At 43.5% G+C, this 144,179-nt stretch overlaps 1 protein-coding gene, 1 long non-coding RNA gene and 1 pseudogene across 2 annotated transcripts; 2 read left to right on the top strand and 1 right to left on the bottom strand.

Moving 5' to 3' along the window:
* Positions 1-8,625: 8,625 nt before the first annotated feature.
* LOC127303741 (UPF0481 protein At3g47200) lies at positions 8,626-10,257 on the bottom strand. The gene has a single exon (XM_051334446.1). It carries the CDS (start codon positions 10,255-10,257, stop codon positions 8,626-8,628), a length of 1,632 nt encoding a protein of 543 aa, XP_051190406.1.
* A 30,131-nt stretch (positions 10,258-40,388) lies between these two features.
* LOC139831654 (protein ALP1-like) lies at positions 40,389-120,219 on the top strand (annotated as a pseudogene).
* LOC127304927 (uncharacterized) lies at positions 53,357-54,072 on the top strand. The gene is made up of 3 exons (XR_007853592.1): positions 53,357-53,644; positions 53,733-53,829; positions 53,995-54,072. It is a non-coding gene; the product is annotated as an uncharacterized lncRNA (long non-coding RNA).
* Positions 120,220-144,179: the final 23,960 nt, after the last annotated feature.

Below are 144,179 nucleotides of genomic sequence, written 5' to 3'. Positions count from 1 at the left end.
TCTGTTGAAATAAATTATGGCCACAGATTTTTTTCATTGTCGCAGTAGTTTGCCGCTTCAACTAATTTGGCCGTCGCGATACGAGAAAATTATTTTACCATGATTGAGTTGTTTGTGGCCATTCGTTTTTTCCACGCATATAAGATTTGTTGACATAGTTTCTTGGCACCAAAATTATTTGTGTTGAAATAAATTATGGCCACGGAATTTTTCCATTGTCGCGGCACTTTGTCGCTTGAACTAATTTGGCCGTCGCGATATCATAGATTTGACAATGACAAACAAATGTAATCTGTCACCAGAAAGTAATCTATGACGGAGATTCCATGACGAACCTAATGATGAACAAATTTTGTCATCCGAGAGTAATACATGATGAATTTGGTATATTAGGTGACAAAAGTTGTTTGTCATTAAAAATAATATGTGGCGTAGTGTATGAACGAAACCTAGAGGGACAGGGACTCTCCCCTTCCCCCCTTGTTGGCCGTCCAAGGAGGTGGAGTCCATGGCACTTGGTTGGGTTTGGTGGAGTCCAGCCGGGACTCCACCTTCCATGGTGATTTCTTCCGGAAGGTGCTAGAACATTCTAGCGCCTTCCATAAATGCACTGGATCATTTCCAAACATGGAAAGTGACTTTCTATATATAAATCTTATTCTTCGGACCATTCTGGACCTCCTCGTGATGTCCTGGATCACATCCGAGACTCCGAACAAAATTCGAACTCCATTCCATATTCCATATTTACTTAAAACGACATCAAACCTTAAGTGTGTCACCCTATGGTTCGTGAACTATGTAGACATGGTCGAGACTCTTCTCCGACCAATAACCAATAGCGGGATCTGGAGATCCATAATGGCTCCCACACATTCAACGATAACTTAGTGATCGATTGAACCATTTACATACGATACTGATTCCCTTTGTCATGCGATATTTTACTTGTCCGAGGTTTGATCATCGGTATCTCCATACCTTGTTCAACCTCGTCTCCGACAAGTAATCTTTACTCGTACCTTGGCATGTCATCTCTTGTGACCAAGTCACATGCTTTCAACCTAATCAGACGACATTCCACCGAGAGGGCCCATAGTATATCTATCCGTCATCGGGATGGACAAATCCCACTCTTGATCCATATGCCTCAACTCATACTTTCTGAATAATTAATCCCACCTTTATAACCACCCATTTACGCAGTGGCGTTTGATGTAATAAAAGTACCCTTCCGGTATAAGTGATTTACATGATCTCATGGTCGAAGGACTAGGTAACTATGTATCGAAAGCTTATAGCAAATTGAACTTAATGACGTGATCTTATGCTACGCTTATTTGGGTGTGTCCATTATATCATTCATCTAATGACATAACCTTGTTATTAATAACATCCAATGTTGATGATCATGAAACTATGATCATCTATTAATCAACAAGCTAGTTATACAAGAGGCTTACTAGGGACTCCTTGTTGTTTACATAACACACATGTATCAATGTTTCAGTTAATACAATTATAGCATGGTATGCAAACATTTATCATAAACACAAAGATATATAATAACCATTTTATTATTGCCTCTTGGGCATATCTCCAACAGCCACGGGGGTAGGTTATAAGGCCATACAAACACATGCCAGGTGCTAAGCGTGCTACTCTTGTTGCCGAACAGATTGAGTCCATCGGTGCTCATACCCAACCTAACGTTCCTTGCATTGCCCCCGAACCTAGGGAAGGCAATGTCCAATGATTCCCACTGGCCAGCGTCTGAAGGGTGTGTCAGGATATATCCCATCTCCGGATCTTCTTCGGGCTTCTCCCTTTCCGCATGACATTGCATGAGCTTTGCTTCCTTAGGGTCCATGAAATACCGCTGCAGACGGGGACTGAGAGGAAAGTACCATACCACTTTTCGAGGTACCTTCTTGTTTCCACCCTTGTACCATCCGTGGCCACACACCGGACATGTGGTTCTATCCTTGTACTCGTCCCGATAAATCACAAAATCATTGATGCAAGTGTGGTATTTTTCGTGCGGTAGGTCAAGAGGACACATGACTTTCTTGGCCTCCTCGATACTACTTGGCAATGTGTTCCCCTCTGGGAGACGATCGTGTCAGAATTTCAAGTTCTTGCTGAAGCTCGAGTCGGTCCATTTGTTCTGCGTCTTCATCTGCATATAATCAAGCGTTACATGCAAGCGCGTATCCTGCGGAAAACACCCAGTAAAGATCGGATTCATCTCGTCTTTCTCGATTTGCGCCAGCTTGGCTCTCTCTCTGGCTGTAGCTCTGTCGTTGCTCGTCTCCTGGAGGAGCAGATCCTGAACATGAGAGTCCCGCAAGGCCGAAATTAGCGGGGTCGCGCTGGCATCTTCTTCTTCATGATGATCTTCTCCACCGGCATCTTCTTCATGATGATCTTCTCCGCCTACTTCTTCTTCATGATGATCTTCTCCGCCGACATGTGGTGCTTTGTTATATCTCTCTCCAAGGTCTTCTCATGTGCACCATTTGTTGGGGCTGGCCGCGCCTGGTTGTCGGGCATGAAACCATGCCTCAGCAGGTGCTCCTCCAATTGTCTGGAATTAGGGTTGATCCAGCGCACGAGTTTGCACAATCGACACGGACATCTTATCTTGCGCCTATTGTTCCGAAACATGTCCTCCTTCACGTCTTTCTTGTATCTAAAGATTCGAGCGGAACTCATCGTGAGGACCTTGGTTGCCTGCCAATGGTATACATAGAGCAGACAATTATAACCGCAACACATGCACACACATGCATGGACCTCTCCTAAAGGTATACATAGAGCGGAAAAAATCGGCACGACCTCTCCTAAAGGTAGGACGTGTGGGTAGGCACACACAAGCGCTTCACCTACAACAAGTATCCATACACACCAACGGCCACACAAGATCGGCATGCATATACATGTCCCCTCCAACTACTCACCTTGTAGATTTGATAACGAGACGAGACCGCGATCGATGAAAGTGTGGTGTGTTGGAGAGGAGGAGAGAGTATGGAGAGCCTTTTCCTCACCACCAAGTATGTATCAACCTAAGTAAGTGCAATAAGTACCAAAACAAGTGAAAAGTATGGCCAAAATAGGATGAGAGAGAAGGGGGAGCCGAGCTAGATGGAAGAGGAAGAAGAATGACTTGGGTAGTGTGGTAGGTGGGGGTGGCACTTTTCTAGATCTGGTTCGCTACTTCTGTGGCGCAACAGGACCAGTGCGCCACAGAATGTCTTATTTCTATGGCGCACCAGGTGCGTCACAGAATGTCTCAATTCTGTGGCGCACGTGGTCCAGTGCGCCACAGAAATAGTGAAACCAATAAATGGGGCTGGCCGGGTGTGGGGCCACCTTATTTATGTGGCGTATGCGTGCCAGGTGTGCCACAAAAATACGCTATTTACGCACTGTGTCAGGTGCGCCTGACGCACACAAAAGTGGTGCGCCACATAATAGCATCTCACCTATAGCTACTTTCCTACCAGTGTACATTACGCCCGTAACGCGTACTAAATGGGCTGACCCATTTATGCGTTGACCAGTCAAACCAAGACATTTAGCCCGACCCGCATGCTATTTGGGTCAGCCCATTTAACAAATTGACTAGTTAGTCCAAGACATCTGGCCCGACCCGCTTACTCAATGGGCTAACCCAGTTAGTTTGTTGACTGGGCAAACCATGTCAGTTGGCCCGACCGAATAAGTAATTGGGCCGGCCCGTTTAAGATGTAGCAGGCCTTGTGTGGGCTTGTCATCTACCGCGGAAATTTGCCTAGTTAACGGTGTCTGCCATGTGTCAGTTATCATGATGTCAGCAATCAACGGGCTCCCCCAAACTCTTTTGCCACGGTTCGATTTTTCGTCAACAAAGACCCGTTGATTCGGAAATCCGTGGTGGATCTTTACGTGACCTGATATGCACCACATTACCCGGTTCGTCGCCTTAGACTCTTTAGCGACGAAAAACACCCCTTAGATAACTTTTTTTTGTAGTGTAGGTTGTGGTCAGTAACATAAAGAGCTGAGGCACTCTCTATTTCAGTTTGTGTGCAACAAATTTCGCAAGCCAAAAACATGGAAAACTGAAGGGAAGAAAAACAATTTAATAGCTAAGAGAAAGCAACAAAATATTCATGACAAGGACAACTCAGTAAACTATACTATCCAACTACGTACAATGTGAAGCACAAACTTAAAAAGGAAGACAACCATGAAAACCAACTTAATAACTTTGAGCTTTTTTACTTGAACATACTAACAAATGCAGTTAACCTAAAAACAAGATCCCACTTGTGTAGGTTGGCTGAGGAAAATAAAAACCTAGATATATAATGTAAAGCACAACTTAATTTTTATTTTTTGGTAAGAATAAACTAAACTAAGTTCAGTACCAACTTAACCATAACAATTAAAACAAGTTAATTAAAACCGTGACCCAACTTAGGCATGTTGATGAAAAGGAAAAGGCTCGAAAAGCTACAGGTGGGCTTATAACTCAAAGGAGAAACCCCGTGGAAACTTAAACCCATGATCTGAAAAGCAATCTTAGCTATATGAAGTACGCAACTTAACCATATTGAAAAAACAGCTCAATTAAAAACAGTATGCAACTTAAGAATGTTGAATCATAAAATGCAAAAAAGGAAACTTAGTTATTTTTTGTAACCAACTTAAGCATGATAAACAACCAAATTTACTGAAAAACAACTTAAAATTGACCACCTAAGTTTGAGAAAGCAACACTAGCTCGAGCAGGTGACCACCATCGGAAGAACAAGAAGATACCCTTGAGAAAACAATTCATGTATACATATATAGTGAAAATACTCACTTTACCTACGAAATACAAACATGTGACAGCTAAAAATCTACAAGATGTCCACTCTGTAGTAGGTTTTTTTTTTCTCGGCCAGAATTTCCGAGATTTCGGCGAAAACCGGTTTTACTGGTTACCACCGAAAAAAGAAATACCGAACGAAATTCTCCGGTATTTAAATAATTTGGTCAATTATTTTTTAAATAAAGTTTGAACAAAACAGTGAGTTGGTTTGACAACTCTCGGCCGCTATTTGGCCGGTATTTCTGAAATTTCCGAAATACCGGAATACCGGTACCCACCGATATTTTTTGCCTACCGAGAAAAAAAAACCTTGTTATGTAGTCTGGCCAATGCTACACATGAATTATCATGAATGTAAAGTGGTACTTGCAGCTAGAGATGTTTGCAACAATGCAGAATAAGTTGAACCACTTGTGTCTAGTGATTCAATGATACAAAGTGCTAGTTGGATGGGAATGTGATTAATGTGACATGCGTCCTGCTTACAAGTGAATTTTGACACACATGGCAACAGCGTGCACATGAATCACTATCTCTACGATTTCGTTTGACCATAGCACTACAGAATTAAAGACCTAAATCGTGGACATCATGATGATTTTTATAGGACATCTACATCCTACATAGCTTAATCAGCATGAACGAGGGCGAGTCCAGAGAAAAAACGAGTAGGGAATATGCACTGCGAGCTAAAATCCCCACGGTCTAAGTACGAACTACTTCTCAGCAGAAAAAATCTCGCGGGATTGAGAGGTGTGAGCATAAGGATTACCTATATAGTCGATGTAGTCCTCCATCGTGGATCCTAATCGCCAAGCACCCACCGTCGCGCACGACTACAACTCTGTGGCAAATCCCCCATCCCCGTCGTGCGCCTCTTGCAGTCCGCAGAGCCCACCGCCCCCTACCGCGTGGCCCGGCCTCCACCGACGAGCTTGAAGCCAACTCGCACACGCTCAACCTCCACCGACGAACTCAAGCCATCTCGCTCATTCATCAACGAGAAGATCGAAGGGAGAAACTCTAGGAATTTTTGTGTTCGTAGAAGAGGGATGGGGACGGGAAGCGAGAGAGAGAGGGGGAAACGACAAAAGAATTAGATAGGGAGAAACGACACGCCTCTCCCGCACACACGTGGCCACACGGTCCCAGGTGGGAACCTATATGAACTCTCCCGGACATTAGGGCGAGCGTACATGTGCTCGACAAAGAATCAGGCGACCACAAATCGGATGCTCGTTTTGCCAAATAGCATCGGAGTGGTTGTTTAGCATTTGGGTTGTGTTGAAGGGATGTAGCCTCATATAAGACACAGAAAGCAAAATGATTGCCTACAAGAATGTGCATTCACATAGAACAATATCACATCGACAAACTTTTGCATTATATGGTGCCACATTTTAATCAGCAGCCGATTCGAGAAAATTGCAAAAAAAAATTCAAAATGGGGAGCCCCAGCCTCTGCATCAAAGTGATGCATACGGCTTTTATTTAAATTTAATTCAACACAGATCTTTCAATGTTATACATCACAAAAGCCGAAGCCACCACTCAACACTATAAACCCGACAATGGGTGAAGTAACATATTGTCATTTTTACTTAGGCAAAGCGCTCAGATAACTGCTAGCGCCCCCATCCTAAGAAGCAACTTAAACCTTGAATCGATACCATGAAGCAATTACCAAAGACATTAGGCACACTAGTCGGAGGATACAGGCTAGAGGCTACTTGGATGACTGACCAAATAGATCTCGCAAATTGACACTGGAAGAAGAGGTGTTTAATAGTTCCGTCATGTTGACAGAAAACACACTGAGTACATCCATGCCAATTTCGCTTGACAAGATTGTCTTTGGTGAGGATAACTCCTCGACGAAGATGCCATCCAAAAAAAAATTAGTGGTATCTTCATCTTCCAAATTTTCTTATTATTATCAACTCGTATGTCAGAATGAAGGATCGCACTGTACAGTAATTTTACCGAGAAAGTACCATCTACATGTAGATTCCACCTAAATTCGTTAGGTTCGGTCGATAGTTCGGTCGATAGTTGTATATCTCCTAGCCGGTGGATTAGGGATTCCATGCTAACAACCTGTTAGCCCAAGCAAGACCCGTCTGAACGTCACATTCGGAGGCGAGGTAGCCATTACCGTAGCAATGGTATCAACTTTGCGATGCACAATACTATACAAGGCAGGATACTGTTCACTTAAGGGTGCATTTCCTAACCAAATATCTTCCCAGAACCGTATATGTGCTCCATTCTTAATTGAAAAAAGTACCACGGCGGAAGAAGACATTCTTTGCCGCCATGAGACCAGCCCAGAAGTGCGAATCCCCTAGTTTCCAAACCACTTGGGATAACGTCTTCGAGCCGATATATTTTCTACTAAGAATAGTTTACCAAATCCCATCCCCGGCAATGTTCAAGAAATCGTTAATCTGAACTTATCGGTCGGCCTTAAAATGAAGATTAATCGCTTATCGGCCGATTAATCGATTTTATCGGTAAACCATTTATCGGCTTAATTTTTGTAAATCCTAATTTTTTACACTAAATTTTCTATAATATGCTATGCGAAAAAATAATATTTAAGCATTACACATTAGTATTACCTTGATTCCTTGCATTTGAATCAATAATAGTTAACCTGCCCATCTTTGGCCAATCTCCCAGCCGGTCTAGGTCCGGTGCCGACCAGCTGGCCGCCTGGCGCCCCTTACCCAATCTCATCGCTACTTCTCAGAGGTAGACGCCACCCTAGGCTCCATCGATGCCTTTGGTCCAAGCCCGCCTATCCGCCGTCACCGCCACGCCCCACGACGTCTGTCACGACCCCGTTTTGGGGGAGCGTTCGGAAAATTACATTCCTGGTTATTCACATTGCGTCGCTTGATTCTCTACCGGCTCAAGTTCTCCCTTTATAACGAGAACCAACCTGTGGTTGGATGGTTAGGAGGGCATTGGCACCCCAAGCCCACCAGAGTTCAAATCCCAGATTTGACACTTTGGTGTCTCATAAAGGCGGAATATTCTTCAGTGGGAGGCGACGTTCCCGTCGACAGCGAGGCGCCTGTGGTGACTTCGTCAATCTCAAGACCCGCCGGATCAGTTTTTCAACGCAGTCTCTTGGAGGTGCTCATAGGGGTAGGGTGTGCGTGTGTGCGTTCATAGGGGTGAGTGTGTGCGCGTATGTATGAGCGTCTTTGATTGTACTGTGTTTCGCAAAAAAAAAAGTTCTCCCTTTATAACTGCCCTTTTAAGAAATAATATTTTACATAACCTTACGTCTAGTAATTACATTGACTTGGACTTACATGTGACGACTTGCTCGATGTATCTTAAATTCTTAATATGGCCAGTTGGATTCGCTCAACACATTAATCGAGCTCGTGTAAGATAGATTGGCATCACCATGCCCATGAAGAATGGAACTGAGCCATGTGCCAACTTGCACGTAACAAGTCGTATGTTGTACAGTACACGTTCTCAACAACCAAGAACGGTATAGTTAGAACATCATAAATACATATTTTCACAAGCTAATCACGTATTTGATGGTACATATAAAAACCTCATCCAAGGATTATATCACAATCTTTATGAATACATCTCGAATTAGAGCATACATGATTGCCTCTAGGGCATATTCTCAACAGTCTTAACGTTCTAAGCATAGTCGCGTCCTTTTATTTCAGGATTGGCGAGTAGAATCCTGCCGCAGCAGAGAGTCGGAATCAACTGTCTTTCCATATTTACTGTTTTGCTGGATGAGAGAACCTATACACGGAGTAGATGGCGTTGACGACCGTGGCAATGGAGAAGAGAGCCCCAAGGATAACGAAGAAGGTGACGGTCTGCCCAGGGAAACACTGCAGTATGAACCTGTTGGCCCTTGCGGCTGTGCTATGATGATGAGTATCCACGTCGTTGCAGAGGTCAAGAAGGTCCTTGGAATAGTACGCGTGGCGAAAATCATGCGCGAGCTCCCTGAACAAGCGTACGATCATCTCGTCGGTCTCGTGTGTATGCGCTAGGATCCTGTTCTTCCTCAGCAACTTGGCGTCGGCCTCGCACTGCAGCAGCCGGGCCATGCAGATGGAGTAGGTGGTGACTGCGAGGCTCGAGCAGAGATGGCTCTGCTCGAAGGCAATGAGGTGGTGGAAGACAAGGTTGCTGTAGCCGTGGATGTGCAGTGCGGGGACGCGCAACACACCTCGCATGCCAAGCATGTTCCTCTGGAAGACCATGTTCAGTATATCTGGAGCAGCTGCATGCTTGCTGAAACTGATGCGGGAGTCCTCGAACCAGGTCGCACAGGGGAGGTTAGAGTCTGGTTCGCCCAGCAGGTGCTTAGAGGGGTCCTGGTCGTGCTTGCCTGGTTGTACCCGGGACCAGTGAAAAAGGTGTAGGAGGTGATGAATTGGTTCTGGGAACGAAGTGCTCGGGCTGGGGTTGGTGCTGGGGCTAGTGTTGCTGTTGGTGCTGGGGCTGGGTAGGGTTGCAGCGCGGGACGAATTTTCTTCTGCCGTGTTCAGCCCCAGAATATTTCCTCGCCCAAACCAGCAGCTAAACTTTGCCTTAATTTCGTTTTTGCGGGACCTCGCGGGGCGCCGCGCTGTAATAACCCTAGTGCTGGGGTTGGTGATGGGGCTGGGCCTAATATCGTCGAAGCAAGACAGAGCAATCTCTTCTAAGGTGCCGTTAACCCCTTTGAACAAGGTATCCTTCAATCGGGTGTGAAGATCGATTAGTACGCAGAAGGGGATCTGGTTGCCCAGCAACAGCAGGTCCAGCCTGGTCTCTTTCTTGTGCTTCAATATGTCTTCCGACAGGTAGTCGAAATGCTTGCCGAGGTCGGTACTACCTGTGGGGCCTTGCACGCTCGTCTTCCTCAGCAGGGAGATAGCGAAGAGCACAAGACAGCCGTCGCGCCGAAGCATCTTGGCAGGCTCCTCGGAGTCCATGTTGCCCATGTGCCATCCGCGAGCTTTGGCCTCCTCGCCCCGCGCGCGAGCCCACTCGACGATATTGTCGATACCGAGCCCGAACATAGGTTCAGAAAGGAAGTTGACAATGGCCTCCTTCTTCTCACGGGTGATGAGACAAGACGACCGAGACTCATATTGGTGGTATGGCCCGACGGAGACGACGATGACGTTGCCGCCGGTCGACCTTCTGCTCCTGGCTGCGGCCACGGCGCGATCCAGGGTTGGCGTCTGTTCCTCGAGGCTGCTCAAGGAAACGCCCTTGGCTTTCTCGTTGATTTCCAGCTTCACGTCGTGCACCCTGCTGCGCGAGCCGCCGCTGCTGGGTCCTTCTTGCCTGCCTTCTTCTTGTATTTCTGGATCGTCGCTTCCAGCCGGCATGCCTGCTTCATCATACATTGCGGTAGCGAGGAAGAATGTTGCTATTTGCAAATCTTTGATTATTGCAGAGTCGAGGAGGGAGGAAGAGAGGTGGAACGATATCTAATGCTACTGAACTTGGGGTGTATATATATACATGGTGTACTACCGATTACGTGGTAAGTACAGCAACCCAAGATATGAATGAACGTACCATAAAAAAATTGGTCAACAGTGCATGCCAATCATGTCATAGGGACGTGCCATGTATCTTGTCTGAATCATTGCACACTGCTAAATCATCAAACCAACATTATGCTTCCAAGATTTAATTAAGCTCCACTTGTGCCACTAGTAGAATTTAAAAATATGCTTGTAAGAAATTTTAAAACAACTTGTCGCTATTTAAACATACTCACCAACATACATATTTTCGGACAGACACAACAGCCTTGCGTGTTGCTTCTTTCTTTTTCATGGAAGAGGTGCATAGAACCTAGGAATTTTGCTTCCTGCCATGTTTCTAGTCCTGCTAATACATGCCAACATAAATAAAATTGCACCTCTAACAGAAACTGCAAAAAGTGTGTACCGTAAAAACCATTCGCGATAAACCGCAACGCATAATGAATATTCGGTTTTACGGTTTAAGTTTGCCAGTCTATTGTCCAATGGGTTGCACAATACATTAAAATTTGTTCTTTTATCTCTTATTCTCAAATTTGTGACCTTGGAAAAAAATATGAATATAGCATCAAAATAAATGAACTTTTACCATGCATGAAGCCAGTCCCAAGAAAACACGGAATTGTTCTCAATAAAAGGTGAAGGGAAAAAGAACCACACCGCCACAAGCCGGCAAACCACTTCCCGTGTAGAGAAGAACATGAGATGCCCATCATGTTCCACTGACCGACCAAACCACGGCAACAATGGATTCCCCGCATTTCCTTCCTGCAGAAGGTACATGTTTTCATGTCAAAAAAAAAAAAAGAAGGTACATGTTTTCGCCGGTCCATTCTGGATAGACGGAGTAAATTTCGAGAAGGGGTGCAAGGAGATGTTTGTCTCGCGCAAATACCAAATCCAGACCCTGGCCTCCTTGTACCGGTGTTCACAACTTCACATTATTTTTCCCTTCATCTGTCCGTCTTCGTGAGAACTCGCAAAACACATTTCTCTTCTAGCATCCTACTTATCCATGTTTCCTCCTACCTCCCGTGATGTTGGGAGTAAGGGCATCTCCAGCGGGCAGCGGCGGACGTTGAGCGACCGTTTTCGTCCGCCGTGATCGGAAATGCGTCTGGAGCCTGCTCCAGCGGTGTGACGCAAAGTGACCGGACCGTCCGGGGAGACGCAAACCTGGTCCAAATATGCGTCAGGTTTGGGTCTCCGCGGACGCTCGGCGGTCGCTTGGAGCGTCCTCCATTTCTTACCCGGTTCCGCATGTTAGGGACAGCGAAATAGACCGCTTCGATTTGCTTCTTGTTCCCCTTCTTTCCTGCCCTAGTGCCGCCCCCACCCCTAGCGCCGCCGTCTGGCCGTAGCGCCGCAGTAGTCGCCGTCGGCTCCGTTCTTGCCGCGCGGCAGAGCAGGAGCGTGCTCCGCCGCGTACCTGCCGGCTGTTTTCGGGCGAAACGCTCCCGGTTGCGCCGCCCTTCCGCGCCGCCCATGACCTGTTCGGTCAATTGCGTCGGTAGGTTTCTTACTCGTGTTTTCGGCGCTATCGTGCGCGGTCATTCATCCGCAGTTTGTACCCACGCAGATGGACATGTGGTAGATGTTGGACAAGTTCCGCGCGGAGGTCGTCGACTCCTCTTCCGACGAGGAGTCCGATGAGTCGACGTGGACTTTGGCAACAACTGCGGCCTCCATGATCCACGAGTTCACCTCTAACCCGGGGCCACAGCACCGGGGCTCTGTGAAGGGCCGCGCCAAAAACCTGCCGCGCAACAGAGTGGAAGGGCAGGCCCGCCTCCACAAGGACTACTTCCACCTCACTGATCTGATCTTCCCGAAAAAAATGTTCCGGCGCTGATACAGGATGTCAAGGGACCTATTCTTGGTCATTCTATGGGTCGTCAGAAACTACGACCCCTACTTCCAATGCAGGCGCGATGCAACAGGTGCGTTAGGCTTCACCTCCTACCAAAAATGCTCCGCGGCTATCCGCATGCTCTCATATGGAATGACTGCGGATATATTCGATGAGTATCTTCGAATGGGTGAGACCACCTGTCTTGAGGCCATGTACAGGTTTTGCCGAGCCGTGATTGCCGTGTTCGGAGAGTATTACTGTAGGGAGCCAACTGTTGAGGATACAAGGCGCCTCCTGTCTATCAACGATTCTAGAGGCTTCCCAGGAATGATTGGCAGCATAGATTGCATGCACTGGCAGTGGAAAACTGTCCATTTGGATGGCAGGGTGCGTACAGCGGGCATGAGGAGGGAAGAACTATCATTCTTGAAGCTGTCATATCTCAAGATTTATTGATTTGGCATTCATTTTTTGGCATGGCCGGTTCCAACAATGACATCAATGTGTTGCACCGATCACTGGTTTTCAACCGGCTCATGCAAGGCAAAGCTCCCCGGGTGAGCTATGAGATCAATGGAAATGCATATCACAAGCCATATTATCTTGTTGATGGCATCTACCCTGACTGGGCCACATTGGTGAAGACTGTCCGTAATCCAAACTCCGAGAAGACGAGGAGGTTTGTCAAGATGCAAGAGGCTTGCAGGAAAGATGTGGAGCGCGGATTTGGTGTGCGCCAAGCTCGGTGGGCAATCGTCCGTCACCCGGCAAGAACATGGTCGTTGAAGACCATGCATGAGGTGATGACATGCTGCGTGATCATGCACAACATGATCGTTGAGAACGAGCGTCCTGATGGCCGCAATGAGAACCAATGGGATTTCCAAGGTGAGCTGGTTGCGCCACTTCCTGGAGCTTCATCTTGGCAGGACTATCTACATAGGAATGTAGAAGTCACTGACGAGAACGTCTCCAAACAGTTGCAAACGAACCTAATTGAGCATCAGTGAACATTGGCTGGCCATGAAGATCATGCCTAGAGAAATACTATCTTATTTTCATGTCGACTTTTAAATATAATAACTATGACTTTGTTGATTTCCTTATTTTGTTGTTTGGAAACTTCATAAATTGATGCAAACGCGAAAATGCGTCGGCCCGCTGGAGCCACCCCTAGGTGCAAACGGACGCGCGGACAAAAACAGTCAGTCGAGCGTCCGCCGCGCGACGCAAACAGACATTTCGGACGTCTGAAATGCGTCGCGCCGCTGGAGATGCCCTAAGCACGAATCGCTAGAAAGAGTTGACAAAGGCGGCCACTGAGTTGTTTAATAAATGTGTCCAGCTGGATCTCGGGACCCTGGCCGACAGAAAGGAACAACAACCATGGGGCGAAGGCACTTCCGTGCGCTCCTGTCAGAAGCCCATCTGCCATGAGGATAAAGATCTTCGGGGAGTGGTGTTTTGGAACATGGGAGTATATGCTCCCTCTATTTTCAAACTCATCTTGCACATATTTTGAATTTAAGAAAAAAACGAAAATTTCGCACGTACATCTTCTCACGTGCTACGCGCTTACAAAGTTGTTTCATAAAAAATGGACTTGTCATGTGACGTGTGTAAAAAAACAAAACTCAGTGCTAAAAATAATGCTTTTTAGAAGATAAAATTTCTCTTTTTTTTTACACAGACCATAAAAAGTATTAATTTTTCGTGAAACTTGGCGAATGAACATATATTATGGAGATGTACATGTAGAATTTATTGTCAAAATTTTATGACAACTCGAAATATAATGTTTTGGTATTGGGAGCATATGCACCCGGGAGCCGAATTGAATTTCCGGGTTACTCCCTCTCTCAAAGTTTATTAGGCGTGCGTGTATCCCTAGGTCGTAAATTTGATCAAATTAGCATTTGTTATATGTTATAAAAATTATATCATTAGAAAGTTTAGGTGTTCTATTTTCTAATGATGTAATTTTTGCATTATATAATTTAAATTGTATAGGTTAAATTGACGATCTAAGGGATACGGGGAAGACTGGTAAACTTAGACGGAGGGAGTAGTAGATACATGGTGAGCTACTCATTACGTGGTAAGTACAACAACCCAAGGAATAAGTCAACGGTGCCATAATTTGTTTTTGGTCAAAATTGCATGCCAAATTGCCAATCATGTCATAGGGAACGTGCCATGATTTTACCCGAATCTCAACTTTAATAAATCACTAAACCAGTCTGTTTCCGAGATTTAAGCTCCACTTGACTGGCAAATAACTATGGGTTGCCTAATTAGTCAGCAAGTTGCTACATACTTAATTCTTTTCTTTTTTCGTAAAAAAGAACTTATTTTTTCTTAGATTCCATTAATTGTACCGATATTAAGTAACAGTAAAACTCACCTAGCAAAGAGTCACCATAGGGTTTTGGTGCTGATTGCCATCCGATCATGATGTTGAACGTGCCCGATCTTCCGGCCGTTGCACCGAGAAACACTGGGTTGATTTCACCGCCTCATCGCACGAGTCATGCTCAGCAAACATGACCGTGCTGCTTCGGGTACCACTAGAAAAAGACCAACCTTTGCAAAGGGAAAAAGTTGCTCCGTGCGTCGCACGTCCGGCTGACACGTATCTGCGTTCCGCGTGGAGTATGCCCGCACGCCCCGGGACGAGTACGTCCGCGCATCTTGTCAGCGAGCTGAGGGAGTATGTCTGCACGCTCCCGAGCGAGTACATCCGCGCGCCCCCGAGCGAGCCAAGGGAGTACGTCCCCGTGCCTCGAGCGAGTACGTCTGCACGGCCTCCACTAGCGAGCTATACCTGTGTAGCGACCCGGAAAAATACCTCTATTAGATTTTGGTTGTTCTTTTTCTTTTGTGCATCATCATGGCATCATGCATGCATCATATACATGTTTTGAACAAAATAAAACTATTTTTATAAACCCTAAATATTTTATTTCCCTCTCGTACGGGTTTTATAAGAAACCTCCTTTTTGTCTATTCTTTTTTATAAAACCCTATCCTGTCTCCCTGGGCTCTCTCCCTCTCTGGCCCAACTCTCTTCCTCTCTCTTCCAGCCCTTGCGGCCCATCCCCCGTCTCTTCTCCTCTGGCCCGAGTCAGCCCAACCCGGCAGCCTTGCACCAGCCCAGCATCGCTGGCCCATACCCGTTCGCTCCTCTTTTCTCCAGTTCCTCTTTTCTTCCTCGTCAGCAAGGAGAGCGACAGGAGCACGAGGTGTGCGTGAACCTGTGGTCCTCCACCGTCGCCACCATCCCACCCTGCGTGACCTCCTCCTCCTTATCCTCCCACCTAACCTGCCTCCTCCATCACGCCTCTCTCGCCCCTTTTTTCTTCTCTTGCAAGCCAAAAACGAAGAGGGTTTCCCCACCGTGAGTCACCGCAGCAACTCCGCCATGGCTCCGCCGCCCTGGTCACCCCCTCTTTGATCCGAGACCACCACGAGCTTCGCCTCCCTCTCCTCGTTCAACTCCTGCAAGGAATCGTCCGGGGCCGCCCTAAATCGCCGTCGCCGCGCTCGTTTCTTCCTCAGCACCGACGGGTCCTTCGTCGATTCCGGCGAACCACGAGCTTCCCCGACGTTTTCGACCACGGACACGTCTTCCTGGTGATGTGTTCGACCTCCCTGACCACTCGCTCGTCCCCGTCCCCCTCTGTTTCATCTCTGTACCTTGGTGACCGTCGCCGCCTCCACAGATCTTCGCCGCCGACGCCTCTCCGACAAGCTCCAGCCCACGGCGCCCTTTCCTCTTGATCCGCGCCGACAAGGCGAGCTCGACACCCACGCGCGCGCTACCTGGAGTCCACGGCATCGCCGAGTGCATCCACGCCGAGCTGCAGGTGGTCACCGCCGCGTCTAGAACGGGCACGGTGTCGAGCACCTTGCGTGCATCCGCGCATGGTTCGCCAGCGTGGCTGCCACGTCAACGCCGCGGGCCCCATCCGTCAGCTGCTCGGGCTAGCCCTCCAACCGGTGAGAAATCAATCTCAGATCCAGATCTAGAACTTTTTGCGTCTAGCCCCCTGCCATGTTTCTACTCCTAACCCGCAGTCTTCCTCCCCGTCAGCTGGGCCCCGCCCGTCAGCCTCTGGGGCTAGCTCCTTCTACGGTGAGAAACGTCCGCGCCGACCTGCTGCATCAGCGCCCAGTCAACGCCTCCCTGGCCCGCGCGTCAGCCTCTTTGGCTAGCTCTGCCTGGGTATAAAAACGATTCCCTTTCTCTCCGTTTTTCCAGGAATTCAAGAAAATGTGATAAACTTGGATAAATCATATCTTTCAAAACGTTCATCGAAATGCAAAGTGTTTTATATGAAAATTGATCAGAAAAATGCACTGAACATGAATATGCCATCCATATGCCTGTTTGCATCTTGCATCATGTCCAGCCGTGATAGTTTGTGCATTCACCTAATATGGAACATATGGAATATGTGGGATATTATATATATGTTGTCCCGGTTTCATTTAACTTTGATGTAGCTCACCCCTGCCATGTCTGCTATGCTAATCCACCCTTAAATTTGACGATAGAAAATGAAACTCCAACCTAATTTGATTGTCCGGGGTACTGACTCCGATTAATTGGATAAGTTGCATCGCATCATATTTGACATATCATGCATGGCATGCATATCATCATGATCATGCTGGATCTTCTTTATCCGTAGTAGTAAGATTTGCATACGTTGTGTGTTCCAGCATTTGCTTCTTCCCGGATAGGATCACGAAGTGGCGTGGTGAGATACGACAAGTTCTCCGGATGTTCCTCGGCAAGCTTTAACAGACAAGCATTTCCCCTATACTTCTGTCCCTGCAGAAGTCGCTCACCTATTTTATTTTGCCTTCTCCCTCATGCTAGCTTTAAGTTGCGTTCTTGTCACGTGTCCCTTCCACTTGTTACCTCAAGCAGCCTATATTGCCTCCACCAACCTCCTACAGCTGTTGTTTGGTTATCGGGTCTGCCTTGCGAGTCGTAGTGCATGCTAGTGCTGTTTATATCTCGTTACCGTTACTGCTATCTTATCGGGTTATCTGTTTGGGAGCATGACACATGGTTTATGTATATATCTGTTGAGGGTATCATGGTTACTTGTTAATAGTTGTTACCGGAGACATCGGTGGGTCAGCTGATCGTTTTGTGACGGCTCACTTGTGTTTCTTTAAAGCTTAGGACCCCGAGTTCTTGTTATCTGTTCCGAGACTGAGCGCTCTAACCACACGTGGGTATGTTTCTGGGTCTCCCCTTGACCACTGCCGGAATCTACAGCTTTGTCCAGTGGCCACAACTAGTTTGCAATGTTTTACCATTTGTTGTTGCGTGCATGCCAGCTTGTTACTTATTTACTTTGGGAAGCCCCTGGGTGCCTTGTATCCCTTGTTTCTGGTATGAACATATAGGTTTGCGGCCTGAGCGTTTATCGCATGCTGAAACGGGTCATTGGCCCTGTGTGTGTTTTGACCCTCGGAAGCCGTGCACGCAATAGCTAGGTCTGCTTCGGAGATTCGGCCGGACTTCGATAAGGGTTCAACTTGGTTAGGTGGCTTCCTGGACATTGTTGTCGTGAAGGAGAGTGCGAGCTGTGATATCCACCTGTCGTAAGTGGATCGAGCGGTGTGTGTGGGTACATTTGGGCAACCCCTGCAGGGTGTACATCTTATCGATAAGCCGTGTCCGCGGTTATGGATGACTTGGAGCTGTATGACTCGACCATAGACAACTTACACCTGCTATTTCAATCATAATAACTTGTGTAGTAAGCTAGCACAACTCTAATAATAAATGGTTAAAACTTGACAACCGTGTGAGTGCCTTTGCAAGTACTTCTTGGCGAAGGGGGAACACATCGGCTGTGTTATGTTTGCAGAGTATAGAACTGTTAGTTTATGCGCTCTCTCATCTTCTTTGATTAGACGAATATAGTAGAGTGTCTCTATAGGTTTTTAGTGCTTGCGCGCTGCCGCTTAACCCCACCATATTGCCTATGATGTTCCTCTTGCGTCCTCTAAGTCCCCTGCGTGCCTCAAGTACAAAGGACGACTGGTTGACGAATGCTTATACGTCTTGAAGTCTTGTTAAGTACGAACCCGTACTTATTGCTGCTTCTACGGGACATAACCGGGCAGGTATGAAGATCGGTACGATGAAGAACGACGCTAGTGATACGTCTCCGACGTATCGATAATTTCTTATGTTCCATGCCACATTATTGATGATATCTACATGTTTTATGCACACTTTATGTCATATTTGTGCATTTTCTGGAACTAACCTATTAACAAGATGCCGAAGTGCCAGTTCCTGTTTTCTGCTATTTTTGGTTTCAGAAATCCTAGTAAGGAAATATTCTCGGAATCGGACGAAATCAACGCCCAGCATCCTATTTTTCCACGAAGCTTCCAGAACACCCGAGAGTCGCCAGAGGGAGGCCACAGGGGCCCCAGATGATAGGCCGGCGCGGCCCAGGCCCTGGCCGCGCTGCCTTATGGTGTCGTCGCCTCGTTGACCTCCCGACTCCGCCTCTTCGCCTATTTAAGCCCCCTCGACCTAAACCTCGATACGAAAAAGCCACGGTACGAGAAACCTTCCAGAGCCGCCGCCATCGCGAAGCCAAGATCTGGGGGACAGGAGTCTCTGTTCCGGCAAGCCGCCGGGACGGGGAAGTGCCCCCGGAAGGCTCCTCCATCGACACCACCGCCATCTTCATCAACGCTGCTGTCTCCCATGAGGAGGGAGTAGTTCTCCATCGAGGCTCGGGGCTGTACCGGTAGCTATGTGGTTCATCTCTCTCCTATGTACTTCAATACAATAATCTCATGGGCTGCCTTACATGATTGAGATTCATATGATGATGCTTGTAATCTAGATGTCGTTATGCTAGTCAAGTGAATTTTACTTATGTGATCTCCGGAGACTCCTTGTCCCACGTGTGTAAAGGTGACAGTGTGTGCACCGTGTGGGTCTCTTAGGCTATATTTCACAGAATACTTATTCACTGTTATGAATGGCATAGTGAAGTGCTTATTTATATCTCTTTATGATTGCAATGTGTTTTGTATCACAATTTATCTATGTGCTACTCTAGTGATGTTATTAAAGTAGTTTTATTCCTCCTGCACGGTGTAATAGTGACAGTGTGTGCTCCGTGTTAGTACTTGGCGTAGGCTATGATTGTGATCTCTTGTAGATTATGAAGTTAACTATTGATGTGATCTATGCCTCCTTTCGTAGCGTGAAGGTGACAGTGTGCATGCTATGTTAGTACTTGGTTTAGTTGTATTGGTCTGTCATGCACTCTAAGGTTATTTAAATATGAACATCGAATATTGTGGAGCTTGTTAACTCCGGCATTGAGGGTTCGTGTAATCCTACGCAATTAGTGGTGTTCATCATCCAACAAGAGAGTGTAGAGTATGCATTTATCTATTCTGTTATGTGATCAAAGTTGAGAGTGTCCACTAGTGAAAGTATGATCCCTAGGCCTTGTTCCTAAATACTGCTATCGCTTGTTTACTGTTTTACTGCGTTACTACTGCTGCGTTACTACTGCTTGTTTACTGTCCTGGGCAAAGCACTTTTCTGGTGCCGTTGCTACTGCTCATATATATTCATACCACCTATATTTCACTATCTCTTCGCCGAACTAGTGCACCTACTAGGTGTGTTGGGGACACAAGAGACTTCTTGCTTTGTGGTTGCAGGGTTGCATGAGAGGGATATCTTTGACCTCTTCCTCCCTGAGATCGATAAACCTTGGGTGATCCACTTAAGGGAAACTTGCTGCTGTTCTACAAACCTCTGCTCTTGGAGGCCCAACATTGTCTACAAGAATAGAAGCACCCGTAGACATCAAGCTATTTTCTGGCGCCGTTGCCGGGGAGGAAAGGTAAAAGGCACTCATACTCCGGTCCCAGGTAAAGTACTTTTCTGGCGCCATTGTATTTGTGCTCGAAGCTATTTCCTTTAGATCCTGCAATTGCATCTTTTTGTTTCTTGTTTACACTAGTTAGGCATAATGGAAAACAACAAAAATATGAGAGGTCTTTATGAACTTTATCTTGAATTAGGACATGATGTGTTTGAAGAGAGAATTATAAAACCCATGGAACTTTATATGCATGCTAATGAGAATGTTATTAATATGAATGCTTTGAACACTATTGTTGCTAATGCTATGGAAAATTCTAAGCTTGGGGAAGCTGGCTTTGATGAGCATGATATTTTTAGTCCCCCAAGCATTGAGGAGAAAATTTACTTTGATAATACTTTGCTTCCTATATTTGATGATGAGAATAATAATGATAGCTACTTTGTTGAATTTGCTCCTACTACAATTAATAAGAATAACTATGCTTATGTGGAGAGTAATAATTTTATGCATGAGACTCATGATAAGAATGCTTTATGTGATAGTTATTTTGTTGTGTTTGCTCATGATGCTACTGAAAATTATTATGAGAGAGGAAAATATGGTTGTAGAAATTTTCATGTTACTAAAATGCCTCTCTATGTGCTGAAATTTTTGAAGCTACACTTGTTCTATCTTCCTATGCTTGTTACTTTGCTATTCATGAACTTGTTTATTTACAAGATTCCTATGCATAGGAAGCATGTTAGACTTAAATGTGTTTTGAATTTGCCACTTGATGCTCTCTTTTTGCTTCAAACACTATTTCTTGCGAGTGCATCATTAAAACTGCTGAGCCCATCATAATGGCTATAAAGAAAGAACTTCTTGGGAGATAACCCATGTGTTTATTTTGCTACAGTACTTTGTTTTATATTTGTGTCTTGGAAGTTTTTTACTACTGTAGCAACCTCTCCTTATCTTAGTTTTGTGTTTTGTTGTGCCAAGTAAAGTCGTTGATAGTAAGGTTCATACTAGATTTGGATTACTGCGCAGAAACAGATTTCTTTGCTGTCACGAATCTGGGCAAAATTCCCTGTAGGTAACTCAGAAAATTATGCCAATTTACGTGAGTGATCCTCAGATATGTACGCAACTTTCAATAAATTTGAGCATTTTCATTTGAGCAAGTCTGGTGCCTCAATAAAATTCGTCAATACGAACTGTTCTGTTTTGACAGATTCTGCCTTTTATTTCGCATTGCCTGTTTTGTTATGTTCGATGGATATTTCGATTCCATTGACTTTCAGTAGCTTTGTGCAATGTCCAGAAGTGTTAAGAATGATTATGTCACCTCTGAACATGTATATTTTGATTGTGCACTAACCCTCTAATGAGTTGTTCTAAGTTTGGTGTGGAGGAAGTTTTCAAGGATCAAGAGAGGGAGATGATACAACATGATCAAGGAGAGTGAAAGCTCTAAGCTTGGGGATGCCCCGGTGGTTCACCCCTGCATATTTCAAGAAGACTCAAGCGTCTAAGCTTGGGGATGCCCAAGGCATCCCCTTCTTCATCGACAAATTATCAGGTTTCTTCTCTTGAAACTATATTTTTATTCGGTCACATCTTATGTACTTTACTTGGAGCATCTGTTTGTTTGTTTTCGTTTTTTTTTTGTTTGAATAAATGCTTGTGTGGGAGAGAGACACGCTTCGCTGGTTCGTATGAACACATGTGTTCTTAGCTTTTAATTTTCGTGGCGAAGGTTGAAACTGCTTCGTTAATTGTTATATGGTTGGAAAAGGGAAATGCTACATGTAGTAATTGGTAAAATGTCTTGGGTAATGTGATACTTGGCAATTGTTGTGCTCATGTTTAAGCTCTTGCATCATATACTTTGCACCTATTAATGAAGAAATACATAGAGCATGCTAAAATTTGGTTTGCATATTTGGTCTCTCTAAGGTCTAGATAATTTCTAGTTTTGAGTTTGAACAACAAGGAAGACGGTGTAGAGTCTTATAATGTTTACAATATGTCTTTTATGTGAGTTTTGCTGCACCGCTTCATCCTTGTGTTTGTTTCAAATAGCCTTGCTAGCCTAAACCTTGTATCGAGAGGGAATACTTCTCATGCATCCCAAATACTTGAGCCAACCACTATGCCATTTGTGTCCACCATACCTACCTACTACATGGTATTTCTCCGCCATTCCAAAGTAAATTGCTTGAGTGCTACCTTTAAACAATTCAAAATTTATCACCTCTGATTTGTGTCAATGTTTTATAGCTCATGAGGAAGTATGTGGTGTTTATCTTTCAATCTTGTTGGGCAACTTTCACCAATGGACTAGTGGCTTCATCCGCTTATCCAATAATTTTGCAAAAAGAGCTGGCAATGGGATTCCCAGTCCCAAATTAATTAATAAAAATAGACACTCCTCCATGGTATGTGATTGTTGGACGGCACCCGAAGGATTCGGTTAGCCATGGCTTGAGAAAGTAAAGGTGGGGAGGAGTGTCATCATAATAAAACTAAAATAAAAAGGCACTCCTTCATGGTATGAGATTGTTGGCAGGCACCCGAGGATTCGGTTAGCCATGGTTTGTGAAAGTAAAGGTTGGAAGGAGTGCCACCCAAAAATAAAATAAAATGGGAGCCGATCTTTGAAGGTTTGTCTGGCAAGGGGGTTAGAGTGCCCACTACCATTCGTTGACAACAACATACACCTCTCAAAACTTTACTTTTATGCTCTCTTGATGTTTTCAAAACCAAAGCTCTAGCACAAATATAGCAATCGATGCTTTCCTCTTTGAAGGACCATTCTTTTACTTTTATGTTGAGTCAGTTCACCTATTTCTCTCCATCTCAAGAAGCAAACACTTGTGTGAACTGTGCATTGATTCCTACATACTTGCATATTGCACTTGTTATACTACTTTGCATTGACAACTATCCATGAGATATACATGTTACAAGTTGAAAGCAACCGCTGAAACTTAATCTTCCTTTATGTTGCTTCAATACCTTTACTTTGAATTGTTGCTTTATGAGTTAACTTTTATGCAAGACTTATTGATACTTGTCTTGAAAGTACTATTCATGAAAAGTCTTTGCTATATGATTCAGTTGTTTACTCATGTCACTTACATTGTTTTGATCGCTGCATTCACTACATATGCTTACAATAGTATGATCAAGGTTATGATGGCATGTCACTCCAGAAATTATCTTTGTTTATCGTTTACCTGCTCGGGACGAGCATAAACTAAGCTTGGGGATGCTGATACGTCTCCGACGTATCGATAATTTCTTATGTTCCATGCCACATTATTGATGATATCTATATGTTTTATGCACACTTTATGTCATATTTGTGCATTTTCTGGAACTAACCTATTAACAAGATGCCGAAGTGCCAGTTCCTGTTTTCTGCTGTTTTTGGTTTCAGAAATCCTAGTAAGGAAATATTCTCGGAATCGGACGAAATCAACGCCCAGCATCCTATTTTTCCACGAAGCTTCCAGAACACCCGAGAGTCGCCAGAGGGGGCCCACAGGGGCCCCAGATGATAGGCCGGCGCGGCCCAGGCCCTGGACGCGCCGCCTTATGGTGTCGTCGCCTCGTTGACCTCCCGACTCCGCCTCTTCGCCTATTTAAGCCCCCTCGACCTAAAACCTCGATACGAAAAATCCACGGTACGAGAAACCTTCCAGAGCCGCCGCCATCGCGAAGCCAAGATCTGGGGGACATGAGTCTCTGTTCCAGCACGCCGCCGGGACGGGGAACTGCCCCCGGAAGGCTCCTCCATCGACACCACCGCCATCTTCATCAACGCTGCTGTCTCCCATGAGGAGGGAGTAGTTCTCCATCGAGGCTCGGGGCTGTACCGGTAGCTATGTGGTCCATCTCTCTCCTATGTACTTCAATACAATAATCTCATGAGCTGCCTTACATGATTGAGATTCATATGATGATGCTTGTAATCTAGATGTCGTTATGCTAGTCAAGTGAATTTTACTTATGTGATCTCCGGAGACTCCTTGTCCCACGTGTGTAAAGGTGACAGTGTGTGCACCGTGTGGGTCTCTTAGGCTATATTTCACAGAATACTTATTCACTGTTATGAATGGCATAGTGAAGTGCTTATTTATATCTCTTTATGATTGCAATGTGTTTTGTATCACAATTTATCTATGTGCTACTCTAGTGATGTTATTAAAGTAGTTTTATTCCTCCTGCACGGTGTAATAGTGACAGTGTGTGCTCCGTGTTAGTACTTGGCGTAGGCTATGATTGTGATCTCTTGTAAATTATGAAGTTAACTATTGCTATGATGGTATTGATGTGATCTATGCCTCCTTTCGTAGCGTGAAGGTGACAGTGTGCATGCTATGTTAGTACTTGGTTTAGTTGTATTGATCTGTCATGCACTCTAAGGTTATTTAAATATGAACATCGAATATTGTGGAGCTTGTTAACTCCGGCATTGAGGGTTCGTGTAATCCTACGCAATTAGTGGTGTTCATCATCCAACAAGAGAGTGTAGAGTATGCATTTATCTATTCTGTTATGTGATCAAAGTTGAGAGTGTCCACTAGTGAAAGTATGATCCCTAGGCCTTGTTCCTAAATACTGCTATCGCTTGTTTACTGTTTTACTGCGTTACTGATACGTCTCCAACGTATCGATAATTTCTTATGTTCCATGCCACATTATTGATGTTATCTACATGTTTTATGCACACTTTATGTCATATTCGTGCATTTTCTGGAACTAACCTATTAACAAGATGCCGAAGTGCCGATTGCTTTGTTTCTGCTGTTTTTGGTTTCAGAAATCCTAGTAACGAAATATTCTCGGAATTGGACGAAATCAACGCCCAGGGTCCTATTTTGCCACGAAGCTTCCAGAAGACCGAAGAGGAGACGAAGTGGGGCCACGAGGTGCCCAAACCCTAGGGCGGCCCGGCGCCCCCCCTTGGCCGCGCTGCCCTGTGGTGTGGGGCCCTCGTGCCCCCTCCTGACTTGCCCTTCCGCCTACTTAAAGCCTCCGTCGCGAAACCCCCAGTACCGAGAGCCACGATACGGAAAACCTTCCAGAGACGCCGCCATCGCCGATCCCATCTCGGGGGATCCAGGAGATCGCCTCCGGCACCCTGCCGGAGAGGGGAATCATCTCCCGGAGGACTCTACGCCGCCATGGTCGCCTCCGGAGTGATGTGTGAGTAGTCTATCCCTGGACTATGGGTCCATAGCAGTAGCTAGATGGTTGTCTTCTCCCCATTATGCTTCATTGTCGGATCTTGTGAGCTGCCTAACATGATCAAGATCATCTATCTGTAATTCTATATGTTGCGTTTGTTGGGATCCGATGAATAGAGAATACTTGTTATGTTGATTATCAAAGTTATGTCTATGTGTTGTTTATGATCTTGCATGCTCTCCGTTATTAGTAGATGCTCTGGCCAAGTTGATGCTAGTAACTCCAAGAGGGAATATTTATGCTCGATAGTGGGTTCATGTCTCCGTGAATCTGGAGGGGTGACAAGAACCTCTAAGGTTATGGATGTGCTGTTGCCACTAGGGATAAAACATTGGTGCTATGTTCAAGGATGTAGTCACTAATTACATTACGCGCAATACTTAATGCAATTGTCTGTTGTTAGCAACTTAATACTGGAAGGGGTTCGGATGATAACCTGAAGGTGGACTTTTTAGGCATAGATGCATGCTGGATAGCGGTCTATGTACTTTGTCGTAATGCCCAATTAAATCTCACTATACTCATCATAATATGTATGTGCATGGTCATGCTCTCTTTATTTGTCAATTGCCCAACTGTAATTTGTTCACCCAACATGCTGTTTATCTTATGGGAGAGACACCTCTAGTGAACTGTGGACCCCGGTCCAATTCTCTATACTGAAATACAATCTCTTGCCAATCTTGTTCTCTGTTTTCTGCAAACAATCATCTTCCACACAATACGGTTAATCCTTTGTTACAGCAAGCCGGTGAGATTGACAACCTCACTGTTTCGTTGGGGCAAAGTATTTTGGTTGTGTTGTGTAGGTTCCACGTTGGCGCCGGAATCCCTGGTGTTGCGCCGCACTACATCCCGCCGCCATCAACCTTCAACGTGCTTCTTGGCTCCTCCTGGTTCGATAAACCTTGGTTTCTTTCTGAGGGAAAACTTGCTGCTGTGCGCATCATACCTTCCTCTTGGGGTTCCCAACGAACGTGTGAGTTACACGCCATCAAGCTCTTTTTCTGGCGCCGTTGCCGGGGAGATCAAGACACGCTGCAAGGGGAGTCTCCACTTCCCAATCTCTTTACTTTGTTTTTGTCTTGCTTAGTTTTATTTACTACTTTGTTTGCTGCACTAAATCAAAATACAAAAAAATTAGTTGCTAGTTTTACTTTATTTGCTATCTTGTTTGCTATATCAAAAACACAAAAAAATTAGTTACTTGCATTTACCTTGCTTGATTCATCATGTTTCCTTTTAATTTTACCACGAAAGACATACCGGTAGGACGTGGGTCTATAGTTGGGAGAAATAATATAGAGGAATTTTTCAACCATGTCAGTACCGTTGACGATTTTGAAGATAGACACTTGGTAGACCTTGCCCCCACCTATGAAATTGCTGCTGCTGCTTTAGTCCGCATGTTGGAAACTAAATTTGTTAATCTCAATCCTATAATCCAACACATGTTTCTCACACTTGGTGATATGGAAGAAGGGGAAAAGAAAGATTTTGTTTTAGAAACCCTTCTTAGAGAATTTGGTGGTATAGCAAGAGAGGCTAGAAAGGTCTTTGCTAAATTTAATATGCTTGGTTCTTATACCAATTTTGTTAGCCTCCTTGAAAAGATGGATATGGATAGAATAAAGTACACTAATAATATTAATGATGGAGGGGAGATCAAAGCACCAATACCATGTAAGCTCCTAGCTATGAATGATGCACTAGAAAATAACTATGCTTGGCTTGTTCCTGAAAATTTGTTTGATGAGAGTAGCACGCCCAAGACTAATGAAAAGGGAGATGCTAAAACTTATGTATCTAATATACTATGCCTGGTTGAGAAAACTCCACATCCCGCTGTAGAAGTACCACCCTTTGATAATACTTGATACACACTTTCTGCGCCTAGCTGAAAGGCGTTAAAGAAAAGCGCTTATGGGAGACAACCCATGTTTTTACCTACAGTACTTTGTTTTTATTTTGTGTCTTGGAAGTTGTTTACTACTGTAGCAACCTCTCCTTATCTTAGTTTAGTGTTTTGTTGTGCCAAGTAAAGTCGTTGATAGAAAAGTTCATACTAGATTTGGATTACTGCGCAGTTTCAGATTTCTTTGCTGTCACGAATTCCGACCTGCCTCCCTGTAGGTAGCTCAGAAAATTATGCCAATTTACGTGAGTGATCCTCAGATATGTACGCAACTTTCATTCAATTTGAGCATTTTCATTTGAGCAAGTCTTTTGCCTCGATAAAATTCATCAATACGAACTGTTCTGTTTCGACAGATTCTGCCTTTTATTTCGCATTGCCTCTTTTGCTATGTTGGATGAATTTCTTTGATCCATTAATGTCCAGTAGCTTTATGCAATGTCCAGAAGTGTTAAGAATTATTGTGTCACCTCTGAACATGTTAATTTTTATTGTCGCTAACCCTCTAATGAGTTGTTCTAAGTTTGGTGTGGAGGAAGTTTTCAAGGATCAAGAGAGGAGTATGATGCAACATGATCAAGGAGAGTGGAAGCTCTAAGCTTGGGGATGCCCCGGTGGTTCACCCCTGCATATTCTAAGAAGACTCAAGCGTCTAAGCTTGGGGATGCCCAAGGCATCCCCTTCTTCATCGACAACATTATCAGGTTCCTCCCCTGAAACTATATTTTTATTCCATCACATCTTATGTGCTTTGCTTGGAGCGTCGGTTTGTTTTTGTTTTTTGTTTTTGTTTGAATAAAATGGATCCTAGCATTCACTTTATGGGAGAGAGACACGCTCCGCTGTAGCATATGAACAAGTATGTCCTTAGCTTCTACTCATAGTATTCATGGCGAAGTTTCTTCTTCGTTAAATTGTTATATGGTTGGAATTGGAAAATGATACATGTAGAAATTTGCTATAATGTCTTGGGTAATGTGATACTTGGCAATTGTTGTGCTCATGTTTAAGCTCTTGCATCATATGCTTTGCACCCATTAATGAAGAAATACATAGAGCATGCTAAAATTTGGTTTGCATATTTGGTTTCTCTAAGGTCTAGATAATTTCTAGTATTGAGTTTGAACAACAAGGAAGACGGTGTAGAGTCTTATAATGTTTTCAATATGTCTTTTATGTGAGTTTTGCTGCACCGGTTCATCCTTATGTTTGTTTCAAATAAGCCTTGCTAGCCTAAACCTTGTATCGAGAGGGAATACTTCTCATGCATCCAAAATACTTGAGCCAACCACTATGCCATTTGTGTCCACCATACCTACCTACTACATGGTATTTTCCGCCATTCCAAAGTAAATTGCTTGAGTGCTACCTTTAAAATTCCATCATCACCTTTGCAATATATAGCTCATGGGACAAATAGCTTAAAAACTATTGTGGTATTGAATATGTAATTATGCACTTTATCTCTTATTAAGTTGCTTGTTGTGCGATAACCATGTTCACTGGGGACGCCATCAACTTTTCATTGTTGAATTTCATGTGAGTTGCTATGCATGTTCGTCTTGTCTGAAGTAAGAGCGATCTACCACCTTATGGTTAAGCATGCATATTGTTAGAGAAGAACATTGGGCCGCTAACTAAAGCCATGATCCATGGTGGAAGTTTCAGTTTTGGACATATATCCTCAGTCTCAAATGAGAAAATTATTAATTGTTGTTACATGCTTATGCATAAAAGAGGAGTCCATTATCTGTTGTCTATGTTGTCCCGGTATGGATGTCTAAGTTGAGAATAATCAATAGCGAGAAATCCAATGCGAGCTTTCTCCTTAGACCTTTGTACAGGTGGCATAGAGGTACCCCTTTGTGACACTTGGTTAAAACATGTGCATTGTGATGATCCGGTAGTCCAAGCTAATTAGGACAAGGTGTGGGCACTATTAGTATACTATGCATGAGGCTTGCAACTTGTAAGATATAAGTTACATGATACATATGCTTTATTACTACCGTTGACAAAATTGTTTCATGTTTTCAAAATCAAAGCTCTAGCACAAATATAGCAATCGATGCTTTTCCTCTATGGAGGACCATTCTTTTACTTTTATTGTTGAGTCAGTTCACCTATTTCTCTCCACCTCAAGAAGCAAACACTTGTGTGAACTGTGCATTGATTCCTACATACTTTCTTATTGCACTTATTATATTACTCTATGTTGACAATATCCATGAGATATACATGTTATAAGTTGAAAGCAACCGCTGAAACTTAATCTTCTTTTGTGTTGCTTCAATGCCTTTACTTTGAATTATTGCTTTATGAGTTAACTCTTATGCAAGACTTATTGATGCTTGTCTTGAAGTACTATTCATGAAAAGTCTTTGCTATATGATTCACTTGTTTACTCATGTCATATACATTGTTTTGATCGCTGCATTCACTACATATGCTTTACAAATAGTATGATCAAGTTTATGATGGCATGTCACTCCAGAAATTATCTTTGTTATCGTTTTACCTGCTCGGGACGAGCAGAACTAAGCTTGGGGATGCTGATACGTCTCCAACGTATCGATAATTTCTTATGTTCCATGCCACATTATTGATGTTATCTACATGTTTTATGCACACTTTATGTCATATTCGTGCATTTTCTGGAACTAACCTATTAACAAGATGCCGAAGTGCCGATTCTTTGTTTCTGCTGTTTTTGGTTTCGTAAATCCTAGTAACGAAATATTCTCGGAATTGGACGAAATCAACGCCCAGGGTCCTATTTTGCCACGAAGCTTCCAGAAGACCGAAGAGGAGACGAAGTGGGGCCACGAGGTGCCCAAACCCTAGGGCGGCGCGACCCCCCTTGGCCGCGCGGCCCTGTGGTGTGGGGCCCTCGTGCCCCCTCCTGACTTGCCCTTCCGCCTACTTAAAGCCTCCGTCGCGAAACCCCCAGTACCGAGAGCCACGATACGGAAAACCTTCCAGAGACGCCGCCATCGCCGATCCCATCTCGGGGGATCCAGGAGATCGCCTCCGGCACCCTGCCGGAGAGGGGAATCATCTCCCGGAGGACTCTACGCCGCCATGGTCGCCTCCGGAGTGATGTGTGAGTAGTCTACCCCTGGACTATGGGTCCATAGCAGTAGCTAGATGGTTGTCTTCTCCCCATTATGCTTCATTGTCGGATCTTGTGAGCTGCCTAACATGATCAAGATCATCTATCTGTAATTCTATATGTTGCGTTTGTTGGGATCCGATGAATAGAGAATACTTGTTATGTTGATTATCAAAGTTATGTCTATGTGTTGTTTATGATCTTGCATGCTCTCCGTTATTAGTAGATGCTCTGGCCAAGTTGATGCTAGTAACTCCAAGAGGGAGTATTTATGCTCGATAGTGGGTTCATGTCTCCGTGAATCTGGAGGGGTGACAAGAACCTCTAAGGTTATGGATGTGCTGTTGCCACTAGGGATAAAACATTGGTGCTATGTTCAAGGATGTAGTCACTAATTACATTACGTGCAATACTTAATGCAATTGTCTGTTGTTAGCAACTTAATACTGGAAGGGGTTCGGATGATAACCTGAAGGTGGACTTTTTAGGCATAGATGCATGCTGGATAGCGGTCTATGTACTTTGTCGTAATGCCCAATTAAATCTCACTATACTCATCATAATATGTATGTGCATGGTCATGCTCTCTTTATTTGTCAATTGCCCAACTGTAATTTGTTCACCCAACATGCTGTTTATCTTATGGGACAGACACCTCTAGTGAACTGTGGACCCCGGTCCAATTCTCTATACTGAAATACAATCTACTGCAATACTGTTCTACTGTTTTCTGCAAACGATCATCTTCCACACAATACGGTTAATCCTTTGTTACAGCAAGCCAGTGAGATTGACAACCTCACTGTTTCGTTGGGGCAAAGTATTTTGGTTGTGTTGTGCAGGTTCCACGTTGGCGCCGGAATCCCTGGTGTTGCGCCGCACTACATCCCGCCGCCATCAACCTTCAACGTGCTTCTTGGCTCCTCCTGGTTCGATAAACCTTGGTTTCTTTCTGAGGGAAAACTTGCTGCTGTGCGCATCATACCTTCCTCTTGGGGTTCCCAACGAACGTGTGAGTTACACGCCATCAGTTACTACTGCTGCGTTACTACTGCTTGTTTACTGTCCTGGGCAAAGCACTTTTCTGGTGCCGTTGCTACTTCTCATATATATTCATACCACCTGTATTTCACTATCTCTTCTCCGAACTAGTGCACCTACTAGGTGTGTTGGGGACACAAGAGACTTCTTGCTTTGTGGTTGCAGGGTTGCATGAGAGGGATATCTTTGACCTCTTCCTCCCTGAGATCGATAAACCTTGGGTGATCCACTTAAGGGAAACTGGCTGCTGTTCTACAAACCTCTGCTCTTGGAGGCCCAACACTGTCTACAAGAATAAAAGCACCCGTAGACATCAGCTAGCAAGGTTACCCTTCCGGCTTGGCCTGGGCAGGGTTATGGACGCCACTTGGTTATCTTCAGGACTCTTAGTCCAAAATTTGTATCTTGTCCGTACTCGGACGTAGTTGATCTTCTGTATGATTCGGATCTTTGTATTGTATATTTGTATCTTGACTCGTTGAAGTCGTGGTTGTAACATATCTGTTTCTTGTGGGCTCTATTGTAATCCTGTTGTAATGTTACCGCTCATGTTAATTCCTCCGGCATCACGTGTGTGATCCGTCGCGCATGTCGTGTCGGAGGGCGTCTCTGAATCGATATTGTGCGGATTTCGGCGGGTTCGCTAGGATCCTCATGGTACTGGTTACGGGGCGTCACAAGTTGGTATCAGAGCATCAGGTTGACGATACCCCACTGGTCCAGCCTCTAGGATAACCTTGCCAACGGTCGTTGAGTTTAGAGCGTCCAAACTATTTTCTAAAATTCGTTGGCTAGATCTGATTAGCTCTATTTTTCTCCTTACCTCTATTCTTTCTCATCTTACCTATGCGAGTTTTGAGTCTTCTCTCTTATTCGAGTTTTTTTTTAGTCTTAGGTATCTACGTGGGTTGGACGATCTTTGCCTTTATCCTAATAGGTCCGTTCTTTGGAGGATCCCGACAGAAGCTCATCATCGTCAACGGAACAACGACTCTTGTTAGTGGTGTCGACCGATCAAGATGGAGCAAGACTTCTTGTTAGTGGAGTCGAGGAGATCGACACGTCGCCAGAAGATCCGATAGTTTAACCAACTCCCCCTTAGGTTGACGTGGAATCTCGGGGCGCGATTCCTTGTTAGTGGTGTCGATTGTAGCGACCCAGAAAAATACCCCTATTAGATTTTGGTTGTTCTTTTTCTTGTGTGCATCATCATGGCATCATGCATGCATCATATACATGTTTTGAACAAAATAAAACTATTTTTATAAACCCTAAATATTTTATTTCCCTCTCGTACGGGTTTTATTATAAACCTCCTTTTTGTCTATTCTTTTTTATAAAACCCTATTCTATCTCCCTGGGCTCTCTCCCTCTCTGGCCCAACCCTCTTCCTCTCTCTTCTAGCCCTTGCGGCCCATCCCCCGTTGATGTCTACGCCCCCTCCTTTTCCTGTAGACAGTGTTGGGCCTCCAAGAGCAGAGGTTTGTAGAACAGCAGCAAGTTTCCCTTAAGTGGATCACCCAAGGTTTATCGAACTCAGGGAGGAAGAGGTCAAAGATATCCCTCTCATGCAACCCTGCAACCACAAAGCAAGAAGTCTCTTGTGTCCCCAACACACCTAATAGGTGCACTAGTTCGGCGAAGAGATAGTGAAATACAGGTGGTATGAATAAGTAGTAGCAACGGCACCAGAAAAGTGCTTTGCCCAGGACAAGAACAAACAGTAGTAACGCAGCAGTAGTAACGCAAAGAAACAAGAAACAAGCAGCGATAGCAGTATTTAGGAACAAGGCCTAGGGATCATACTTTCACTAGTGGACACTCTCAACTTTGATCACATAACAGAATAGATAAATGCATACTCTACACTCTCTTGTTGGATGATGAACACCACTAATTGCGTAGGATTACACGAACCCTCAATGCCGGAGTTAACAAGCTCCACAATATTCAATGTTCATATTTAAATAACCTTAGAGTGCACGACAGATCAACACAACTAAACCAAGTACTAACATAGCATGCACACTGTCACCTTCACACTATGTAGGAGGAATAGATCACATCAATACCATCATAGCAATAGTTAACTTCATAATCTACAAGAGATCACAATCATAGCCTACGCCAAGTACTAACACGGATGCACACACTGTCACCATTACACCGTGCAGGAGGAATAAACTACTTTAATAACATCACTAGAGTAGCACATAAATGAATTGTGATACAAAACACATTGCAATCATAAAGAGATATAAATAAGCACTTCACTATGCCATTCATAACAGTGAATAAGTATTCTGTGAAATATAGCCTAAGAGACCCACACGGTGCACACACTGTCACCTTTACACACGTGGGACAAGGAGTCTCCGGAGATCACATAAGTAAAATTCACTTGACTAGCATAACGACATCTAGATTACAAGCATCATCATATGAATCTCAATCATGTAAGGCAGCTCATGAGATTATTGTATTGAAGTACATAGGAGAGAGATGAACCACATAGCTACCGGTACAGCCCCGAGCCTCGATGGAGAACTACTCCCTCCTCATGGGAGACAGCAGCGTTGATGGAGATGGCGGTGGTGTCGATGGAGGAGCCTTCCGGGGGCACTTCCCCGTCCCGGCGGCGTGCCGGAACAGAGACTCCTGTCCCCCAGATCTTGGCTTCGCGATGGCGGCGGCTCTGGAAGGTTTCTCGTACAGTGGCTTTTTCGTATCGAGGTTTTAGGTCTGGGACCTTTATATAGGTGAAGAGGCGGCGTCAGGAGGTCAACGAGGCGACGACACCATAAGGCGGCGCGGCTAGGGCCTGGGCCGCGCCGGCCTATCATCTGGGGCCCCTGTGGCCCCCCTCTGGCGACTCTCGGGTGTTCTGGATGCTTCCGGGGATTCTAAGATGCTGGGCGTTGATTTCGTCCGATTCCGAGAATATTTCCTTACTAGGATTTCTGAAACCAAAAACAGTAGAAAACAGCAACTGGCCCTTCGGCATCTCGTCAATAGGTTAGTTCCGGAAAACACATAAATATGACATAAAGTATGCATAAAACATGTAGATATCATCAATAATGTGGCATGGAACATAAGAAATTATCGATACGTCGGAGACGTATCAGCATCCCCAAGCTTAGTTTCTGCTCGTCCCGAGCAGGTAAACGATAACAAAGATAATTTCTGGAGTGACATGCCATCATAAACTTGATCATACTATTGTAAGCATATGTAATGAATGCAGCGATCAAAACAATGTAAATGACATGAGTAAACAAATGAATCATAAAGCAAAGACTTTTCATGAATAGTACTTCAAGACAAGCATCAATAAGTCTTGCATAAGAGTTAACTCATAAAGCAATAATTCAAAGTAAAGGCATTGAAGCAACACAAAGGAAGATTAAGTTCCAGCGGTTGCTTTCAACTTGTAACATGTATATCTCATGGATATTGTCAATGTAAAGTAATATAACAAGTGCAATATGCAAATATGTAAGAATCAATGCACAGTTCACACAAGTGTTTGCTTCTTGAGGTGGAGAGAAATAGGTGAACTGGCTCAGCATAAAAGTAAAAGAATGGTCCTTCAAAGAGGAAAGCATCGATTGCTATATTTGTGCTAGAGCTTTGGTTTTGAAAACAAGAAACAATTTTGTCAACAGTAGTAATAAAGCATATGTGTTATGTAAATTATATCTTACAAGTTGCAAACCTCATGCATAGTATACTAATAGTGCCCGCACCTTGTCCTAATTAGCTTGGATTACCGGGATTATCGCAATGCACATGTTTTAACCAAGTGTCACAAAGGGGTACCTCTATGCCGCCTGTACAAAGGTCTAAGGAGAAAGCTCGCATCGGATTTCTCGCTATTGATTATTCTCAACTTAGACATCCATACCGGGACAACATAGACAACAGATAATGGACTCCTCTTTATGCATAAGCATGTAGCAACAATTAATTTTCTCATATGAGATTGAGGATATATGTCCAAAACTGAAACTTCAACCATGATTCATGGCTTTAGTTAGCGGCCCAATGTTCTTCTCTAACAATATGCATGCTCTAACCATTAAATGAGTGGTAAATCGCCCTTACTTCAGACAAGACGAACATGCATAGCAACTCACATGATATTCAACAAAGAGTAGTTGATGGCGTCCCCAGGAACATGGTTATCGCACAACAAGCAACTTAATAAGAGATAAAGTGCATAAGTACATATTCAATACCACAATAGTTTTTAAGCTATTTGTCCCATGAGCTATATATTGTAAAGGTAGAGGATATAAATTTAAAGGTAGCACTCAAGCAATTTACTTTGGAATGACGGAGAAATACCATGTAGTAGGTAGGTATGGTGGACACAAATGGCATAGTGGTTGGCTCAAGGATTTTGGATGCATGAGAAGTATTCCCTCTCGATACAAGGTTTAGGCTAGCAAGGTTATTTGAAACAAACACAAGGATGAAGCGGTGCATCAAAACTCACATAAAAGACATATTGTAAACATTATAAGACTCTACACCGTCTTCCTTGTTGTTCAACCCAATACTAGAAATTATCTAGACTTTAGAGAGACCAATTATGCAAACCAAATTTAAGCAAGCTATTTGTATTTCTTCATTAATAGGTGCAAAGTATATGATGCAAGAGCTTAAACATGAGCACAACAATTGCCAAGTATCACATTATCCAAGACATTATAGCAATTACTACATGTAGCATTTTCCAATTCCAACCATATAACAATTTAACGAAGAAGATTCAACCTTCGCCATGAATACTATGAGTAAAGCCTAAGGACATATTTGTCCATATGCAACAGCGGAGCGTGTCTCTCTCCCACACAAAGGATGCTAGGATCCATTTTATTCAAACAAAACAAAAAAACAAAAACAAACCGACGCTCCAAGCAAAGTACATAAGATGTGATGGAATAAAAATATAGTTTCAGGGGAGGAACCTGATAATGTTGTCGATGAAGAAGGGGATGCCTTGGGCATCCCCAAGCTTAGACGCTTGAGTCTTCTTGAAATATGCAGGGGTGAACCACCAGGGCATCCCCAAGCTTAGAGCTTTCACTCTCCTTGATCATGTTGTATCATCTCCCTCTCTTGATCCTTGAAAACTTCCTCCACACCAAACTCAAAACAACTCATTAGAGGGTTAGTGCACAATCAAAATTTACATGTTCAGAGGTGACATAATCATTCTTAACACTTCTGGACATTGCACAAAGCTACTGAAAGTCAATGGAATAGAAATATCCATCAAGCATATCAAAACAGGCAATGTGAAATAAAAGGCAGAATCTGTCAAAACAGAACAGTTCGTAAAGACGAATTTTATTGAGGCACCAGACTTTCTCAAATGAAAATGCTCAAATTGAATGAAAGTTGCGTACATATCTGAGGATCGCTCACGTAAATTGGCATAATTTTCTGAGTTACCTATAGAGAATTAGGCCCAGATTCGTGACAGCAAAGAAATCTGTTTCTGCGCAGTAATCCAAATCTAGTATGAACCTTACTATCAACGACTTTACTTGGCACAACAATGCACAAAACTAAGATAAGGAGAGGTTTCTACAGTAGTAAACAACTTCCAAGACTCAAATATAAAACAAAGTACTGTAGCAAAATAACACATGGGTTATCTCCCAAGAATTTCTTTCTTTTCAGCCATTAAGATGGGCTCAGCAGTTTTAATGATGCACTCGCAAGAAATAGTATTTGAAGCAAAAGAGAGCATCAAGAAGCAAATTCAAAACACATTTAAGTCTAACATGCTTCCTATGCATAGGAATCTTGTAAATAAACAAGTTCAAGAAGCATAATGCAACAAGCATAGAAAGATAAAACAAGTGCAACTTCAAAATTTTAAGCACATGGAGAGCTGTTTTAGTAACATGAAAATTTCTACAACCACATTTTCCTCTCTCATAGTAACTTTCAGTAGTATCATGAGTAAACTCAACAATATAAATATCACATAAAGCATTCTTATCATGAGTCTCATGCATAAAATTACTACTCTCCACATAAGCATAATCAATTTTATTAGTTGTAGTGGGAGCAAATTCAACAAAGTAGCTATCATTATTATTCTCATCAAATGTAGGAGGCATAGTATAATCATAATAAAATTCACTCTCCATAGTAGGTGGCACCAAAAGGCCACTATCATTATAATCATCATATATGGGAGGCAAAGTATCATCAAAGTAAATTTTCTCCTCAATGCTTGGGGGACTAAAAAGATCATGCTCATCAAAACCAGCTTCCCCAAGCTTAGAATTTTCCATAGCATTAGCAACAATAGTGTTCAAAGCATTCATATTAATAACATTCCCATTACCATGCATATAAAGTTCCAAGGGTTTTTTAATTCTCTCTTCAAACACATCATGTCCTAATTCAAGATAAAGTTCATAAAGATCTCTCATATTTTTGTTGTTTTCCATTATGCCTAACTAGTGTAAACAAGAAACAAAAAGATGCAATTGCAGGATCTAAAGGAAATAGCTTCGAGCACAAATACAATGGCGCCAGAAAAGTACTTTACCTGGGACCGGAGTATGAGTGCCTTTTACCTTTCCTCCCCGGCAACGGCGCCAGAAAATAGCTTGATGTCTACGCCCCCTCCTTTTCTGTAGACAGTGTTGGGCCTCCAAGAGCAGAGGTTTGTAGAACAGCAGCAAGTTTCCCTTAAGTGGATCACCCAAGGTTTATCGAACTCAGGGAGGAAGAGGTCAAAGATATCCCTCTCATGCAACCCTGCAACCACAAAGCAAGAAGTCTCTTGTGTCCCCAACACACCTAATAGGTGCACTAGTTCGGCGAAGAGATAGTGAAATACAGGTGGTATGAATAAGTAGTAGCAACGGCACCAGAAAAGTGCTTTGCCCAGGACAAGAACAAACAGTAGTAACGCAGCGGTAGTAATGCAAAGAAAACAAGAAACAAGCGATAGCGATATTTAGGAACAAGGCCTAGGGATCATACTTTCACTAGTGGACACTCTCAACTTTGATCACATAACAGAATAGATAAATGCATACTCTACACTCTCTTGTTGGATGATGAACACCACTAATTGCGTAGGATTACACGAACCCTCAATGCCGGAGTTAACAAGCTCCACAATATTCAATGTTCATATTTAAATAACCTTAGAGTGCACGACAGATCAACACAACTAAACCAAGTACTAACATAGCATGCACACTGTCACCTTCACACTATGTAGGAGGAATAGATCACATCAATACCATCATAGCAATAGTTAACTTCATAATCTACAAGAGATCACAATCATAGCCTACGCCAAGTACTAACACGGATGCACACACTGTCACCATTACACCGTGCAGGAGGAATAAACTACTTTAATAACATCACTAGAGTAACACATAAATGAATTGTGATACAAAACACATTGCAATCATAAAGAGATATAAATAAGCACTTCACTATGCCATTCATAACAGTGAATAAGTATTCTGTGAAATATAGCCTAAGAGACCCACACGGTGCACACACTGTCACCTTTACACACGTGGGACAAGGAGTCTCCGGAGATCACATAAGTAAAATTCACTTGACTAGCATAACGACATCTAGATTACAAGCATCATCATATGAATCTCAATCATGTAAGGCAGCTCATGAGATTATTGTATTGAAGTACATAGGAGAAAGATGAACCACATAGCTATCGGTACAGCCCCGAGCCTCGATGGAGAACTACTCCCTCCTCATGGGAGACAGCAGCGTTGATGGAGATGGCGGTGGTGTCGATGGAGGAGCCTTCCGGGGGCACTTCCCCGTCCCGGCGGCGTGCCGGAACAGAGACTCCTGTCCCCCAGATCTTGGCTTCGCGATGGCGGCGGCTCTGGAAGGTTTCTCGTACCGTGGCTTTTTCGTATCGAGGTTTTAGGTCTGGGACATTTATATAGGCGAAGAGGCGGCGTCAGGAGGTCAACGAGGCGACAGGCGGCGCGGCCAGGGCCTGGGCCGCGCCGGCCTATCATCTGGGGCCCCTGTGGCCCCCCTCTGGCGACTCTCGGGTGTTCTGGATGCTTCCGGGGATTCTAAGATGCTGGGCGTTGATTTCGTCCGATTCCGAGAATATTTCCTTACTAGGATTTCTGAAACCAAAAACAGCAGAAAACAAAGAATCGGCCCTTCGGCATCTCGTCAATAGGTTAGTTCCGGAAAACACATAAATATGACATAAAGTATGCATAAAACATGTAGATATCATCAATAATGTGGCATGGAACATAAGAAATTATCGATACGTCGGAGACGTATCACCCATCTCTTCTCCTCTGGCCCGAGTCAGCCCAACCCGGCAGCCTTGCACCAGCCCAGCATCGCTGGCCCGTACCCCTTCGCTCCTCTTTTCTCCACTTCCTCTTTTCTTCCTCGTCAGCAAGGAGAGCGACAGGAGCACGAGGTGTGCGTGAACCTGTGGTCCTCCACCGTCGCCACCATCCCACCCTGCGTGACCTCCTCCTCCTTATCCTCCCACCTAACCTGCCTCCTCCATCACGCCTCTCTCGCCTCTTTTTTCTTCTCTTGCAAGCCAAAAACGAAGAGGGTTTCCCCACCGTGAGTCACCGCAGCAACTCCGCCATGGTGCCGCCGCCCTGGTCACCCCCTCGTTGATCCGAGACCACCACGAGCTTTGCCTCCCTTTCCTCGTTCACCTCCTGCAAGGAATCGTCCGGGGGCGCCCTAAATCGCCGTCGCCGCGCTCGTTTCTTCCTCAGCACCGACGGGTCCTTCGTCGATTCCGGCGAACCACGAGCTTCCCCGACGTTTTCGACCACGGACACGTCTTCCTGGTGATGTGTTCGACCTCCCTGACCACTCGCTCGTCCCCGTCCCCCTCTGTTTCATCTCCGTACCTTGGTGACCATCGCCGCCTCCACATATCTTCGTCGCCGACGCCTCTCCGACGAGCTCCAGCCCACGGCGCCCTTTCCTCTTGATCCGCGCCGACAAGGCAAGCTCGACACCCACGCGCGCGCTACCTGGAGTCCACGGCATCGCCGCGCGCATCCACGCCGAGCTGCAGGTGGTCACCGCCGCGTCTGGAACGGGCACGTTGTCGAGCACCTTGCGTGCATCCGCGCATGGTTCGCCAGCGTGGCTGCCACGTCAACGCCGCGGGCCCCATCCGTCAGCCGCTCGGGCTAGCCCTCCAACCGGTGAGAAATCAATCTCAGATCCAGATCTAGAACCTTTTGCGTCTAGCCCCCTGCCATGTTTCTACTCCTAACCCGCAGTCCTCCTCCCCGTCAGCTAGGCCCCGCCCGTCAGCCTCTGGGTCTATCTCCTTCTACGGTGAGAAACGTCCGCGCCGACCTGCTGCGTCAGCGCCCAGTCAGCGCCTCCCTGGCCCGCGCGTCAGCCTCTTTGTCTAGCTCTGCCTGGGTATAAAAACGATTCCCTTTCTCTCCGTTTTTCCAGGAGTTCTAGAAAATGTGATAAACTTGGATAAATCATATCTTTCAAACCGTTCATCGAAATGCAAAAAATTTTATATGAAAATTGATCAGAAAAATGCACTGAACATGAATATGCCATCCATATGCCTGTTTGCATCTTGCATCATGTCCACCCTTAAATTTGACGATAGAAAATGCAACTCCAACCTAATTTGATTGTCCAGGGTCCTGACTCCGATTAATTGGATAAGTTGCATCGCATCATATTTGCCATATCATGCATGTCATGCATATCATCTTGATCATGCTGGATCTTCTTTATCCGTAGTAGTAAGATTTGCATACGTTGTGTGTTCCAGCATTTGCTTCTTCCCGGATAGGATCACGAAGTGGCGTGGTGAGATACGACAAGTTCTCCGGATGTTCCTCGGCAAGCTTTAACAGGCAAGCATTTCCCCTATACTTCTGTCCCTGCAGAAGTCGCTCACCTATTTTATTTTGCCTTCTCCCTCATGCTAGCTTCAAGTTGCATTCTTGTCACGTGTCCCTTCCACTTGTTACCTCAAGCAGCCTATATTGCCTCCACCAACCTCCTACAGCTGTTGTTTGGTTATCGGGTCTGCCTTGCGAGTCGTAGTGCATGCTAGTGCTATTTATATCTCGTTACCGTTACTGCTATCTTATCGGGTTATCTGTTGGGGAGCATGACACATGGTTTATGGATATATCTGTTGAGGGTATCATGGTTACTTGTTAATAGTTGTTACCGGAGACATCGGTGGGTTAGCTGATCGTTTTGTGACGGCTCACTTGTGTTTCTTTAAAGCTTAGGACCCCGAGTTCTTGTTATCTGTTCCGAGACTGAGCGCTCTAACCACACGTGGGTATGTTTCTGGGTCTCCCCTCGACCACTGCCGGAATCTACAGCTTTGTCTAGTGGCCACAACTAGTTTGCATTGTTTTACCATTTGTTGTTGCGTGCATGCCAGCTTGTTACTTATTTACTTTGGGAAGCCCCTGGGTGCCTTGTATCCCTTGTTTATGGTATGCACGTATAGGTTTGCGGCCTGAGCGTTTATCGCATGCTGAAGCGGGTCATTCGCCCCTGTGTGTGTTTTGACCCTCGGAAGCCATGCACGCAATAGCTAGGTCCGCTTCGGAGATTCGGCCGGACTTCGATACGGGTTCAACTTGGTTAGGTGGCTTCCTGGACATTGTTGTCGTGAAGGAGAGTGCGAGCTGTGATATCCACCTGTCGTAAGTGGATCGAGCGGTGCATGTGGGTACATTTGGGCAACCCCTGCAGGGTGTACATCTTATCGATAAGTCGTGTCAGCGGTTATGGACGACTTGGAGCTGTATGACTCGACCATAGACAACTTACACCTGCTATTTCAATCATAATAACTTATGTAGTAAGCTAGCACAACTCTAATAATAAATGGTTAAAACTTGACAACCGTGTGAGTGCCTTTGCAAGTACTTCTTGGCGAAGGGGGAACACATCGGCTGTGTTATGTTTGCAGAGTATAGAACTATTAGTTTATGCGCTCTCTCATCTTCTTTGATTAGACGAATATAGTAGAGTGTCTCTATAGGTTTTTAGTGCTTGCGCGCTGCCGCTTAACCCCACCATATTCCCTATGATGTTCCTCTTGCGTCCTCTAAGTCCCCTGCGTGCCTCAAGTACAAAGGACGACTGGTTGATGAATGCTTATACATCTTGAAGTCTTGTTAAGTACGAACCCGTACTTATTGCTGCTTCTACGGGACATAATCGGGCAGGTATGAAGATCGGTACGATGAAGAACGACGCTAGCAAGGTTACCCTTCCGGCTTGGCCTGGGCAGGGTTATGGACGCCACTTGGTTATCTTCAGGACTCTTAGTCCAAAATTTGTATCTTGTCCGTACTCGGACAAGTTGATCTTCTGTATGATTCGGATCTTTGTATTGTATATTTGTATCTTGACTCGTTGAAGTCGTTGTTGTAACATATCTGTTTCTTGTGGGCTCTATTGTAATCCTGTTGTAATGTTACCGCTCGTGTTAATTCCTCCGGCATCACGTGTGTGATCCGTCGCGCATGTCGTGTCGGAGGGCGTCTCTGAATCGATATTGTGCGGATTTCGGCGGGTTCGCTGGGACCCTCATGGTACCAATTACGGGGCGTCACAACCTGCGCATGCACACCTAGCTACTAGCGAACGAGGCCATCTCCACTAGCATGTACGTGTGCAAAGCCACACACGTCCCTCATGCATGCGTTGACTCCGTTAGATTTCTTCTTTTCCTAACGCATAACAGTATTTGTCTCACGTAGGCTGACACGAGTACAGTTAGGTATAACACGCGAGTACAGTTACATACAACACACGGGTATAGTTACGTGCACCACACGAGTACAGTTGCGTACACGAACAAGTATAGGTACAGTCGCACACACGAGATAGGTACAGTCGCACACACGATCAGGTACAGTCGCACATACAAGCGAATACACGTACAGTCACGCACACGAGATAGGTACAGTCATGCACACGAGCAGCTAAATGTACAGAAGTACAGTCATGCACACGAGCAGGTACAGTCACGTACACGAGCAGGTACAGTCGTAAACACGAGCAAGTACATATACAGAAGTACATTCGCACACACGAACGAGTACAGTCGCGCACACGAGTAAGTACAGGTAACACACGGATGAGTACAATTACCGACTAAAGGGAAAAACTGCACCAATAACACTAAAAACAGAAGTACTTATCAGTTGAAACACGAATACAGTTAGGTACAGACCACAGGTACAATCATACTACTATTGGAAGTACGGAAAAAATATATCTCCAAATCTATCAACATGAGATCTAGTTTCGAAGATCTCGACGCGAGAATCTCAAAAGTGAAAACGGTTCGTAATTTGGACTTACGGTTCTCAAGATATTTCATTTTGAAAAAACGAATCTAGAAAAAAAGGAAAAACTGACACAACCCAGGCTTCCCCTGTGTTCTCTCCTCCCTCATTGCTTCCCCTTGCGACACGTGGCGAGCAGGGAGACCACTTCCCAGAGATTTTCTGGCACCACAGCGCGCCACTTGTCGCGTGCGGAGCGAGTTGTCTTCCCTTCGCGAAGGACGGTCTTTTTTTAATGATTTCGCGCTGCTTCTCCAGAAATCCATCTAGCTAGGCTGGGATTCACCGGGCTTTGTTAGTTAATGATTTGCTTGGACAGCCCATTCTAGCTTAATAGCATAGAGCGCGTTTGGTTGCCTGGGCGCCCTTAGGTCGCATCGGCCCACCAATTTTCGGGCCGTTTGGTTCCCTGGGCGCACTTGCGTTCTTGCATAGCACGGGTTTTAAAGCACCACTGGGACAGGTCCCGAAGGAACGCCTGGTTTGACAGTTTCTCCAGGGCACGGCCCTGGCGAGACGAAAATTGACAACGCCGTTTGCGCGGAAGCTCCGCCTCGACATGGCGGGAGAAGCCGAAATCCGAGCGGCGTTGTGCGGCAAAGGTAGGGGTAACCTCCCTCTTCGGTTACCCTCTCCATTAGCCCCCTCCCAAATTTTGTCTTCCCCCAAATTTCGCACCGGCGGCGGCGACGACGGCGACCTAAATCTGGCAGCGCGCATCTCCCTTTGGTGTCCGGCGCCAGACTAGGGTCCTCTTCTCCAGCCGCAGCGGAGCCTGCGCACATCTGCGACGGCTTTCGGCCCTGTCCTTTGTCCGCCATGACAGAGGTAAGTGGAAACTCCTCTGCTCTAATGTAGTGTTAGATTCATGTTGGTAGAACTAGTTGGGTTCGATAAGACCGTTCGTAATGCATAGTTCTTGTTTGAGTAGACCGACCAGCTCCAGCTTGTGCATCACGCCGCATCACTCATCATTTGCATACAAGCCTGGATCCTGATCGTGCACAAGAGAGCAGTTAGGCATGCTGCTTTTCCTCGTGTGACTTACGGTCCTATATGTTATAACGAGATCAGGAGACGATTGCCAACCTAAACAAGATCTACAACTCCAACGACGTAGAGGCTATCCAGATGCTACGGATGAGAAGAGCCCCTTTCTATGCACTTGTGAAAACGTTTAGGGATAGAGAACTGTTGACTGATAGCATCCACACCTCTGTCGAAGAACAAGTCGCAATGTTTTTTCATGTCGTCGGTCATAACCAGAGGTTCAGAGTCATCCATAACACATTCAGACGATCCATGGAGACTATCTCTCGGTACTTCCAGCAGGTGTTGTACGCAATTGGGAGCTTAGAGGTGAAATGATCAAGGCACCATCAATGAACACACCAACCGAGATCAAGAACAGCTACAGGTGGTTCCCCTATTTCAGGATCATGTGAAGGGATTCGTAGCATAGAAAACAAAAAAATTCCTACCGCGAGAACGAATAACAAGCCATGAATGCAATCTAGAAGATGGGAGCAACGAGAAGATCATGAGACTAGCCCTCGAAGATTTCCAAAGCCTACGAGATTAGATCTCGTTGTTGCTGTAGTCGATCACTTGCCGCTTTCGAAAGCGCGTAGAAGATCTTGATGGTGCCACAGTCGGGCAGCACTTCCGTACTCGGTCACACGTACGGTGTTGATGACGACGTCCTTCTCCCCGTTTCAGTGGGCAGCGGATGTAGTAGATCCTCCTCGAAATCCCGCCAGCACGACGGCGTGGTGGCGGTGGTGGTGGAGATACCGATGATCAAACCTCGGACAAGTAAAATAGTTATCATCTCTTGGGCATATCTCCAACAGTCTCCCACTTGCACTAGAGTCAATAATCTAGTTTACATTTGTAAAGATATAACACCTTGGCCTTTTGGTGCTTATCATGTTTTGCTCACGGGAGAGGTTTTAGTCAACGGATCTGACACCCTCAGAAACGTATGTATTGTGCAATTCATTTGCGTCTTCACGCATCACTCATTTTCCAAATGAGTCGGCATTAATTATATATGCTTAGTCCTCTGGTGGAACCTTAATTCCGCGGTCTGAAATAAGTCACTAATATTGTCACACACAATATAGCTTCAAAGTTCTGACACTATCGGAACTACACCAATTTCTTAAAGAACTTCTCGACTCAACATCCTCAGTCATTGTCAAAACAATGACATGCTTTGCCTATGTTTGTAGAATCCGTCACAATATTTAGAACTCATCTAAATCTAGCATAGACATCTTCTAGTTCATTGTGCTAACTTTTAATCAACACTTAGACTAATTGAGATTGAAATTTTTATTTTTATATGTGACCAAACTAATATCGGTGTAACACCTTACAGCGATTTGTTTGTCATTACCCCATGTAAAACTATATATATCCTTGGTTCTTCTAAAGCACTCAGGGATATTCTTACTGTCGTCCAATGATCATCACATGAATCATTCTGGTATACACTCCTAACTCTTTAGAGCACAGGACATCTGATTTTGTACATATTATTCGTGATATAAAATCACTCATATGTTTTTACTCATCAAGTCTCAAATACACTCAAGTCTTGTTAAACCTTCACATGAAAAGAACACCTTCTTAATATTTTTATATTGAACTACTTCAATATTTATTCTATGTACTTTAACTTAAACTTATTATGTGTTTCAATCTATCTTCATAGATCTTAACACTAAATATGTTTTAGTTCATATCCTTTCATTGAATTTAATTCTCAATGAAACTTTTTGATCAAGTATATAATTACATCATTTATAACCAACTATATGTCAGCTACATAAAGTATTATAAATATGTCTCAGAGCTCCCACTTAATTTCTTGCAAATGCAAGCTTCTTCATCATTTCTGATGAAATCAAAAACTCTTTGACTATTTCATCCGGTGAAGATTCCAAGTCCGCGATACTCACTTCATCCAATTGAAGTTCGTATACCTATATAGTATTCCACGGACCAGCAAAACTCTTTGTTGTATCTTGTATACACCTTTAATACACACTTCTGTTAAGTAATGTATTTTGCCATCCTACTAGCATATCTCATAAAAGAAATATGTAGCGATTACTAGAATAATCCATATATACTATAAGCATCGCTACTGAAGATCTAATCTTATCGTAGTCAACTCTTTGAACTTTGTCGTAAACAACTTTTTGACAAGTCGAGCTTCTTCAAGGATATTTCATCCAAGTCCATCAATTTTATAGATCCATTTACTTTCAAAAAGTATTGACCTATCTTGGATTTCATGGCGCATAGCCATTTTAACGGAGTCAGGGCCCATCATAGCTTCTTTGTATGTAGTTGGTTTATCATTGTTCAAAATCAATCCTCTGTTCACAAATCATTTATTTGATCACAAAGTAAACCATACCTACAAGGTTCAATAGGTACTTCGATCTTCATGACTATAACACTTTGTAGACATGGGAGCTATGATCATCGTGGCCGCATCCAGAACCATTTCTGATGCTGCGCTACTCTGGCCATCATGCTCAGGTTCATAAACCTTATCAAGTTTCATTGTCCTCCCACTCAAAAACTTCGCTAGAAAAAATTTCTTGGAAATAAGTAAGAAACATCGACAAACACTTTTGTCTTTGTCTCCATAGTGGAAAGAATTCCCAATCAATTCTTTGGGATAACCAACAAAGAGATTCATACGATTTTGGTTGTAAACTTATTTACTTATGCTATGCATACCAAAATTTAAGAAAGGACCATTAGGGTTTACACCCATGCCATAACTCGTATGGTGTCATTTCAACGGATTATGATGATGCTCTATTCAGTGTAAAAGCGGTAGTCTCTAAAGCATAATCCACAAAAATATAATGGCGTCAATTTATTTTATATCATCATTAATCCAACAAGGTTTGGATACGTCTCTCAGATACTCTATCATCAATATGATACTCCAAGAAACGTGAGTTGTAGAACAATTTCATAACTCTCTTAGATGTTCGCTAAAAATCGTAATTCAAATATTTCCACCATGATCCAATCATAGATATTTGACTTTTATATTACGATGATTTCCACTTCATGCTGAAATTTATTTGAATCCATTCAAATGTTTCAAAACTTCTTCCTTATCGAATAAATATATTCACATATATATACCCAATTCATTGTTGAAAGTTTTCATGAAGTAGAAGAATCTCCCGCACACAACTATGTCCAGTGAACCACATACATCATCATGTATGTTTCCACTAAGTTAGTTGCCCGTTCAACTCTTGGCCTATGAACGGTATTTCAGTCATTCCTTTTAGAAGAGATTTGCAAGCGCCAAACAATTCAAAAATCAAATGACTCCAAAAATCCATTTGCATGGAGTTTCTTCATGCGGTCCTTTCTGACATGACCTAAATGGCGGTTCCACAAATAAGTGGAATTCAAATCATTTGCCTTACGGCATATTAGCGTCAGTGTTATGTATGTGTGTTTCACCATTAAGATTTATAATAACTTATCTATCGTACATGATGTAAGGTCATAATTTGAACAACTCATTGTCTTCATTTGACCAGAGAAAAATAACAATTATTAATTTCTTTATTATAAATCCTAAGGGCTAGGTAGAATGCCAACGACAAACATAATAACACTTTATTATGTTCCAGACGTGCATTATTACCATATACCTTATCAGTTACTTAGGCCATTGTATTCTTGTATTGCATTGTGTTGTATGACATCTCATACCAACCAATATGATACTTATACCCAAGAATTTCAATATGTGACCAAACAAGGAATACATCCATAACATGTATATCATCTATATACACCTGAGCTAGACTTTCTAGTCTTTTCTTTCTTTCTGCCAAAAATCTTTTGTAGTTTCTCTGTTAGCTTTTCTCATTCTCAGAAAACACTTCACCTTTTCAATAACTTCTAGGTCCATTGGTCAAATACCAATAACCTTGAGGATCTTACTTTGAAGTTGATCATCATATGACTAGTGTTCCAGATTTCACTATTAGTAACTTTGTAATATGATGAACAATTTCACTCATAATTTTATCCATCATATCATGACGACTTTTCGAGACCATGTCTGTACATTCTAGGCTCGTAAAGTTTAACCTCAGTATTCGCATGTGCAAATATGGCTTGCACCCGTTGTATGCACACGTAGAATCTATAACACACGATTATCACGTGATGCTTCGAAACGACGAGTCTTAGCAACGGTGCATACTAAGGACGATCACTTCATGGATATGCGAATATCGTTAGTGCCCAACTAAGTTGGAGGATTGGGACGCCTGGCGTCTTCAACCTTCGTACATTCCCATAAAACTTATGAGTTTATGTAGTCTCACTAGATTATATTCTATCATCTTGCAATAAGGTCTTAGATATCACATATATCTCATACCTTGCTTATTTCTGAAAACAAAATTTCCAGCTCCTTACTTTTCAAACAGATTTGAACTTCAAGTTTCACGGAGACAACATGACTTTAGGTACTAATTGAAACCATTTCTCTTTGAATCAACAATGTGAGGTTTACTAAAAGTTTGCAATAGGAATTAATTATTTCTTGATTCTTTAACAATACGGCACCAGTCTGTAAAGTTACTTGTTAGACATAATAGTATTTCTATTTCAATTACAAGACTAGCGCTTGGTAGATAACGGATGCCAATTCTACAAATTAATTCAAAATACTATTCAGACTATGTTTATGATAATTAGTTCATTTTTTAATCTAATTACTAATGAACTCCCACTTAATACAACATCCCTCATAGTTGTTAAGTGGTACATGATCCATATCCACTACACCAAAACCGATCATCACGTGAGATGATGTAGCTCTAACGGTGAACATCAACATGTTGATCACATCATCCATATGACTCGTGTTCAATCTTTCGGTTTCCTATGTTTCGAGGCCATGTCTATACATGCTAGGCTCGTCAAGCAAACCCAAGTATTCCGCGTGTGCAACATGGCTTACACTCGTTGTATGTGAACGTAGAATCTATCACATTCGATCATCACGAGATGCTTCAAAACGACGAACTGTAGCAACGGTTAGGGGAGAACACTTTATTATCTTGATATTAATGTGAGGGATCATCTTATAATGCTACCGTCGCGATCTAAGCAAAATAAGATGCATAAAGGATTAACATCACATGCAATTCATATGTGATATGATATGGCCCTTTAGTCTTTGCGCCTTTGATCTTCATCTCAAAAGCACGGACATGATCTCCATCATCAACGGGCATGATCTCCATCATCGTCGGCGTAGCGTCAAGGTCCATGACGCCGTCTTCATGGTTGTTCACCACATGTAGCAAATATTACAACTACTTTGAAATAACCCTACTACATGAAATATAAAGACAACCATAAGGCTCCTGCCGGTTGCCACAATACAATAATGATCATCTCATACATATTCATCATCACATCATGGCCATATCACATCACCAAACCCTGCAAAAACAAGTTAGACGCCTCTAATTTGGTTTGCATATTTTACGTGGTTTAGGGTTTTCGAGTAAGATCCAATCTACCTACGAACATGAAACACAACGGTGATACTAGTGTTGTCAATAGAAAGAGTAAATTGAATCTTCACTATGGTGAGAGAGACAGACACCCGCAAAGCCACTTATGCAATACAAGTTGCATGTCGAGCGTGGAGCAAGTCTCATGAACGCGGTCATGTAAAGTTTGTCGGGCCGCTTCATCCCACCATCCCGCAAGATGCAAAGTACACCAATTAAAGACAACAAAAGCATCAACACCCAAAAAACCATTGTGTTCTACTCGTGCAACCAATCTATGCATAGACACGGCTCTGATACCACTGAAGGGATTCGTAGCATAGAAAACAAAAAATTCCTACCGCAAGAACGAATAACAAGCCAAGATGCAATCTAGAAGATGGGAGCAACGAGAAGATCATGAGACTAACCCTCGAAGATTTCCAAAGCCTACGAGATTAGCTCTCGTTGTTGATGTAGTCGATCACTTGCCGCTTTCGAAAGCGCGTAGAAGATCTTGACGGTGCCACAGTCGGGCAGCACCTCCGTACTCGGTCACACATACGGTGTTGATGACGACATCCTTATCCCTGTTCCAGCGGGCAGTGGAAGTAGTAGATCCTCCTCGGAATCCCGACAGCACGACGGCGTGGTGGCGGTGGTGGTGGTGGAGATTTTCGGCAGGGCTTCTCCTAAGCGCTACGGGAGGTGTATGAAGAGGGGGCGGCTAGGGTTTGGGGAGAGGGGGCAACTGGGGCGCCGGCCTTGGTGCCTCTGGTTGGTGCATCAGGGCTTCGCCTAAGCGCTGTTGGAGGTGTATGAGGAGGGAGGTGTGCTAGGGTTTGGGAGAGAGAGGGGGCTAGGGCGCCGGCCAAGGGAGCCCTAGGTGGTGCAGCCAAGTCTAGGGCTGCCCCCTCCCTCTCCTCCTCATTATATAGGTGGAACCCCCAAGGGTTTGTGTAACAGCCCAACTTTCGCAACCTTGATTAATTGTCTTTAATGCAAAAATTAGGGGGAACAAAAACTTTTTCTATAAACTAATTAGATGAATTGCCTTGATCTGTTTGTTAAGATGAATTGCTTTGATCTGTTGGTAGATGTATTGTCTTGTTTTGCTTGTTGAGTTTTGTCTTGAGCTACCTCAAAGAACAACACCCCTAGTGGTAAATCAAACAACTCACCTAATAAAACACATGTGTGGCTTAGGAAAAATTATTTTACTTCTTACTACACCAACCTCTCTACTTATGGCAACATGAGTGTGCCCTCTTGAAGTTCCTCTTGGTGTTCTAAATCTAGCTAAAAACATCCTTGAATCAAAACTGGGGATCATCGGCTCCTTATCATACTTTTCCCTTGCCATCTAAAGAAATGCACTTGGTCCTAAACCTACTATTTCGTGAGCACATCTCAACCATGTCCTTTCCTTGAACCAAATCCCTTTATACTCTTTTATCCTTGTGTGCTTTGAGACCCAGACGACATTCTGTTTTTGGTAGGCTTAAGATATTCAAACTTTGGCAGTTGATATCTAAGCACCCACAACTATTATTTGTAAACTCAATGCATGGATCCCCTCTATGCATCACAATATGCAACTTCCATGTCTTGCATGTCCCATTCTACTCTTGCAACTATTATACTCCATTGATCTTGTACCCTATCCAATGTTTAACCTCAAGATCACTTTCTGCACTTTTGCCTCTTGTTTTTATTCAAGTTTAATCTTCACAAAACCAAGAGTGGAATGATGGGTACATTTTGTAGCCACTATCTACCCTTGAGAACACTTCTCCCTAAATTAGTTTTTCTTTCTCAAAAACCCTATTGTTTTTGCTTCTCTAGTTTTGATCAGAAAACTACTTCTGGTTTTATGAAATCTTCTCAAGATATTTCTTCAAAGAAAACAAGGAACTGAAATGGGTTTTGTTTTTCATCCCATTTCTACCAAGTACTGATTTCTGAAACATTACTTTCTATTTTGTTTTCTTTTTAACAAAAGGCTTGTTTATGGTACTTATACCATTCCTTGTTTGCCTCTTGCTTATTTTACATTTGAGAAAAACTCTACCTTACTTTAGAAAGTAAGTAGAATATTTTGAACTCCTATGTTCCAACTAGTTTTATCTCAGCATTTTCAAATTCCATTACACTTGAGTTCATTCCCAATTGTCCCTAGACAATTGAGGTGTTTTCATAAACCTTTAAAATAAATCCTTTTCAAATGGCATCACTTGCACATCTTATGCACACCTCTGATCTACCACATTGTATCCCCCCATCCTCCAATTTTTGATCAAATGGATGATCATTTGATACTTTCAAATCACTCCCAGTTGACATTTTATTTGAAGAGCAACTTATTTTTCATCATACCTATCTCACTCATGTATTATTTTCCATCACCACCCATCTACCCTGGCATGCTCAAACATTGTTTCATGTGGTTAATCCCAATCTTTTCAATTTGGAATTCAAATGAAAACTTCTATTCATCAACTCTACCTTGGGAACTATCTTCATCATAAGTTGGTCTCAACCAAAGTGGTGAAGATTATTCTCATGGCACATGTCACCCTCATATTCCTTTCTATCTATATGTATCTACTCCCATTCTAATCCTCATCAAAGTCACCCTTTGACATTATCTCCTCAACATCATGACTTGGTCTATACCCATGGATGTTGTGCACCTCTCTCATTGTTCACTTGTGTTTGGCAAAAATGGAGCCGGCCATTGTGTTGGCATGACAATTTCGGCCAGCCATTGTCCTTCTCACTTTCTTCCTCCATAAGTCTTGCCTTCCACCTAACCCAATCACTAAATGGGAAGCCTCCCAACCAACCCAATCAATGAGGAGACAGCCAACCCACCATTCCTCTATAAATAGAGCTTGGCCGGCCACCTCCTCTCCTTTGCTTCTCATTTTTGGCTTCCCACTCCTTCCTCCACTCTCTCCTATCCTTCTCCTACCTCTTCCCCACGAGCTGCTGCTCCACCAAGGCTCCATGGCCGGCCATGGCCATGGAAAGCTCACCAAGATACAGCTCCCTCCTCCCTCAAGGTCCTCCTCACCATGAGAGCATCCCTCTCCTTCTTCTCCCCAACCCTAGATGGTTTTATCTCCTCTTATTCTTCCTCCCTTGCTAAGATTGGATCTTGATGCAGGTGCATGTTGGTCCAAGCATGGAGAAGGTTGAGCAATCCTCAGATCTGAAGTTCTTGAGCAAAGTTCGTCCAAATCCCTGCAATAATTCCTGCTATCTTGCCGTTTCAGATTCTGTACGATTTTGTAAAATCCGCCAAAACTCGTGTGAAGATCCAAATCGAGTGATTCAAAGTTCCACAGGTAGATATTGAAAAGATCTACAACTTGGCGTTGGTCTCATCCTCAAATTCGTTACGGATTTTCCTCGGTAAATAAAGTTCTGTAAACATGCAGAATCACTGTTTGTTATATTTGTTCCGTTTTACAAAACCTTTTTGAGCAAACTAAACACTGGGTGAAAGCCCTCTTCAGTACCTTCGTTTTAGCGTTGGTTTCACTCCGAATGACCTCCTGAAACTAAAATGGTTCACAGATCAAGATCTGGTCAGATCTGACTTTGTCAAATTAAACCAGGAGCCTGGAAACGAATTTTTGAATGAAACAAATTGGGTAAGAACCACCTATTCAATACCTTTCATATGCAGCTGTCCTCATATTTATATGAATTACGTACGATTTTTGGTGAATTAAACTTGTTCTGTGTATTCTGCAGACATGGCTGTTAGCTTTTAAATCACCAAAAATCCATCTTTGAACCTAATTGAGTGATTCTAATTATGTAGGACTACTGGATATTTTCTTAATCATCTCAAACAATTTTCAAACCTTTATCTGTTGTGTAAATCCAGAGATAAATCAAATGGTAAAGACATGCAGTAACCTTGTTAATTCATTTCTGAGAGTTTTAAAAATAATTTAAACCCAAATCCAATTGTGTATACACCTCTATTTAAATATCTTTCAAATGGCGGTGGTATCATATTTTTAGGATTTTTCTATGAATTGTGGTATACAGATCTTGTTTTCTGTACAGTCAGATTCAAGCAAATTCCTAAAATAGTAGGATTAACCTTTTTGAGTAATTCCAATTGGGTTAGTCTTGTATTAGCATGGGCATCTAGGAAAAATACTATTAGTCTCTGTTCATGAATATTGGTTACTGATATTAACATGTGTGTGCTACATGAGTTGTGAAACAAAACTTTTTGGTTTATTTAAAACCCTTGACCAACTCTTTTTATTAGAAATTGACAACCTTTGTTTTATTCTGGCAAAACAAAACCTCTGCAACTTAACATTAGTTCTATTGTTTTGCTTAAGATTCTAAAAGGTGTGGTATCTTGCTTGCTTCCTATTTGTGGGTATAGTGTTGAGTGAGCAAATTAAATTAGGAAAATTGATTTCTATTTTTCCAAAAATGTTTGAAAGTTTAATATGAATGTGTTTGTTTCCAAACTAATGCTCTTGTCCTCTTCATGATGTTATCTACCAGGGGATAATTGGTTTATACCATGGTGATATCCGAGAAAGACAATTGCTAAGTTGTGATACACTCATGCCTCTACTAGGTAAATAAATGGGATTTTCTAAATTAAAACTCTTAAAGTTGTTTTGTGGTATCCCTAAGTCCTTAGTATGTTATCCCTTGGCTGCATGGTTAGTTTTTGATTGTTGCATGTTTGTTTTGTTGGTGCAAAGTGATTGATTGTGTTCCTTTTATATTTTCCGGCGATAGATGCGAACAATTCCGGAGAAGAAGAAGAAGTGGAATCGGATGAGGATTTTATTTATGTTGTTGGGATTCTTATATTGATAGAGTTGAAGAAGTCCAGGGACAAATAATCCAAGGCAAGCCATCTTTTGATCTCTGATTCAGTGTCTAGTTGGATGTCATTTGTTGATATCCAAAGCACCTTGATTCTATGTGTGTTGTTCTCTTTATTATTGTCATCTTTGTATGGTCGCTAGTGGAGTACTCCCTAGTGGTGATACTCCACTATTGTCTTTGTGATTTTGGGATGCATGGCATCATGGTCATGCTATTCCACTTGGTTATCTTGTATGCTCAACTTGAGCATGTCTCATCTCAAGATAATGACTTACACCACACCCACCCCCTTTTGTAGTATAGAGGTATCAATGTCATGATCTTGGTGTATTCTCAACTTGAGAGGAGTATGCCGTGTACCCATGGGAAAGTAGGTTGGATAGTGATACTCCACTATCTAAGTTGTATATTTAGCACCACCAATCTGAAAGTATAATCCTCCTTGTGTTGTCATAGTACATGCTTACCTTAAGCAAGTATGATCCACCCCATTACCCCTTTTTACAGCATCTATGGCGTGATGACTCTCATCTCGGCCGTAGTGCAATAGTAGTTCAACTCATGAAAATTTAGGTTGGGAACCCCTCAAGGCTTACCTTGTTGTAAATGTTTTGTGAAAACCTTGGGTAAGTTTACTCTACCCAAGTGTATGTTTTGGAAAGACAAGGTCTTTGGACAAGGATGTTGGAGGAATATGGTTGGTTGTTGGCAAGTAAAGGAAGTGTGGGTGAAATGTTTTTCAAAGGAGCACTACGTATAAGTGTTCGCCGTCACAACTTTTTACCGCGCAACGACACTACCCTGGTGTGGGACGGGGCTTGATGCGTCTCCAACATATCTATAATTTCTGATGTTCCATGCTTGTTTTATGACAATACCTACATGTTTTGCTCGCACTTTACAATGTTTTTATGCATTTTCTGGAACTAACCTATTAACAAGATGTCGAAGTGCCAGTTCCTGTTTTCTGCTGTTTTTGGTTCCAGAAAGGTTGTTTTGGCAATATTCTCGGAATTCGACGAAACAAAGACCCAATATCTTATTTTTCCCGGAAGACCCCAGAACACCGAAGGAGAGTCGGAGGCGGGCCAGGGGGCCACCACACACCAGGGCCGCGCGGGCTCCACCCTGGCCGCGCCGGCCTATGGGGAGGAGGCCCCAGGCGCCCTCCTGCGCTGCCTCTTCGCCTATATAAGCCCTTTCGACCTAAAACCGCGATACGAATTGACGAAACTCCAGAAAGACTCCAGGGGCGCCGCCGCCATCACGAAACCCCAATTCGAGGGACAGAAGTCTCTGTTCCGGCACCCTGCCAGGACGGGGAAGTGCCCCCGGAAGCCATCTCCATCGAAGCCACCGCCTCCATCATGTTCCGTGAGTAGTTCCCCCATGGACTACAGGTTCTAGCAGTAGCTAGTTGGTACTCTCTCTCCCATGTACTTCAATACAATGATCTCATGAGCTGCCTTACATGATTGAGATCCATCTGATGTAATCGGTGTTGTGTTTGTTGGGATCCGATGGATGATACATTATGATTAGTCTATCTATAAAGTTTGTGAAGTTATTGTTGCTGCAATCTTGTTATGTTTAATGCTTGTCACTAGGCCCCGAGTGGCATGATCTTAGATTTAAGCTCTATACTTATTGCTTAGATTGTATCTACAAGTTGTATGCACATGTCTATGTCCGGAACCAAAGGCCCCAAAGTGACAGAAATTGGGACAACTGGAGGGGAAGGCGTAGGTATGAGGATCATATGTTTTCACCAAGTGTTAATGCTTTGCTCCGGTGCTCTATTAAAAGGAGTACCTTAATAGCCAGTAGATTCCCTTGAGGCCCGGCTGCCACCGGCTGGTAGGACAAAAGATGTCATGCAAGTTTCTCATTGCGAGCACGTATGTAATATCCCAGGATTGGGGGTTACAAAAAGAGAGGAAACAGATGTGTGCATTGCATTCATGCATAGAAAATCCGGGGAATTTTTGCGCTTTTGTTTAAAACTGTCAAAGGGATCGAGGTTTCTCTTACGTCGGTGGAATTGATTTAGATCATCGACGCGAGTGCGATAAATTTCGACATGACCTTTGGCAAACTATCTGTTTTGGGAGAACAAATTGAAATTCAATTCGAATATGAACAATAGAAATTCAAATGAGGATTTGAATTGCAAACAAAAATATAATCACAGTATAGAATCGAATTGGATAAAGAATTTTAAACCTTATTACATTTATAATTATACAGTTATTTACAAGTTTCAAAAGGAGAAATAAATTATGAATGAAATACTACAAGCACGGAAACCCACACAAGTAATTTTTGTAAAATAATTATTCAAATATTACAAGTTACAAAAGAAATAGAAGATTACAAAAATTATAAAAGAAATCCTATATCTATATCTTCTCACACTTCTTAGTCTCCATTTCTTGTAGAACACAAATAAAGCAAAGCTAAAAAAAATGCATTGGTTAGAGATTAAAATGTAGCCATCAATTAAAGACAGTTGCTAATTAAAGAGAGCCTAAGTAATATTTGATCTGTGAAGTAGAGCCACACTTTTAAGTTGCACCAAACCTATCGGCCAAGTCCAAATAGGCAACCACACTTTAGTTGTCACCAAGAGAAAACCAAATTTGCATCTAACAAGAATTATTCAAGTGGATAAGCAAGGTAGCAACCGTGCCTTGCACTAGGGTAAAAGGCAACCAGCTTGGAAACTTGTACCATTAAGTGGGGACTATCACAAGCAGCTCACGCATCACTTTCGTGCTATGTGCTGTCATCAGCATAGACAACTCCCAGCAGTATAAAAGCACATCAGCAGCAGCCGGCCAAACCATTTTCACAAATCAGCCAAACCACAAGGAACCATCTAGCAATCCTTTACACCAGCAAGAATACCAGAAGCAAATCATATGTCCGCCAAGAACACCTTGGAAGTATCATATCCTGTTCCACACAAATAAGAGCCAAACAACAACTAGATCTTAGGAAGCAGGCCAATCAGCTAGGAGGTGGAGGCATGCCACAAGAAGCAGGATAGATCTGACTCTACACTAGCAGGTTGATTCAGCAACAACTTTTTAATAAAATCATCAGTTTCCATCAGTCACTGGTTTAGATCACAAGGATCTATTCCAGATCATTATGTGCTTGGAGATTAGTTCAAGCACAAATAGGAGTTTGTTTGGGGAATTTTAACATCATCTGATCATGGTTATGATCTTCGCCTAATACATCACTCTACATAATCTACCAACAGCACCAATCTTGCTAAATGGATATTTCTTCTGTGCACACTCCCAGGAGCTACCACAGAGTGGATTAAACCTAAGCAGATGGCACATGGAAAGATTTTGCAAGTAATAACATTGGCAAATCTCATACTATAAATCATCAGTTTAAATTGTGAGAGGTGATTCTCTCAGTCTGCATAGATATGCTATGCCTGATCATCACAGAGAAATAAGAGCTATGCCATAGTATCTGTTCTTATTACAAATCTGAGCCTCAGCCTTTGCATCACCGGCTAAAGCAAGCATATGTATGTCCATTAAAATCAACTCAAGCATTATTAGAATCTTGGGATGGACATTTGCATCATCTGTTCCTATAGCCCAGATCAATACATATTTTCTACTCTACACAAGCACCTACAGCACTATATCTTACACCAACATGTCATCACCTTGTGCTCACTCAATTGTGGCACTATAGGATAATCATACCAGTGAGATAGCACATGGGCACGTATGTAAAGAAAGAAAAGACATCAACACTAAGCTACAAAATCATCAGCCTTTGCATCTCAGGAAGGAGCCAAGAAATCAAGAATATATTTGTTCTTATAAATTAATAATCAGTAAGAGAATTACAACCAGCTACATATGCCTGGATGATTAATCATCCAATTAGAGGCATCACGATAATTATTAAGCAAGGATCTGTCCAGTACCATTTGTGCACTCGATTTAGTCATCACTATAATCAGCCAGTAATACACAACCTGCTCCAGGAATTACTTGAGTTCCAGAAAATGAATTCCAGGCCAACCAAGTAGTGTATAGTCATAACCAAGTCATATTAAACAAGCAAATAAGTTCAACAGCCAGCCAACAATTCAATCCGGCTTGAGAAATCAATAATACATGTTCCTTGCATATATAAGCCACTAAGAATTAAACAAGAGTATCACTGAATTGTCTCAGCCAATAGTAATATCCATATTCATATTTGCTAGGCATATCATTTCAGCAAAGACCAGGGATGGTTATCCATCCAAACTATGGCTGCAATGGTAACAGCAGACCAGCAACCTTTTACAGGCCTCCTAGAATACCAATTCATCCAAACTGGAGCCTTACAAAGCACATATTAGCTAACCACTCTTAAGCATAATAATATAGTTCACTAGAATAAGTATTTGACTGATAAATTTACAAGTCATATAGCCCATGAATAGCACTTCCAAGCATATGCAATAATCAGGCCAAGCACTCAAGTCCTTGATCAACAAATTCATAGCCATTGAGAATACAGAGAGGGGGAATAGCTGACAGTAGTGTAGTCAAATAGAGGAAGAGGCCGACGCCGGGGTTGCAGTCATAGATGCCGTCCGGCCGGCGTCGAGGATGAAGTAGTCCCCGCGGCACCACACCACCATCCCATGTCATCTCCTCCACACCGCCACTAATCCACAACCAAAGCAACCGACCAGTAAATGGAGGGCGTCGGGGTTACAGACACTACCATCCGCCGGCGCCAGGTAGAGCACGTCGTGGCAGTTCAGAGCCCGCCTCGCCGGTGCCAGAGAGGACAGGAAGCAGCCGGGGACGCAGGCACAAGAGCCGCGCCGCAAGCACGAGCCCTACGGCTCAGGTTATGCGGACGTCCGCGCGCATGTGCTGGAGGATGGTGCTGTTGCGGAGATCCGTTATAGGAGTCGGTGGCGGAGCCCACGCTCTCAGGCGGCCGGCGATGGCCGAAGCAGCAGCAGGTGACGGAAGAACCGCCGGTGACCATTAGGGTTTCCGGGGTCGTGGGCGAGCAACTGGGGCCATGGGAATCAAATCAAGGAGAGGGATTCGTAGAGCATGAGGAGGCGGAGCAGATCCGGCTAACGACGGCGCCGGAGTGTGCCGGAGGCAGCGAGGAGATAGCGGTAGCGCGGCGGATTCATGGTCGCCTGGGCAGAGGTGTGGGAGAAAACAGAGGGGAACGAGAGAGAGAGAGGAGGTGATCGACGAGAGAGTGAGGGGCTGGGTCGGGGTTCGCCCGACCCAACCAGACCAACTCGGTCGGGAATGGATGGGCCACTGTTGGTTGGGCCATTGGGCCATTGGGCCAGCCCAATTTACCATTGGGCCATTGGGCCAACCCAATTTACCATTGGGTCTATTCTTTTTAGGAAAAAAAAACCTTTTAAACATTTAAGTAAATAAAAAGAAAACAATAAATAGAAGTGAATATCAGAAAATGACATCTATAAATAAAAATTATAGAAATACAAATATTTTAAAATTAAAAGAACAATAATATGAATGATCCTCTAAATTTTAGAAGACCAATTTTAAATCTTAAACTATTAAGATCTAAATACTAAAAAATATAATTTTCTTGTTTCTATTTTTCACATCAAGAAAATAGTAAGTATTACTTGTATTAAAATTTCATATAATACAACAAATATTTCTTTATGGTTATGTTTAATCATATGAAAATCCTAATTCCCTATTGGATGAAATCACAACCTTGTCATTTTATGTGGAACCCTAAAACCCTAAATTCATTTAGGAACCCTAGTTCCTTTAATTTATTTGTGAACCCTAATTACCCCTAAAACCTAAACCCTAGATTATGGTATATGGTCTTGTTACCCTTTTTGCATTCATAGATCCATAGTAGCAACTAAATACTTGTCATGTCTTCATAAAATAATATAGACCTATCCCTAATAAATTGGTATTTCATGTTTCCATCCAAATCAAACCTAGATGATCAAATAGGATTAACCAAATCTAAGCCCTAGTTCCTATTCCCAAGGTCATCATCCTTAATTGACCATCTTTAGAATCAAACCAATTTGATCAACTCTAATAGCAATAATGCTTAAATAATTTGCATCATTTACCATACTCATTTAACCTTAATAGTGTTAGGTGTTTATAAATCATCCTATTTTGGAACCACCATTCATTACTTAGTGGATCCAATAGGAAACCCTAATACCTATAAACCCTAATTGAATTACTTCTTATTACTTAAGAAGTATGTTCTTCAAAAGTTATTCTTTTGAAGTAAATAGGGAGTAGCCATCAAACCTGCTTCAAAGGATCCATAAACCCTAACTACCTATCACCAATAAGGTATACCAACCTTGATAGCAACCATATTTAATGAATTTCCTAAGATGTGCATCCAACCTTGTTAGGATCCATCTAATACCTACTTAAGAAACTAATTTGGAAACCATAGTAAACCATAGAACTCCACAACCATAATTGTCATACTTGTTCTTTATTAAAGAACATGTTCTTCAAAAGTTATTCTTTTTGAAGTATATAACAAGTAATCATCAACCATACACTATAGGATTTAAAAATTGACAACTGATCTTTACCTATTATACAACTACTATTCCTTAGTGTGTACTGTGGGGACCCCGGACTAGCTGTCCGAAATTCCCTGTTATGTATCAGTTCACGATCCCATGATCAGTGCGCCGTGAACACATAACCGAACTGATATCAAATTACACCATCCATTACAAAGAGGAATAAGAAAATTACAATCAGGTCACATGACCATTCTTTACAAAATAGCCTCGAAGGGCCTAACTAAACATCAGAGTAGCAACATCACTTCAGCAGCGCAGTACCCAAGTCATCTGCCATAAACCCTACAGGCAACTGACTGGGAAGACGTTCCTAGCTCGCATAGACGTCGTCCAAGTCCTTCTTCATTTGTCGAGTTCCTCCAAGTCTGGCCAAGTAAATAGCCAGGGACAAAGCCGTGAGTACATTTGAATTGTACTCGCAAACCATCAAGAAGGTGATAACAATTCTAACAAAAGAGGACAAGAGATGAAGAATAGTTTCTCTTGTGGATATAGCATGTAGAAGAGAAGAGATGTTTTTGGTGGAGATAGCATCCGAACTTCTCGATTGAAGGGGGACACTTCAAGAATTTATCTAAGACATCTCTATATCTCTATTGAAGAAGATACTTCAAAAGAGTTCTACAACATAAAACACTAGGGAGGGGGTAACCCAATTTTGTTTCCTTTCCGACCATCTCCATATGGTCAACCAAACCATTCTCGTACCCTTCCGGTACTCCGAAACCAAGTTCCTTTCTTTCATTTTCCAAACAATTTTTGTAAACCAAAAACTCATCAGGCTAAGCAACAGCCATTCCAACCGTCCATGACCGCGGACATGGCTATTCGAATAGATTTGACTCTGTAGAGTTTGCACACTTTCCCCACAAGATCCACGAGTTCATCATGTGGGCATCATCCCCGCATATCAACTATGCCATGACAAAAACTCGGACATAGCCTTTCGCCTATTCGTCTTAGCACGGGATCCTACCCTATGGAGTATGTACCTCCCCGGCACCGTGGCAGCTCACCTCACTTTGAGCGTGGCTCCACCGCCAAGCCAGGAGACCCATAGTGTCTTCCGGACGGGTCAGCCCCGAAGGCCTCCCGTTATACTATTGTCTCCACCAACGACAATCCGGATTCAGGGGTAACCTTACCCTTATATAGTTGTGCGGTGTCCCATGTTAAGAAGAACAAACTACGAGCGAAGCCCCGTCCCACTCCAGGGTAATGTGGTTGCGCGGGTTAATTGTCACGGGTGAATACTTAGACGCCAAAGTTTTCGAAAACAAGATTTTCTTTCCAACCATCTTTGCCAAGATCATTTCCTTTCATAAACACACACTTGGGTAAGTCCAACTCACCCAAGGTTTTCAAAAATTCTTTTCAACAAGGTATTTTTCCAAGGGGGTTCCCAACCTATAGTTTTATGAAGGAACTAAGAGTCACAATGACATGATGCTAACCATCATACCACTAACGGGATGATAATTGAGGTGTCAAGGAGTTCATACATGCTTAGGGTAAGCATGTATAGGGACAACATAAATAAGATAATTCATCAAGGGTCATGACGTTAATCATCATACCACTAAGAAGATGATAAAAAAAAGTGGTCAAGGGGCATACATGCTTAGGGTAAGCATGCATCACATCAACAAGGGGTTCACATACTTAAGAGTAAGTATGCATCGTGTAGGGGACCAAACATAACACAAGGTACAAGGAGCCAAGTATATAAGGGAACGATGAACACAACAAGAAGGATAAAAAACAAGAGATCAAAAGATGGCTTGCCTTGGTTGGCTTGTTTGTCCCTGGACTTCTTCAACTCCATCCAATAAGAAATCCAACAATATAAATAATATCCTCATCCGATTCCACTTCCTCTTCTTCTCCGGAATTGTTCGCATCTATCGCCGGAAAATATAAAAAGAACACAATCAACACATTGCACCAATCATAACAAGCATGCAACAATCAACAATCAAAAAATAACCACTCTACTAAGGCTAACATATTAAGGACTTATAGATACTACAAAGCAACTAAAAGAAAACCCATTTTATTTACCTAAATAAAGGTATGGGAGTGTCACTACTTAGCAATTGCCTCTCTCGGTATCACCATGGCACAACTAAGTATCCCATGGTAGATAACTTCATAAAGAGGACAAGTTCATTAGTTTGGCATCACAAACATTCATATTATATTTTGAAACATTTATGGAAAAACGGGAAGTCAATATCTCTATTTTATAGAGCTTACATAACACTACACAAGAATAGGAAGTAAATGGCATGCCACACCATTTGAAAACTTAAGCCAAACCATAGAACTAAGGTTAAGTTGCAGATGTTTTGTTTTACAAGAATAGAACATTGGTTGACCAATTTTAATACAAAGAGGTGGTTAAAGTTTTTAAATAAACCAGAAAGTTTTGCTTCAACAATCCATGTCACACATACACATTACTAACAGTAACAAATATGCATGCACAGAGACTAAAAATATTTTTCCTAGATTTACAGTACTAATACAAGACTAACGCAATTGGATTCACCCAAAAATATTAATCCTACAATTTTTAAAATTATGAACACTAAACAGGATGCAGGGATCATGTTTAATGTACTAAAAATCGTAAAAAAATCCTAAAAATATGGGACCAGTGGCATTGGAAAGGTATAGAAATTTCTCAACTATTGCACTTGGTTTCACTCGATTTGGGTTAGTAAAACTCGAGATATTCCCAAAACAGTGCCACTGGTTTCTATCACAATTTAAGAGCAAATCTCAAAATTTCAAACATTTTAAAACGGGCGGGAGTTCTCTGGGCCACGCGGGGGTGCGAAGTGGGCCGGCCCAGAGGAAAACCAGGTGGTGTGGGGAAAATAAAAGAAAAATGGGGAAAGAGGGCCTAGGCGGGCCAGGCCGCTGCATGGCTGACGTGGCCATGCAGGCCACGCCGCGCACGCACGAGACGGAACCCGTCTCCTTCCTCGACCACGCACGCAGCGAAGCTGCTTCTGGGAGGGAAACGGCGGCGGCTGGAGACGTACCGGTGGCGGGCGAGCGACGGAGAGGGCCGGGCGGAGTGGTGGCGCGTCGGGGCCGTCCAGAGCGCGTCTAGAGGCGTTCTCCTCCTCTCCAACAGCGGCTACTCCCACTCGTTCCTCCTCCGTCGGCGTTCCCGGCCAAGTGAGGATGGCGGCGGCTCCCGGTGGACCTGGAGGGCAACGGAGGGAAGGTTTAGGGCCAGAAGAGGTAGGGGAAGAGATTGAAACGGAAAAGGAGCGACGAGAACGACGGGGGCGACGTCCACTTTTCCCGTCTCCTTGACGGTGACGACGGCAGTGGTAACCATGCCAGTGTGCTGCAGCAAGGGGGCGCCCTGGGTGCTGGCTGCGGGTGTTCTGGGGTGGGAAGGGAGGTGCTGTGAGGTGGGAGGAGGCGAAGTGATGAGCGGAGGACAACGGGTTCCTTTTTATAGCCGGGCACGGGCTCACGGTGGGCATGGTGCACGGATTGGGGGCGTGGGGTTTGAGCAGCTGGTTGAGGGCATCTTGCAGAGCATCCAAGGACGGATCTAGGGCTGCTGAGAACGAGAAGAAAGGTGGACGAAGTCTCCCAAATCGTGATGATGATAGGGCGAGCCCCAAGGTGTTCGATGGCTATGTCTTGATGGAGAGTTAGCTAGGGAGGGATCTAGGGTGCCCGCATTGGTCAACATGCCGTGCCTTGCAAGGCTGTACAAAAGGGAAAGCAATGAGAGGGGAGGGTGGTTGGGAACGCCAATGCCACTCACGGCCGGGGTGACCACGTTTATGGCAAGCTTGGGCTGGAGGCTGCGGGTCTGGGCTTGCCTCGGGACCATGCCCATTGGGTAGTGGGATGCCAGGGTGACTTCATGGCGCAGCCTCGGGGCCTGGGGTGCCCGCTTCTGTTCTGCCCGAAATTGGGTGGTCACCGAGAAGAAAGAGAAGAGAGGGGGAAGCTAGGGTTAGCTAGGGTTGCTCCTGTCGTGTCTAGGGGTAGTGGGGGTTTGTGTAGACCATGCAGGTACTAGGTGAAGAGATGGGAAGCGCTGCAGCAAAAGATCTCCAAGATCTTTCCCGAGACAACATGTGCCCCTTTCTTTCTTCTTTTTCCCAAGTCAAACAAGAGAGGGTGGGTGTTGTAGCTGTAGTGGAGGTCGGCCAGAGATTGAGAGAGAGGTGCTGGAGTAGTTTGGTGAAGGGTGTGGTGATGACCCAAGAGAAAAAAAGAAGGGGGAGGCACATATGCATGCCCTTTTCATGGCATAGCCGATTCCATTCTTAGCCATGCAAGGAGAGCTAGTTCATTGTCCAAATGAATCATGTAGGCTAGATGATGATGATAAAGAATAGGTGAGTGAGATGTGGTTGAGGAATGGTCTTCAAAATTATATGAGAGATGGCTAAATTTTTGGGGTAGGGTTTATTTGGAACTTGCCTTGGAATTTCTTTGGGAGAGGTATATATGAACATTTGAATAAAATAGGTCTCAAAGGAATAGAATATTCTAAGTAGATTATTCTCAAAATTTTATTTGGCAACACAAAGTGCAAGAAAAAGGCATGTAAACCATTAACATGCATATTGGTGAAAACAAAATAAAACAAGAGAATAATTATACATAATTTATTTTTGGATGGAAATAAGGTGATTTTAAAATCCACTCTCATTCCCTATTTTATTTGAGAAAATTATTTGAAAAGGCTTGATAAAACTAGAAATAGTTTTGTGAGGAAACTAGAGAGGAAAGCATTAGGGTTTTAGGGATTGTGGGAGGAAGAAAGTAAATAAATTTTTAGGAGAGTAAGAACTCAAGGGTATGTGATGATCTCCTAGTGTGGATATCATTTTCACACCAAGGTGTTGAAGATTAGGACATCAATTAAAACAATACAAGGTATGGAAGTTGAAAATGGGATCTAGTGGTGTAACACTAGATAGGGTAGAGAAGGTCAAGTGAATGTAAGAATTTCAAAGGTTGCATGGGACATGCACGACGTGGAAGTTGGAGAGGGTGTTGCATAGATGAGATCCATGCATTGAGATCACCAATAACAGTTGTGGGTGTTTAAGAAACAACTGCCAAAGTTGGAACAGTTTAAGCCTGCCAAAATATCGTATTGACTTGGCTTCAAAATCATCAAAGATAAGTGGGTACAAGAAAGATTTGGTTCAAGGCAAGGACATGGTTGGGGACTGCTCATGATAAGGTAGGTCTAGGACCAAGTGCATTGCCATAGATGGCAAGGGGTAGCTTAATCCAGGGGCTCCAAAATGGAACCTTAAACAGATTTTGGGACTTAGCCAAATTTATGATGCCTTAGGGTTTTTGACTAGGGTAAGAGAGAAGGATGTATTAAGGGGTAGATGATCCCATGTTTTGAATTCAAGGATGATTTTACCACTAGAGGTGTTGTTCTTTGAGGTAGCTCAAGACAAAACTTAACAAATAGAACAAGACGATACAACTACCAACAGATCAAAACAATTTAGTTAAGACAAGCAGATCAAGGGAATTCATCCAATTTAGTCTATAGAAAAAGTTTTTGTTCCCCCTAATTTTTGCACTTTGGATAATTAAACATGTTTGCAAAAGTTGGGGTGTTACAGATCTTCCACCCTTAAAATAATCTCGTCCTGAGATTACTAAGCGTAGGACTAGAGGGGTTGTAAAGTTTAACTAAAGTTAGACTCCATTCTTCTGTAGATGTGCCGTTGCCGAGAAAGTCGTTGCTTCATCTTCTGGGAGACATGATGGATTCCTGCCAATGGCGAGCTTCATGAAGAGGTTGACTACTCCAAGTAGGTGTTAGATCTGTAGCTTCTAAGCGATCCTAGCGGGTGTTGAAGATTCTGGGAGAGTTAGTGCACTCCAACGGTGCTCTAGCAGGGCTGAAAACTTTTTAGAGTTAACTTTAAATTTTAGTGGAAGATGAAGTCTTCCACCCTTAAAATTGTTCATGGGGGGGGGGGGGGGGTTTAAAACTCTAAGCTTCGGCCACGGGTCTTGTCGGCGTTTTCGAAGAAGTGATCTTTCTCTAGTCTTGAGTTGAAGCATCTTCAGGGAGCGAGGTGCAATCCACAACTTCAAGGGGAGTTAGTTCATCCCAAGTTCCCAACGGTATTTTCGAAAGGTTTAAAATTTTAGGGTCAGCTCCAATTTTTAGTGGAAGACGAAGTCTTCCACCCTTAAGATTTTTCATCGGGGGCTTCAGAAAAACTCTGAACTTCTGCCTTGTGGCTCTGTTTGGGGCTTCTGAAGAAGTCGTCGATCTTCCGTAATCAGTTGAAGGATCTTCATGGGTGATGTGTAGTCCACGAGTTCAAGAGGCACTCACGGTGTTTACTACCATATAACGCGCGGTAGGTTAGTAAGTCGATGAAGCGCCTGTTTGTTGTCCATATGAAGCAGTAACAAAGGTCGTCGAAGGCAAGTCTTCAGCATGAGGGTCGGTGCTGACATATACCTGTTAAGAAGTGAGCAGGTAAACTACACCTAATCTTGAGTCTTGAGGTATCTTCAGGAGCTTCACTTGCCGAGGACCAGATGAACCATGTGATGTAGCTTGGCTTGGACACTATTGTGCTCTCAGCTTGTTAGACGGTGTGTTAGAGGGTAGTCTCGAAAAGTTATCCTCGAAGTTAGCGCGATTATACTCCAAGGTTAGACAAAGTTAGTATGTCTTCTTGCAGAGGTGTAGTCACTCTTGAAGGTAGGGGCTTCTGTCTTCTTGGCTTAGTAGAGATGCTTCAGCCGATCTTGAAAGTAGTCGGCGGAGATAGGGGTCTGGGTCAGTTTCTCTGACGGTTGAGACTCGATGGTTAACAGGGTTAACTTATCCATTTAACTAGCAGTAAGCTTTTTATCGGCGAGGTAGATGACCGTGAAAACGTCTTAGAGGGGCCTCCTACGCTGGTTTGTCACACCAAGAGAGGTTTTCGGACCTAAAGACCAAGACAATCAAACACACACAACAAACAAATAAAAAAAACTCAAGACAACACACTTAGGGAACTACAAGCAATCATCAAACCAGACATGGTAACACAAGTACCCATGGATGACTAACACGCGGGGTAGCTCAATCAAAGCGATTGAGTTTGTCCTATCCATCCTATAGGTTTAGGGCTGGTCACATATGCCGACGTCTTCATCTTGCCGACATTGGCTTCAACTTGAATCCTGGTAGCAGTTGGTGGCGATGCAGGCCTAGTATTGAGTCATCGATGTTGAAGCGAAGGCAAAAACTGCGTAGATCTTATGGTCTCATCATCCCGAGGACGTGAGATCTTCAGAGGGGTAGTTGTTGAGGCACTCCAAAGTCGGCAACTTCTGGTGGCTGGCCTAAAAATTACTAGTCAAGGATTGAGGACTCGGTCCCTGGCGACTGCAAAAGTGCAAGTCCAAGGAGGAACAAGGTCAGCTCCTTGACAGACTTTGGTGTTAACCAAGACATGATGTTATTATCCCTTTATGTGCACGACTAAATCGGCATCCAATCTTCAATAACTGTCGTGGGAGATACATGAGTCTTCATGAGGGGGTGATTCATTCTTGAGTTCGAGTCTCCGGTCTGAGTTGGGGACATCGTCCGATATGTAGGTTTGAAGTGGATGAGACAATAGAGTAATACTTTTCAAACCTTTTTTATAAAGTGGAGAGATAAGAATTTAGAATTTTGAAGAAACAAGAGGAGTAGAAGCTATGCTTCCGACTAAAGAAAGAGTTTGTTTCAAAAATTGTTTTTCCCAAATATTTGTTTCCTAACTAACGCCCATGCTAACTAAGGTCTCCTACAGTCAGGATGGCTCTGATACCAGCTCTGTGGGGACCCCGGACTAGCTGTCCGAAATTCCCTGTTATGTATCAGTTCACGATCCCATGATCAGTGCACCGTGAACACATAACCGAACTGATATCAAATTACACCATCCATTACAAAGCGGAATAAGAAAATTACAATCAGGTCACATGACCATTCTTTACAAAATAGCCTCGAAGGGCCTAACTAAACATCAGAGTAGCAACATCACTTCAGCAGCGCAGTACCCAAGTCATCTGCCATAAACCCTATAGGCAACTGACTGGGAAGACGTTCCTAGCTCGCATAGACGTCGTCCAAGTCCTTCTTCATTTGTCGAGTTCCTCCAAGTCTGGCCAAGTAAATAGCCAGGGACAAAGCCATGAGTACATTTGAATTGTACTCACAAACCATCAAGAAGGTGATAACAATTCTAACAAAAGAGGACAAGAGATGAAGAATAGTTTCTCTTGTGGATATAGCATGTAGAAGAGAAGAGATGTTTTTGGTGGAGATAGCATCCCAACTTCTCGATTGAAGGGGGACACTTCACGAATTTATCTAAGACATCTCTATATCTCTATTGAAGAAGATACTTCAAAAGAGTTCTACAACATAAAACACTAGGGAGGGGGTAACCCAATTTTGTTTCCTTTCCGACCATCTCCATATGGTCAACCAAACCATTCTCGTACCCTTCCGGTACTCCGAAACCAAGTTCCTTTCTTTCATTTTCCAAACAATTTTTGTAAACCAAAAACTCATCAGGCTAAGCAACAGCCATTCCAACCGTCCATGACCGCGGACACGGCTATTCGAATAGATTTGACTCTGCAGAGTTTGCACACTTTCCCCACAAGATCCGCGAGTTCATCATGTGGGCATCATCCCCGCATATCAACTATGCCATGACAAAAACTCGGACATAGCCTTTCGCCTATTCGTCTTAGCACGGGATCCTACCCTATGGAGTATGTACCTCCCCAGCACCGTGGCAGCTCACCTCACTTTGAGCGTGGCTCCACCGCCAAGCCAGGAGACCCATAGTGTCTTCCGGACGGGTCAGCCCCGAAGGCCTCCCGTTATACTATTGTCTCCACCAACGACAATCCGGATTCAGGGGTAACCTTACCCTTATATAGTTGTGCGGTGTCCCATGTTAAGAAGAACAAACTACGAGCTAAGCCCCGTCCCACTCCAGGGTAATGTGGTTGCGCGGGTTAATTGTCACGGGTGAATACTTAGACGCCAAAGTTTTTGAAAACAAGATTTTCTTTCCAACCATCTTTGCCAAGATCCTTTCCTTTCATAAACACACACTTGGGTAAGTCCAACTCACCCAAGGTTTTCAAAAATTCTTTTCAACAAGGTATTTTTCCAAGGGGGTTCCCAACCTATAGTTTTATGAAGGAACTAAGAGTCACAATGACATGATGCTAACCATCATACCACTAACGGGATGATAATTGAGGTGTCAAGGAGTTCATACATGCTTAGGGTAAGCATGTATAGGGACAACATAAATAAGATAATTCATCAAGGGTCATGACGTTAATCATCATACCACTAAGAAGATGATAAAAAAAAGTGGTCAAGGGGAATACATGCTTAGGGTAAGCATGCATCACATCAACAAGGGGTTCACATACTTAAGAGTAAGTATGCATCGTGTAGGGGACCAAACATAACACAAGGTACAAGGAGCCAAGTATATAAGGGAACGATGAACACAACAAGAAGGATAAACAACAAGAGATCAAAAGATGGCTTGCCTTGGTTGGCTTGTTTGTCCCTGGACTTCTTCAACTCCATCCAATAAGAATTCCAACAATATAAATAATATCCTCATCCGATTCCACTTCCTCTTCTTCTCCGGAATTGTTCGCATCTATCGCCGGAAAATATAAAAAGAACACAGTCAACACATTGCACCAATCATAACAAGCATGCAACAATCAACAATCAAAAACTAACCACTCTACTAAGGCTAACATATTAAGGACTTATAGATACTACAAAGCAACTAAAAGAAAACCCATTTTATTTACCTAAATAAAGGTATGGGAGTGTCACTACTTAGCAATTGCCTCTCTCGGTATCACCATGGCACAACTAAGTATCCCATGGTAGATAACTTCATAAAGAGGACAAGTTCATTAGTTTGGAATCACAAACATTCATATTATATTTTGAAACATTTATGGAAAAACGGGAAGTCAATATCTCTATTTTATAGAGCTTACATAACACTACACAAGAATAGGAAGTAAATGGCATGCCACACCATTTGAAAACTTAAGCCAAACCATAGAACTAAGGTTAAGTTGCAGAGGTTTTGTTTTACAAGAATAGAACATTGGTTGACCAATTTTAATACAAAGAGCTGGTTAAAGTTTTTAAATAAACCAGAAAGTTTTGCTTCAACAATTCATGTCACACATACACATTACTAACAGTAACAAATATGCATGCACAGAGACTAAAAATATTTTTCCTAGATTTACAGTACTAATACAAGACTAACGCAATTGGATTCACCCAAAAATATTAATCCTACAATTTTTAAAATTATAAACACTAAACAGGATGCAGGGATCATGTTTAATGTACTAAAAATCGTAAAAAAATCCTAAAAATATGGGACCAGTGGCATTGGAAAGGTATAGAAATTTCTCAACTATTGCACTTGGTTTCACTCGATTTGGGTTAGTAAAACTCGAGATATTCCCAAAACAGTGCCACTGGTTCCTATCACAATTTAACAGCAAATCTCAAATTTTCAAACATTTTAAAACGGGCGGGAGTTCTCTGGGCCACGCGGGGGTGCGAAGTGGGCTGGCCCGGAGGAAAACCAGGTGGTGTGGGGAAAATAAAAGAAAAAGGGGGAAAGAGGGCCCAGGCGGGCCAGGCCGCTGCATGGCTGACGTGGCCATGCAGGCCACGCCGCGCACGCACGAGACGGAACCCGTCTCCTTCCTCGACCACGCACGCAGCGAAGCTGCTTCTGTGAGGGAAACGGCGGCGGCTGGAGACGTACCAGCGGCGGCCGAGCGACGGAGAGGGCCGGGCGGAGTGGTGGCGCGTCGGGGCCGTCCAGAGCGCGTCTAGAGGCGTTCTCCTCCTCTCCAACAGCGGCTACTCCCGCTCGTTCCTCCTCCGTCGGCGTTCCCGGCCAAGTGAGGATGGCGGCGGCTCCCGGTGGACCTGGAGGGCAACGGAGGGAAGGTTTAGGGCCAGAAGAGGTAGGGGAAGAGGTTGAAACAGAAAAGGAGCGACGAGAATGACGGGGGCGACATCCACTTTGCCCGTCTCCTTGACGGTGACGACGGCAGTGGTAACCATGCCGGTGTGCTGCAGCAAGGGGGCGCCCTGGGTGCTGGCTTCGGGTGTTCTGGGGTGGGAAGGGAGGTGCTGTGAGGTGGGAGGAGGCGAAGTGATGAGCGGAGGACAACGGGTTCCTTTTTATAGCCGGGCACGGGCTCACGGTGGGCATGGTGCACGGATTGGGGGCGTGGGGTTTGAGCAGCTGGTTGAGGGCATCTTGCAGAGCATCCAAGGGCGGATCTAGGGCTGCTGAGAACGAGAAGAAAGGTGGACGGAGTCTCCCAAATCGTGATGATGATAGGGCGAGCCCCAAGGTGTTCGATGGCTATGTCTTGATGGAGAGTTAGCTAGGGAGGGATCTAGGGTGCCCGCATTGGTCAACATGCCGTGCCTTGCAAGGCTGTGCAAAAGGGAAAGCAATGAGAGGGGAGGGTGGTTGGGAACGCCAATGCCACTCATGGCCGGGGTGACCACGTTTATGGCAAGCTTGGGCTGGAGGCTGCGGGTCTGGGCTTGCCTCGGGACCATGCCCATTGGGTAGTGGGATGCCAGGGTGACTTCATGGCACAGCCTCGGGTCCTGGGGTGCCAGCTTCTGTTCTGCCCGAAATTGGGTGGTCACCGAGAAGAAAGAGAAGAGAGGGGGAAGCTAGGGTTAGCTAGGGTTGCTCCTGTCGTGTCTAGGGGTAGTGGGGGTTTGTGTAGACCATGCAGGTACTAGGTGAAGAGATGGGAATGGCTGCAGCAAAAGATCTCCAAGATCTTGCCCGAGACAACATGTGCCCCTTTCTTTCTTCTTTTTCCCAAGTCAAACAAGAGAGGGTGGGTGTTGTAGCTATAGTGGAGGTCGGCCAGAGATTGAGAGAGAGGTGCTGGAGTAGTTTGGTGAAGGGTGTGGTGATGACCCAAGAGAAAAAAAGAAGGGGGAGGCACATATGCATGCCCTTTTCATGGCATAGCCGATTCCATTCTTAGCCATGCAAGGAGTGCTAGTTCATTGTCCAAATGAATCATGTAGGCTAGATGATGATGATAAAGAATAGGTGAGTGAGATGTGGTTGAGGAATGGTCTTCAAAATTATATGAGAGATGGCTAAATTTTTGGGGTAGGGTTTATTTGGAACTTGCCTTGGAATTTCTTTGGGAGAGGTATAGATGAATATTTGAATAAAATAGGTCTCAAAGGAATAGAATATTCTAACTAGATTATTCTCAAAATTTTATTTGGCAACACAAAGTGCAAGAAAAAGGCATGTAAACCATTAACATGCATATTGGTGAAAACAAAATAAAACAAGAGAATAATTATACATAATTTATTTTTGGATGGAAATAAGGTGATTTTAAAATCCACTCTCATTCCCTATTTTATTTGAGAAAATTATTTGAAAAGGCTTGATAAAACTAGAAATAGTTTTGTGAGGAAACTAGAGAGGAAAGCATTAGGGTTTTAGGGATTGTGGGAGGAAGAAAGTAAATAAATTTTTAGGAGAGTAAGAACTCAAGGGTATGTGATGATCTCCTAGTGTGGATATCATTTTCACACCTAGGTGTTGAAGATTAGGACATCAATTAAAAGAATACAAGGTATGGAAGTTGAAAATGGGATCTAGTGGTGTAACACTAGATAGGGTAGAGAAGGTCAAGTGAATGTAAGAATTTCAAAGGTTGCATGGGACATGCACGACGTGGAAGTTGGAGAGGGTGTTGCATAGATGAGATCCATGCATTGAGATCACCAATAACAGTTGTGGGTGTTTAAGAAACAACTGCCAAAGTTGGAACAGTTTAAGCCTGCCAAAATATCGTATTGACTTGGCTTCAAAATCATTAAAGATAAGTGGGTATAAGAAAGATTTGGTTCAAGGCAAGGACATGGTTGGGGAGTGCTCATGATAAGGTAGGTCTAGGACCAAGTGCATTGCCATAGATGGCAAGGGGTAGCTTAATCCAGGGGCTCCAAAATGGAACCTTAAACAGATTTTGGGACTTAGCCAAATTTATGATGCCTTAGGGTTTTTGACTAGGGTAAGAGAGAAGGATGCATTAAGGGGTAGATGATCCCATGTTTTGAATTCAAGGATGATTTTACCACTAGAGGTGTTGTTCTTTGAGGTAGCTCAAGACAAAACTTAACAAATAGAACAAGACGATACAACTACCAACAGATCAAAACAATTTAGTTAAGACAAGCAGATCAAGGCAATTCATCCAATTTAGTCTATAGAAAAAGTTTTTGTTCCCCCTAATTTTTGCACTTTGGATAATTAAACATGTTTGCAAAAGTTGGGGTGTTACATGTACGATTGTTACTATGCATTTTACCACCTGTTTATGATTCTAAGACAACCAAAACTCTAATAAGAACCTTGTTTGTGGAACCACTCTAAAAAGTGCAACACACCCTAAACAAATCATTTCAACTCACTAATCCTAAATCATTGGGGTTAGGTCACGCTTAGAGCGATTGCATCTCATACTTATGCATTACTGCATCCTTGCCAATCTTTTAAACATCGTCCTTACCGGACGATGATGCTATTTCAGAATTTGGAGTTATTGCGTATCGAAGACCTTGTCTGCATAATCTTGCAGTCAAGAAAGGCAAGTTCATCACTTGCTCATGTCATTTGAGTATCTTTATCAAATTACTTGCAAAGTACTATGATTATCACTATTGCATAAAAACCAAAACCACTATTTTCATAACTATGAATATGACTATGTGGTGGGCAATGGAACCATGGATTGTGTTGATATGGTGGAGGTTCCATTGCAAGGGTTTATATCCATCTAGGATTAAACAACAAATGTCGTCCATTGATTCTTGTGCCGTAATACCCATGTTAACCATAAGATCTGGAGTGGGACGGAATAGTCAATTGTATTTCCACCTCTTGTACATCAACGGATGCGCTTTACCGTAGACCCTTGATCCAAGAGAGGACAAGTGGTACCCTTGATCCAAGAGAGGACAAGTGGTAGGGTGGGGGTCCCGATGAAGTCCCCACGGTTATTGCGGTCTATGATGGGTTGCAGCTGCCGGCGTAGGAGTTCATGGTAGAGACATGAACTGTTGTCGTGGTCGGGGGCCATCCTTAAGTGGTATAAGAGCACCGGCGAGGACCCAGGGTCGGAGTTTGCAACAACGGGTGGGTGTATGAGGTAGCGGAGGAATATGATTGGCTATGACCTTATACCGGACCTCACACCAAAGGAAGTGTGGACAAGAACTATAGACTCGGTTGGCACCAAGGTTAAGATCTCTTATGGGTAAAGCAACACACCTCTGCAGGGTGTAATGAATCGTGACCTGTCACTCCCTGTTCCGGGTTTTGGAACTGCGAATGCTGCCGGAAAGGAACTCCATGAAGTTCTAGTAAACCGGTGAAGGCTGGCGGACATAGTTCTTCTGAATAAAAGCAACCTTTTGAAGAAATGGTTATGAAAACCTGCATTGGTATTAGACTTTCTGGTCTAATGCCGTAGCTAGTGCATTAAACACCTCTTTCCTATAATGAACTTGTTGAGTACGCTCGTACTCATCCCACCCTTAAATCCCCTGCTTAGATATGGAGGCATCGATGGAGGATCTACCGTGCAACTCGAAGACCGAGGAGTCTACAAATACTTCAAGGGGACAGGAACCTGCCGGAAGAGTCAAACACCACAACTACCATGGAGAAAACCTAAATTAAGTAGTAGAAGGGAACTAGCTTCCTAAACCTAGCTCCTATTTAGCTAGAATCTAGTCATAGCCTCTTTAGCTAGTCAAATACTCTATAAATAGAGTCCGTGATAAGATTAGATCACGAGTCGTTCTTTTGGAGTTTATTTGCAGTTTTACCTCATTGTAAAGTAGGAGGCTGTGTGGATCTTTTGTAAAGAGTCTGTGTTGTAATTCTATAGACATGCCTTGGACCCGCATATGTTTCTGTTGTACCACTCTGAGCGATATAATACGAGTGGAACGGTGTTTCATTGGTATTATATCAGACTTGCATACTACACCATGCAGTGATATGCTGGGTCACCACAGTTGGTATCAGAGCAAATGCTTTGACCCTAGGATTAAAACCCTTTAAAGGAGACCTATAGGATTGGTAGTGTCTATAGGAAGTTGTCCTAGGTAAACCAAATACTTCTTATGACTTGAGATGGATATTCACTTGAGAATAATCCTGACACACTTAAGTCAACATTTCTTCCCTAAGTTAGTTAGCTAATCCTAAACATGTAGAACATCAATAAGTCCTTAAAACAATAGATGAGTAGATCGCAGTTGGTATACAATACATGGTAGTCCAAAGAAAGGATACAACCAAAAGGAAGATATCCTATTGGAAGATGTGTACCAACACATGTTATAATTAAATAAAATTATCCAGACTTGTGAAACAATTGATAGTAAGTGAAAAATATGAGTTATATAAAGTAGTATGGACCATGGTAAGTCAATCATGGAATGTAAGGAGGAGTGACAGAAATAAAATATGTCTACTTACATAGTAGTGATAGTAATCATATATGATTCACCTGAGAATCATTATGTGATGAACTAGAGCATCATAAATATTTAGGAGAAGTATAATAATAAGTCAGGTCTTCAACAATAGAGCAAGATTTGGGTTCCAAAACCATGGGAACTGTGTCAAGTACATCACAACCCTAGTTACATGGTAAGAACACATGGAAGTATAAGAGTTATATTTCCATAGTTATGTGTTTAGAGTGACGATGTTGGAACCTAAAGATATCATGTGAGGTATTCCTCAACAAAAAGGGAAGCTAAATTAATACTTCCAAAGAAAATTAGGTTAACCTTAACTATCCTAGACCATTTTGTTTCAAGTTTATCTTATTGCAAATGTGCAATTAAGGTAAAGGGTGAGACAAATAGTAGAATCCCATATATTCGTGCTAAGTATCACGATTTAAACCTATCATATGTGGTGTTATATACTACACATCAGAGCCTGATGTTTAGAGATGTCTTACTCAACTATTTTATTCAGGCCTATGATGATGTGTATTATAAGCACAAAGCTGAATCTTCTTGGATTTTATTGGATTTTCATTGATTGACTAGATCTGTGCATGAAGTTTGACCTTGGTGTGCAAATGCATGTTGCATCATTGAGTTCTTTCTTGATGTTACAGGTCTAAAGGGTAAATGGGATCGCGTGAGGGAGAGACGAGTTACCAACCAACTGAGGAAATAGTAACGACTCATGAAGAGAGGGAGGCAAAAGAAGGTCAGGAAAGAGAAGCTAAGCGGATGGAAGAGGCATTCTCCGCCACTAGATCGTCAACATCAACCCCTGTCCTGCTTGGGCAAGAATTCTTTGAGCACATGGAAAGGATGGCTGAGGATAGAGCAGCAAACTTAGCACAACAAAATGAGTTTTTCAGTCGTTTGATACGTGAGAATAATGGAGGTATCAGAAATGGAGGGCCAAAAGGAGTGAGTCTTACGGAATTCCTACCAACCAATCCACTGACTTCTGCTACCGCACCAGAACCTATGGATGCGGATGATTGGTTGAGGGACACTGAGCGGAAATTAAAGACAGTTCGGTGTAATGATGAAGAGAAGGTTAGATATGCCACCTATCTACTATCAGGACTAGCAGCGTCATGGTGGGATAACATGATTCTAATTCAACCTTCGGGACATGTTTTCACGTGGGACGAGTTTAAGAAGAAGTTCCGAGAACCCCAGGTTCCTGAAAGTATCATGGAAATAAAGAGAAGAGAGTTCGAGACCTTGAAGCAGAATGACTTGTCGGTATGGAAATATCTAGTAGAGTTTGATCGTTTATCACGTTATGCAGCAGAGGATGTGAACACAGAGGAGAAAAGGATAAAAAGGTTCTTAAAAGGGATGAATCCATTCCTGAAAATGCAGTTGAATCTAACCAAATGCACAAGGTTCCACGAGCTAGTGGATACTGCAATTACTTTGGAGAATGATTATGAAGAAGTGCAGAATGAAAGAAAATGGAAGGCCAGGTTGGAACCACAACCAATTCAGATACAACAAACTCAGTCAGAGATGAATTTCCAAACTAGAGATGAGACAATCAAATCGTTTTATAGTCAAGTTCGATGCCATAACTGTGCAAGAAAAGGTCACTATGCCAAGGATTGCATGCAACAGGATATTACCTGTTTTGGATGTGGACAACTAGGTCATATGAAATCAGAATGCCCGGATCCATATCTGGTACGAAGATCAAATGAAGCAATAAACCAATTTTCAAATCACCGGGGGAGCTCATCATCTAAGAAGTTCGAACAAGGAAGTGGATGGAGCACCAGGACGGATGCATAGGACTTTGACCATACTTGTTCTGACCCAATCAGTATGTTGAAACAACTTCTTTATTTAGCACAATAATAGTTGCAGAATAATATCTTTAAATTGCTCAAGCTTTCATGGGCAACACACTTGTCCTGTGTAAAGTTGGAATAACCATAGTTGCATAACCAACTAACATATCGTACTGGTATTCACAACCATGTGGGTACACAATCAATCCAAATAGGATACCCTAGAAAAGTACAATAGAAAGCCAAGAAAAAGACATATAGCCTAACCGAGGAGCTAGTTGGTTGGGGAAGATGAACTTAGCAACCATTAGGACATCCCTAAGGGGGAGAGTGAGGGATCAGTTGGATCCAATATGAATCAATACTTTGAGCAAGATAGTTGATGAAGGTCTGAACTGAGAGAAAGTTCGATCTTATTTTTATAAGATCATCGAACACTACTTTCAGAAGGATGTCAGACCAGAAGCCGAGGTTTATACCTCGAGGAAGTAAGAAGTGGACTATAACTTGAGAAAGTGAGTAATATTTACTCAGAAGTATGAAAGCTCAAGTAAGACAAAACCTAATGGATTCCAGGAAGAATCTGGACAAGGGATATATTCAATTATATCTAGTGAGATCATGTTGACTGCCAAAACCCACCGGCGGGCAGCGACTTGTCAACACTGTAGAGCCGGGAAGAGCCTAGAGCTGCGGCTGGCTGAGACCCCTCCGAGCGACGGCCCGCAATGCTCTTCTGGTCACACGCGGCGATGCGAAGTGCAAGGGCGTGCCACCTGACCTATACCTGGTCAGGAAGGTGATGGGGATGCCTCGCTTAGTTTCCTGCATGGCATACACGTAAACATTAAATATGAGCCTCGATCGGCTCTCAGGTTATCCTGTGAATCGGCTCAAAGAGCCGATCCACCCATGATTCGTACGGGGTGCACGAATCTGTGGTGATCCTGCTTGATCAAGATAAAGTTAATGAGATCTACGACGATTTAGGGTTTTCACCGCATAATCGGATCATCCTACTCCAGGTTGGGCCTCGCGGCCACGCACGGTGATCGTAAGCCGATCCTAAACAAGGCCTAAAAACCAACATGAAGTTGATCCTCGGAACATCCTGTTTAGGACTTGCGAACGCCACCCTACGTGCCGCTGGATCCTCCCCCCCTTTGTAAGGCCTAACTATTGCAGATATTAAACTAATCCTTGTAGAACAAGGAGCAATCGTAACGGATCAGATCTACTAAATAATGATCAAGCGGGGTGCCGCCCCCACACCTGGGATAGATGTGAGGGCGGCTAGATATGCAAGGGTTGCACTACGTAAGCATGTTATACGAAGAGCTATGCTAACCCTAACACATCTATGATAACTACGTTGCTCGCCATCAAAGACGCTTCAGTACGAGCAACGCATGAACAACGTGGAGCTTGTGCTGCCTAGATCGCAAGATGCGATCTAGGCAGCATGTCGCTTACCTGATAGAAACCCTCGAGACGAAGGAGTTGGCGATGCGCCGAGATTGGTTTGTTTTGGGTTGAACGTGAGTTGTTGTTTATTCCATAAACCCTAGATACATATTTATAGTCCAGGGGACTTTCTAACGTGGGAATATCCCCACCGTGTACGAGACAAATCTAACTTTTAATCTACGATACAATCTACTATAATTAAAGATACACGGGCAAACTAGCCCAAATTCTCCGTGCAAGGCCGCTTCAAAGATCTTCCACGTGTAATCCTTCAAGCCCATCTCCTTTACGGCCCACCTCCGGATTTGGCCAAAATCTGGTGATAACACATGCCCCCCTGGTTTTGGAAATAACATTTCCAAAATCATTATGCTTTCCTTTGTCGGGTCATGTCGTGGCAGAGCAGAGCTGTTGCAGTATCCGTTATCATTATGCCCTGTCTTCTCAGCTTCTCTGCAAAATTCGATAGCTCTGGCGTCATCTCCTTGGAAACTGTAATGACATTAAATTTCCACCAGGCTCCTCATTATTTAACTGTGCCGATCGATTAGCTTCCTTCATCCCCTTCCTCTGTTCCAGCCATCGGCACCCCAAAAAACCCTCTTCTCCCTCAGCCATGTCTTCCTCTTCCTCCTCCTTCTCAAACCTCTTCCCCCAATTCTCGCCGAAGAAGAAGAACGAGGACAAGCCTCATTCCGGGGTGAACCCCCTCTCTTCCGATAATGAGAAGAAAGAAGGAGAAGTAGCGAAGGCCAAGACCTCCCCCTCCACCAAGCTCCCGCCGAAGAAACGCTCGCGTATGTGGGCGGACAGCGAGGACGAAGATGACGAGGAAGAAGGAGAAGAGGAGGAGGAAGATGAATCTTCCTCTTCCGCCGGGTACCCGCCAACCAAGCACTTCCGCTCCTGGGCAGACAGCGAGGATGATGATGATGACGAGGAGGAAGAGGCTCCGGCCACGGGCTAGGGCAGCAGCGACGAGGAGTTCCCTGGGAGCAGCGCCGACGACATCGACGGCGGTGATGACGAGGACAGCGACGACTAGTAGAATAGGACTAGTAGTAGCAGTGCACTAGGCACCAGATCCCTCTTTTGAGAGCCATCGGCTCTTTCTTGTAAAGCCGCTCCTTTGAATTAATGAAATTGTTCTTTTGATTCATCCTTCAATTACTCCAATTTCATTCCTTCCGCCTGTCATGCCAAGACCGATAGCAACGTATCGGATTTCTTTTCTTTTGGACGCCCATGAAGCCGGACTCTCATGTTGATTAGCTCGTAGGCCAAGAACTTCTCAATTTTAGGCTGCGATTTGGTATATGACCACAATTTTTCGCAATCCCTTAGCCGATGACTACTCATCGGCTATTTTGAGAATCTAGTCCCTTTCCTCCTCTTGCAGCGACAGGACAGTCCAAACTTGTAAAAAAAAACCGACGGCCTCCTATCCCGATTCAGAGGAGGTCACAATGCAGGGCCAGTCGATGCAACTCCAATCGGCTTTCCAAAACAGAGCAGCCACCAGGCCAGCTGCCCCCCGAGTCTCAGTCGAGGCGAGAATCAGTGATGGATCGGCCGAATGTACCGCCTATGCAGAGTTAGCCGATTTCAACAAAATCGGCCCCCCAAAGCAGAGAACCTCCAGGGTGAGCTGCCCCCCGAGCTTCTTCAGTCTACTTCTTATGCCTTGCAGGTCACGAACTGCCCAGCTGAAGAGAGAATCCGGAGGTCTTTGAAGAGAGGATCTACCTCCTGCTCTTGGGTCGATGGCCACGTATCGGCTTCGTTCCTTAGTTCTGAAGTCGATGCCCTTGCATCGGCTGAAATTTTTTTTTTATTTGGCCGATTTTTCTTAATCGGCCCCCAATGTTTCACTGCACGCATGTTTGTTTATCTGCACATGTTCATCTGACTATATGCCCCCCGAGCCGAATCTGCCAAATGACTGCAGATATCGGCTTTCATGGTTAGTCAGGGCACTGCACTTGCACGTCGGCTTCGCAAAGATTCATGCTGACTTTCATCTGCCGACGTGGCCGCCGCCCAGTGGATCGTTGCTGAACACAAGCAGAATATGTGCAGAGGATAATTTTGGCCGATTACTGGAATCGGCCTCCACATTGCTTGTTCGATGAAGGTTTTGTAATGTCCCTCCATAAAATTTTTGGGGCCGATCACAAGGATCAGCCTCGCCCGATTTGCTCATTGGTTTAATCTTGCTACTCGGTCAGGCTGGATAAAACCAACCCAACCTCTGACTTGATGCGCCTGCTGTCGTCCACCTTGAGTGCATCGTAGACTCGTGGAGCACTAAGCTCTGTCGGCAAGACGAGCACCATGTTTGTGCCAGCCGATGTTTCATCATCGGCTTTCTTTTGCTTGGGACGCCACTCCATTCTCCGTGGACGACCCTCTTCATCCAGGGCTCGCTGAACCTTTGCAGCCAGATCAGGCCGTGCCTTCCTTAGCGTATGCAGGTATAACCTTTCGGCTTCCTCCAGGCCGCGCAACCGCTGAACCCTGCGTTTTTGTGAACGGCTGAGTCCGTCAGGGCACCACCTTGGACGGTGGTACCTGTCTTCTTCTTCTTCTAGTCCCTCGTCTTCGGAATCCTCAAGATCTGCCCAACGAGGTGACTCAGCGCGTTTGCTTTGTGGCGGGAGAGGCCCTAAGCGCTCGAACACAGACACGTTGGCTGCCTCCTTTTTCTTCTTGTTGCATTCTGGGCAATTGCCGATTGTGGGCAATCGGCTCATTCCTGAATCCCAGCAGTGTCTGAAGAAAGGGCAGTCCCAGTGTCTGGCGTTGTCATCTTGCTCCCTTGACCTGTCCGTGGCACGGCGCTCGTGTTCCTCCTCATCGCGATCATGCCGACGATGTCTTCTAGCTTCTCTAGCTAGACGATCTCCTTCATCATCATAGTTGGACCGTCGGCGTTGGTCGTACTGACTCACATATTTGTTGAGGAGGTGATCAGAGAGGGGTCGTTGATATCTTATGTTCTTCACTTCTCCCTCTGTGACGTAGCGCTTGCCATCATGATGGAGCCGATCGCGTGGAGCGGCCTCCTCTGTGTCCTTGCTATGAGAGCAGCTGCCCTCATCTCCATCTTTGCCAGAGTGGTTCCCAGGTCCTACCATGTTGATGCTGAACAAGGGACCTGGCTGGCAACCCTCAGGGTAGGTGATTTCCACCATGTTAACGGCGGGGAAGGGTTGGGTGTCGACCTTCATGGCGTACTGGTTGAAAATTAGACGCCCCTTCTCTATCGCCGCTTGGATGTGCTGACGCCACACCCTGCAGTCGTTGGTGGCATGGGAGAGCGAGTTGTGGAATTTGCAGTACGGCTTTCCGTTCAGCTCTTGCGCCGTGGGGAACTTGAGACCTTCAGGAATCGTCAACTGTTTCTCCTTGAGCAGGAGGTCGAAGATTTGTTCAGTCTTGGTTACGTCAAAATCAAATCCCCTGGGCGGCCCTGGTGGCTTTACCCATTTGCAGGACACGGGGGTTCCTCCCCGAGTCCACTCAGCCACTGCTACTTCTTGGTCTCCCGCAGGAACTTCGTCTTCCTCTGCATCGACCAGGACTACTGCACGCTTGAACTTGTCTTGGTACAGGTCCGGGTGGCGCTGTTCATATGCTGATAGTTTCTGAACCATGTGCGCCAGCGAGGGATAACCTGCTTGGGAGGCCATGTCCTTGAGCTGTGTTGCAAGGCCAGCTACTGCCAACTCGACTGCTTCCTTTTCAGTTATACGAACCGAATAACATCGGTTCCTAAGATTCCTGAAGCGCTGGATATACTCTGTCACCGTTTCTCCGCGCTTCTGACGTAGTTGTGCTAGATCGGCAATGTTGGACTCGGAAGCTTCTGAATGGTATTGCATGTGGAACTGTTCTTCCAATTGCTTCCAAGACCGGATGGAGTTTGCTGGCAAAGAGGTGTACCATCCAAAAGCCGATCCCGTGAGGGACTGTGAAAAGAGCCTCACGCGTAGCTGATCCGACACTGAAGCCGGTCCTAGTTGCGCCAAATATCGGCCGACGTGCTCGATGGAGCTGGAGCCATCTGATCCACTGAATTTGGAGAAGTCAGGGAGCCGATATTTAGGTGGCAGCGGGATCATCTCGTACTCGTTGGGGTACGGCTTGGAATAGCCGATTGCCCTTCTTTTCGGCACCATGCCGAACTGGTCTCTCAGTATGGTACTGATCTGATCCGCTGTGCTGGCTGCAGGAGTTGCACTCTGAAGATTCGCCGGGGTGGCGTACTTAGCCAGCCATGTTTGCTTTTCCAGCTCTGAGCCAACTGCAGGAGCTGGGCTCGGGAGTTTCGTCGGGGTGGCGTATTTAGTTAGCCACGTCTGCTTCTCAAGCTCTGTTGCTGACGTTCCTCCTGTCTTCGCCGGAGTCCCTGATGTTGTGGCCTGGTTTGAGAGTGGCCAGTTGCCACAATCTGGCACATACGTGCACGCGTATCCTTGAGGGATCTCCTTAGGCGCCTCAGCCAAGAACTGGTAGTCACTAGGGTCACCACCGATCTTGTAGACGACGAATGCCGGTGTAGCCGGCACTTCAGCTGGTGCTGCCAACGCATACGGCAGCGGTGGACGGGACTGGAGTGGCAACTCTCCTTGATGCGTCCCGAGAGCTGGTCCTGACGGCGAGTACTGGTGGCTCATGATCTCCTGGATCACGCGCAGAGCGACACGCTCCAACACGTTGACCAAGTTTTCAGAGTGGCGGTGTAGCGAGTGAGCCACCAAGTAGTTGATCTCCTGCCGCAGGCCCCTGGTGCGTTCCTCCGACGGGGCAGAGAGGTCTATCCCATCGAGTGCACCTTGCGGTGAGAATCCCTTCCATCTGATGCCATGGGAACGGGTTCTCTGAAAAGAGCCGATGAGGTCGGCTTCGAGGGTGACCTTGATCTCGTCATATCTCTTCTTGAGCTCGTCAGGCAGCTCCTCGTAGGTGACTGGCGTGCCGTCCGCCATCTCAGATGTAGATGGCGATGTGGTTGATGTAGACGATAGTCCCACCGGGCGTGCCAGAATGTGTTGACTGCCAAAACCCACCGGCGGGCAGCGACTTGTCAACACTGTAGAGCCGGGAAGAGCCTAGAGCTGCGGCTGGCTGAGACCCCTCCGAGCGACGGCCCGCAATGCTCTTCTGGTCACACGCGGCGATGCGAAGTGCAAGGGCGTGCCACCTGACCTATACCAGGTCAGGAAGGTGATGGGGATGCCTCGCTTAGTTTCCTGCATGGCATACACGTAAACATTAAATACGAGCCTCGATCGGCTCTCAGGTTATCCTGTGAATCGGCTCAAAGAGCCGATCCACCCATGATTCGTACGGGGTGCACGAATCTGTGGTGATCCTGCTTGATCAAGATAAAGTTAATGAGATCTACGACGATTTAGGGTTTTCACCGCATAATCGGATCATCCTACTCCAGGTTGGGCCTCGCGGCCACGCACGGTGATCGTAAGCCGATCCTAAACAAGGCCTAAAAACCAACATGAAGTTGATCCTCGGAACATCCTGTTTAGGACTTGCGAACGCCACCCTACGTGCCGCTGGATCCTCCCCCCCTTTGTAAGGCCTAACTATTGCAGATATTAAACTAATCCTTGTAGAACAAGGAGCAATCGTAACGGATCAGATCTACTAAATAATGATCAAGCGGGGTGCCGCCCCCACACCTGGGATAGATGTGAGGGCGGCTAGATATGCAAGGGTTGCACTACGTAAGCATGTTATACGAAGAGCTATGCTAACCCTAACACATCTATGATAACTACGTTGCTCGCCATCAAAGACGCTTCAGTACGAGCAACGCATGAACAACGTGGAGCTTGTGCTGCCTAGATCGCAAGATGCGATCTAGGCAGCATGTCGCTTACCTGATAGAAACCCTCGAGACGAAGGAGTTGGCGATGCGCCGAGATTGGTTTGTTTTGGGTTGAACGTGAGTTGTTGTTTATTCCATAAACCCTAGATACATATTTATAGTCCAGGGGACTTTCTAACGTGGGAATATCCCCACCGTGTACGAGACAAATCTAACTTTTAATCTACGATACAATCTACTATAATTAAAGATACACGGGCAAACTAGCCCAAATTCTCCGTGCAAGGCCGCTTCAAAGATCTTCCACGTGTAATCCTTCAAGCCCATCTCCTTTACGGCCCACCTCCGGATTTGGCCAAAATCTGGTGATAACAGATCACCACGGAGTTCGAGAGAAGTCGTAGTCTGCATAAGTCAGATCCACACTCCGGAAACGTGAGAGAGTTCAAACTTCGAGGATGAAGTTTAGTTTAAGGGGGAGAGACTGTAATATCCCAGGATTGGGGGTTACAAAAAGAGAGGAAACAGATGTGTGCATTGCATTCATGCATAGAAAATCCGGGGAATTTTTGCGCTTTTGTTTAAAACTGTCAAAGGGATCGAGGTTTCTCTTACGTCGGTGGAATTGATTTAGATCATCGATGCGAGTGCGATAAATTTCGACATGACCTTTGGCAAACTATCTGTTTTGGGAGAACAAATTGAAATTCAATTCGAATATGAACAATAGAAATTCAAATGAGGATTTGAATTGCAAACAAAAATATAATCACAGTATAGAATCGAATTGGATAAAGAATTTTAAACCTTATTACATTTATAATTATACAGTTATTTACAAGTTTCAAAAGGAGAAATAAATTATGAATGAAATACTACAAGCACGGAAACCCACACAAGTAATTTTTGTAAAATAATTATTCAAATATTACAAGATACAAAAGAAATAGAAGATTACAAAAATTATAAAAGAAATCCTATATCTATATCTTCTCACACTTCTTAGTCTCCATTTCCTGTAGAACACAAATAAAGCAAAGCTAAAAAACTGCATTGGTTAGAGATTAAAATGTAGCCATCAATTAAAGACAGTTGCTAATTAAAGAGAGCCTAAGTAATATTTGATCTGTGAAGTAGAGCCACACTTTTAAGTTGCACCAAACCTATCGGCCAAGTCCAAATAGGCAACCACACTTTAGTTGTCACCAAGAGAAAACCAAATTTGCACCTAACAAGAATTATTCAAGTGGATAAGCAAGGTAGCAACCGTGCCTTGCACTAGGGTAAAAGGCAACCAGCTTGGAAACTTGTACCATTAAGTGGGGACTATCACAAGCAGCTCACGCATCACTTGCGTGCTATGTGCTGTCATCAGCATAGACAACTCCCAGCAGTATAAAAGCACATCAGCAGCAGCCAGCCAAACCATTTTCACAAATCAGCCAAACCACAAGGAACCATCTAGAAATCCTTTAGACCAGCAAGAATACCAGAATCAAATCATATGTCCGCCAAGAACACCTTGGAAGTATCATATCCTGTTCCACACAAATAAGAGCCAAACAACAACTAGATCTTAGGAAGCAGGCCAAGCAGCTAGGAGGTGGAGGCATGCCACAAGAAGCAGGATAGATCTGACTCTACACTAGCAGGTTGATTCAGCAACAACTTTTTAATAAAATCATCAGTTTCCATCAGTCACTGGTTTAGATCATAAGGATCTATTCCGGATCATTATGTGCTTGGAGATTAGTTCAAGCACAAATAGGAGTTTGTTTGGGGAATTTTAACATCATTTGATCATGGTTATGATCTTCGCCTAATACATCACTCTACATAATCTACCAACAGCACCAATCTTGCTAAATGGATATTTCTTCTGTGCACACTCCCAGGAGGTACCACAGAGTGGATTAAACCTCAGCAGATGGCACATGGAAAGATTTTGCAAGTAATAACATTGGCAAATCTCAAACTATAAATCATTAGTTTAAATTGTGAGAGGTGATTCTCTCAGTCTGCATAGATATGCTATGCCTGATCATCACAGAGAAATAAGAGCTATGCCATAGTATCTGTTCTTATTACAAATCTGAGCCTCAGCCTTTGCATCATCGGCTAAAGCAAGCATAGGTATGTCCATTAAAATCAACTCAAGCATCATTAGAATCTTGGGATGGACATTTGCATCATCTGTTCCTATAGCCCAGATCAATACCTATTTTCTACTCTACACAAGCACCTACAGCACTATATCTTACACCAACATGTCATCACCTTGTGCTCACTCAATTGTGGCACTATAGGATAATCATAGCAGTGAGATAGCACATGGGCACGTATGTAAAGAAAGAAAAGACATCAACACTAAGCTACAAAATCATCAGCCTTTGCATCTCAGGAAGGAGCCAAGAAATCAAGAATATATCTATTCTTATCAATTAATAATCAGTAAGAGAATTACAACCAGCTACATATGCCTGGATGATTAATCATCCAATTAGAGGCATCACGATAATTATTAAGCAAGGATCTATCCAGTACCATTTGTGCACTCGATTTAGTCATCACTCTAATCAGCCAGTAATACACAACCTGCTCCAGGAATTACTTGAGTTCCAGAAAATGAATTCCCGGCCAACCAAGTAGTGTATATTCACAACCAAGTCATATTAAACAAGCAAATAAGTTCAACAGCCAGCCAACAATTCAATCCGGCTTGAGAAATCAATAATACATGTTCCTTGCATATATAAGCCACTAAGAATTAAACAAGAGTATCACTGAATTGTCTCAGCCAATAGTAATATCCATATTCAGATTTGCTAGGCATAGCATTTCAGCAAAGACCAGGGATGGTTATCCATCCAAACTATGGCTGCAATGGTAACAGCAGACCAGCAACCTTTACAGGCCTCCTAGATTACCAATTCATCCAAACTGGAGCCTTACAAAGCACATATTAGCTAACCACTCTTAAGCATAATAATATAGTTCACTAGAATAAGTATTTGACTGATAAATTTACAAGTCATATAGCCCATGAATAGCACTTCCAAGCATATGCAATAATCAGGCCAAGCACTCAAGTCCTTGATCAACAAATTCATAGCCATTGAGAATACAGAGAGGGGGAATAGCTCACAGTAGTGTAGTCAAATAGAGGAAGAGGCCGACGCCGGGGTTGCAGTCATAGATGCCTGATACGTCTCCGACGTATCGATAATTTCTTATGTTCCATGCCACATTATTGATGATATCTACATGTTTTATGCATACTTTACATCATATTTATGCATTTTCTGGAACTAACCTATTAACAAGATGCCGAAGAGCCGATTCTTTGTTTTCTGCTGTTTTTGGTTTCAGAAATCCTAGTAAGGAAATATTCTCGGAATTGGACGAAATCAACGCCCAGGGGCCTATTTTCACATGAAGCTTCCAGAAGACCGAAGAGTCAACGAAGTGGGGCCACGAGGTGGCCAGGAGGTAGGGCGGCGCGACCCAGGTCTTGGCCGCACTGACCTGTCTCCTGGGCCCCTCGTGACGCCCCTTGACCTGCCCTTCCGCCTACAAATAGCCTTCGTCGCGAAACCGCCAGTACCGAGAGCCACGATACAGAAAACCTTCCAGAGACGCCGCCGCCGCCAATCCCATCTCGGGGGATTCAGGAGATCGCCTCCGTCACCCTGCCGGAGAGGGGAATCATCTCCCGGAGGACTCTACACCGCCATGGTCGCCTCCGGAGTGATGAGTGAGTAGTTCACCCCTGGACTATGGGTCCATAGCAGTAGCTAGATGGTTGTCTTCTCCTTATGTGCTTCATTGTCGGATCTTGTGAGCTGCCGAACATGATCAAGATCATCTATCTGTAATGCTATATGTTGTGTTTGTTGGGATCCGATGGATAGAGAATACTATGTTATGTTGATTATCAATTTATATCTATGTGTTGTTTATGATCTTGCATGCTCTCCGTTATTAGTAGAGGCTCTGGCCAAGTTTTTGCTAGTAACTCCAAGAGGGGGTATTTATGCTCGATAGTGGGTTCATGTCTTCGTGAATCTGGGGGAGTGACAGAAACCTCTAAGGTTATGGATGTACTGTTGCCACTAGGGATAAAACATTGATGCTATGTCCGAGGATGTAGTTATTGATTACATTACGCACCATAGTTAATGCAATTGTCTGTTGTTTTCAACTTAATACTGGAAAGGGTTCGGATGATAACCTGAAGGTGGACTTTTTAGGCATAGATGCATGCTGGATAGCGGTCTATGTACTTTGTCGTAATGCCCAATTAAATCTCACAATACTCATCATATCATGTATGTGCATCATCATGCCCTTTCTATTTGTCAATTGCCCAACTGTAATTTGTTCACCCAACATGCTATTTATCTTATGGGAGAGACACCACTAGTGAACTGTGGACCCCGGTCCAATTCTCTATACTGAAATACAATCTACTGCAACTGTTCTACTGTTCTCTGCAAACAATCATCATCCACACTATACATCTAATCCTTTGTTAAAGCAAGCCGGTGAGATTGACAACCTCACTGTTTCGTTGGGGCAAAGTACTTGGTTTGTGTTGTGCAGGTTCCACGTTGGCGCCGGAATCCCTGGTGTTGCGCCGCACTACATCTCGCCGCCATCAACCTTCAACGTGCTTCTTGGCTCCTACTGGTTCGATAAACCTTGGTTTCATACTGAGGGAAAACTTGCCGCTGTACGCATCACACCTTCCTCTTGGGGTTCCCAACGGACGCGTGCTGTACGCGTATCAAGCTCTTTTTCTGGCGCCGTTGCCGGGGAGGAAAGGTAAAAGGCACTCATACTCCGGTTCCAGGTAACAGTACTTTTCTGGCGCCATTGTGTTTGTGCTCGAAGCTATTTCCTTTAGATCCTGCAATTGCATCTTTTTGTTTCTTGTTTACACTAGTAAGGCATAATGGACAACAATGAGCTTCTTATTCTATTTCCTGATTTAAGACATGGATGGTTTGATCCGAAAATTAAAAAACCCATGGAACATGTTAGTATGAACGCTTTGAACACTATTGTTGCTAATGATATGGAAAATTCTAAGCTTGGGGAAGCTGGTTTTGATGAGCATGATCTTTTTAGTCCCCCGGGCATTGAGGAGAAAATTTACTTTGATGATACTTTGCCTTCTATTTATGATGATTATAATGATAGTAGTCTTTTGGTACCACCTGTTATGGAGGATAAATTTGATTATGATTACAATATGCCTCCTATATTTGATGATGAGAATAATAATGATAGCTACTTTGTTGAATTTGCTCCCACTATTACTAATAAAAATGATTATGCTTATGTGGAGAGTAATAATTTTATGCGTGAGACTCATGATAAGAATGCTTTATTTGATAGTTATATTGTTGAGTTTGCTCATGATGCTACTGAAAGTTATTATGAGAGAGGAAAATATGGTTGTAGAAATTTTCATGTTGCTAAAACACCTCTCTTTTTGCTGAAAATCTTGAAGCTGCACTTGTTTTATCTTTCTATGCTTGTTGCATTATGCTTCATGAATTTATTTATTTACAAGATTCCTTTTCATAGGAAGCATGTTAGACTTAAATGTGCTTTGAATTTGCCTCTTGATGCTCTCTTTTGCTTCAAATACTATTTCTTGCGAGTGCATCATTAAAACTGCTGAGCCCATCTTAATGGCTATAAAGAAAGAACTTCTTGGGAGATAACCCATGTGTTTATTTTGCTACAGTACTTTTATTTTTTATTTGTGTCTTGGAAGTTGTTACTACTGTAGCAACCTCTCCTTATCTTATTTTATTGCATTATTGTGCCAAGTAAAGTCTTTGATAGTAAGGTTCATACTAGATTTGGATTACTGCGCAGAAACAGATTTCTTTGCTGTCACGAATCTGGGCACAATTCTCTGTAGGTAACTCAGAAAATTATGCCAATTTACGTGAGTGATCCTCAGATATGTACGCAACTTTCATTCAATTTTAGCATTTTCATTTGAGAAAGCCTGGTGCCTCAATAAAATTCGTCTTTATGGACTATTCTGTTTTGACAGATTCTGCCTTTTATTTCGCATTGCCACTTTTGCTATGTGGGATGGATTTCTTTGTTCCATTAAATTTCAGTAGCTTTAGGCAATGTCCAGAAGTGTTAAGAATGATTGTGTCACCTCTGAACATGTGAGTTTTTGATTATGCACTAACCCTCTAATGAGTTTGTTTCGAGTTTGGTGTCGAGGAAGTTTTCAAGGGTAAAGAGAGGAGGATGATACAATATGATCAAGAAGAGTGAAAACTCTAAGCTTGGGGATGCCCCGGTGGTTCATCCCTGCATATTTCAAGAAGACTCAAGCATCTAAGCTTGGGGATGCCCAAGGCATCCCCTTCTTCATCGACAAATTATCAGGTTCCTTCTCTTGAAACTATATTTTTATTCGGTCACATCCTATGTACTTTACTTGGAGCGTCTGTTTGTTTTTGTTTTTGTTTGAATAAATGATTGTGTGGGAGAGAGACACGCTCCGCTGTTGCATATGGACAAGTATGTCCTTAGGCTTTACTCATAATATTCATGGCGAAAGTTTCTTCTTCGTTAAATTGTTGTATGGTTGGAAACGGGAAATGTTACATGTGGTAGTGTATAATAAAATACTTGTAGAACATTGAGCTTTGATAACTTGATTCTTTGCAAATGTTTTGAGGTATTTAGATGGTAAGGCTTGCTGGATAAATAAGCTAAAATTAGTAGTGGATTGTTGTCTTTAAGCTTGTGCCGTACTACAAATTCTGTTTAAATAGTTGAAGGCGTAGTTGGACTTGATAGCTTTCCATGCCTGAGAGTTCATCGTAATAACTAAGTTGTGCTGAAGGTCGAGGGAGCTAGCGGGGTACTTGTGCCACCGTGAACGGCCCTCCTTGGAGTAAATTTTAATCATGCTCTTAATGATGAACCTGCTAGTTGTTTGCAATAAGCTTGTGAGTTCTTTTTGACTAATGTTAAGCTACGGTTTTTGGCACTTCCACCATCCAAATTTGCTAGCCTCTTCGGTACTGTGCATTGCCTTTTGCTCACATTGAGAATTGTGCATACTTCGCCGGTACATCCAAACCCGTGGGAGAACTTTCTCTTGTTCTCCTACACATAAGCCCATACATCTCCTCAAAACAGCCACCATACCTACCTACCACAGCATTTCCATAGCTGTTCCGAGATATATTGCCATGCAACATCCATTTTACATTACATGCCATATTGTCATTTATTATTTATATATTGCTTTGCATGATCATATACAGCTGATGTGTGGTTTACCCATGTTACGCTAGATCATTGCACATCCTGCTACACTGGCAGAGGCATACCGTTTCATACATCATGTTTCATTCATTATGAGTTATTTGTACCAAAAAGTGTGTTGTCATAATTAGGATGTTGCCCCTAAAAATGAAAAGAGCCTTGGAGGCCATCAAAAAGAAAAAAAAAGAAGAAAGAAAAAAAATGAAAAGAAAGAAAAAAAAGAAAAAAAAAGAAAAAAGGAAAAGAGAGAATAAAGAAAAAGGGGCAGCATTACTATCTTTTATCCACACTTGTGCTCATGTTTTAGCACCCGCATTATTCATAGTCATCATTTGTGCTCATGTTTAGCACCTACATTCATATGAGAGAGTTTTCATGTTTTACTAATATAACTATGTGGGGAATTTACACTATAGAACTTGGGTTGTATATTCCAATGATGAGCCTCCTCAAAAGTGCTCTAGGTCTTCGTGAGCAACCAAGTTGGATGCACCCCCACTAGTTCCATTGGAGAGCTTTCATACACATATAGCTCTATGTGCATCCGTTGCATGGCAATCACTACTCCTTGCATAGCTTCGATCATAAGGCTTCCTCTTGTCTAATGGTCATTTACAGCTTTGCAAGCCTTTCTTCCATTTGGCCTTCCAAACCCCCATTAACGTTCTTTATGCCATAACATCCTGGTGCTAATACCAAATGCTTGCGCAAACCGGTTGAGTAGACTTCGAAACAGTTGATTCATGACGTTCATGTTTATGTTTACTTGACTGAATCCTTCTTATGTTGTGAAAATTTACTTGATGCTTGGAATGAAGGATAGAACTTCTATGCTGAATACTTAATACATCATTAATGAACTTTGTACGGTTGCATGTCTTTAAAGCAATAGTTCATGAAAACTTCTAGCTTGTCTAACTCTTGCATTATCATCTCTTATATCAATATAGATACTTTCTTTGAATGATTTGATCTCAGCTCATATGCTTTACAATAGTATGATCAAGGTTATGATGGCATGTCACTCCAGAAATTATCTTTGTTATCGTTTACCTGCTCGAGACGAGCAGAAACTAAGCTTGGGGATGCTGATACGTCTCCGACGTATCGATAATTTCTTATGTTCCATGCCACATTATTGATGATATCTACATGTTTTATGCATACTTTACATCATATTTATGCACTTTCTGGAACTAACCTATTAACAAGATGCCGAAGAGCCGATTCTTTGTTTTCTGCTATTTTTGGTTTCAGAAATCCTAGTAAGGAAATATTCTCGGAATTGGACGAAATCAACGCCCAGGGGCCTATTTTCACACGAAGCTTCCAGAAGACCGAAGAGTCAACGAAGTGGGGCCACGAGGTGGCCAGGAGGTAGGGCGGCGCGGCCAAGACAGAAAACCTTCCAGAGACGCCGCCGCCGCCAATCCCATCTCGGGGGATTCAGGAGATCACCTCCGGCACCCTGCCGGAGAGGGGAATCATCTCCCGGAGGACTCTACGCCGCCATGGTCGCCTCCGGAGCGATGAGTGAGTAGTTCACCCCTGGACTATGGGTCCATAGCAGTAGCTAGATGGTTGTCTTCTCCTTATGTGCTTCATTGTCGGATCTTGTGAGCTGCCGAACATGATCAAGATCATCTATCTGTAATGCTATATGTTGTGTTTGTTGGGATCCGATGGATAGAGAATACTATGTTATGTTGATTATCAATTTATATCTATGTGTTGTTTATGATCTTGCATGCTCTCCGTTATTAGTAGAGGCTCTGGCCAAGTTTTTGCTAGTAACTCCAAGAGGGGGTATTTATGCTCGATAGTGGGTTCATGTCTCCGTGAATCTAGGGGAGTGACAGAAACCTCTAAGGTTATGGATGTACTGTTGCCACTAGGGATAAAACATTGATGCTATGTCCGAGGATGTAGTTATTGATTACATTACGCACCATACTTAATGCAATTGTCTGTTGTTTTCAACTTAATACTGGAAGGGGTTCGGATGATAACCTGAAGGTGGACTTTTTAGGCATAGATGCATGCTAGATAGCGGTCTATATACTTTGTCGTAATGCCCAATTAAATCTCACAATACTCATCATATCATGTATGTGCATCGTCATGCCCTCTCTATTTGTCAATTGCCCAACTGTAATTTGTTCACCCAACATGCTATTTATCTTATGGGAGAGACACCACTAGTGAACTGTGGACCCCGATCCAATTCTCTATACTGAAATACAATCTACTGCAACTGTTCTACTGTTCTCTGCAAACAATCATCATCCACACTATACATCTAATCCTTTGTTACAGCAAGCCGGTGAGATTGACAACCTCACTGTTTCGTTGGGGCAAAGTACTTGGTTTGTGTTGTGCAGGTTCCACGTTGGCGCCGGAATCCCTGGTGTTGCGCTGCACTACATCTCGCCGCCATCAACCTTCAACGTGCTTCTTGGCTCCTACTGGTTCGATAAACATTGGTTTCATACTGAGGGAAAACTTGCCGCTGTAAGCATCACACCTTCCTCTTGGGGTTCCCAACGGACGCGTGTTGTACGCGTATCAATGCCATCCGGCCGGCGTCGAGGATGAAGTAGTCACCGCCGCACCACACCACCATCCCATGTCATCTCCTCCACACCGCCACTAATCCACCACCAAAGCAACCGACCAGTAAATGGTGGGCGTTGGGGTTGCAGACACTGCCGTCCGCCGGCGCCAGGTAGAGCACGTCGTGGCAGTTCAGAGCCCGCCTCGCCGGTTCCAGAGAGGACAGGAAGCAGCCGGGGACGCAGGCACAGGAGCCGCACCGCAAGCACGAGCCCTACGGCTCAGGTTCTGCGGACGTCCGCGCTCAGGTGCTGGAGGATGGTGCTATTGCGGAGATCCGTTATAGGAGTCGGTGGCGGAGCCCACGCTCTCAGGCGGCCGGCGATGGCCGAAGCAGCAGCAGGTGACGGAAGAACCGCCGGTGACCATTAGGGTTTCCGGGGTCGTGGGCGAGCAACTGGGGCCATGGGAATCAAATCAAGGAGAGGGATTCGTAGAGCATGAGGAGGCGGAGCAGATCCGGCTAACGACGGCGTCGGAGTGTGCCGGAGGCAGCGAGGAGATAGCGGCAGCGCGGCGGATTCATGGTCGCCTGGGCAGAGGTGTGGGAGAAAACAGAGGGGAACGAGAGAGAGGAGGTGATCGACGAGAGAGTGAGGGGCTGGGTCGGGGTTGGGGTTCGCCCGACCCAACCAGACCAACTCGGTCGGGACTGGATGGGCCACTGTTGGTTGGGCCATTGGGCCATTGGGCCAGCCCAATTTACCATTGGGCCATTGGGCCAGCCCAATTTACCATTGGGTCTATTCTTTTTAGGAAAAAAAACCTTTTAAACATTTAAGTAAATAAAAAGAAAACAATAAATAGAAGTGAATATCAGAAAATGACATCTATAAATAAAAATTATAGAAATACAAATATTTTAAAATTAAAAGAACAATAATATGAATGATCCTCTAAATTTTAGAAGACCAATTTTAAATCTTAAACTATTAAGATCTAAATACTAAAAAATATAATTTTCTTGTTTCTATTTTTCACATCAAGAAAATAGTAGGTATTACTTGTATTAAAATTTCATATAATACAACAAATGTTTCTTTATGGTTATGTTTAATCATATGAAAATCCTAATTCCCTATTGGATGAAATCACAACCTTGTCATTTTATGTGGAACCCTAAAACCCTAAATTCATTTAGGAACCCTAGTTCCTTTAATTTATTTGTGAACCCTAATTACCCCTAAAACCTAAACCTTAGATTATGGTATATGGTCTTGTTACCCTTTTTGCATTCATAGATCCATAGTAGCAACTAAATACTTGTCATGTCTTCATAAAATAATATAGACCTATCCCTAATAAATTGGTGTTATCACCAGAATTTAACCGGATCAGAGGTGGGCCGTGAGTAAGATGGGCTTGGAGAATATACACGGAAAATATACATGAATCGGCCTTGTACAAGAAGTTTGGGCTAGTTTGCCCGTGTATCTGTAAATATAGTAGGATACGTGTCGGTTAGGATTAAAGGAGTTTAGCTCGTGCACGGTTGGGATTATTCCCACGTTAGAGAGTCTACGGACTATAAATATGTATCTAGGGTTATTGGAAAAGAGGACAATCACGTTCACAACAAACCAATCTAGGCGCATCGTTACCCCTTGTTTCGAGGGTTTCTTCCGGGTAAGCATCATGCTGCCTAGATCGCATCTCGCGATCTAGGCAGTATCAAGTTTATTCGTTGTTCATGCGTTGCTCGTGCTGAAGCCTTGTTGATGGCGAGCAACGTAGTTATCGTAGATGTGTTAGGGTTAGCATTGTTTCACCTTTATACATGCTTTCATCCACGCTATCCCTAGACATCTAGCCACCCTTGCGCCGATCTGGGGTGCAAGGGTGGCACCTTGCTTAGTCATTATTTAGTAGATCCGATCCGTTACAATTGCTCCTTGTTCTTCAAGGATTAGTTTAATATCTACATAGTTAGGCCTTGCAAATGGGTTGAAGGATCCAGTGGTACGTAGGGTGTAGTTTGCTAGCCCTAGAGAACATGTTCCGGGAATCAACTCCGTGTTGGTTTTTAGGCCTTGTCTAGGGCTGGTTTATGATCATCTTGCGTAGCTACCAGGCTCAATTACGTGTAGGACGTTCCGATTATGTGGTGAAAACCCTAAATCGTCGTAGGTCGTTTTAACTTAGTATTGATCAAGCAGGACCACCATGTTATCGTAGACCTCATACGAATCATGGGTGGATCGGCTCCTTGAGCCGATTCACAGGACAACCTGAGAGCCGATCGAGGCTCGTATTTAATGTTTACGTGTATGCCATGCAGGAAACTAAGCGAAGCAATCCATCACCTTCCTGACCAGGTATAGGTCAGGTGGCCCGCCCTTGCACCAGCATCGGACGTGCGTGCCGGAGCTTTGCGGGCCGTCGCTCGAGGGACCAGGGCCAGCCGCAGTTCTGGGAGCCTCCCGGCTCTACGTGTTGCCCGTCGCTACTCGCCGGTGGGTTTCGGACGCCAACACATTCTGGCACGCCCGGTGGGACAGTCTTCGACATCAACTGCATCGCCATCTGCATCTGAGATGGCGGAAGATCCAGTCACGTACGAAGATCTAACGGAGGAGCTCAAGAAGAAGTATGACGATGTCAAAGCTCTCTTCGAAGCTGACCTCATCGGCTCTTTCCAGAGGACCCGCTCACACGGCATCAGGTGGAAAGGGTTCTCACCGGAAGGCGCGCTCGATGGAGTGGATCTGTCTACTCCTTCAGAAGAACGCACCAGGTCTCTACGTCAGGAAGTTAATCACATGGTAGCTCATTCGCTACACCGCCATTCTGAGAGCCTGGTGAACGCCTTGGAGCGTGTCGCGTTTCGCGTGGTCCAGGAAATCATGAAGCATCAGTACTCTCCATCAGGACCTGCTCTAGGGACTCACCAAGGAGAGATACCACTCCAGACCAGACCACCGCTGCCGTTCGCGCTGGCAGCACCAGAAGTGCCGAGTTCACCGGCATTCATCGTCTACAAGATCGGTGGCGATCCTAGTGATTACCAGTTCTTGTATGCGGCGCCTAAGGAGATCCCGCACGGATACACGTGCACATATGTGCCGCTGATGGCAGGCACTCACGAACCAGACTGCAATAGCAGGGATTTCTGGAACAGCAGGAGGGGCTTCTGGATTAGATCTTGAGAAGCAGGCGTGGCTAGCTAAGTATGCCACTCCAACAAACCTTCAAAGCTCAACTCCTGCAGCTGGCTCAGATCTGGATAAGCAAGCGTGGCTAGCTAAGTATGCCACTCCAGCGAATCTTTAAAGCTCGACTCCTGCAGCTAGCACCGCGGATCAGATCAGTGTAATCTTGAGAGACCAGTTCGGCATGGTGCCGAAAAGGAGGTCAATCGGCTATTTCAAGCCGTATCCCAACGAGTACGATTTGATCCCACTACCACCCAAATATCGGCTCCCTGAATTCTCCAAGTTTAGCGGGTCGGAAGGCTCCAGTTCAATCGAGCATGTGAGCCGATATTTGGCGCAGTTGGGCACGATCTCAGCATCAGACCCATTACGTGTGAGGTTTTTCGCACAGTCCCTCACAGGATCGGCTTTCGGGTGGTACACCTCACTGCCACCAGATTCAATCCGGACTTGGAAGCAGATGGAAGAGCAGTTCCACATGCAGTATCACTCAGAGGCTTCCGAGGCTGGCATTGCCGATCTAGCCCAAGTACGACAGAAGCGCGGAGAAACAGTGTCAGAATACATCCAGCGCTTCAGGACCATCAGGAACCGATGCTATCCGGCTCGTTTGACTGAAAAAGAAGCAGTCGAGCTGGCAGTGGTGTGTCTTGCATCGCCGATCAAGGATATGGCTTCCCAAGCAGAGTACGCTTCACTAGCACATATGGTTCAGAAACTGTCATTATATGAACAGCGCCACCCAGAGTTGTACCAGGACAAGTTCAAGCGCGCAGTAGTCCTGGTTGAGACAGAGGAAGGTGAAGGCTCTGCTAGAGATCAGGAGGTAGCAGTAGCTGAATGGGCTCGGGGGGCAAGCCCCGTGTCCTGCAAGTGGGTTAAGCCACAAGGTCCTCCAAGAGGGTTTGACTTCGACGTAAGCAAAGCTGAGCAGATTTTCGATCTCTTACTTAAGGAGAAGCAGCTGAAGTTACCCGAAGGCCATAAAATCCCTACGGCGCAAGAGCTGGACGAAAAGCCATATTGCAAGTGGCATAACACGTTCACCCATACCACCAACGACTGCAGGGTGTGGCGTCAGCAGATCCAAATAGCGATAGAACAAGGGCGTCTAATTTTTAGCCAGTACGCCATGAAAGTCGACACGCACCCCTTTCCCGCCGTTAACATGGTGGAGTGCACTTACCCCGGGAGGTGCTAGCCAGGTTTCTCGTTCAGTATTAACATGGTCGGGCCCGTGCACCACCCTGTTAAGGACAGAGACGAGGGCAGCCGCTCTCGTGACAAGGACAAGGAGGAGGCCGTTCCGCGCGACCGGCCCCGACACGATGGCAAGCGCTACATCACAGAGGGAGAAGTGAAGAATGTGCGATATCAACGACCTCTCTCTGATCATCTCCTCAACAAATATGAGCATCAGTACGACCAACGCCGGCGATACAACGACGACAACGAAAGAGATCGTCGGGCTAGCAGGGACGCCAGGAAATATCGTCAGCATGTTCGGGACAATGAAAGATATGAGCGCCATGCCAGGGAACAGTCAAGAGAGCAGGATGACGTGGACAGGCACTGGGATTGTCCCTTCTTCAAACACTGCTGGGATTCAGGAATGAGCCGATTGCCCACAATCGGCAACTGCCCAGAATGTAGACAGAAGAAGAAGGGCACAGGAGACGTGTCGATCAGTGTTCAAGCGTCTAGGACCTCTCCCATCTCGGAACAAGCAAGCTGAGTCCTCTCGGGTGGAAGATCTCGAGGAGTTAGAAGACGAAGAAGAAGAAGAAGAAGAAGAAGAAGAAGAAGAAGATAAATACCACCGTCCAAGGTGGTGCCCTGATGGACTCAGCCACTCCCAAAAACGTAGGGTTCAGCGACTACGTTGCTTGGAGGAAGCCGAAAGGTTATACCTGCATACGTTGAGGAAAGCGCGGCCTGATCTAGCCGCGAAAATTCAGCGAACTCTGGACGAGGAGGGTCGACCACAGAAGAAAGAGTGGCGCCCCAAACAAAAGAAAGCCGATGATGAGACATCGGCTGGCACCAACATGGTGTTCATTCTTCCGGCGGAGTTTTGTGCTCCTGGAACCGAAGAGGCACCTGTGGCACAACTTGACTGCGGCCCAAGGCCGGTTATCTTCGAGAAGCCATGAGAAAGAAGTTACAGACACCTGAAGGCCCTGTACTTACGAGGTTATATCAATGGGCAGCCTGTCAACAAGATGCTGGTTGACGCCAGAGCGGCCGTCAACATCATGCCCTACTCCATGCTACGTCGTCTGGGACGCTCTAGCTCGGATCTGATCAAGACCAATGTCACATTGAGCGATTTCAACGGCCAAGCATCAGAAGCACAAGGTGTTCTGAACGTGGATCTGACCGTAGGAAGGAAGACCATCCCTACGACATTCTTCATCGTCGACAGCAAGAGCATCTACGCTATCCTTCTGGGGAGAGATTAGATCCACGCCAACTGCTGCATTCCATCCACGATGCATCAATGCCTAATATAGTGGGATGGGGATGAAGTAGAGATCTTCCACGCAGATGACTCAACCGAGATCTCAACGGCTGGCATGAACGTTTGGGAGACGGCAGGCCAAGAGCCACTCTTCGGAATCACTTTGGACGACTGTGAGCGCATCGACGTGACAAAAAACGGGGTGAGGCCTGTCTTATCCACCGGCCTGACTGTGTAACAAGAGCAAAGGCTATGGACGTACGTGGCAAGGCCGATCCCTGCGATCGGCCCCAAAAAATAACAAGTGATGATCTTCTCTCAAGCATGTCACGTAGTCATGATAAAGCACGAACAGGATGTAAACCTTCATTGAGCAATGCAATCAAAATGGGGGCCGATTCCAGCAATCGGCCCATATTATCCTCGCCATACGTTTTGCCTGTGTTGAGCATCGATCTAACATGAGACGGAAAGCTAGGGTATGGGTTTACATCGGCTGATGAGCTAGAAGAAGTCGACATTGGTCCTGGGGATAAGCCACGACCAACTTTTATCAGCAAAAAGTTAGATCCACATCTCAGGAGCCAGATGATAGCTCTGTTAAAAGAATACCCAGATTGCTTTGCATGGGACTACACAGAGATGCCTGGGCTAGACAGGAGCATCATTGAGCATCGGCTCCCTCTCAAGAAAGGATTTCGGCCATTCCAACAACGAGCACGTCAGATGAAGGCCGAAATTCTCGAAGAAGTTAAGAAAGAGATCGAGAAAATGTTGGCCGTCGGGTTCATCAGGCCATGCAGGTATGCTGAATGGATTTCCAGTATCGTACCTGTAGAGAAAAAGGACGGCCGATGGCGCGTTGCCATAGATTTCCGAGATCTCAACAGAGCCACTCCAAAGGATGAATATCCAATGCCTGTGGCAGAAACATTGATCAATGCCGCTGCCGGCCACAAGGTGTTGAGTTTCATGGATGGCAATGCCGGCTACAACCAAATTTTCATGGCCCCAGAAGATATACACAAGACTGCATTCAGAGTACCAGGATCAGTAGGCTTGTTTGAATATGTGGTCATGACTTTTGGGCTGAAGAACGCCGGTGCAACATACCAACGAGCCATGAATTACATTTTTCACGATCTGATCGGCAAGTTGGTGGAAATTTACATCGATGATGTGGTGGTCAAGTCTGTCTCCATGGAAGGACACTTGGATGATTTGCGACGCATCCTAGACCGAACTAGAAAATTCGGACTAAGAATGAATCCAAAGAAGTGTGCCTTTGGTGTGACGGCCGGTCAGTTCCTAGGTTTTCTGGTTCATGAACGAGGAATTGAGATCGGCCTGAAAAGTCAGGAGGCAGTATGTACCATGCAGCCACCTACCACGAAGAAGGAACTCCAACGTCTTATCGGCAAGATCAACTTCATCCGACGGTTCATCTCTAATTTGTCAGGACGAATTGAGTCGTTCATGGCGTTCGTGAAGATTAAATCTGATGACGAGTTTCACTGGGGGGCAGAACAGCAGCGAGCGTTTGACGAGATTAAGCGGTATCTAACAACGCCGCCTGTGCTAGTTCCACCTCAGCAAGACAGGCCGTTCTATATCTACTTATCAGTAGCTGACACGTCCATCGCTTCAGTGGTGGTGCAACTCTACGAGGGTGTTGAAAAGGTTGTTTTCTACCTCAGCAGAAGGATGTTGGATGCAGAGATAAGGTATCCTGAGGTCGAGAAGTTATGCCTCTGCCTATTCTTCACCTGCACCAAGCTTCATCACATCCTTTTGACGGCAGAAATCATCGTCATATGCAAGTCAGACATTGTCAAGCACATACTGTCGGCCCCTATTTTGAAAGGCCGACTTGGTAAGTGGATGTTTGCGTTATCGGAATTCGATCTCCGGTATCAGCCTGCGAAAGCAGTCAAGGGACAAGCATTGGCCGATCTTATAGCTGAACGGATCAATACTAATATAGCAGCACTATCTGTACGTGCATGGGCTGTGTTCTTCGATGGATCGGCTTGTGACGATGGTTGTGGCATCGGCATTCTGCTCGTGTCGCCTCGGGGGGCAACATATTCCTTCTCCATCAGGCTATCTACCCCTTGCACCAACAATGTCGCTGAATATGAGGCAATACGCAAGGGAATGGAGTTGCTTTTGGAAGCCGGGGCAGAAGCGGTGGAACTTTTTGGAGACTCGAAGTTGGTGATCTCCTAGCTCACGGACGAATACAAGTGCGAGAGTGAGTCACTCTTTCCATATTGGATGGAATGCCGCGAGCTGATGGCACAATTTCGGTACATCAACTTCAATTGGGTCCCAAGGCCTCAAAATACCGAGGCCAACGATCTCGCACAAATGGCGTCAGGCTACAAGGACATACCAGACGGGTCAGAAGTTCAGGTGCAGTTCCTGGAACAGAATGACTGGAGAGCCGATATCTTCAATTACTTGAAGGATTCGGCTCGGGGGGCACCTAAACGGATAAGGTACAAGGCCATGAAATATGTCCTCATAGGAGATGACATGTTCTACAGGACGTTGGAAGGGTTACTGCTCAAGTGCCTGGGACCAACCGAGTCTAATCGGCTCTTGCATGAGGTGCATGAAGGCGCCTGTGGAACTCACCAATCGGCTCATAAGATGAAGTGGCTGATCAGGCGATCAGGGTATTATTGGCCCACCATGCTTGAGGACTGCTTCAAGTACTACAAGGGATGCCAAGCGTGTCAGATGTTCGGGAAGATTCAGATGGTACCCGCATCAGCAATGAACCCCATCATCAAGCCTTGGCCATTTCGAGGTTGGGGCATGGATATGATCGGCAAAATCCATCTTGCGTCGAGCAAAGGCCACGAGTGGATTCAGGCCATTACAGATTACTTCAGTAAATGGGTGGAGGCCGTCCCTATGAAGAAGGTAAAATCAGAAGATGTTATCAAATTTGTGAAAGAACACGTCATTCATAGATTCGGGATCCCCCAAACCATCACGACCGATGGAGGTTCGGTCTTTATTTCTAAAGAATTCAGAAAGTTCTGCGATGACATGGGAATTAAGCTGATCCGATCATCTCCATACTATGCTCAAGCCAACGGGCAAGCTGAAGCGTCCAATCAGAGCCTGATCAAGCTGATTAAGAGGAAAATTGACGAGAACCCTAGGGTTTGGCATGAAACATTGTCAGAAGCTTTGTGGGCCTATCGCATGTCATGCCATGGAGCTATAAAAACTTCGCCATACCAGCTCGTCTATGGGCAGGAAGCCGTATTACCTTGGGAAATTACGGCTGGATCGAGACGTGTTACGTTTCAGAATGACCTGACATCTGAAGAATATGCAGCCCTGATGAGTGATACTATTGAGGATGCAACGGAACTTAGACTTTGGTCGTTGGAGAAGATTAAAGAGAACAAAGCCAGGGTGGCTCGCGCATACAATAAGAAGGTGAGACCAAAGGAGTTTCAAGTTGGTGATCTAGTATGGGAAGCCGTGTTGCCATTAGGAACCAAGGATAAAGCATATGGAAAATGGTCTCCTAATTGGCACGGTCCGTACAAAGTCGTCCAGGTTTTGAAGGGTAATGCATACATGCTTGAACAGCTGAATGGTGTTAAGTTCCCAGCGGCTGTCAATGGTCAACATCTCAAGAAATATTTCCCAAGCATGTGGGATGACGAACAGTGAAATATGGGGGCCGATGTATGAAATCGGCCAGTAAATTTTTTTTTTATATACAATTCACAGCCGATGCGCAGACATCGACTTTAGAAATATGGATACCAGTACAGCCGATGCACGGACATCGACTTCAGAATAATAAAAAGCCGATGCATAGCCATCGAGTCTAGAGGAATAAGCTCAATTGAGCAGATTAACAGGTCAGTTTCAGGCCAGAGACCATGGCATTTGAGATGATTCTCCCATTAGATTTGCTGAGGAGTTGAATCTATGCGTTTGAGATTTGAGGATGGCGTGGACACAGATTGGACCTGCTTAACTGTTTGAATAGGCAACTGATTTGGCCTTAAGTCGCATTTTATGGTAAAAGCCGATGCCTTGCCATCGGCTCTTTACGCGTTGACTTCGTTTGGCAATCGGCAAATTTGACGAGAAAGCAAAATCAATAGAGGAATATTTTCTTCATTAATAAGGGGGATTTCTTACAAAGAAAGAGCCGATTGCTCAAGCGAGGAAGAACAAAAGAAGGGTCTGTTGACCAATCTGCTACTACTACTAGACCTATACTAGTAGATGCTACCCTACCGGCCGTCGCTACCCTCGTCGTCGCCATCGGAGCTTTCGTCGGCGCTGCTACCGGCGGGCTCTTCATCGCTGCTCCCATAGCCCTCTATGGGAGCCTCCTCCTCCTCGTCGTCGAGGTCATCGTCGCTGCTGGTCAAGGACTTGTCGTCCTCGGACCAGACGAAGGGGTCGTGGTCCTCCTTGTCCCACTCCGGTGGGGCGAGGATGTCGTGCGCCGCCAGTGAGCCCCACTCCGGTGTCGGCTCACGAGATGAAGAGGATTGGGAAGAGAGATCCGACGAGGTGGAGGAGGAGGAAGAGGACGACATTGCTACAGGAGAGGGGGATTTCTGGTGCCGATGGCTAGAACAGAGCAAGGGGATGAAGAGGCGAACTGTTCGGCGCGGTTAAATAAAAGGGGATATAGTGGATTTAATGCCACAGCAGTTTTCGAGGAAGTGGTGCCAAAAGAAAAAAAACAACTGTCAAATCACGCGGAGAAGTTGAGAAGGCAAGGCATCATGATGAAGGATACTGCGGCGGTTTTGCCCTGCCACGACGTGACCCAACGAAGAAAAGGCAGAGTGGTTTTGGAATTATCATTACCAAAACCAGGGGGGCATGTGTTATCACCAGAATTTAACCGGATCAGAGGTGGGCTGTGAGTAAGATGGGCTTGGAGAATATACACGGAAAATATACATGAATCGGCCTTGTACAAGAAGTTTGGGCTAGTTTGCCCGTGTATCTGTAAATATAGTAGGATACGTGTCGGTTAGGATTAAAGGAGTTTAGCTCGTGCACGGTTGGGATTATTCCCACGTTAGAGAGTCTACGAACTATAAATATGTATCTAGGGTTATTGGAAAAGACGACAATCACGTTCACAACAAACCAATCTAGGCGCATCGCCACCCCTTGTTTCGAGGGTTTCTTCCGAGTAAGCATCATGCTGCCTAGATCGCATCTCGCGATCTAGGCAGTATCAAGTTTATTCGTTGTTCATGCGTTGCTCGTGCTGAAGCCTTGTTGATGGCGAGCAACGTAGTTATCGTAGATGTGTTAGGGTTAGCATTGTTTCACCTTTATACATGCTTTCATCCATGCTATCCCTAGACATCTAGCCACCCTTGCGCCAATCTGAGGTGCAAGGGTGGCACCTTGCTTAGTCATTATTTAGTAGATCCGATCCGTTACGATTGCTCCTTGTTCTTCAAGGATTAGTTTAATATCTACATAGTTAGGCCTCACAAACGGGTTGAAGGATCCAGTGGTACGTAGGGTGTAGTTTGCTAGCCCTAGAGAAGATGTTCCGGGAATCAACTCCGTGTTGGTTTTTAGGCCTTGTCTAGGGCTGGTTTATGATCATCTTGCGTAGCTACCAGGCTCAATTACGTGTAGGACGTTCCGATTATGTGGTGAAAACCCTAAATCGTCGTAGGTCGTTTTAACTTAGTATTGATCAAGCAGGACCACCATGTTATCGTAGACCTCATACGAATCATGGGTGGATCGGCTCCTTGAGCCGATTCACATGACAACCTGAGAGCCGATCGAGGCTCGTATTTAATGTTTACGTGTATGCCATGCAGGAAACTAAGCGAACCAATCCATCACCTTCCTGACCAGGTATAGGTCAGGTGGCACGCCCTTGCAACAGCATCGGACGTGCGTGCCGGAGCTTTGCGGGCCGTCGCTCGAGGGACCAGGGCCAGCCGCAGTTCTGGGAGCCTCCCGGCTCTACGTGTTGCCCGTCGCTACTCGTCGGTGGGTTTCGGACGCCAACAATTGGTATTTCATGTTTCCATCCAAATCAAACCTAGATGATCAAATAGGATTAACCAAATCTAAGCCCTAGTTCCTATTCCCAAGGTCATCATCCTTAATTGACCATCTTTAGAATCAAACCAATTTGATCAACTCTAATAGCAACAATGCTTAAATAATTTGCATCATTTACCATACTCATTTAACCTTAATAGTGTTAGGTGTTTATAAATCATCCTATTTTGGAACCACCATTCATTACTTAGTGGATCCAATAGGAAACCCTAATACCTATAAACCCTAATTGAATTACTTCTTATTACTTAAGAAGTATGTTCTTCAAAAGTTATTCTTTTGAAGTAAATAGGGAGTAGCCATCAAACCTGCTTCAAAGGATCCATAAACCCTAACTACCTATCACCAATAAGGTATACCAACCTTGATAGCAACCATATTTAATGAATTGCCTAAGATGTGCATCCAACCTTGTTAGGATCCATCTAATACCTACTTAAGAAGCTAATTTGGAAACCATAGTAAACCATAGAACTCCACAACCATAATTGTCATACTTGTTCTTTATTAAAGAACATGTTCTTCAAAAGTTATTCTTTTTGAAGTATATAACAAGTAATCATCAACCATACACTATAGGATTTAAAAATTGACAACTGATCTTTACCTATTATACAACTACTATTCCTTAGTGTGTACGATTGTTACTATGCATTTTACCACCTGTTTATGATTCTAAGACAACCAAAACTCTAATAAGAACCTTGTTTGTGGAACCACTCTAAAAAGTGCAACACACCCTAAACAAATCATTTCAACTCACTAATCCTAAATCATTGGGGTTAGGTCACGCTTAGAGCGATTGCATCTCATACTTATGCATTACTGCATCCTTGCCAATCTTTTAAACATCGTCCTTACCGGACGATGATGCTATTTCAGAATTTGGAGTTATTGCGTATCGAAGACCTTGTCTGCATAATCTTGCAGTCAAGAAAGACAAGTTCATCACTTGCTCATGTCATTTGAGTATCTTTATCAAATTACTTGCAAAGTACTATGATTATCACTATTGCATAAAAACCAAAACCACTATTTTCATAACTATGAATATGACTATGTGGTGGGCAATGGAACCGTGGATTGTGTTGATATGGTGGAGGTTCCATTGCAAGGGTTTATATCCATCTAGGATTAAATAACAAATGTCGTCCAGTGATTCTTGTGCCGTAATACCCGTGTTAACCATAAGATGCAGGTGGGACGGAATAGTCAATTGTATTTCCACCTCTTGTACATCAACGGATGCGCTTTACCGTAGACCCTTGATCCAAGAGAGGACAAGTGGTACCCTTGATCCAAGAGAGGACAAGTGGTAGGGTGGGGGTCCCGATGAAGTCCCCACGGTTATTGCGGTCTATGATGGGTTGCAGCTGCCGGCGTAGGAGTTCATGGTAGAGACCTAAACTGTTGTCGTGGTCGGGGGCCGTCCTTAAGTGGTATAAGAGCACCGGTGAGGACCCAGGGTCGGAGTTTGCAACAACGGGTGGGTGTATGAGGTAGCGGAGGAATATGATTGGCTATGACCTTATACCGGGCCTCACACCAAAGGAAATGTGGACGAGAACTATAGACTCGGTTGGCACCAAGGTTAAGATCTCTTATGGGTAAAGCAACACACCTCTGCAGAGTGTAATGAATCGTGACCTGTCACTCCCTGTTCCGGGTTTTGGAATCGCTGACAGCTGCCGGAATGGAACTCCATGAAGTTCTAGTAAACCGGTGAAGGCTGACGGACATAGTTCTTCTGAATAAAAGCAACCTTTTGAAGAAATGGTTATGAAAACCTGCATTGGTATTAGACTTTCTGGTCTAATGCCGTAGCTAGTGCATTAAACACCTCTTTCCTATAATGAACTTGTTGAGTACGCTCGTACTCATCCCACCCCTAAATCCCCTGCTTAGATATGGAGGCATCGAAGGAGGATCTACCGTGCAACTCGAAGACCGAGGAGTCTACAAATACTTCAAGGGGACAGGAACCTGCCGGAAGAGTCAAACACCACAACTACCATGGAGAAAACCTAAATTAAGTAGTAGAAGGGAACTAGCTTCCTAAACCTAGCTCCTATTTAGCTAGAATCTAGTCATAGCCTCTTTAGCTAGTCAAATACTCTATAAATAGAGTCCGTGATAAGATTAGATCACGAGTCGTTCTTTTGGAGTTTATTTGCAGTTTTACCTCATTGTAAAGTAGGAGGCTGTGTGGATCTTTTGTAAAGAGTCTGTGTTGTAATTCTATAGACATGACTTGGACCTGCATATGTTTCTGTTGTACCACTCTGAGCGATATAATACGAGTGGAACGGTGTTTCATTGGTGTTATTTCAGACTTGCATACTACACCATGCAGTGGTATGCCGGGTCACCACAACGTATGACTATATATGGAAAACATGCCTACATGATTAATAATCTTGATGTTCTGTCTTAATGCTATTTCAAACCTATCAATTGCCCAACTGTAATTTGTTCACCCAACAGTTGTCACTTGTTATTGGAGAGTTACCCCTAGTGTAGATTGCTGGGAACCCCGGTCCATCTCTCATCATCATATACTTGTTCTATATTTCATTGGAAGTAGTATCAACTATTTTCTGGTGCCATCGCCTCTTTGTTATTGCTACTGCTGATGTGTTACTGTTACTATTGCTCTCATATTACTGTTGCTTTCACATCACCTCTGTTACTAGTGCTTTTCCAGGTGCAGCTGAATTGACAACTCAGTTGTTAAGGCTTATAAGTATTCTTTACCTCCCCTTGTGTCGAATCAATAAATTTGGGTTTTACTTCCCTCGAAGACTGTTGCGATCCCCTATACTTGTGGGTTATCAAGACTATTTTCTGGTGCCGTTGCCGGGGAGGCATAGCTCTACTCATAAGTTCACCTGGGGAGTACACTCTACCTCTCTCTCTGTTTTTAGTTTGTTTTATTTTGTTTTGCTTTATTTACTTTTGCCTAGTTTATTTGTGCTTAGTTTATTTCTGTCTTGTTTTATTTTTCTTAGTTTACTTTTGCTTAGTTTCTTTTTGTCTTGTTTTACTTTTCTCATATATCCAAAAATCCATAAAAATTTGAAAAATCGAAAAATTAAAAACTATTGTTATGGAAGAACGCATAACCATGTTGGAGCTTATAGAATTATATAATAATTATAGAGAATCAAGTGTGGGGAAAGTTATGAGTGCTGTGATAGAAAAATTGAATACAATTGCTAAAATCTTGCTTAAACGCCATGATATAAATTGTTGCTCTAAAGAGGATACTAAACATCTTAAATTTCAATGTGGCTTTAGTGAAGAAGTTTTAATTAAGAACTATAATTGGAATAACTATATTCATCTTGGGTTCGAAGAGGTAGAACAATTTGTTTTGTTTATGGGAGCTTCTGAGATCGAATCCTTCATAGCTAAAAATTATGAAACTTGTGTTGTTTGTAAGGACCTTAAAGATTATGTCTCTTCTATCCTTAATTTTTGCATAGAAAGTTACAGTGATAATCCTTATATCATTGATTATAAAGAGAGACTCATTAATGCACAAGAATGCACTCCCAATTTGCAGGAACCCGTGAAAGAAGAAATGATGAACCTGAAAGCTCATTGGATGAAAAAGAGGACGAGATTGATGAACCTGAAAGCTCATTGGATGAAAAAGAAGAGGAGAGTGATGAACAAAAGGAGGAAGAATGGATTAGCTACCCATGCCAACCTTCTAAATAGAGTAACTCTTTATCTCTTACATTATTTGATTGTCCTCCATGCTTACCAAAGGAGGTTGAATGTTATGTTCCTGTGGATTCTCTTGAAATATTACCTATAAGTAAAACTTGTGAGAATAATTATGCTACTATTATTTATGATAATCCATGCTACTTTGATAAATCTTATGATAATGCTTTGTTTGTGCCTGATGTCGAAATACATGGTACTAAAGAGTTTTGCATAGCAAATGTTTATGATAAATCTTTAGATGATGGTCCTATGTTACTTGATAATATTAATTGTACTACTAATGAAAATGGGATTGGAGAATTCTTGACATTATCTATGAGTCCCATATCTCTTGAGATTGATCAATCATCTTGTTATATTATTGATAAAAGTGGGTTTGAAAGTTTTGATCCCACTATTTTTGAACTTGATAAAAATTATGTGTTTGGAAATCATGAAAAGTATGCTGCATGTGATAGTTATATTGTTGAGTTTATTCATGAAGCTACTGAAAATTATTATGAGAGAGGGAAATATGGTTGTAGAAATTTTCATGGTACTAAAACACCTCTCTATATGCTTAAAATTTTGAAGTTACTCTTGTTTTATCTTCTTATGCTTGTCACTTTGCTCTTCATGAATTTCTTTGTGTACAAGATTCCTATGCATAGGAAGTGGGTTAGAATTAAATGTGTTTTGAATTCTCTTTTTGATGCTCTCTTTTGCTTCAACTCTTATTTCTTGCGAGTGCATCATTAAAATTGCTGAGCCCATCTTAATGGCTATAAAGAAAGCACTTCTTGGGAGATAACCCATGTGTTTATTTTGCTACTATTTTGTTGAGTCTTGGAAGTTGTTACTACTGTAGCAACCTCTCCTTATCTTTATTTTATTGCATTGTTGTTCCAAGTGAAGTCTCTAATAGAAGGTTGATGCTAGATTTGGATTTCTGCGCAGAAACAGATTTCTATCTGTCACGAATTTGGGTCAGATTCTCTATAGGTAACTCAGAAAAATCTGTCAATTTACGTGCGTGTTCCTAAGATATGTACGCAACTTTCATTAGTTTTGCGTTTTCTGATTTGAGCAACGGAAGTACCTCGAAAAAATTCGTCTTTACTGGCTGTTCTGTTTTGGCAGATTCTGTCTCTGTTTTTTGCATTGTCTCTTGTGGACTTTAAGCAAGGCTTTCTAGACGTGGAGAGCTGTAGCTAATGTTTTATTGAGTTCTTGCAATGTGTCACTATAGGACCAAGGTGGATTTAAGTTTTTTTGAGTACTAACCCCTCTAATGAAGTTTATGAGAAGTTTGGTGTGAAGGAAGTTTTCAAGGGTCAAGAGAGGAGGATGATATATGATCAAGAAGAGTGAAAAGTCTAAGCTTGGGGATGCCCCCGTGGTTCATCCCTGCATATTTCAAGAAGACTCAAGCATCTAAGCTTTGGGATGCCCAAGGCATCCCCTTCTTCATCAACAATTTATCAGGTTTCTTCTATTGAAACTATATTTTTATTCCGTCACATCTTATGTGCTTTACTTGGAGCGTCTGTGTGTTTATTTTCGTTTTATTTATGTTTGAATAAATTTGGATCCTAGCAATCCTTGTTTGGGAGAGAGACACGCTCTGCTTTTTCATATGAACACTTGTTCTTCGTTCTACTTTTAACGTTCAATGGTAAAAGTTGGAAGCTGTTGCATTTATTGTTATTTGGTTGGAAACAGAAAATGCCTCATATTGTCTTGGATAATTTGATACTTGGCAATTGTTTTGAGCTCTCAAGTAGATCATGTTTAATCTCATGCATCATGTAGTTTGGACCTACTAGAGGAGAACTACCGTAGAGCTTGTTGAAATTGGTTTGCATGATTGGTCTCTCTAAGGTCTAGATATTTTCTGGTAAAAGTATTTGAGCAACAAGGAAGACAGTATAGAGTTTTATAATGCTTGCAATATGTTTTTATGTAAGTTTTGCTGTACCGGTTCATACTTTTGTTTGCTTCAAATAACCTTGCTAGCCAAAGCCTTGTACTGGGAGGGAATGCTTCTTGTGCATCCAAAACCTTGAGCCAAAATCTATGCCATTTGTGTCCACCATACCTACCTACTATGTGGTATTTCCTGCCATTCCAAGTAAATACTTCATGTGCTACCTTTAAATAATTCAAAATGCTTCTAAATTTGTGTCAATGTTTTATAGCTCATGAGGAAGTATGTGGTGTTTTATCTTTCAATCTTATTGGGCAGCTTTCACCAATGGACTAGTGGCTTCATCCGCTTATCCAATAATTTTGCAAAAAGAGCTGGCAACGGGGTTCCCAGCCCCAATTAATCAACTTTCATTAATAATTCTCTTCACATGTTTTGCTCTGATTTGTCAGTAAGCAACTTAATTTTGCAAATAGACACTCCTCCATGGTATGTGAAATGTTGGAAGGCACCCGAGGATTCAGTTAGCCATGGCTTGAGAAAGCAAAGGTGGGGAGGAGTGTCATCTAAATAAAACTAAAATAAAAAGGCACTCCTTCATGGTATGAGATTGTTGGCAGGCACCCGAGGATTCGGTTAGCCATGGTTTGTGAAAGCAAGGTTGGAAGGAGTGTCACCCAAAAATAAAAATAAATTAAACTAAAGTACATGTGAGAGATAATGTTCATGGGAGCCGCTCTTCGAAAGTCTGTTTGGCAAGGGGGTTAGAGTGCCCACTACCATTCGTTGACAACAACAAACACCTCTCAAAACTTTACTTTTATGCTCTCTATATGATTTCAAAACTTAAAAAGCTCTAGCACATGATTTAATCCCTGCTTCCCTCTGCGAAGAGCCATTATTTTACTTTTATTTTGAGTCAGTTTACCTATTTCCTTCCATCTTAGAAGCAAACACTTGTGTCAACTGTGCATTGATTCTTACATACTTTCTTATTTGCATTCATCATTTTACTTTGTGTTGACAATTATCCATGAGATATGTATGTTGAAAGTTGAAAGCAACTGATGAAACTTATATCTTCCTTTGTGTTGCTTCGATTCCTTTAGTTTGAATTTATTGCTTTATGAGTTAAATCTTATGCAAGACTTTTGATGCTTGTCTTGAGAGTACTATTCATGAAAAGTTTTGCTATATGTTATCTATTTGTTAGCAACTATAGATCATTGCCTTGAGTCACTACATTCATCTCATATGCTTTATAATAGTATGATCAAGGTTATGTAAGTAGCATGTCACTACAGAAATTATTCTTTTTATCGTTTACCTACTCGAGGACGAGTAGGAACTAAGCTTGGGGATGCTGATACGTCTCCAACGTATCTATAATTTCTGATGTTCCATGCTTGTTTTATGACAATACCTACATGTTTTGCTCGCACTTTATAATGTTTTTATGCATTTTCCGGAACTAACCTATTAACAAGATGCCGAAGTGCCAGTTCCTGTTTTCTGCTGCTTTTGGTTCCAGAAAGGCTGTTCGGGCAATATTCTCGGGATTCAACGAAACAAAGACCCAGTATCTTATTTTTCCCGGAAGACCCCAGAACACCGAAGGAGAGTCGGAGGCGGGCCAGGGGGCCACCACACACCAGGGCCGCGCGGGCTCCACCCTGGCCGCGCCGGCCTATGGGGAGGAGGCCCCAGGCGCTCTCCTGCGCCACCTCGTCGTCTATATAAGCCCTTTCGACCTAAAATCGCGATACGAATTGACGAAACTCCAGGAAGACTCCAGGGGCGCCGCCGCCATCGCGAAACTCCAATTTGGGGGACAGAAGTCTCTGTTCCGGCACCCTGCCGGGACGGGGAAGTGCCCCCGGAAGCCATCTCCATCGACGCCACCGCCTCCATCATGCTCCGTGAGTAGTTCCCCCATGGACTACGGGTTCTAGCAGTAGCTAGTTGGTACTCTCTCCCATGTACTTCAATACAATGATCTCATGAGCTGCCTTACATGATTGAGATCCATCTGATGTAATCGGTGTTGTGTTTGTTGGGATCCGATGGATGATACATTATGATTAGTCTATCTATAAAGTTTGTGAAGTTATTGTTGCTGCAATCTTGTTATGTTTAATGCTTGTCACTAGGGCCCGAGTGACATGATCTTAGATTTAAGCTCTATACTTATTGCTTAGATTGTATCTACAAGTTGTATGCACATGTCTATGTCCGGAACCAAAGGCCCCAAAGTGACAGAAATTGGGACAACTGGAGGGGAAGGCGTAGGTATGAGGATCATATGTTTTCACCAAGTGTTAATGCTTTGCTCCGGTGCTCTATTAAAAGGAGTACCTTAATAGCCAGTAGATTCCCTTGAGGCCCGGCTGCCACCGGCTGGTAGGACAAAAGATGTCATGCAAGTTTCTCATTGCGAGCATGTATGACTATATATGGAAAACATGCCTACATGATTAATAATCTTGATGTTCTGTCTTAATGCTATTTCAATCCTATCAATTGCCCAACTGTAATTTGTTCACCCAACACTTGTCACTTGTTATTGGAGAGTTACCACTAGTGTAGATCGCTGGGAACCCCGGTCCATCTCTCATCATCATATACGTGTTCTATATGTCATTGGAAGTAGTATCAACTATTTTCTGGTGCCATCGCCTCTGTGTTATTGCTACTTTCTTTATTATTCTTGTTACTATTGCTCTCATATTACTGTTGATTTCACATCACCTCTGTTACTAGTGCTTTTCCAGGTGCAGCTGAATTGACAACTCAGTTGTTAAGGCTTATAAGTATTCTTTACCTCCCCTTGTGTCGAATCAATAAATTTGGGTTTTACTTCCCTCGAAGACTGTTGCGATCCCCTATACTTGTGGGTTATCAGGGCTTAGCCAGTAGTTTGTTGAAACTGGCATGGGACACCTCACAACTTTCTATAGGGGTGGATATGGCCCCTGAAGTCGGGTTGCGCTCTGGAGGAGGCAATACACTGTAGTTGCCTATAGCCGGACGACTACTGAGGGTCTTCTGTCGTGGCGCCGGAGATACGCTCAAAAAGGAGGTATGCTGCCGGGGTGCCGGGAAGGGTTAAGCCCGCAGGGAAGGACTCATGCCAGTGGAGATGGGCGGAAGGTTATGTCCGGGTATCCGTCGTGGCATATGTTGTTATGCGGGGATGATGCCCACACGATAGGTATCCGGATAGTTGTGGGGAAAGTGCGCAAACTCTGCAGAGTCAAATCTATCCGAATAGCCGCGTCCGCGGTCATGGACAAGTTGAAATGGCCATACTTAACATGGGATTGAGTTTTGTTTTGATAAATGTTTTACAAAGGAAATGTTGTGTTGGATGTACCGGAAGGGTACGGAAAAAAGGGCGTGTGTCGACCATATGGAGATGGTCGTGGGGAAAACTAAGACCAAGTGGGGAACACTTTCCTAGTGTTTCATGTAGAGGAACTCTTCTTCAATAAAGATATTGAGATGTCATAGGACTTCCCTAGTATCCCCATCACCTGAGATGGCGGTATGCTATCTCTTCTTCAATAAAGATATAGATATGTCATAGCTATCTTTTGAAGTATCTTCTTCAATAAAGATATAGAGATGTCATAGTACCACTATAGTGTCTCCATCAATTGCGATGTCGGGATGCTATATCCACAAGAGAAACTACTTCTCTCCTTCATGATATATCCACAAGAGAGATTATTTCTCTTTCACATGCTATATCCACAAGAGAAACTGCTTCTCTTCTACATGCTATTTCCACTGGAGAAATTAGCTCTTCCCTCTTGTCATCTTAGATTAGCATTTGTTATCTTGCACTCTTGCAAAGTACCTTCTTGATGGTTTGCGAGTACAATTCCAAATGTACTCACGGCTTTGTCCCTGGCTATTTACTTGGACAGACTTGGAGGAACACGACGAATGAAGAAGGAATTGGCGACGGCTATGCGAGCTAGGAACGTCTTCCCAGTCAGTTGCATGTAGGGTCATGGCAGATGACTTGGGCTCCGCGCTGTTGAAGTGATGATGCTACTCTGATGTTTAGATAGGCCCTTCGAGGCTATTATGTAAGAATGGTCATGTGACCTTGTTGTAATTTTCTTATTCCGCTTTGTAATGGATGGTGTAATTTGACATCAGTTCGGTTATGTGTTCACGGCGCACTGATCATGGGATCGTGAACTGTATACATAACAGGGAATTTCGGATAGCTAGTCCGGGGTCCCCACAGTTTGCCCAAGTCTTCGAATAAGACCCCAATTCAAAAACTGCCATATGGACGAATCCTACTTGGGGTGGGACTCTCCCCATTCCCTTGGTGGGGTGGCCGGCCCCCTATGGTGGAGTCCACCTGGGACTCCTCCCCCCTTTGGCTGGCCGGCCAAGCTAGGTGGAGTCCCTCCGGGACTCCACCTTCCATGGTGATTTCTTCCGGACATTTCTAGAACCTTCTAGAACCTTCCATAAAAACATCGGATCATTTCCAAACATGGAAAGTGACTTCCTATATATGAATCTTATTCTTCGGACCATTCCGAACCTCCTCGTGATGTCCTGGATCCCATCCAAGACTCCGAACAAAACTTCGAACTCCATTCCATATTCCATATCTACTTAAAACGACATCAAACCTTAAGTGTGTCACCCTACGGTTCGTGAACTATGTAGACATGGTTGAGACTCTTCTCCGACCAATAACCAATAGCGGGATCTGGAGATCCATAATGGCTCCCACATATTCAACGATAACTTAGTGATCGATTGAACCATTTACATACGATACCGATTCCCTTTGTCTCATGATGTTTTACTTGTCCGAGGTTTGATCATCGGTATCTCCATACCTTGTTCAACCTCGTCTCCGACAAGTACTCTTTACTCGTACCGTGGCATATAATCTCTTGTGAAACAGTCACATGCTTGCAAGCTAATGAGACGATATTCCACCGAGAGGGCCCAGAGTATATCTATCCGTCATCGGGATGGACAAATCCCACTCTTGATCCATATGCCTCAACTCATACTTTCCGAATACCTAATCCCACCTTTATAACCACCCATTTACGCAGTGGCGTTTGATGTAATCAAAGTACTCTTCCCGTATAAGTGATTTACATGATCTCATGGTCGAAGGACTAGGTAACTATGTATCAAAAGCTTATAGCAAATTGAACTTAATGACGTGATCTTATGCTACGCGTATTTGGGTGTATGTCCATTATATCATTCATCTAATGACATAACCTTGTCATTAATAACATCCAATGTTCGTGATCATGAAACCATGTTCATCTATTAATCAACAAGCTAGTTATACAAGAGGCTTACTAGGGACTCCTTGTTGTTTACATAACACACATATATCAATGTTTCGGTTAATACAATTATAGCATGGTATGCAAACATATATCATAAACACAAATATATATAATAACCATTTTATTATTGCCTCTTGGGCATATCTCCGCATCATGTTCCTTCTACCTATCAGATGTGTGGTACTGTCAGAAACATGATTGTGTGCTAATTTTTTAAGGATTTCATTGGGGCTATTGATGGTACTCATGTCACTGCAAAGGTACCAAGATCAATGTCTACAGCATTCCGCGGGGGAAGCACTACACCAGCCAGAACGTGCTAGCAGTTGTGGATTTCGATATGAGGTTCACCTATGTGCTTGCTGGGTGGGAGGGTTCAGCTCATGATGCGAGCATCATGGCCGAGAGCTTGTCAAGGCCTGATGGGTTGCAAATCCATGACGGTAAATTCTACCTTGGAGATGTTGGATATGTATGCCGACCTGGAATTCTACCTCCCTTCAGGAAAACAAGGTACCACCTCAACGAGTTCTCTGCGAAGCACCGAACTTTGGATGCGAGAGAGTTGTTCAATCGCAGACACTCAAGCCTTAGAGTCACCATTGAGAGGGTCATTGCTGCATTTAAGAACGGGTTCAATGTCCTTGACCTGAAACCGTTCCACACGTTTGACACTCAGGTAAAGCTGATCCTTGCTTGCTGCATTCTTCACAACTGGATCCTAGGTTGGGGTGAGGATGAGTTCTTCGAAGAGGTTGTCACTTTTGATGAAGTAGAAACCGGCCATGGCATGGACGCAGACGATAATGATGCCTGGAAGGTGAAGAGGCAAGAGTGGGTAGACGCAATGTGGGAAGCCAGAGGCAACACCACCATCTGAGAAGAAGTGAAGAAGTGAAGAAGTGAATAAGTGAAGAAGAAGAAGAACCCCCTATGATCCCCAGTTTCTCAAACCCCTTTTCGATCCCCGTATGTTGAGCGACCCCGTTATGATAAACTGCAACTCATAGTAGCTAGGGAGCATCGTGTCATGAACAACCATTCGTAGTACCTAGGGATGATTTTGTGAACTGCTATGCTTCGTAAGTTTGCAACTATCATGCTGTGTGATGGGAGGTGAGAGCATGGTAAGGCTACCCATCGTAGAGAAGAGGTAGCCTTAGGCATGCCTGGATGGTACCAAACATGCCTAATATCATCTCCATCGAGATTTGGGCTTGGCTGCAGAGCCCGACCTACCAAGCAACATGCCAATTTCGGCCCGTGGCTCGTTATGGACGCGCAAGTGTGCTTGCACCGCTGCACTAGTGAGCCACGAATCAGGCCCAGGCAACCAAACGCGCCCTTAGTGGCCTACCGAGGTTTTCTCTGCTCGGGAAGGAAAGGACAAAGGCCCTTCACCTTTCTACGCCGCGGCCACTGCCGCTGATTCAGGTCCACTCTTCTCCCCTTCTACAATCAAGCACAACTGCACTGGCAAGCCGCTCGGCCGCCAGCGACAACAAAAGAATGGGTAGCCGCGGGATGCTGTCACACGTACATGCGTACGACGAAGTAGGGAATACTGTGCTGCACTCCACTGCCATCCAGATGAGCACGTGTTATCAACTTGTACTATGGTACATGTACGGCATGCAGACGCCTTTTTTACATGGGCTGGGTCTTGGAATCGGCTATTTAGTTGTCTGTAGGCCGCCGGGGCGTTTTTGCAAAAACCGGGTTTTAAAGCACCCCACTACAAGAAGAACCCTCTTATAGCAATACATACTCCGCAACGCCGCGTGTATGCATTGCAGATACATCCGTTGTCTATTATAGATTGCACGCAAAGAAAATCAAGCCCAGCCCACTAAGCACGACTACCTTGCCTTAACCCCACTAGCCACGAACAACCCAGCACCTAATCCCGCAGTCCCACTTCTTGCTTCTCCTAAACCTAGCCGCTTCCCTGTCCGGTGATGTATCTGCCTCCAACCATGAGATCTCCAAAAAACGCTTGTGCACCCAAGATGGATCTCGACTATTGCACGATCCGGAGGTTTGTTGAAAAAGTTACGGCGGCGAGTCGGAGCACAGGTGGGTGTGGCGGCGCGAGCTCACAACAGAGGTTAGATCTCAATTTCTCTTTCCCCTGTCAGATTCCTGTTTCCTTTCCCCTTTGGCCTGACTCGTGTTCACAATTTTTGTAGGAATGTGTGCATCATTGACAAGTCTGATGGCCTTGAGACAGCAGTGGCGCGAGATACCACACCAAGATGCCTCAAGCTGTGTCGCATTAGCAGCAGCAGAACCACCTGCCGGCCGGTATTAATTCCTCCTCTTATGTAGATTTATATCGCATCTCTTGTAGAATTTTTTTTCTCCATAGTACTAATATTTCAAAGCTCCTGGTAAAAGTGCTTATTAAAGTTACCTGCTGAATAGGTATGAGTTGAATTCAGGCCGTTCACACAGCTCAAAGAATGCCTATTGAAAGACCCTTGCTTCTACTGCTTGTCATTATTTGACTTTAAAATAAGAAAATGAAAATTGGTTGTTCAGATCGTTCTATCAAATCCATGGGAACCAGAGAAGATCTGTACTCGAGAGGTATATGCATTTTTCCTGTAAATTCAGTATTACTCCTTTTCTGTTATCTCTGGAACATTTCAGTATCCGTTTTGTTTCTCATTTCTTGTATACCTAATATTACTTTTTTTTCTGGCAGAGAAACTGACATAAGAAAAATATCAAATTGAAAAAGTTCTCAAGGCCGGTGCTAATGTTCTATTTACCACAAGGGAAATGATGATATCTTAGTGAAGCAGAAGCTTTTGTTGTTCCCATTTTAAATTTTATTCTCGTTATAGACTCATAGTACTACAGTACAGAATATTTATGTATTTAGTTAACTGGTTCATGCCTGAACTAAAATATTCTGCTTAGCTGCTGGTTGTTTTTGTGTGTGCCACTTACAGAATATGCCGTATAACACTTAACATAATTGGCTGAAATTATAAATTGTAGTTAGTTCCTTTTAATGATCAATAATTGTTAATTTGTCCCTTGTATTATTTGTTCAACTACTTATTATAAGCTATGACTATCAGCACACTTGTGATAACATTCAAATTTTTTTTTTTTTTTTGCTTCAGATGATATACCGCTCACTTGGAATTGGGACCGCAGTGTGAAAACCGATAATTGAGATTTTAAGCAATAGGAGTCCATGTAAGTAGTTTATCTACGTCTTTTTAATACTTCTATTTTATTACACGTTGTTTCTTAAGTAGATTTGTATTTTCCCCTTGAAATAATTTAGATTTTAATTGTATGCACCCCTCCAAAACTTCAGTTTCCTGAACCCACCACTATGTACTTCTGCTTATACCCTTCAGATTAATTGTTTAACTTTGTGATACTGTGATTGACCATTCTAACATTTAGTTAATTAAGTAGTTCTATCTGCTGTTAGATGGGCAATGTAGTTTATTAAAGTATTATTTCAGATCTTGTCGTGGTTATTTCTTATCCAGATTTCTGGTTGCATTACCATATGTGTGGTAACCACTGTGACTCGTTGGTATGATGAGCTATTTCAGATGCACATAATATCAAAAATTTCTTACGTGATAATTTATAGTTCACTTCTCCCCAATGTTGTCTTTTGTCACTTACTGACTCAAATGATTTTTTTTTTTTTGTATTTGCAGGACTTCATACATCGCCAAGACTGCCTCTATTAGGATATCAGCTCTGAAGATGCATGTTAGGCAAATATGAGAACGGATATATAAGGACTTGGTAGATTACAGTGATTTGACACAAGAATGTAACTCTACTCTGTATGTAGGACTAGGTAGATTATTATATTTTGAAGCTACATATATATTGTCTACTCTTTACATAATTTTCATATATGAGATGGTGATTCAAATAAAAAATCATGAATTCCTTGTCACGTAATGCATTCATATTCTACAATTTGTGTCTTGTGGTATTCATGTACATACTATATTCCCATATGTGAGAAAAAAATCTACCATATTGAGGAGTTCTCAAACCATCGAAACCAAAAAATTGTATTTATTGAAGTATAATTCTCAATCCGTGTAGGATCTCTCTTTCAACGCATACGGCTGATGCTTGAAACATGTTGCTATTTTGCAATGCTTGTCCCATAGGTTACCAACGTATGTATATGCGTTGCATTATATCCTTGCAACACCAAAAACGCAACACATTTTTATCCATTGGTAAAGTCGCTTACAACTCCCAGATGGGAATTTGGATACACATAAATGCGTTGCTGTAGGAGAGGTTCTCTTGTAGTGCCCGGACAGGCCTTGGAGGAACGCCCGAAATGGCAGTTTCTCCGGAGCCAGGCCCGTTGCGTCCAGAAGGCTATACGCGTGGGGAAGGGAGGCGGAAACATCCCATCCCTTCGGGAACGCGCTGCATAATTAGCCTCACCGCTCCCCTCTTCTTCCTCTCACTCGCGACCGCACTCTCACCCCCCCCCCCCCCCCAAACTGTCACATCACCCGACGGACCACCGCATGGAGGAGCGTCGGTACCAGAGGAGGAGACGTCGGTGAGAAGCACCGCAACATCGGCCGCAACCTGCTCCGCAGTCTTCATCGGCATCTCGAGTTCGCCCGTGACCTCGACCTCATCCTCGGCCGGAACAATGACGATAACGACCTCTCCTTCTCACCTTCTTACTCGTTGTGCCAGAACATGCCTTTCTCGGGCATTTGCGACGACATGCACATTAGATATGCTAGGATTTCCATTAGGATAAGGTTCGGATTCATGTTTGCAAGGTGTTCGTCCCCATTTTTTGATGTTCTTGTCGAGGTCTTGGTGTTCACGACTCGATTTGCTTAGATCTGGTACTCTCTCCAATCACGGTAGATCCTTCCTAGATCGGACCGTGGATTGCTGAAACTGTTGGATTTTACTGTGCATGCAAAGAGGGGAAGGGTTTTTGTGCTGGGGTTTAGCAAGTTCAGATTGCTGTGCGGAATGAGTCGCGCTAGTTTGTTCTAAATTGTGTTGTTTCTGATTAAACAAGGCCGATGATTGTAACCGGGAATCATAGTGTGAGGAGATGATTGATCGAAACCTATGTCATGACTGAACATGACCATCCCATTGGTTCTGATCAAACATCTCCTCCATATGTTCTTATTGCATGAGGCCTATGCTACCTCGCTTTCCATGTGTGTATTTCTTCCGTTCTGCAATGGCCAATGATATAACTATGACACAACGGAAGGCATGGTGCTGCCCTCAAACTTAGTCATTTGTGCCATATTATTTGCACACTAGACTTAGTTTGCGGACAGTGCCTTTGCCTGCGGTGTGATCCAATATATGAGGCCTCATTTCGTTTGTCTAGTGCATTGTCCAATGATTGAACAATGGCACACTGGAAGGCAAGGTGATGCCCTCAAACTTAGTCGTGTGTGTGTGATTACTTGCACACTAGACTTAGTTTGAGGGCAGTCCCTTGAGCTACCGTGTGAGCCAATGTATGATGCATCACATGTTTTCAATGTGCGTTTTCATCTATATACTAGTGAGCAGGAACACCTCTAATGCCATGTGTTCTTGTGGTAGACTGAGAAGCTCAAGCTTGGGTCACCTACTGAGACCCCCGAGGAGGGACCGTCGAAGAAGTGAAGGGCGGCTAACGTCAGCCACTTCCAGCTGGACGTAGGGCCAGACCAGTTCATGCGCATCGTCTTCACGCCTGTTAGATGTATATATTTGTATATTGTAGTTTCCCCATATGTTAGGGGGCTTCCTGCATATTTGCACAAGTACATGTACAATATATTGTGGCCTTTGGCCCCCTGGTAATACATACAGTCTATTACCCTAACATGGTATCAGAGCCACGAGTTTACGCCCCGTGATAGCCGCCGCCAACTCGCCCCGATCTTCGCCGGTTCCCGTTTCTGGCCGTAGCTCCGTTCTCTTCTCTGGCTCCCGTCCGATTCCCGTCCCGTCTTCCTCCCGTCCGTGCCGCCCCCGTCCGGCCGTCCGGCCGCTCAGCTCGCGCCATTCCCGCCCCATCTCGCCGCCTCCCTGTCTGCGTGCTCTCTGATTCGATCAGGAGTTCACCCGATCTAGATCCCGGAAAAAAGCTATGTCTTCCTCGTCGAGCGATCTTGCGATTCCTCGCTGCCCGGTGATATTTGATGGCGCGAATTATCCTGATTTCGCTGACTTTATGCATGTCCACATGCGCGGTCTTCGTCTCTGGGGTGTCCTTTCTGGCGAGGTCCCCTGTCTGCCACGCCCCACTACTCCTACGGTGCCTATTCCACCGACGCCCGTTGCCCTTGCCCCCGATGCTACTCAGGAGGTCAAGGATGCAGCCAAGAGTGTTGATGATACTGCTCTGGCTGAGTATGACCGGAAGGTCCAGGAGTATTATGCCGTTGTTGCGACGTACCGGCTGGATCTGACTGACTACACTCAGTGGATAGATAAGGATGTTTGTTACCTGTCTGTGGTTCGCCAGGAGCATGCTCTTCAGCAGGGTGATTCCACTATTGATGAGTTCTATACTCAGAGTGCTGCTATCTGGCGTTAGCTTGATTCTCTTTCTTACAGTTGTGTGTGCCACCTGTCCCTGCTGTGTAATTGTGCGCACGGATCTGGAGTTTCAGCGCGTATATGAGTTCTTGTCGCGGCTCCGCAAGGATTTTGAGCCTCGTCGTGCCCAGCTGCTTGCTCGTGGTCGTGTTCCGCTCTCTGAGGTACTGTCTGAGCTTCGTGCTGAGGAGACTCATCTTCATGGTGCTGGTCTTCTTGAGGTTCCCTCTGTACTTGCTGCTCGTGGTCCTCCTGTGCCGTCTGCTCGTGGCCCTCCTCTGCCGTCTGCTTCGTTACGGACTCCAGTACCGCCGATACTCTCTACTCCTCTGGTCCAGGGCCAGAGTCAGCCTCAGCAGCCTCGTGGTCAGATCCACCCTCCTCGTCCTCCCTGCTCCTACTGTGGAAAGCCTTGCCACGATTTCTCTAGCTGTTGGAGGAGGGATCCCAGTTTACGTCAGCAGTATCATGCTCGTCAGCAGGCTGGTTCTTCAGGATCTTCTGCAGTTGCACTCTCTGAGCAGAACATTATCCGTGGTCTTCGTAGTCTTCTTGCTGCTACAGGCTCTTCCTCGTCGGGTACTGCTGGTTTTGTGCCTAGCTCTTCTGGCACCGCGCGACCACCATCTTCTACACAGTCAGGTACGTCATCCCCGTGGTATCTGGATTCTGGAGCTTCATTTCATATGACTTATGCGTCTTTTATTCTTTCTGCTCTTCGTTCTCTTATTTCTCATGTCCGTGTTATCACGGCTGATGGTACCTCTCTTCCTGTTTCCAGTCGAGGCACCCTCTATACTCCCTCTTTCTTAGTTCCTGACGTTTCTCATGTTCCTAGTCTTAAGATGAATCTTTTTTCTGCTAGTCAGCTTACATATTCTGGTTGTCGCGTCATTCTTGACTCTGATTCTTGTGCTGTTCAGGACCGCCGTACACAAGCCCTGGTTGGAGCTGGCCCTCGCGGCCTTGAGTCTCTGGGGCTATGGGAGTTAGACTGGCTTCGCGTTCCATCCGCTGACACTTCATCGACTAGTTCTCCTGCGGTTGTTGCTTCCGTCACTGGCTCTTTTCAGCAGTGGCATCATCGTCTGGGTCACCTTTGTGGCTCCCGTTTATCGTCATTAGTCCGTCGTGGTCTTCTGGGGTCTGTCTCAGGAGATGTGTCTTTAAACTGCCAGGGTTGTAGGTTAGGCAAACAGATTCAGCTTCCCTATCCTACTAGTGTGTGTGTATCTCAGCGACCTTTTGATTTAGTTCATTCAGATGTTTGGGGTCTGGCTCCCATTGCTTCAAAAGGGGGCCATCGATCCTATATTTTATTCATTGATGATTTTTCACTATACACCTGGTTGTTTTTTATGCGCTCTCGCAGTGAGACGCTCTCTATTTATCAGCGCTTTGCTGCCATGGTTCGTACTCAGTATTACACGCCTATTCGTGTGTTTCGTGCTGATTCTGCAGGTGAGTATATCTCCCAGCACCTGTGTGGTGTCCCGGCGCGCATGCTCAAAATGGTGTCACCGAGCGTAAGCATCGTCATATTCTTGAGACTACCCGTGCTATGATGATTGCTTCGTCTCTTCCGCCGCATTTCTGGGCTGAGGCTGTCGCTACGTCGACTTACCTCATTAACATTCAGCCTTCTGTTGCCCTTCAAGGTGGCATTCATCTCGAGCGTCTCTCTGGTAGTTCTCCAGACTACTCGACTCTTCGTTTATTTGGTTGCGTTTGCTATGTCCTCCTACCGCCTCGTGAACGCACCAAACTGGCTGCTCAGTCTATTGAGTGTATTTTTCTCGGGTACAGTGATGAGAATAAGGGCTATCGCTGTTGGGACCCCGTTAGTCGCCGGACGCGCATCTCTCGCGACGTCACGTTTGATGAGACGCGTCCCTTCTATCCTCGCCCCACCTCTGGTACCTACCCGGTGGATGATATATATTTTCTTCTATTTCCTAATGCACATCCCGCTGTCCCTTCTCCTCGACCTCTTAGTTCTGATGTGCACCCTTCGACCTCGGCGCCATCCTCTCCTATGTCTAGTTCCCCTAGTTCTCCTCGTTCTCCGGCTTCGGACCCTTCCTCTGCTATTCCTTCTTCCTCTTCTTCCGATGAGTCGTCTTCCGCAGATGAGCTTTCCTGTTCACGGCCTTTTCGTCAGCGTCGTGCTCCAGACCGTTACTCTCCTAGTTAGTATGGTCTCTATGTTGCCTCCGAGCCGACTTCTTATCGGGATGTCGAGCGTCATCCTGAATGGAAGCTTGCCATGGATGAGGAGATTGCTGTACTTGAGCGCACTGGCACCTGGGATCTTGTTTCTCGCCCTCCCGGTGTTCGTCCTATCACGTGTAAGTGGGTCTATAAAATTAAGACCTGCTCTGATGGATCTCTTGAGCGCTATAAAGCGCGTCTTGTGGCTCGTGGCTTTCAGCAGGAACACGGCCGTGACTATGATGAGACTTTTTCCCCTGTGGCTCATATGACCACTGTGCGTACTCTTCTTGTTGTCGCTTCTGTTCGACGCTGGTTTGTGTCTCAGCTTGATGTTCAGAATGCTTTTCTTAATAGCGAGTTGAGTGAGGAGGTTTACATGCAGCCTCCTCCTGGGTATTCTGTTCCCGATGGGATGGTTTGTCGTCTCCGGCGTTCTCTTTATGGCCTGAAACAGGCCCCTCGTGCCTGATTTGAGCGCTTTGTCTCTGTGGTGACTGATGGCGCGTGATGCACACGTCCGTTGGGAACCCCAAGAGGAAGGTGTGATGCGCACAGCAGCAAGTTTTCCCTAAGAAAGAAACTAAGGTTATCGAACCAGTAGGAGATGAAGGCCACGTGAAGGTTGTTGGTGAAGGAGTGTAGTGCGGCGCAACACCAGGGATTCCGGCGCCAACGTGGAACCTGCACAACACAATCAAAATACTTTGCCCCAACTTAACAGTGAGGTTGTCAATCTCACCGGCTTGATGTAAACAAAGGATTAAATGTATGGTGTGGAGAATGATGTTTGTTTGCAAAGAACAGCAGAGAACAATGATTGCTGTAGATTGTATTTCAGATGTAAAAGAATGGACCGGGGTCCATAGTTCACTAGTGGTGTCTCTCCAATAAGAAATAGCATGTTGGGTGAACAAATTACAGTTGGGCAATTGACAAATAGAGAGGGCATAACAATGCACATACATATCATGATGACTAATATGAGATTTACTTAGGGCATTACGAAAAAGAACATAGACCGCTATCCAGCATGCATCTATGCCTAAAAAGTCCACCTTCGGGTTAGCATCCGCACCCCTTCCAGTATTAAGTTGCAAACAACAGAAAATTGCATTAATTACTGTGCGTAATGTAAACAATACAAATATCCTTAGACAAAGCATTGTTGTTTTATCCCTAGTGGCAACAGCACATCCATAACCTTAGAACTTTCTGTCACTGTCCCAGATTCAATGGAGGCATGAACCCACTATTGAGCATAAATACTCCCTCTTGGAGTTACAAGTATCAACTTGGCCAGAGCCTCTACTAGCAACGGAGAGCATGCAAGATCATAAACAACACATATATGATAGATCGATAATCAACTTGACATAGTATTCCATATTCATCGAATCCCAACAAACACAACATGTAGCATTACAAATAGATGATCTTGATCATGATAGGCAGCTCACAAGATCTAAACATGATAGCACAAGAGGAGAAGACAACCATCTACCTACTGCTATGGACCCATAGTCCAAGGATGAACTACTCACGCATCAGTCCGGAGGCCTGCATGGTGATGTAGAGTCCTCCGGTGATGATTCCCCCCTCCGGCAGGGTGCTGGAGGCGATCTCCTGAATCCCTCGAGATGGGATTGGCGGCGGCGTCACAGTAAATTTTCTCGTATCGTGGCTCTCGGTACTAGGGTTTTCGCGACGGAGAGAATATATAGACGAAGGGGCAGAGTCGGGGGACGCTCGAGGGGCCCACCCCATAGGGCGGCGCGGCCAGGGGTGGGGCCGCGCCCCCCTAGGGTGTGGCCACCTCGTCGCCCCTCTTCGTCTCCTCTTCGGACATCTGGAAGGCTCCGTGGAAAATAAGACCGTGGGCTTTTGTCTCGTCCAATTTCGAGAATATTTCCTGTGTAGGATTTCTGAAACCAAAAACAGCAGAAAACAGGAACTGGCGCTTCGGCATCTTGTTAATAGGTTAGTGCCGGAAAATGCATCAAAATGATATAAAGTGTATATAAAACTTGTGAGTATTGTCATAAAACTAGCATGTAACATAAGAAATTATAGATACGTTTGAGACGTATCAAGCATCCCCAAGCTTAGTTCCTAATCGCCCTCGAGTAGGTAAACGATGACAAGGATAATTTCTGAAGTGACATGCTACTATCATAATCTTGATCAATACTATTGTAAAGCATATGATATGAATGAAGTGATTCAAAGCAATGGTAAAGATAATGACTAAACAACTGAATCATATAGCAGAGACTTTTCATGAATAGTACTTTCAAGATAAGCATCAATAAGTCTTGTGTAAGAGTTAACTCATAAAGCAATAAATTCTTAATAGAAGGTTTTGAAGCAATACAAAGGAAGATATAAGTTTCAGCAGTTGCTTTCCACTTCAACATGTGTATATCTCATGGATAATTGTCAACACAAAGTAATATGATGAATGAAAATAAGCAAGTATGTAGGAATCAATGCACACAGTTGACACAAGTGTTTGATTCTAAGATAGAAAGAAGTAGGTAAACTGACTCAACATAAAGTAAAAGAAAGGCCCTTCGCAGAGGGAAGCAGGAATTACTCATGTGCTAGAGCTTTTTATTTTGAAAACATGGAAACAATTTTGTCAACGGTAGTAATAATTCATATGTGTTATGCATAAAACATCCTATAAGTTGCAAGCCTCATGCATCGAATACCAATAGTGCTCGCACCATGTCCTAATTAGCACGGATTTCCATGGATTATCATTGCATTACATATGTTTCAACCAAGTGTCACAAAGGGGTACCTATATGCCACATGTACAAAGGTCCAAGGAGATAGATCGCATTTGATTTCTCGTTTTTGATAAATCTCAACTTGAGGACATCCATACCGGGACAACATAGAAAACAGATGATGGACTCCTCTTTAATGCTTAAGCATTCAACAACAGATAATATTCTCATAAGAGATTGAGGATTAATGTCCAAGCTGAAACTTCCACCATGATACATGGCTTTGGTTGGCGGCCCAATGTTCTTCTCTAACAATATGCATACTCAAACCATTCAACTCATGGTAAATCACCCTTACTTCAAACAAGACGAACATGCATAGCAACTCACATGATATTCAACAAAAGTGTAACAGTTGATGGCGTCCCCAGAAACGTGGTTACCGCTCAACAAGCAACTTATAAGAAATAAGATACATAAGCCACATATTCTTTACCACAATAGTTTTTAGGCTACTTTCCCATGAGCTATATATTGCAAAGACAAGGAATGAAATTTTAAAGGTAGCATGCAAGGAATTTACTTTGGAATGGCAGAGAAATACCACATAGTAGGTAGTTATGGTGGACACAAATGGCATAAGTTTTGGCTCAAGGTTTTGGATGCACGAGAAGCATTCCCTCTCAGTACAAGGCTTTGGCTAGCAAGGTTGTTTGAAGCAAACACAAGTATGAACCGGTACAGCAAAACTTACATAAGAACATATTGCAAGCATTATAAGACTCTACAATATCTTCCTTGTTGTTCAAACACTTTTACCAGAAAATATCTAGACATTAGAGAGACCAATCATGCAAACCAAATTTCAACAAGCTCTACGGTAGTTATCTACTAATAGGTTCAAACTACATGATGCAAGAGCTTAAACATGATCTACTTGAGAACTCAAACAATTGCCATGTATCAAATTATTCAAGATAATATACCAATTACCACATGAAGCATTTTCTGTTTCCAACCAAATAGCAATGAACGAAGCGGCTTTAAGCTTTCGCCATGAACATTAAAAGTAAAACTAAGAACACCAGTGTTCATATGAAACAATTGAGCGTGTCTTTCTCCCACACAAGGAATGCTCAGATCCGATTTTATTCGAACACAAACAAAAATAAAAACATACAGACGCTCCAAGTAAAGCACATAAGATGTGACGGAATAAAAATATAGTTTCACTAGAGGTGACCTGATAAGTTGTTGATGAACAAGGGGATGCCTTGGGCATCCCCAAGCTTAGATGCTTGAGTCTTCTTGAAATATGCAGGGATGATCCACGGGGGCATCCCCAAGCTTAGACTTTTCACTCTTCTTGATAATATTATATCATCCTCCTCTCTTGACCCTTGAAAACTTCCTCCACACCAAACTCAAAACAATCTCATTAGAGGGTTAGTGCATAATCAAAAATTCACATGTTCAGAGAGGATACAATCATTCCCAACACTTCTGGACATTACCCAAGGCTACTGAAAGTTAATGGAGCAAAGAAATCCATTCAAACACAGTAAAGGAGGCAATGTGAAATAAAAGGCAGAATCTGTCAAAATAGAAAAGCCCGTAAAGACGAATTTTTACGAGGCACTTAACTTATTCAGATGAAGAAGCTCAAATTGAATGAAAGTTGCATACATATCTTAGGATTACTCATGAATTTTCGCAGATTTTTCTGAGTTTCCTACAGAGAGATCTACTCAAATTCGTGACAGCTAGAAATCTGTTTCTACACAGTATTCCAAATCTAGTATCAACCTTACTATCAAAGACTTTACTTGGCACAACAATGCAATAAAGTAAAGATAAGGAGAGGTTGCTACAGTAGTAACAACTTCCAAGACACAAATATAAAACAAAAATTGCAGAAGTAAACTAATGGGTTGTCTCCCATAAGCGCTTTTCTTTAACGCCTTTCAGCTAGGCGCAGAAAGTGTAAATTAAGTATTATCAAGAGATGAAGCATCAACATCATAATTTGTTCTAATAATAGAATCAAAAGGTAACTTCATTCTCTTTCTAGGGAAGTATTTCATACCTTAATATTCCCTTCCTTCATATCAATAATAGCACCAACAGTTCGAAGAAAGGGTCTTCCCAAAATAATAGGAGAAGATGCATTGCATTCAATATCCAAGACAACAAAATCAACGGGGACAAGGTTATTGTTAACCGTAATGTGAACATTATCAATCCTCCCCAAAGGTTTGTTTATAGAATTATCAGTGAGATTAACATCCAAATAACAATATTTCAATGGTGGCAAGTCAAGCATATCATAGAGTTTCTTAGGCATAACAGAAATACTTGCACCAAGATCACATAAAGCATTACAATCAAAATCATTGACCTTCATTTTAATGATGGGCTCCCAACCATCTTCCAACTTCTTAGGAATAGAAGTTTCAAGTTTTAATTTCTCTTCTCTAGCTTTAATGAGAGCATTTGTAATATGTTTTGTAAAGGCCAAGTTTGTAGCACTAGCATTAGGACTTCTAGCAAGTTTTTGCAAGAACTTAATAACTTCAGAGATATGACAATTATCAAAATCTAAACCATTATGATCTAAAGCAATGGGATCATTGTCCCCAATATTCTAAAAAAAATTAGCACTTTTATCACAAACAGTTTTAGCAGTTTCAGTAGTTTCAGGCAGTTTTGCACGCTTTGTATTAGGAGTAGAAACATTGCCAACACCATTTATTTTACCATTGATAGTACGAGGTTTAGCAACATGTGAAGCATCAACATTATTAGTGGTGGTAATAGTCCAAACTTTAGCTACATTATTCTCTTTAGCAAGTTTTTCTTCTCTTTCCCACCTAGCATGCAATTCAGCCATCAATCTAATAATTTCATTAATTTGAACTTGGATAGCGTTTGCTGTAGTAACAATTTTGTTATCATTATCCTCAGGTTTAGCAGCCATTTTATTAATTAAAGAAGCTTGTGACTCAGACATGTATGAGATTCGGTTTTCAGCATTTGAAAGCTTAGTTTGCAAACCAGAAATTTCCATATTCAAATTTTCAAATTGATTCCCTATATTTTTCAACAAGGCAGATTGTTCGTTCATAGTTTTAGTAAACAATTGATTTTGCTCATATTGTGATTGCATAAAGCTCTTAGTAGCTCTTTCAATTTCTAGCATCTTTTCCTCACTAGGCAAAACAGATCTACCATAAGAATTACCATAACCATTACCATTATTAGAAGGATATGGCCTATAGTTGTTACCAAAATTATTCCTATAAGCATTGTTGTTGAAATTATTACTTTTAATGAAGTTCACATCAACATGCTCTTCTTGAGCAACCAATGAAGCTAAAGGAACATTATTAGGATCAACATTAGATCTACCATTAACAAGCATAGACATAATAACATCAATCTTATCACTCAAGGAGGAGGTTTCTTCAACAGAATTTACCTTCTTACCTTGGGGAGTCCTTTCAGTGTGCCATTCAGAGTAGTTGATCATCATATCATCAAGAAGCTTTGTTGCGGCACCGAAAGTGATGGACATAAAAGTACCTCCAGCAGCTGAATCCAATATGTTCCTCAAAGAAAAATTTAATCCTGCATAAAAGGTTTGGATGATCATCCAAGTAGTTAGTCCATGGGTAGGGCAATTCTTTACCAAAGATTTCATTCTTTCCCATGCTTGGGCAACATGTTCATTATCCAATTGCTTAAAATTCATAATGCTACTTCTCAAAGATATAATTTAGCAGGAGGATAATATCTACCAATGAAAGCATCTTTACATTTAGTCCATGAATCAATACTATTCTTAGGCAAAGATAGCAACCAATCTTTAGATCTTCCTCTTAAGGAGAAAGGAAACAATTTCAGTTTTATAATGTCCCCATCTACATCCTTATACTTTTGCATTCCACAAAGTTCAACAAAATTATTAAGATGGGCAGCAGCATCATCAGAAATAACACCAGAAAATTTCTCTCTCATAACAAGATTTAGTAAAGCAAGTTTAATTTCATAAAATTCTGCTGTAGTAGCAGGTGGAGCAATAGGTGTGCATATGAAATCATTATTATTTGTGCTAGTAAAGTCACACAACTTAGTGTTCTCAGGAGTATTCATTTTAACAATAATAAAAATAAGTAGAGCAAACTAAATTAAGTAAAGTAAAAACAAGTAACTAATTTTTTGTGTTTTTGATATAAAGAAAGCAAACAAGACAGAAAATAAAATAAAGTAAAGCAAGACAATAAACAAAGTAAAGAGATTGGATGTGAGAGACTCCCCTTGCAGCGTGTCTTGATCTCCCCGGCAACGGCGCCAGAAAATAGTCTTGATGGCGCGTGATGCACACGTCCGTTGGGAACCCCAAGAGGAAGGTGTGATGTGCACAGCAGCAAGTTTTCCCTCAGAAAGAAACCAAGGTTATCGAACCAGTAGGAGATGAAGGCCACGTGAAGGTTGTTGGTGAAGGAGTGTAGTGCGGCGCAACACCAGGGATTCCGGCGCCAACGTGGAACCTGCACAACACAATCAAAATACTTTGCCCCAACTTAACAGTGAGGTTGTCAATCTCACCGGCTTGTTGTAAACAAAGTATTAAACGTATGGTGTGGAGAATGGTGTTTGTTTGCAAAGAACAGCAGAGAACAATGATTGCAGTAGATTGTATTTCAGATGTAAAAGAATGGACCGGGGTCCACAGTTCACCAGTGGTGTCTCTCCAATAAGAAATAGCATGTTGGGTGAACAAATTACAGTTGGGCAATTGACAAATAGAGAGGGCATAACAATGCACATACATATCATGGTGACTAATATGAGATTTACTTAGGGCATTACGAAAAAGAACATAGACCGCTATCCAGCATGCATCTATGCCTAAAAAGTCCACCTTCGGGTTAGGATCCGCACTCCTTCCAGTATTAAATTGCAAACAACAGACAATTGCATTAAGTACTGTGCGTAATGTAAACAATACAAATATCCTTAGACAAAGCATTGTTGTTTTATCCCTAGTGGCAACAACACATCCATAACCTTAGAACTTTCTGTCACAGTCCCAGATTCAATGGAGGCATGAACCCACTATCGAGCATAAATACTCCCTCTTGGAGTCACAAGTATCAACTTGGCCAGAGCCTCTACTAGCAACGGAGAGCATGCAAGATCATAAACAACACATATATGATAGATCAATAATCAACTTGACATAGTATTCCATATTCATCGGATTCCAACAAACACAACATGTAGCATTACAAATAGATGATCTTGATAATGATAGGCAGCTCACAAGATCTAAACATGATAGCACAAGAGGAGAAGACAACCATCTAGCTACTGCTATGGACCCATAGTCCAAGGATGAACTACTCACCCATCAGTCCGGAGGCGGGCATGGTGATGTAGAGTCCTCCGGTGATGATTCCCCTCTCCGGCAGGGTGCCGGAGGCGATCCCCTGAATCCCCCGAGATGGGATTGGCGGTGGCGGCGTCACAGTAACTTTTCTCGTATCGTGGCTCTCGGTACTAGGGTTTTCGCGACGGAGAGAATATATAGGCGAAGGGGCAGAGTCGGGGGACGCTCGAGGGGCCCACCCCATAGGGCGGCTCGGCCAGGGGTGGGGCCGCGCCCCCTAGGGTGTGGCCGCCTCGTCGCCCCTCTTCGTCTCCTCTTCGGATTTCTCGAAGGCTCCGTGGAAAATAAGACCGTGGGCTTTTGTCTCGTCCAATTCCGAGAATATTTCCCGTGTAGGATTTCTGAAACCAAAAACAGCAGAAAACAGGAACTGGCGCTTCGACATCTTGTTAATAGGTTAGTGCCGGAAAATGCATCAAAATGATATAAAGTGTATATAAAACTTGTGAGTATTATCATAAAACTAGCATGGAACATAAGAAATTATAGATACGTTTGAGACGTATCAGTGACTGCTGCTGGTTTCTCTCCTAGCGTTCATGATCCAACGCTATTTGTTCACACTTCTCCTCGTGGACGCACTCTTCTCCTTCTCTATGTTGATGATATGATCATTACTGGTGATGATCCTGAGTATATTGCCTTTGTCAAGGGTCGTCTTCGTGATCAGTTTCTTATGACTGATCTTGGTCCTCTTCGCTACTTTCTTGGGATTGAGGTCTCCTCCATTTCTGATGGCTTTTCTATCTCTCAGGAAAAATATATTCAGGATCTTCTTGCTCGTGCTGCTGTTGGGGATGAGCGCACTATTGAGACTCCTATGGAGCTTAATGTTAAGCTTCATCCTACTGATGGTGATCTGATGGCGCGTGATGAACACGTCCGTTGGGAACCCCAAGAGGAAGGTGTGATGCGCATAGCAGCAAGTTTTTCCCTTAGTAAGAAACCAAGGTTATCGAACCAGTAGGAGATGAAGGCCACGTGAAGGTTTTTGGTGAAGGAGTGTAGTGCGGCGCAACACCAGGGATTCCGGCGCCAACGTGGAACCTGCACAACACAATCAAAATACTTTGCCCCAACTTAACAGTGAGGTTGTCAATCTCACCGGCTTGCTGTAAACAAAGGATTAAACGTATGGTGTGGAGAATGATGTTTGTTTGCAAAGAACAACAGAAAGAAATGATTGCAGTAGGTTGTATTTCAGATGTAAAAGAATGGACCGGGGTCCATAGTTCACTAGTGGTGTCTCTCCAATAAGATAAATAGCATGTTGGGTGAACAAATTACAGTTGGGAAATTGACAAATAGAGAGGGCATAACAATGCACATACATATCATCATGACTACTATGAAATTTACTTAGGGCATTACGACAAAGAACATAGACCGCTATCCAGCATGCATCTATGCCTAAAAAGTCCACCTTAGGATTAGCATCCGCACCCCTTCCAGTATTAAGTTGCAAACAACAGACAATTGCATTAAGTACTGTGCGTAATGTAAATAATACAAATATCCTTAGACAAAGCATTGATGTTTTATCCCTAGTGGCAACAACACATCCAAAATCTTAGAACTTTTTGTCACTGTCTCAGATTCAATGGAGGCATGAACCCACTATCGAGCATAAATACTCCCTCTTGGAGTTACAAGTATCAACTTGGCCAGAGCCTCTACTAGCATGCAAGATCATAAACAACACATATATGATAGATCGATAATCAACTTGACATAGTATTCCATATTCATCGGATCCCAACAAACACAACATGTAGCATTACAAATAGATAATCTTGATCATGATAGGTGATACGTCCAAATTGCATCACTATTTTGTATCATAATTTGCTGTTATTCATTGATATATTTCATATTTGGACACAATACTTATGTTATTTCATCTATTTTGCATGTTTCATCATTATTGGAGGATCGAGCACCGGAGCCAGGATTCTGCTGGAAAAAGCACCGTTAGAACGCAATATTTCAGAAGATCAACTGTGGAAGGAAATTATACCAAAAATCCTATTTTTCCAGATGACGAAGAAAGCCAGAAGGGGGAGTCGAGAGGAGCCAAGGTGGGCCCAGACCACAGGCCGGTGCGGCCCATGGCCTGGCCGCGCCACCTGGTGGTGAGGGGGCTCCACAGCCCCTTTCGCCTCCTTTTCTTCGCGAAATCCTTCGTCCCGAAGACCTAAGCCACAGAGGGTACCTCACGAAGAGTTACAGCCGCCTCTGCGGGGCGGAGAACACCAGAGAGAAAAGAGCTCTCCGGCGGGCTGAGATCCGCCGGGGAAATTCCCTCCGGGAGGGGGAAATCGACGCCATCGTCACCGTCATCGAGCTAGACATCATCTCCATCACCATCATCATCATCTCCATCATCATCACCACCGTCTCCACCGCTGGACATCGTCACCGCCGTAGCAATTTGGGTTTGATCTTGATTGTTTGATAAGGGAAACTCTCCCGGTATTGATTTCTACTTGTTATTGATGCTATTGAGTGAAACCATTGGACCAAGGTTTATGTTCAGATTGTTATTCATCATCATATCACCTCTGATCATGTTCCATATGATGTCTCGTGAGTAGTTCGTTTAGTTCTTGAGGACATGGGTGAAGTCTAAATGTTAGTAGTGAACTATGGTTGAGTAATATTCAATGTTATGATATTTAAGTTGTGGTGTTATTCTTCTAGTGGTGTCATGTGAACGTCGACTACATGACACTTCACCTTTATGGGCCTAGGGGAATGCATCTTGTACTCGTTTGCCAATTGCGGGGTTGCCGGAGTGACAGAAACCTAAGCCCCCGTTGGTATATCGATGCAGGAGGGATAGCAGGATCTCAGAGTTTAAGGCTGTGGTTAGATTTATCTTAATTACTTTCTTGTAGTTGCGGATGCTTGCAAGGGGTATAATCACAAGTATGTATTAGTCCTAGGAAGGGCGGTACATTAGCACAGGTTCACCCACACAACACTTGTCAAAACAATGAAGATTATTTAGCCGTATGTAGCGAAAGCACTAGACTAAAATCCCGTGTGTCCTCAGGAACGTTTGGTCATTATAAGTAAACAAACCGGCTTGTCCTTTGTGCTAAAAAGGATTGGGCCACTCGCTGCAATTGTTACTCTCGCACTTTACTTACTCGTACTTTATTCAACTGTTACATCAAAACCCCCTGAATACTTGTCTGTGAGCATTTACAGTGAATCCTTCATCGAAACTGCTTGTCAACACATTCTGCTCCTCGTTGGGATCGACATTCTTACTTATCGAAGATACTGCGATACACCCCCTATACTTGTGGGTCATCAAGACTATTTTCTGGCGCCGTTGCCGGGGAGTGAAGCGCTATTGGTAAGTGGAATTGGTAAGGGAAACTTCTACTGTTTGTGCTGATTTTATTTCTGCCTGCTGCCATAATTCATTATGGAGAGATCTCCTCTTGAATGCTTATTTGGAAAATCTGCTACTACTGCAAAGGTAGTGGATGAGGCACCAGGTAAAGAAGAGATACCATACAAAATACCTATGAAAATTATTGAACGCGTAGTGAATAACCGTTATACAGGGGATGGAACTGTCCACCCTGGAGATCATTTACTGTTCTTGCATGAATTATGCGGTTTATTCAAGTGTGCAGGTATTGCTATGGATGAAGTGAGAAAGAAACTATTCTCTATATCGCTGTCTGGTAAAGCGGCGCATTGGTATAAATTACTGGATAATGGGGATTCTCTTGAATGGAATTATATTGTGCCCCGGTTTTATTCTAAGTTCTATCCTCCAAGTGAAATTCACAAGGATCGGAATCGCATATATAATTTTTGGCCTCATGATGGAGAGAGTATTGCCCAAGCTTGGGGGAGATTGAAGTCTTTAATGCTCAAATGCCCCATTCATGAGCTTCCTGGTAATGTTATTATTGATAATTTCTATGCAAGACTTCCTTTTGAAGACAAGACCTTGCTGGATACTTCTTGTTCTGGATCATTCACGCGTAATAAGGAAGAGTTTAAAAGGGACCTTCTTAATCGGATCCAGGAAAATACTGAAGGATGGGAAATCGACAAAGATAGAGAATCAGGTATAAATTATGATTACAAATGCATTGAAGCTTTTATGGATACTGATAAATTTCGTAATATGAGTGCTACTTATGGTCTTGATTCTCAAGTTGCTGCAAATCTTTATAAAGCTTTTGCCTCTCATTATGAATTGCCTAAGAAGAATTTTGATAAGTATCATGAACCATATAAAGATAAAATTGATTCATCTATTAATAAATGCGTTGTAGTTGAAACTGTTGATCATGTTAATCCTGAAGCTTATATTGAAAAAACTCCCTTCCCTGCTAAAATGAAGGAGTAGTCTGTTATAAATAGTGCGGCTCATAAAAGTGAAAAGAAACCTATAGAACCTGAAGAACAAATAAAAGTTGAACCTGCTGTTGCAATAGTTAAAGATCTTGTGACTGAAAATTTGGAGGAAGGTCATATTATTTTCTGTGAAGATGCTTCTAATATTATTTCACATCCTAATAAACCCAAGCAAGCTAGTGTTCCTATGCTATCTGTTAGAATTGGTGATCATTGCTATTATGGTTTATGTGATATTGGTGCAAGTATTAGTGCTATTCCTTGTGAGCTTTATACGGAGATTATGCACGAAATTGGTTCTTGTGAACTTGAAGATATTGATGTGGTTATTCAGCTGGCTAATAGAGAAACTATTTCTCCAATTGGTATTGTTCGAGATGTGGAAGTTCTATGTGGTAAGATTAAATATCCTGCTGACTTTTTGGTACTTGGTTCTGCTGCTAGTGATTATTGTCCTATCATTTTTGGTAGACCTTTTCTAAATACTTGTGGAGCTATTATAGATTGCAAGAAAGAGAAAATTTTGACTAAATTTGCTGGTGAATCTTACGAGTTTAACTTCTCTAAATTTACCAAAACTCCTTATAAAGCTGATTTGCCTAATAATGATTTTAAAATGGAACAGTGTGCATCTATTGTTCTTGTTCCTAATAATCCTTTGCAGCAACATTTGGAGAATAGCGAGAGTGAAGTTTTTAGGAAAGAAAGAGATGAGCTTGAGGAAATTTTTCTTCGCCAACCTATTCTTAAGCATGATTTACCGGTGGAAAATCTGGGTACAACACCGCCACCAAAGGAAGATCCTGTCTTTGATTTAAAACCTTTGCCTGATAATCTTAAATATGCTCATATTGATGATAAGAAAATATATCCTGTTATTATTAGTTCTAAGCTTACAGAGTTTGAAGAAGAAAGACTATTGGAAATATTGAAGAAACACCGAGGTGCTATTGGCTACACTCTTGATGACTTGAAGGGGATTTCTCCCTCTATTTGCCAACACGCCATTAATATGGAAGATGATGCGAAGCCTGTTGTTGAACCTCAGCGTCGTCTAATTCCCAAGATGAAGGATGTGGTAAGAAATGAGGTATTACGACTTCTTGCAGCTGGTATTATATATCCTATTGCTGATAGTAGATGGGTTAGTCCTGTGCATTGTGTTCCTAAGAAAGGAGGAATGACTGTTGTGCCTAATGATAATGATGAGCTCATACCTCAAAGAGTAGTTGTAGGATATAGAATGTGCATTGATTATCGAAAAGTTAATAAGGTTACTAAAAAAGATCATTACCCTTTGCCTTTTATTGATCAAATGTTAGAAAGGTTATCTAAAAATACTCATTTTTGTTTTCTTGATGGTTATTCTGGATTTTCACAAATTGCTGTTAAAACTAAGGATCAAGAGAAAACCACTTTCACTTGTCCCTATGGAACTTATGCGTATAGACGTATGCCTTTTGGTTTATGTAATGCTCCTGCTACTTTTCAAAGATGCATGTCTGCTATTTTTCATGGTTTTTGCGAGAGTATTGTAGAGGTATTCATGGATGATTTTTCTGTCTATGGGAATTCTTTTGATAATTGCTTGCGGAACCTTGATAAAGTTTTGCAGAGATGTGAAGAAACTAACCTTGTTCTTAATTGGGAGAAATGCCACTTTATGGTTAATGAAGGAATTGTATTGGGACATAATATTTCCGAGAGAGGTATTGAAGTTGATAGAGCTAAAGTTGAAGCAATTGAGAAGATGCCCTATCCTAGGGATGTTAAAGGTATTCGTAGTGTTCTTGGTCATGCTGGGTTTTATAGGAGGTTTATTAAAGATTTCTCCAAGATTTCAAAGCCTCTTACTAATCTTCTTCAAAAAGATGTACCTTTTGTTTTTGATGATGATTGTAAGGAAGCTTTTGAAACTCTAAAGAAATCCTTAACAACTGCTCCTATAGTTGAACCCCCTGATTGGAATTTACCATTTGAAATTATGTGTGATGCTAGTGATTTTGCTGTAGGCGCTGTTCTTGGACAGCGAGTAAACAAAAAATTGAATGTTATTCATTATGCTAGTAAAACTCTTGATGCTGCTCAAAGAAATTATGCTACTACTGAAAAGGAATTGTTAGCTGTAGTTTTTGCTTGTGATAAGTTTAGATCCTATATTGTTGATTCAAAAGTTACTATTCATACTGATCATGCTGCAATCAGATACCTTATGCAAAAGAAAGATGCTAACCCAAGGCTTATTAGATGGGTACTTCTATTGCAAGAATTTGATTTACATATTGTAGATAGGAAAGGTGCTGATAATCCTGTTGCTGATAATTTGTCTAGATTGGAAAATATTGCTTATGATCCTGTTCCTGTTAATGATAGTTTTCGAAATGAACAATTGGCTGCAATAAAGGTGAGTTCGCGAGACAGTCCTTGGTATGCTGATTATGCTAACTTTATTGTTTCCAAGTATTTGCCTCCAACCTTTTCAGCTCAGCAAAGGAGGAAATTCTTTTATGACTTGAGGCATTATTTTTGGGATGACCCACACTTATATAAAGAAGGAGTGGATGGTATTATGCGAAGATGTGTTCCCGAATATGAACAACAAGAGATATTGAGTAAATGTCATGGTAGTGCTTATGGAGGACATCACGCCGGAGAAAGAACCGCGCAAAAGGTTCTGCAATCAGGTTTTTATTGGCCAACTCTCTTCAAAGATGCAAGGAAGTTTATTTTATCTTGTGATGAATGCCAAAGGGTTGGTAATATCTCTAGACGCAATGAAATGCCTATGAATTATACTCTTGTTATTGAACCGGTTGATTGTTGGGGATTTGACTTCATGGGACCTTTTCCCTCCTCAGAAGGTAACGCTCATATACTTGTAGATGTTGATTATGTTACTAAATGGGTGGAAGCCATACCTACAAAAAGTGCTGATGGTGAGACCTCTTTAAGAATGCTTTTAGATATTATTTTCCCTAGATTTGGAGTTCCTAGATATATTATAACTGATGGAGGTTCTCATTTTATTCATGGTGGTTTTAGAAAAACTCTTGCTAGATATGGTATTAATCATAGAATTGCTTCCGCTTATCATCCTCAAACTAGTGGGCAAGTAGAATTATCAAATAGAGAGATTAAATCTATCTTGCAAAAGACTGTTAATAAAACTAGAAAGAATTGGGCTAGTAAATTGAAGGATGCACTATGGGCTTATAGAAGTGCTTATAAAAATCCCATGGGAATGTCACCTTATAAAATGGTTTATGGGAAAGCTTGTCATTTACCTTTAGAACTAGAACACAAAGCTTATTGGGCAGTTAGAGAATTAAATAAAGATCCTAAACTTGCCGGTAATAAGAGGTTGCTACAATTGAGTTCTCTAGATGAATGGAGAAGTGAAGCTTACGAAAATGCTAAACTCTTTAAAGAGAAAGTTAAAAAATGGCATGATAGAAGGATTATCAAAAG

This window comes from Lolium perenne, chromosome 5, assembly GCF_019359855.2.
Source record: "Lolium perenne isolate Kyuss_39 chromosome 5, Kyuss_2.0, whole genome shotgun sequence".
NCBI lineage: Eukaryota > Viridiplantae > Streptophyta > Magnoliopsida > Poales > Poaceae > Lolium > Lolium perenne.
This window is presented reverse-complemented; position numbering and strand designations above follow the sequence as displayed.

Bases quoted from the DNA above. Each gene is read 5' to 3' on its own strand.
- LOC127303741 (XM_051334446.1), bottom strand. From the start codon at position 10,257: ATGTATGATGAAGCAGGCATGCCGGCTGGAAGCGACGATCCAGAAATA.